We start from the raw sequence: 144179 nt of genomic DNA on the forward strand, positions 1-144179 counted from the left end.
TTTATTATCATTAGTGGGGTAATGTTAAGAAACACTGACCAGCTCAGCTAACTTCTCGCTAAATCGAACTACTACGCTAACTTTCCCAATGTTAGACCCAGGTGAAAAAAGCTTCTGGGGGGGTGTTTGGCTCGAGGTCATGGTGCAAAGGACCCTAGGATGAAATTACTCAACCATCACTTTAAGTTATTTTGCCTGTTTAGACCTCTGCTCAAACTGCAAATATTGTATATATATATTTATGGAATCTTAAAGCTGCCGTTTACAACCAATGACGTAACGCCTGTGTGAGTGTACTATTGGTACATGGGGGCTTTATTAAATCATTAACAAGAGATTTTCCAAAACATGTTTTTGTTTACTTAATACTTATAATTACTGCTTTTAATACATGCCCATGCATTTCTGCCCAACATATTCTGGGTACAATAACTTTTTTTTTTTTGTATAGCATCTTTAAAAACAACAGCTTACAAAGTGCTTTAACAGAAGAAACAAAAGCATAAACAAAACATGAATATACACAGCACTTCAGTGCACATACACAACAAAAGATGGGACAGCTCTAAAGGACAGAAAAAAAGAAAAAGAAAGTGCACAAGTAGATCGAAAATAAGTGGGAATAGTAAGTTATAGGAGGACAGTCAGTAAGTGGCGATGGACAGAGAAAAGGCAAAAAGATAAAAAGACAGCATCACATAAAAGCAAGTCTATAAAAATGTGTTTTAAGAAGTGATTTAAAAGAAGTCACTGATTCATTGTTAGTTTTAATTTCACTGCAAATGTAACCATTCATCTATATTATCTGGTCTGGTTCCTGTATAGATCCCCCAGAGAAGCTCCAGCAGACCTGTCCAACCTGCCCCCTCCTGCTCCCTGTAGATAGTCCACAGGCTGTGAATGCTGCCCAGGCCACTTTGGCATCCTATAAGAGACAGTCCACACTGGGTGCAGAGCTCGGAGTAAAGAAGATCACCAGAGCTGCAGCGCAGGTACGACTGGATATACAGTTATTAACTCTGATTGGACAAACAAAGCTCAGGGGTTCATGTCATTGCACAACAATGTGTTGAATGTTACGTTTAATGGGAAATGACGCTCAAGAAAAGACTCTGGGTGTACGTGAGCAGACGGCACAGTGTGCACTGTGTGCCAGATGAGTACCTTTACTGCTCCACAAATACCATAAAGATACACGAGCTCTGGCAAAGAATTACTGAAGGCACTTTAGACCGTACTGTCTGGCCAGGCTTTTGTTTGGGGAGAAAATGAGAAATTGAATAGTTCGCTTGGGGACAAAAGCTCAGACTAATTAATTCACCTTAGCTAACTTGTTTTTGTGCTCTAAAACCAAGATGATAGCTATTACATTACAGCTACCATGCCGCCTCTCTGTATCTGCCTGTGTGTTTGTGTGTTTATTTGTTCTATTTGCCCCATTCTTACTATTTTATTTTTCCTATTTCAGGTTGTGCCAGTGAAAGCCAGCTTTGTGGAGTACACCGTCCAACAGTGTCCAGAGGGAGTGACAGAAAGAGGCACCTGCCGGCGACTGACAGTCAAGTCTGACACAGAGGTGCTCAACAAGGAGAGTCCAGAGAGTCAAAAGACTCAAAACAAGACATTATCTCGACACAATAAACATACCAAATTAGACAAGTAACATGCTAAATTAGTGTAACACTCTGATACTAGACATTTCACACAAGAACTGGAGCATATCATTCCAATCTTGATTTGGATACATTGAATGAAGGTGCTTCATTAATTTCTGCTGACAGTCTGACACTCTTATGGCGCTAATTAATGTCGTTCAGAAAACTAAAATAAACATCAATCAGCCAGGCAGCATACTGTTTACTATCACTGAAGGAGCTTCTAGAAGTACTATTACTTGATGACATGACAGATTCATTTTTTAGTTTTAAAACTGACGCCACTAAATGGCTGCAGTGATTGATTATTTTATTAAAGAAGCCTGACGGGTCCTCTCCTCCTTTTTTTCATTTTTTTTTCTAGCTGTGACCCAGTGTCTGATAAAAAATTAATAAAACTTCTCATCTCCTCAGACTGCAGGTTTCTGTGCAGGATCTGTGCACGGAGACTTAACCGTCCATCCTGATGTCCGGGTGTCCTGTGAGATGTTCAAAGCACAGGTACGGGGAGCTTTTAAGAAATATTTACCATAAGAATCCAAATCAGGTATAATGCCAAGTAGGTTTTCACATACAAGGAATTTGCCTTGGTGTTGTGTTGCATAACAGTCAATAATATGTTATACAACTTATCCCTAAGTTAATTAATTAAAAGTGGCAACGGTAATTTCTTAAAGATTTAGTGCGTAACTTTTTTGAACGTCCATTACATTCAAGCCATTGCTGAATGAGTTGCTACAAAGCTAATTAAGACTATCAGCTCCACACAGCTCTCTCTGTATTTCTCAGTATGGCTGTGTTCAGAAAATGGTGTCAACCGGCGACTTTCGTGTGCAGATCGAGTGAAGAAGACCTCTTCTGAAAAGTCCATCATGTTTTTTTAATCCTCTGTGTCCTCCTTGGTTACAAGCAACTGAGTGGGTGGGAGTGGGTGCGGGAAGGCTTGTATCATGTGGATGTGCTGACAGTTCTGTTGTCATTACTTAGAATTCCTCATGGGGGAGACAGAAAATACGCACTATAGCTTTAAGTGAGACCAAAGATAAAGTTACAAAAAATAGCCGTAATCAATATGTCCAAAATTAAAATGAAAAGAAGAGAATGCAAAAAGTGTACTTACTGCTAACATATTGCTGCAGTTTTCAGAGCTTTCCTGTTTTTTCTTGACAAACTCATTAGATTTAAGGGAATACTTTGACCAACATGTCAAATCTGACCCAAAGATCCCAATTACAATTATTTTGATTATCTATGATGACAGTACAGTAAATACAGGAGAAAAAAAAAACAGCAGAGAGGTTTAACACTAATATCAGAAAAACGCATATACCCCTCAAAAAATAACAGAACATCCTAGTGTATTAAAAGATGTAAATTGAGAAAACTTTTGCAAAATGTAAAATTAACTGCCAGTCACATCACACTGTGGAACTGCATTTGGGAATGTAATAACCCACTGACTGGCCAAGATTTAATGAATGCTTTATGCTGTGTTCTTTTTCTGATTTTACTAAAGCAACCTTCAAAATGATAACTCAACTTTCTGAATGAATGCCACTGGCCATATAATTATTTTGTCATATCTTGTGTGTTGTGTCTTCAAATGTATGTTGTGCTCGAGTGTGTTTAAACGCATGTGTGATATGTCAAATTGCATGGTTCTCTGCTATAATTATGTCGTCTTCGAAGTCCTTTTCAGAGCTGTGGTGTGTAATGTTATATTGCATGACTGAGACTCTTTTAGCAGCCAGCGAGAGTGAGTTAGTTAAATAACATTTTTGTGTTATTGTGTCTCTTCGGCTACAGGATGTGGACATCTTCAGACCCGTGCAGCCTCAGGGTCACGAACTCCCCCAAGACCATGCGATCCCAACCTTCCCCACTGTGTTCGATGACCAAGGAAATGATCTGCTGCCTGTTCCCTCTTACACCACACTGCCCCCTGCTGTTCAACCACTGCCATTTGACCCCACACCCATTCTCCCTCTGCCCTTTGACCCCCCCGTTGTGGTTAACCCCTTTATTCCCCTCAGCTCATCTTCCAGTGAGTCTGCTGAAGATCTAGTAAACCAGCAACAGCGACCCCCAGGTGCTGGTCCTTCTGCTTCATCCTCTGAAGAGATAGGAGGCCCCGTGGCACTACGACCACCCATTGACTTCCACTACAAGAGGCGTGACCGCAAGAGACGGCAGGCCCTGGCGGAGACCTCACCCTCTCACAACCCAACCTTCCTGTCTGATTTCCCCAGTGGGTCTTCTCCTTTCCGCTCCTGTCCTGGTCCTGCTCGCTACACCACAGTTTAACTAACTGGTGCAGCCGGTGACGGGGTGGACCGATAAACTGCTCTGCTCCCTGTCACTGTAGGCTTGTAATAGCCTTATTTTATGATAATGAGAGGAATGCCATCTCTTCTCACTGGCCCTGAAATTACCTCTCTGCTGCTAATACTGCTCCCAAAGCAGCCAAAGCTAAAACCATATATGTATTTGAAAATGGCTTCAAATATTTTAACTATTTTAAATAAATCTTGAATCCCCTGTCAACTGCTTGATGAATTTATATACTTTACTTACTAGCAGTCTAATACTTACAGTATCTATTTTGGTGGTATAAAGCAAAGGAATTTAGATTTTGGAGCTGAATATAAGAGCAGAAACGGTTTATCGATTCGTTGATTGAAAGAAAATTAATCTGTAACTATTTTAGAAAGAAGAAAATAACATCTGCTAATTGGGTTTACGGCTGTGAGAGTTTTTTGCTTTCCATGTGTTTTATATCTTTCTAAATTAAACATATATTTGGATTTTGGCTTTTCAAAACAGGACATTTGAAGACATTGATTTAGGTTCTTGGAAATTGTCATGGGCATTGTTTGGATGTTTTGTAATCTAAACAATGAATCAATTAATTTATTTTAATTGCACCACTAAAATATTCAGCGGCAGTGATTTCTTACAACCAGTGTACTGAATTCCCTTGTAACACATTGCACTACTATGCCCTGATAATGGATGAAATGGATTTCTTTTTCTTTGAACTTGCACTAAAATGTTTTAAGAAAACACTGAGAGAAAAATACGAAGTTCTGTGAGGAAGCACAAAAATATTAGACAAAAAAAAAAAAACACATTCAGTGAGAAAAACCCAAAGGGGGCCTTTGTCGACACAGAAACTCAAGCTTTTAGAAAGAGAAGAATGACATAGACGAAAGAAGCAATGGAGATGTGATAAGTCATCCCGTATGTGCTGGAGTGTCACTTAGTCTGCTCTTCAATAAACAATGTAGGCCTATCCCTCCTTTTTTTTCCAGAAACTTGCCCTCCATATAAGCAGTCACCAACCATAATTCAAGCAATGTGCAGTCAACAGCAATGACAAATACACAGACCTATACACCATGAGATGAAACATTGCCAAGATAGAGTAAAGCCCACAGGTCAAGAAGCAGCAGTCTGTCTTCATTTAAAGGACAGTCGAAACTCCCTTTGGGAAAGCAGAGTACAAAGTTATTGACAGGTGGTTTGAAAGATGACTGAAAAAATGTCTTAAATAACCATCCTGAAACAAAGTGAGAGGCTGTGACACGGCTGTTCTGCTGCCCTGACATCCATTCGTATACCACACTTAGACCCTGCCCTGGTGGGACATGCTCCCCTCAGACTGACTAATGACATCGAGGGTTAACTTGTGTATGTGTTCATTCAAAGTGACTGTTGAATTGACAGCAATTCCTTTTTTTTGTGCAACTTATCGCAGAATTTCAACTGGTCACTACATTTATTTGCATATGCTTGTTGTTGTTTTTACTCTCTTAGGACTGACATACATAGCAGACCCATCATGAGATAATATTTTTATTTTATCTGGAACATAATGATTTTTGGTAAAGTTAAGGGAGCATGTGTGGCTGGTCAAAGTGAGGTGAGGCATCTTGAAATGTGCTACACTGGGGTGAATTGAGGGGTGTAAAAGGCATTTAATAAACACATTTAAGAAACGTTGACACTGAAAGCTCATTCTTGACCTTGGAAACATCAGTTGACAAAAACAATACCACCACATGGTCCACTAACTGTTATTGAACTTTTGATTGTATCATCTTATCTTCTTAAACAGATGTGTAGTTTGACATAGCCCAGGCTATAACAGATCCCTCATAAAATGTATTTACAATTTCACTCTGTTGGGTGCTTTTGGAGATTAGACATTAAGCCAAATGGTACAATTTACATTGGCCATACAGTACTTTTATTTTGAAATTGTAAATTATTTGTTAAACCTCAGGCTGCTTTCATATGTTTCTCGGAATTATCCAACTCCATCTTCAGCATTTACAAACCCCTTTCTAAATAGCCTATATTTAAATAGCAAGCCCAGTTGTGTTTTTAGGAGCTATTGTTATATTTTAGTTTAGCTAACTGAGTAGCACAGAGCCACTTTGTCCGACAGGGGGCGGGAGAGACCTTCAAATCTAGCTATCGAGTATAATTGCGGCTGAATTAATTGAATCTATGGCCGCATTTTGCAGTATAAAAATGACTTTAATCCATCAGTGAGGACCTTTACATTGCCCCCGCCCTCTTAACGTCACTTTAAAGACTTTATTTTACAGATCTGATTGGTGGATCGTTTGCGTTTAAGTTGCGATGTCAACCATTCCGATGGCACATGAAGGCAGCAGCCAAGGAATCCTAATTGGAGGCAGATTTTCAGCGCGAGGGCGAGGAGTGGCTTCTTCAACTTCTGCTTCCCGAGACAACGGCGTCATCTTCCTCCCATATGGACGAGTGAGTAGTTTATTAGCTAAACAACAAGGCGAAATATTTTTTAAGAAGTTTTTAAGTCGCTGGAACTATTTTCTGAAGCTGATACCATGTTTGTGGTGTATTCGCGTACTTCAGTTTGAGGTAGGTGAAAGGATTGAAGTTACCTGAACAGTTTTTTTGTGTTCGTCTTGTTGTCGTGATACATTACCCAAATTACCAGTAACGTTAACGTTAGCTAACTGCCAAACGCGTAAAACGTTGGTTTATTTTGCTATTTTCGTACTCCATTTGTATTTATTTTATACTTACTAGACAACGTCTCTTTGCTTCATTAATGTTGTCTGCCGTTTAGTCAGACAGCGAGCATGTGATGGCATGTTCATAGTAAACTGACTCGTTACCAGTCTAGTATGTTTTTTCCTAAACCGTCATCATCATGATGCTTGTGTCATCATGAGACTCCACTAGCTAGGCTATACGTAGTTTGACTAACAGCTTTCCTATTTTCCTTCACAACAACAGGATATGACTACTTTTAGGACACAACAATGGTAATTAATTGCAGTTATTAACGTTAAATATGCTCTCTTTCCAATAACAGAGTATCTTTTCTACACGTTTACACTGTATTATTAATTCTCATTTCACTTCTTCATGAAGCACACTTAACTAATCTAGACTGGCTGTGATTGCGGAGTAGCCTACTGTGATGGTGTTGCAGCTCCGTTTATCATTTAACTTTGCCTGACCTCTTTTACCACGCAGGGTTAAGGTTGAGTCTCTAATGATGGTTTCTTCTAAATGACTCATTCTTCAAAATAAAATATGGTTTTCACTTTAGAGAGCATCCCTTATTTGGACAGGGATTAGTTGGCTGTATTACATATTGAAGTGGTTATGGTTTATCTCTAGCATATGTGACTAAATGACTGTTACTCAGAGCAAAGAGCTGTTTTATACTGTTTCATATTTGCAGTACTTTTCGTACACATAATCATTCTTATGCTAAGAACTAAAGTAAAAAAGAAAGTCAAGTAACAGCATTTATATTCATTGCAGGTGTTGGTAAAGAAACTAAAGATTCAAAGAACTAAAGAACACTCTGCACATTGATTCTGTGCCAACTCTGTGTGGTGGAGGGAAAAAACAGCTTCATTTAGGATTTTGAACTTTAATGGCTAACATACACAAACTGCTGTCGTGGTTCTGTCAGTGCGACGTTAATGGAGCTCTGTAGAAATTGTAAATGGCAACTAATTGCTCTCACTGCAATTACAAAAGCACTTCCAGCAATTCAGAGATCTACTCTAGGGATAGTTAAAGTAAACAGATGATTTTAACATTACATTTACACAAATTAAGATGTGTATAGGCTCGATAAAATTAAAAGTGAAAGGGCAAGTATTTGGTACTTTCTGTTGCTGTTTTGTTTAACATGGCCATACATCTCAGTTCCTGGTGAATTTGGACTTCAGTGTTTGTTGATATTGATTGAGCTATTGTACATCGTGAGAGGCAGTGACGATGAACTGTGAAAATGTAACTGCAAAGTTTGTCCCTGTGTTGTTGATATTCCATTTGTTTAAGAATATTTTTCAGTGCAATCTGCAGCTTTTTACTGTGCATTTAATGGGGGATTAGAAAGGTGCTAGTATTTTTGGATAGCTTATGCTGCTTTTCTTTTTCTTTACTTTGATAGCTACAACCCACGATTCAAACACAACTGGAAAAAATAATGTAAAACATGCAGACAGGTCACAAAGGGAAGTTACTGTTTGACAAATATTACAAAGAGCTAAGGTGACTTTGAACATGATGTGATTGTTGCCAGACATTGTGGTCGCTGCATCCAAAACCGCTGCACCATTGGGATTTTTGCGCAGTTGCCTACATTGTCTTTGGATGATGCAATCAACATAAAATCACGCAGTCAGCTGGAGATCTTTGGGTGAAAACACTTCAGTCAGTGAATGAGGTCACAGGATAATGGGCTCATTCAGGCCAATAGGGAGGCAGACAAGTCCATCACAGCTCAATGCAATGGTATGTGCAGAACGATCTAAACAAAGAGCTCTAACTGAGCACATGATCGCCAAAATGGGAGGTGACGAAGAGTGGATGAAATGTCTGTGGTCTGTTGAAGTTTCTGTTGTGACATGCTCGTGGGAGTTTTGCACAAATAGGACAAATCCTTGACAAACTGGTGTTACCTAAGTATTGTTGCTGATCGTGAGCCTATTTTAAATGTAATACTAATACGGCAAAATAGCCACATATGAAGTTAACCCTCTGGCCAGCGGAGCTCAGCAGAATTAGGGATTAGGATATGCGTCATGTATTTAGATAGCTACACGAGTTTTTGTCATACAAGCATGACAAAATTACTGACAAATTATGTTATTTACACTTTACAATATATATTTTTTTTAATTACCTGAATTAGATTAAACATAAAACGTTTCATATTAATCAGTCACAGCAGTAAACATTCCACATTCCCCCGGTAGGGCTGGGATGATATGCTTTTGTCCCGATTCAATTCTGTCAAGATACATGGGTTTCGATTTGTATTGGGTTTTTCCTTCATTCCGATTCTGGAAGCATTGCAATTCGATAGTATTGAGTATTGCGATTGATAATGCACTTCTAGAGACAATATACAGTGTTTTCTTTATGGATTTTTTTTTTAGCAGTGGGGGCAGATCTGTCGAACCCCGTGTCCGGCCCTCCACCAAATGTTTTACTTATTAAACGGAACTGACACTTCGCTGCAACACAAACAAATATATTTATTCACCTCTATTCACACACAATGAGGCATATTTTCTGTATATGAACTGTATTTTTGAGGAACTGTACTACTTGCAAAATGAATTGAAACCATTCATAATGAAACTAATTGCATATTTGCGTCAGTGGCAAAGTTGGCAGCCTTGATGTGTGCATTTGATTTTTCTTGGCTTTTGGAAAAATAACTCCAAGGCTCAGTTATAGGGGAATTCAGAAAGAGGTGGCCCATTAATGCTGAGTAGATGGTCCTCCTGTGGCCTGTTCCTTAACACTAGAACGGCCAGGACGGTTATTTTGACCGTTTTTGAAATTTATATGTGTAATAACTTTGCTAAATAAAAAATAAATACAATCCTACTGGTACCTGACTTTTCCTAAAATAGTCTGTATTTTCATTTAAAATTGTTTTTATATACATTACACAAAAGGCAAAGAAAATACAATCACTTTTACCTATTTTGGCCATACACGGTCATATTGACCGCTCAGGTTTTCGCGGTTTTGTTTTTAATCTTTTGCATGGCTGAAGATGCATCTTGGTTGCTTAGTAATAATCATAGTCTCTGTCAGAGAAACGTAAAGCGGTCTCGAGTAACAAGTGTGGGCATCACCGATGGGCAGAAGGCAAAGCCAGAGTCGGTAACGTAGGCCTCGGCGTGAATGGACTCAGTTCTGAATCTGAAGAAAAGCACCGGGCGCTCACTCTGTGAAAGGCGCAGTACACGTCGATGGCCGGTAGCTGTCTACGTGTTCATATAACTTTATACATCCTACAACTGGCCGGAATCATTGCACACATCCTCTCCAAGGAGTGCACCAGCTGTAAAATGTCCCGGAGGAAGTTCATGCAGCAACTGGCAAAGTAGCTGAGAGCGGAGTTTATGGAGGAAAAAAGGGCAGCGGCGCACGGTCCGAGCAGCGCTGCGCACCGCAGCAGACACCAAAACGGAGGCAGTACCAGGTTAGGTTATAAATGTTCAAATAACGTACTTTTAATTGTTATTTGGCTGTGAATAATGTTGAATGAATTTCCCCCAATATTTTTCGGGATATGAAATAATAATTTACTATGATATGAATTATTGAAACACGTAGTAGGCTACTACTCAAAAGTATAAATCGTTAAAATGTACATGTCTGTGTTATTACGTTGTTCTAAAGATATCCTAAGACCATACATGCATTAATATCGTAATTGGGTATTTATCATGAGAGATTATAGAGTTTGGAACATGGCAGTTCTAGTAGTTCTGGAATTCTGGCACTTCCAGTATCTTAATGCAGTGTAACTACTTCAGCATGTAAATAATGCACCTAAAATACAAACGTAAGCAAGGGCGTTGAGCAATCGCTATTATATTGAATCATCAGCCAAGTACAATTTAGCTAGCAGGGGAAGGTGAAAATAAAAATGTGCAAGAACTATAGACTAATACAGGCGTAAATGAACTGACAACATAAGTTATACGACTTACAGTTCTCAAGGATGCACACGTGCCATCTCACCGGGTCCTCCGGACAGCCGGTCTCTTTTTTTTCTTTCTCCCTTTTCTCCGGCGTTGTGAAGCGCGTGTCCGCGCTATTCTCAGATATGCTCTCTAACAATCACTGCTGATAGACTGCTTTTTGTACATTTCTGATACCGTGGCGGGAGAAATATAACCATGGCGGACCGCCACTTGCCAATCAACATAGAGGAAACACTGAATATATCATGAGACTTTTCAAAACTAATTGTTTTCTAATAAGAATGCACATCACATTCAACAGTCAGTCTGTCTGACCTTTATTTAATTTGTAAAGAAGTATATGACGTTGTTCGGACAGACCTGCCCCCACTGCTAAAAAAAACAAATCCTAAAGGAAACACTGCTGCAAGTCTGGCGCAATGGATGTACCTTGCTGGGATAAAGCATTAGAGATGCGCCAGATGCCCCTCCCCTTCCGCTATCTATTTTACAGGGGCACCATTGCTGCATCCGGGACTTGGCACCGCCAAGGATGGTTGTGATTGTTTTAAACAAATGCACACAAGCCAGAGTGCTTTTCTCTATCCCAGAATAGATAAGTGGTGCAGGCAGACTTTGATTAGGTCTGGCAATGTGAGACTAGGCTGCAACAAGTACTTATTTTCATTATTGATTAGGCTGTCAATGGATTTCTTGATAATTTGGTCTACCAAATGAGAGTTTTATGAGAGTCAAAATGTTGAATTGAATTTACCAGACTATTAGTTTACATTTTAAAGTCAGTATTTCACTATAGGGGACTAAGACTAAAACTAGCAAATATGCACATTTTACAACCAGTGAATTTGATGTCTTTTTTTGCTCAAAAGGTTACTAAAATGATTAGCCTATTAATTATAAAATTATTGGAGTGGTTGCCAGTTAATTTTTGCTTGAGTGACTAATTGTTTCTGCTCTAGAACTGACAGCTTCTACAAAATGTCTGGCAATTAAAGCATCAATGAATATATTTAAACTGTAGGGCATTGCGGATTCAAGTGCTTTCCCATCTGCATCCGCTCAGAAGTACTTGATTGGTTTTGTTTGAATGAATGAAACAAGATGTTGCTGGTGCGAACACATGACGGTGTGTGTCAGTGAGTGTTTACTCTTGCTTCCCAGCTCCAGTTTCAAGATAAGAGGTGAGACAGAGGTAGTATGACGGCGGAATTCTTGTGTTGTCCACTGGAAACCAGCCTTTACCAATGACAAGTCATTGTCAGTTACTCTACAGATTCTTTCAAATACCCCTTCAGCTTGGCAGGTGACAGGGATCCATCATGTGGTTCAGTCTCTGGCTCTATTTAGGACTACCAGGCTGACTGTCATGTATGGCAGCGTTTCTCTGCACTATGCACTGGACAGGGGGCATTTACTACATGTCCGCCAGAGGTAGGCTGTATATTTAGTGTCATAATAACCTAAATATAGTATCTTTCTATGCTTTCTAAATTTAAAATGACTGCAAAATTATCTGTTTTCATTGCTTAGTATCTGAAGAAAGTTTACGGAATTTTTGCTCTTCATATATTGTGATAAACGCAGATAGCCTAAATACCTTGATTATAGATTAACCTCATAATATTTAAAATGGGATAGACTAGAGCTGAACCAATAAGTCAGTTAATTAGTTAGTCCATCAATTAAAAAAAAAAACTATTAGCAAGTAGTAGTTGAAATAACTCTTAGTCACAATTCTGTGGTTACAGCTAAGTAAATGCTGGTTAAATGTTTTATTGACCAATCAATTAATTGAGAAAATGTAAAGATTATTATTCTTCTATATTGCTGGTTTAGTGTTTTTTTTTTTTATTGTTTTTTTATGATTTTGTACATATCAAAAGGTAATATCCGACAATCCAATCTTCAAATATAATTCAATATTATATTATTGTATTAAGTTTCATTTACGTAACACCTGCCTATACTATAGGTAATTTTACAGATTTGTGTGTCCAGATTTGTGTGGGTATAGTAGCAACAGTGTTTTTTTGTTTAAGATAATTTTTTGGGGCTTTTTTTCCCCCTTTATTTCAGAGTGACAGTAGATAGACAAGAAAGGTGGGAGATAGATGGGGATAACACGCAGTTCGGATTCGAACCCGGGCCGCTTCAAAGGCCTCAGCCTACATAGGGCGCGCACTCTTACTGGGTGAGCTAGAGGCCGCCCCAGCAACAGTGTTTTCTGTGGCAGTAACATGACACCTTATTGGCTAACTGATGAAGGATGCTGAGTAGACTACAGGAGGTCCTTACTAACCACAATGTAAATATTTCATGGTACGACTGAAACAATTGTGAGAATATGCACCTAATTGCAGGCTTTTTTTTTTTTTTGCATCACCCTATTATAATGTTGGGTATTACATGCAAGCCTTGTCAAGTTGGTGCACCATCGGCACATTTTCCTCCGAATGGATTCCACTCTCCGTGTCAATAAGCTGCAGGCAAGCCTGTTACCTGTTACTGAATACAATCGGATAACCAGAGACTTGCAGTTCCAGCCTCAAGCACTAGCAGCAATATATCTTCCAGATAGGAAATGGCAGGAAGATGTTGCGTTTGTTTTAAAATGTTGGTGCCCACCTAAAAGCGACAAGGACAAACGGCACTAGAGCAGCTGCACTTAAGGTGACTGTGCTCAGAGTTGCTGTAAGAGAAAAGGCATTCAGAAAGCTTTATTATCAGATTTTACTAGTCTAAATGTAAACCTGCACAAAGTGGTTTCTTCCCAGTATTCACCCTTATTATGTAATGATTGAATGACTTTTGGTCAACTGAGGTGACAGCTGTCACATGGCTTGTTCCAGTTTCTCCCCCTAGAGGGCACATTGGTGCAGACTTCTTAGTTAATTCAGACAAGTGGATTTTTCTGGATCGGCTACAGCTGAGTTACTAAAGGCTTTGGAGGGATTGATGGGATTTGCTCCAAGAAATCATTGAGAATTGAATTGAGAACAGAAATCCAACAATGAATAGTCAATCTCATTAAAATGTATACTATCATACAAGTAAATAATTTTGAACGGGTCTATAGAATAATTCTCACCCACCCAGGCTGCCTGCTGCTGAATGCGTATTTCTTGGAGTGTTGAGTAAATAGCCTCAGGGTTCACTGGAGCAACTCACCGCTATAATTACCACTGAGATCTGGCCTAATTGGAAGTGACACTTACCATCAGGTGGCTTAGAGATGCAGGTTACCAATGGCTAAGTCGTAGAGAAATACGACAGTCAGCTAAACTTAGCAACCTAGCTGACCATTCTCTCTTGGTTCATTTCTCCTTGGTAACAACCTGGTGTTAATCTGTGTTGTCTTAAACAAAAGGTCTATCGCCCCGGCTCCTGACCGTTAAGGTTGATGTGAATGCTGAGCGGATTAAGTCCTTTTGTTTTGCTGTTACTACGGGTTAGCAGAGCACTCTGAGGGACAGCAGCAGATCCTTTTGGAGCCGCGTTTTCTTTTTATGAAATTGGGACACTGTGGCTGTCTACGTTATGTGTATGCACGTGAAGGAAGAGAAGATAAAGGGTGTTGCACTGAAAGAGCTGTGTTTGCTCCAGAGAGTGATCGGGAAACGTGAAATGTCCGTCGTGTCAAACTGTCTTAAGTGCATTAGGATGGGTAGAGGCAACAGGTAGGTGGGCCTGCACATTGGTATGTCATTTTTGCATTGACTAAGGTAATGAATTGCTCTGTCAACATAGATGACGTTTTCTTAGTTTTTTAGCTCTAATAATACTCATGGCAGATTCAGCCGTAGGTTTCCCAATGTGACTGGGTAAACTATCAAAGAAAATCATAGAAATATCTTTAGGCACCAGGACCAACAATATATTTTTAATAGTGTAGAGCTATAAAACATTCTTTTCTAATATACGTTTCTGAAGTCTCTGCATCAACTCTCACTTCTTAATGAAGGTCCCTGCTGTCAAGCCAAGATTAAATGATTATGTTGCCACGAAGCTGTGTTTAAGTAGTACCAGTGAAGGGAGATGGGGAAACTTTGATTTGTAATATGCAAATTATATGAAGCCACACATTTCTCAATCATTAATACAGTAAGTAGACAGGATAATAAATAACTGAGTCCTGCATCAAATGCAACAGAATTTGTCTAATTTGCTGGGAGTGGCAGACCTTAACCCTAACCGAAGCAATGAATTTGAACTTTTAAAATGCCATATTTTCCCTCTGGGCTCACCAAAACGGACGTAAAAGCATATTAACCATTCACTGCACGTGATCGCTAGTAAACATATTACATCTTTGATGTCATTTTTCAGTTTTCAAGAATCTGTTTAGGAATCTGAATCGTTTTAAAAGTACCGGTTCGGCATCGGAATCATAAAAATCCAAACGATACCCATCCCTACTCAAAAGTCAACATGGAAGGGGAGTACTCCCACATCCCTTTTAAGCTAGCTGCCTAACCTCTACTCGTTTTAATTGGACAAGAGATAAACTTGTGATTATTCAAATGAATATTGATACTGGCAAATGTAATTTGTTTTAATGTGATCTGCATTTAAAACTAAATTATATCTTTAATTTCTGTAGAAGAAGGATTGAATTCAGTTTGTAAACATTACCTCTTTCTAGGTCTGAATCAATACAAAGAAGTAGAGTGTTTGGTCCAAATTTAGATTCAGTCAACTGGAATAGGAATTAAATTCAGCTTTTGAAATCTTGTCTTGGCACTACATCCCGTAAATGCTGGATGTCGTGTGCACTCATGCATGACTGGATTTATTTTACAATCCTATGACATATTCACTTTTATTTTTTTTATTTTATGTTGTCATTACTGGTAGTCTGATGTTGACAAAAATTGATGATCTTGTTTCTTAGAAAGGGTGTGGAGGCTATAAAATGATAGTCCTTACCACATACACATGCATTTACTTTGTGTTCATGGTTAAATGCAAGGCACATATTTTTCACTTCAGGTTAATTTGGGAGTTTTTAGGCTCATGCCAGACAGGAAATGCTCTGTCCTATTTTGGATTTAAAGTCCATGTCTGTGGCTTCACATGGTCTAGTCTTCTCTCTGCTTAACATTTGCTGTTTCTGAAGTCAGTTTATCATTAATTCATCGATGGAACATACATTAACAAAGATTTTGATAAATGTGTTACTTTTTCAGTAATTTGTCAGGCAAAAATTACAAACATTAAACTTTAAAATGTGATACCATTCTTTTACATTATTTAAAATGGAATGACTTTGTGGTTTGGACTATTGATGGGACAAATCAAGCAATTTGAGGATGTCACTTTTGGAGAAAGGTTTCTATATTTTCTGACATTTTATAGACTTAAAATTTCAACATTAATATGAGTTCCCCCAGCCTGCCTATGGTCCCGCCAGTGGCTAGAAATGGTGATAGTTGTAAACCGTGCCCTGGGTATCCTGCTCTGCCTTTGAGAAAAGCTCAGATGGGCCAATCTGGAATCTCCTCCTTATGAGGTCATAAGGAGCAACGTTACCTCCCCTTTCTCTGCTTTGCCCGCCCAGAGAACTTGGCCCGCCCATGAGAGAGAGAGACATCATGGCTTTCAAACAAGCAAAGTGGCAGTTGGTCAAGGACACCTCCCTTGAATTTGTTGACTCACAGAAAGATGATAATATTTGATTAATCGATTTTATTTTTTATTTTTTTATAATTTTTTTTTCGAGCAAAAATTGTGAAAAAATGCCCAACATTCTCTAGTTTCACCTTCTCAAATGTGAATTTTTATTATGTTCTCTGTTCGATATAATTTTAAACTCAATATATTTGGTTGGACAATTGGTCAGACAAAACAAGACATTTGAAGAGGTCCCCTTGGACTGAACTAAAAGATGAATCAATTAAACGTAATAATTATTGGCAGATCATTATCAATACTGAATACAACTGTTAGTTTCTGCCCTTTTTAAGAAGTCTAGTTCATTTTGACATTGCAGTCAATTATCGTATTCAAGCTGTTTTGTCTCAGATATTGCATCTATGTCAAGAGTAACAAATGCAGCAAGCCCTTCCTCTGAGTGCACTAATGTAAAGTGGGGGATATAATTTAGCTCCCCATATAGTTATTTCAACAATATCATGACTTTTGGACACTTCTCACATAGATCCCACTTCCCTGCAGGATGGAGTCATCATGTCTGGACCTGGCTCTGGAAGGTGAGCGGCTCTGCAAGGCTGGTGAGTATCGTGTCGGCGTGTCCTTCTTTGAGTCTGCCATCCAGGTTGGAACAGAGGACCTTCAAATCCTTAGTGCCATCTACAGCCAGCTGGGCAATGCCTACTTTCACCTGCAAGAGTACAACAAAGCCCTAGAGTACCATCGGCATGATCTCACACTTACTAGGTAAACAGTTTCATTGAGAAATACCTGTGTTTTTGCTGGAATGATTTTTAACTGGGGTTAGTGACCGTGCATACTAGTTTTTTGCAGGTCCAAGGCAAATTATTTAGGATTAAACTCTAACAATATATTCTGAACAAAGGCTAAAACTTTTTTAATCACAGTCTTCCTCTCCATGATTACATTTCTAGACTCTCGACTCCAATGTATTGTTGCTTGCAGCTGTACATTATTTTCTTGCGTCTTGTGTTTTTGTACTCATACACTTCTGTAATCCACTAAACGTGTGTGTGTGTGTGTGTGTGTGTGTGTGTGTGTGTGTGTGTGTGTGTGTGTGTGTGTGTGTGTGTGTGTGTGTGTGTGTGTGTGTGTGTGTGTGTGTGTGTGTGTGTGTGTGTGTGTGTGTGTGTGTGTGTGTGTGTGTGTGTGTGTTCGTGTGTGTGTGTGTGTGTGTGTGTGTGTGTGTTTTCTCCTCCTCTAAAATCCCAGAACTATTGGAGATGAACTTGGTGAGGCAAAGGCCAGTGGCAACCTTGGGAACACATTAAAGCTTTTAGGGCGGTATGATGAAGCAGTGGTTTGTTGCCAAAGACATTTGGAAATCACCAGAGCCATGTATGACAAGGTGGGTCATATTTCTGTGATATTTAAGAACTACAACAAGAGTTATTTAGTTATATGGTAGGCGAAGCATCCCTTTAGTCCCTTTATCTTAACAAACTGATAATGGATGACTTTTTACCATTCAAAGTTTATAATTGTAATTCTAAATTTCAGTCACTGACTAGAAGGGCTTACTTTGATTAGAATAAATGGATCCAATTTTGTTTTCAATGGTACCACATGACTTGCTTTGCAGCCACGGAACGTTTTTTGGTATGCACGACAACTGCGAAGCGTTGGCGTACCAACATCTAGAATAGTTTGCCAGCCCACATGCAAAAAAAAGCAGGTCTGGTGTGAGTGTATTTTAAGTATATAATTACAGCACTGGTCACTCTGGTTTCCGTCTGTGAAAATCTGGTGTGCGTGCTGTAGGTTGGGCAGGCTCGAGCGCTGTATAATTTCGGGAACGTTTACCATGCCAAGGGCAAAAGCATCTGCTGGACTGGAGCCGAGCCAGGAGAGTTCCCAGAGGAGGCCCGGATAGCCCTGAGGAAAGCTGCACAGTACTATGAGTGAGTTGGTTTTACTAAACCTATATTTGTTGTTTTGCATTTATTTTGAAAGCCCTGAGGAATGTTACAAGTGACTTGATTGTTAAATTGCCAATACCTCACAGGTTTGTTCCCCACAATAACCTTGTTAGCTTTTTTTGGCCCAACTCGCATGGGATTACAAGGAAACGGCTGTTTTACAAAACCTGCATTTTACAGTAATGCATAAACAAAACAAGAGAAAACAAAAATTACATTATAAATAATTCTATGTTCTTTCAAATATTTATGTGGACAAATTCCAAATGAACTATACACTGAAAAGAAAAGTGCTGTTTCCCATCTCTCAGGCTTTCCTCAAGTAACTGGCTAATTTAAGATGTGAACAGCCAACTCAGTCTTTGTGCATCATCCATATTTAAAAAAAGCAATATTTGTTTATATCTTACTAAACCGTATTTTGCAGTTCCCAGTAAAAACAAATCTTCTTTCCTTCATACATACCATCCAGTTTCAACAGTAAGTGGTAACATACTAGCTCTCAGCATGGCAAATAAAGATCTGTTCTTTTTAAATAAACTATGTACAACATAATTCTCAGTACCATATTCATATTTTATCATCAGCCCACTGCTCTACATTGTATCCGTGTACCCTCAAGTAAGATGGAGAGGTGGTTATTTTTTGTAAATTTGCCACCCACAAATGTAGATTTAAAATGTAGCATAGTCTAAGCTGGTCAGCTGCTGTGTAACATTTTCAACAAAATGGTTGTCTCTTAAGCACACCTTGGCTGCCTCAACTTTTACTTTTTTGCATTGATAATATGCGTTGATAAAGTTATTCTCCTTCTTGTCCAGTCATTTAGTCTGTAGGTAAAATCTCTGTAGGAGAAAGGGTGAAACAAAAGGAAAAGGTTATTTTTGTTGCGAGGGCTCGCTGGGTGTTGTCCTGACAAATCCTCCTGACACAAATGTTTTTTTGTTTAGTTTTTTCATGAAAACTAAAAAAAAGTATGTGTACCTTTTAAAGGGATACTTCACCGATTTAGCATTCAGCTTTGTATCAGTAGAAACCCGATAGTATTTCTGAATGAGCGTGCCTCCCTCCCTCATGTCCCCCTGAGACGAGAGATCTCTGCATTTGGGGCCTGGAAAAAATCTTCCGATGACGTAAAATGACGATTTTTGCGTCATCGGAAGATTTTTGGGCCAGAGGCAAGGACTACAGCCAGTAGTAGGATCTACTTCCTTATGTTTTCAACACGCCCACAGGGGGTTGGACTGCCGAGTCTGGCCGAGGTATTCCGAATGAAAACAACTGTCAGCCATCTTGAATCTTCGCTAAACAGGCTCTCGGTTTTCAGCAGAAAACATTTACAACAATTATCTGCATTTAAACTACCGGACGTGTTTATCACCGGGATACATCGGTACAGATCGGAGAATATGCAGGAAACGTTATTACAGACGCAATACTCGGACACTACGCTGAAGCCGCCTGCACGGAGACCAGCGGTGTCGCTCAATGCCGCTAGCCGGCTAGGGGACATCCTCATCGGCTAGGTGGAAAGCTAACGCTAGCTGTCCACCTGTCCCAGCCATCCTGCTTGCAAGTGTCTGCTCATTAAACAACAAGCTGGACTACATCCTCCTTCAACGAAACTCCCAACGTGATTTCAGTGACTGCTGTGTTTTTGTTGTTGTGGAAACATGCCTGAACAACAGTGTAACGAACGGGACTATCCAGCTACCAGGCTGCTCGCCCGCCCGTGGAGGTGGGCTGTGTTAAACGGACTGGTGTAGAAATAAAATCCAACTAGCTACTGCTAACTGCTGGTGGAGCTTGTGACTGTTAAATGCCGACCATTCGACATTCCACGCTAATTCACGCCTGTGTTTATACTCTGTGTTTAGCTACACCAATGCTAGTATGCGTTAGCTGAACTTTACGGATCCTGCTTGCAAGTGTCCGCTCATTTAGACCACAAACTGGACTACATCCAACTTCAACGAAACTCCCAACGTGAGTTCAGAGACTGCTGTGTTTTTGTTGTTGTGGAAACATGCCTGAATAGTGTACCGGACTGTCCAGCTACCAGGCCTGCTAGCCCTCCGAGCTAGAGATGCTCTGTCGCCAGGTAAAAGAGGTGGGCTGTGTTAACACCGAGTGGCGCAGAAATGTGGTGATTTGTATCCATTTAACTGCTAACTGCTGGTGGGGTTTGTGACTGCTAAATGCCGACCATTCTACATTGCACGCTAATTCACGGCTGTGTTTATGCTCGGTGTTTACAGCCCACCAAGCGCTAATGCTAGTATGCGTTAGCTGAACTTTACGGAGCCTATAAAGTGTGTGTACTAAATGTAGCCTGTTTCGTATGTCGTTTTTATATAATGTCGTTGAGTCACGATGAAACGTTGTTTCATGTATATGGTTGAAATAAAACACGCTTGAGTTGAGTTGAATGCCTCGGTCTGTCTGTGAAGCGGTAGGCGTGGCTTGGGAGTGGACTCAAAGCAACGAAGCAGGTGCATTCTGGGATTTGGTGTTTTTCATCCATATAAGACCAAAACACATTTTCTGGCTTTTCTCGGCCTAGAAGGCACCAATTAAATTTTTTTTTTCACATTTCTACTACATAAGTGACCCAATTTAAAGATGTATTCAGCTTTCCAGCGGTGAAATATTCCTTTAACGTATGTGTTTCTTTGGTGTTTTTTTTTTTTAAATTTTTTTACAAAGAGCAAACCTGTGCCTGGTGAAGGAGTTAGGTGATCGGGCAGCCCAGGGTCGCACCCATGGTAACCTTGGCAACACTTACTATCTGCTGGGTGACTTTGACGCTGCAGCAGCTGCACACGAAAAGGTAGGTGGTAAACATGTAGAGCTTCAGTGTCTGCTTCACATCACCTGCTTCAAACTGTCTGTCTTCTCTGTATTTTTAAGTACCTTTTTCATAGACAAGTGACAACTTAATTTGATATTGGACACATTCGTTGAGAAGATGTCTGACCTCATGATCATGGAAGCTGCGTTCGTCTTGATTACCTCAAAATGTTCCCGGTTAATCCTGACCTGAGTAATGTGCACCCTACTGTTTGTCCTGTTTGGCAGCGGCTGCTCATCGCTAAAGAGTTTGGGGATAAGTCTGCTGAGAGGAGGGCCCACTGTAACCTTGGCAATGCTCACATTTTCCTCAGCCAGTTTGAAGTGGCGGCTGGTCATTACAAGTGAGTAAACAAGTGAGGCTAGAGGACTTTCTCACCTCGTGATGGGTCATTTGCATATAGTTATGTATGTCATCATCATACTTGGAAACGAAACAAGTATGCTGATGATGATTTTCATTTAAGCACAGTCCTGATCCTAAAATACTTTTTCTTCTTTGTACTGTAAAAGTTTAAGTGACAGACGCAAGACCATGTAATTTTACTTAAGAATACACAACAATAAATCAATTAGATGAGGAAAAATCTGATTACACATGGTAAAAATATGTTCATCAAATCAGCTGAGAATAAGTCTTGTTTTCAACACTTTATATCTCCCCTTTTCAGCATTTATTAGATTAGATTGCAATCTGCAGCGTTGCAGCTGCCGTACCATACAGAGATGCAGTTTGTGAGTATGCTCTCAGTGATAGAGCGGTAGAAGTCTGATAGAATTCTAGGACATAGGTATGCTTTCTTAAGGGTCCGTAGAAAGTTAAGGCGCTGACGTGCCTTCTTCACCAGACTAGAGGAGTTGAGAAACCAAGAAAGATTTTCTGTGATGTGGACCCCAAGGAACTTAAAGCTAGACACACATTCCACCTTGGCACCGCTGATGTGGAGGGGGGTGTGTGCCTTGCTCTTGGTTCTTCTGAATTCCACAGTGATCTCCTTGGTCTTCTGCGAACTTGATTATGGCATTGGAGCCATAAACAGGGGTGCAGTCGGGAGAGGGAGTAGAGCAGAGGCTCAACACACAGCCCTGCAGCACGCCAGTGTTCAGGGTGATAGTGGAGGAAGAGAGACCTCCTATTTTAAGTAAATTTAAGTTGGTGAGGAAGTCCATAATCCAGTTGCAGAGTGAGTTGCTGATGCCAAGCTGGCTGAGCTTGGAGATCAGCTTGGAAGGGATCACAGTGTTGAATGCTGAACTGAAGTCAATGAACAGCATTCTAACATATGTACTGGGACTGTCCAGGTGGGTGAGTGCCAGGTGGAGAGCTGTGGAGATGGCATCCTCTGTTGATCTGTTGCGTCTGTAGACAAATTGGTACGGGTCTATTGCAGTGGGCAGACATGAATTCAGTTGTGAGAGGACCAGCCTCTCAAAACATTTAGCAATGTTGGGTGTCAGTGCAACCGGGCGGAAATCGTTCAGTTCCTTGGCTGTGGAGTGTTTAGGCACCGGAACAATGGTGGATTATTATTATTATTATTATTATTATAAGCAGTATATAAACAATAATTAAATGTTGTAAGTGTTAATGTATTTATCAGCAACTATAACTCCTCCGGTCAACATTCATAAGCGGAGGCTGCTGTATGAATGTCAAATGAATGACAGTAAAACAGTTAAAATGAAATATGTCTCCATAATGGAAGTTATATTTCTGACAAATACTGTAATTAATATACACCTCATAATGTCCTTAAATATGCTTACATCTACACCAGTGTGTTATAAACCTTTTTAATAAAAAGTTTGTCTACCACTTATTAATGCTAAATAGGCGGACTTGAAGTAAATAATTTACTGTTTTGGTAACCACCACAGACATGTACACAGATACGTAGTTGTTTAGCAGCAGTAGTTAATTCAATTCAAATGTTTTTTTTAATATCGTACTGCAGCATGTTCTTGACACAGAGGCCCTTGGAAAATTTCAACAAGGAAAGAAAAGAAAGTAGCAGATAACTATCATTCTCCTGCTCCCACCCTAGACATTCTTTGACCGTCTTCCTCCTCTTCTGTTTCGCCCCCAGGAGAACTCTGCAGCTGGCCAGGCTTTTGAAGGACAAAGCAGTGGAGGCCCAGGCCTGTTACAGTCTAGGCAACACCTACACACTACTGCAGGACTATGACAGAGCCATTGATTACCATCTCAAACATCTGGTCATTGCTCAGGACCTCAATGACAGGTCTCTGCCATAAAGCCATTTGTTGTCCGCTTTCTGGCAAACTGTCTTTGAAGTATAATGAGCATGTACAGTTTCTCTGTGGGTGGCCCGTGAACTAATTACCTGCCAGAAGTTGGTGGTGTTGCTGCCAACACCCATGAAGCTACAGTAAATGGCAGAAACAAAAAACAGACAAGCAAAAAGTGACAAGCAAACAGCATTTGGGACTTGCAATGGGATTTAATGTCATTAACACATAATGGCAGATCCACATGAACATCAGCAAGACATAGACTTTCTATTTACGGATTACAAATTGTATTCTGTTTTATAAAACATGACAATCCTTTTATAGATTACATTTAAAACAACTCATCCTTGACTATGTTTTCAGGTAGACACATGTTTAGCTTTTTAATGTTTTAACCTTTTTTTGCTTGACCTTACAGATAAAGTCAGTGTGTGTAGGCTTAGTCGCATACAAGGAATACAATTGGATGTAATGGGAGGAACAGAGAGAGAGAGAGAGTTCTTCAAAGTCTGATAATTGGTTTTGAAAATGTCTATTTACTCATACAAATATTCTTCCTATAAGTAGAACCTAAGGTATTGTTGTATACAATAGATTTTCTTTTTGTACACTGTGAAATGTGTACGCAGGCGTGAGATTGATTTAACGATAAATAATTGTTGAATCCTAACTGTTGTTGCGAAATCAGCATGCGCTCATGTTAGGATCAGGTTTTTGTGATTGTGCTGTATGATAGTTTGATGAATGCCCTTCCCATTCTTGCGTACTCTCAGCTGAAGTTGCTCAGCCTGTTTCCCTTTGTGTCTCACTGCAGGGTGGGTGAAGGACGAGCATACTGGAGTCTAGGAAATGCTCACACTGCCCTGGGGAATCATCAGCAAGCAATGTACTTTGCTGAGAAACATCTGGAAATTGCCAAAGAGGTGACTGTTTACTATATACCTCCTCCCTCAGAGTGCAATCAGTCGCTGCCATCAGGCCACACACCCCTCTACTGGTTGTATGGGGAACAGCAGGAAATAATAGCTTCTTTTGTATGCAGCATGTGTATGGATGCATTCATTGAGGATTGTTATGGACATACAAACTGCAAAGCCAGAATAAAAATGAATCCTACTTAGCAATACTATGTTTTGTCTTTGATTTGTCACATGCTCCTATTAAGCTTTGGTTACATTAACTTTGATGTTGCAGACGGGAGACAAAAGCGGTGAGATGACAGCCACGATGAACTTGTCAGACCTACGGCTGGTCGTAGGCCTGAAGTCCAACTCCAACATCCACCCCAACATCTTCCGCAACACCAACACTAACAGCTCTGCTCTCCCAGCAGGCTACCAGGGTTACCCCAGCCTCCAAGGTAAATCTGTAAATCTCTGAAGGACTGTCATTTTCAGGAAGTTTTGACGAATCCATTTTGGAACATGTAGCAATATGCAGTTACACTTGTGAATCTGTGTAATTGCATTTTAAGCAACATGACAGAACACACACTTATATTACCTTCATGCACACATTTCAAGATGTAAATTCCTGTCCTATGGAAAATCTATTCTTCATAAAAGGCCGCATTACATTGCGATGCTTCGTTGAAGTTACCTTGTGTTTTTTACCTCCAGCAATGGTATATATCCACTCACGTGCACACGGATGATATGGTACACAGTCCTACCAATGGTTTTCACTATTTCACTGACCTACAGGTAGCCGTAACGCACCAATAAAACACAGCAATGTGCCAACAGAGGCAGGAAAGAGAGACTGCAAACTCTGCTTTGCTAATTTTGAGGAAAGAAATGTATTCAACATCACTGTTGTCTAGTAGTTGCGAAAGTGTGGTATAAATATTAAAACATGTGGCCACACTGTTGAACTTCAGTATTTTTGTTTCAGGGGTCAAGTCTCAACCAAGGATAAGAGACAGTGCAGAGACTGGACTGATTCCAAGTCCTGACAAAACTCAAACTGGGGATTCATCGGCTCATCCAGTATGTGTGAAATGTGAAAGTACTTTACAAGGCACAAACACTTAAGATGTGAAGTACTGTATGTAATGTTTTTTTTTTTTTTGGTCTGAAATGCATTGCAAATCAGGGGGAGTGGAAGTTACTCTGATTTCAAAACCTTTTAAATGGTTTAAACTTTTCAAGTTTGCATACACATACTCAACATTCCCAATTTGTATTTGACATTGTAAGCACTACTCTGGTTGTCATTAACATTAAAGTAATAATTTTCTTACTTTAGATCATTTATGAGGCAAATTATATGGTTAATTGTTTTCGACTTAACTGCTGTTGTGACTAAGAAAATGCCAAATGATTGATGCTCATTTAAGGTGATGGTCTTAATTTTCAAAATGCAAGATTAATTAAATCAGCTATGTGCTCTGGCTCTAGGAACATGTAGTCCAAATTAAACAGAAACTTGTGTTTTTGTCATGTAAAAAACCTTTCCCCAAGAACCCGTTCACCAAACACCCTACAGTGTTTAACATGGGTAAAACTAGCTAGTAAAAGTAGTTCAGACCTAACATGAATCTACCAGCGATGTTCAATGACCAATCTGTTTGCACTTTTAATGTACAGGACTGGGGAGAGGATGTATTCCCCGGGTCGTCAAAAAACAACACGATCAAGGCTTCTACTAAGCTCTTCCTCTTCCAACGGCTGAAAAGCAAGAAGCAGAAGAACAAGCATGAGCCTTCAGCTCCTGAGCAGGAGGCACCATTGTCTCCTAAGGTAATTCTAAATACACTAGATTGTCCTGCTCACTCATAACGTCCCTGGGACCCACAAGATTGGCAATGATGATTCACCCTCAAGAAAATGTTAAAAGTGAAACATGTATCCTATGACAGCCCCTCTACCAATGATTTTCTAACCCCATACAGTATGAGGACTTCAGGAGGAAATGTTTTGTTTCTGACTCATGTTCCAAAAAATAGTCAGATTCCAGTTTGGGTGAAAGGAAAAAGTCAAGCGAAGTCAATTTCAAAATATAGTTTTCTATCAAATGAAAACCTTTTTGTATTACAAACTATATAGTGTAGTCGAGGACTTTATGCCCTCTGCGTCCACACACACAGGAATGCAGCTGTATCTAAAAGCGCTGCTATGCCCAAGAACAAACTTCCTTTTACAAACTCTACAGAATAGTTCAGCTTTCACTTTTTACCCCTTTGAAAACGTTTTTGAAGAATCTGAATACATTTTGTCAGTTGACAGATTAACTAATTGTTTTATCCCTAAACAATTGCTTCTTTAACAGGAGAGTTAAGAAGTAGGAAGGGATGCGGCGTGTCCATGCTGTTTACCCTTTCTTTCTGGTGTTTAGCCTGTCGGCTGTCCTGATCGATTATCTGAAGCCCTTTTCCAATGTTATGGAGTCTATTTGTATTTATTATTTATTTATTTTTTAACACCGTAGCCAGGATCACGGGACACCATTGGAGAGGATGGCTTTTTCGACCTCCTCTCTCGTTTCCAGGGCAACAGGATGGACGACCAAAGGTGCTCCCTACTGTATGACCAGAGCCATCTCACGGTTCATTCCTCTCCCTCCTCCACCCCACCTGTAGCTGAAAGTAAATGTGAGTCCGCCCCTTGTGTTCCCATCTGTGTTCACACCATATGGAATAGTACATTCTCTGGCTTATTGTCTGACTACTCATTCTAGGAGAAGTACAAGTGGAAATTTGTGCTTGATGGTCCTTTCTTATTCCACCACGTTTGTCCCTTATTAATGACAAGCCAATTACTCGTCATATTCAGTCTGCTGTGGTGAGCAGTCAGTTTTGCTCTTATATGGTGTGAATGCATCATTTCCACAAATGTGTCCTTTACATATGAAATGTTGTGGAATCCTTTGTTTGTTTCAAAGATGACTTAAAGTGATACACCACCCAAAATCTGATGAGTATCTAACACTCAAAAGAGATTTTGGTTTGAGTGTTACTTTAATTTCATAGAATAACTGTAACCCATGAGTATCTCAACCCTTCTCAAACTCTTTTCATCCTCTGTTTCCTGTGTTTACCTCCTACATATCCTGAAATGCTGGGTAGAGGAGTAAAACGCACAACACAAGTGTAATACACTTACAGTACATTGTTGTTACAAATCACACACAGCTCATAAGGATCTCTGTTTCTAGCTATTTTGGAGTGCGAAACACCGTTTCAGGATCCTGGTCATTTCCTGGAGCTGCTGGCCAGCTCCCAGGCCCGTCGTCTGGACGACCAACGAGTCAGCCTGAGCCATTTTCCTGGCTTACGTCTCAACACCTCCAACCCGCCTCGTACACCCTCCACCTCCAGCACAGATCAAGTCCCCCCACAAGGTAACAACATACTGCCCATTTCTGTCATCTACCTCCGTGCTACTACTCACATCGTGACTAATACTAATTTCTCCTCCCAGCCCCGATCTCCAGTACAGATACCTCTCACACACCCTCCCTCTACAGTCGCCTCGAGGCAAGCGCTGAGCAGCCCGACGGGGACGATGTTTTCTTTGATATTCTAGTAAAGTGCCAGGTGAGAAAAATAAATCCTGTATATTGCTTGCTGCCCAAGCATACACTATAGTATTACTTTATTTTACCTCTGTAATTTTTTAACAATTTGCTAATACATTTCAAGAAGCTTTCTGGAAAGAACTACATAGTCTGTTACTAATTACGGGGAGAAAGCGCTTAATATTCATTTATTAATAGAAACTTTATTCTACATGTTTTAATTGTATGCTTCTCTATGGACGGGTTTAACATTTGTGCATGTTGATATGACCTGCTGTGCAAAGAGTGAAAGACTCTAGGTTACACTAGCTATTATTTAGATCCAAGTCCCTATTTTTCCCCATAATTAGTACCACATGACTAGGTTCTTTCCAGGAAACATCTTGGCAATTACTGGAAAATGTAATAAATCTCAAATAAAGCTTGACCTATATGCTTTTCAGGCACATTTTTAAAAAGTCATTGTTACTATTTTCGATGGTGTTCAATACAGTTGTAGTTATATTTCAGTTTACAGAGTAGACAAGGTTCTTGAAGGGTTCAATTAAAGGCAATTTGTAAATTTCAGAGATGCATACATGGATGCTCGTGCAAAACTGTAAATTGCTCTTGATAAGCATCAGCTAATGTGACTGAGCTGTCTCTCGTCAATGTTTTTAGGGCTCCCGACTGAACGACCAGAGGTGTGCTGCTCCACCTTCTAAAACCAAAGGACCAACTGTTCCGGATGAGGATTTCTTCAGTCTCATCATGCGTTCCCAATCCAACAGGATGGAGGAGCAGCGAGTCCTGCCGCCCCCTGGCGTCACCCAATCCAAACCAGACTGACTCCATTACCCCTCCCACACCAAAGGATCAACCAGGGTTGACTTTGTGCTTGAAAGGATTAGCCTGCGTTGACCGACTCGGCTTCGCGACCCAGGTCAAGACGTGGGTCGGACACGGGTCGATTTCAATGTGAATTGCACAAGACCAGGGTCACTAACAAAGGGGTGGGACAAATGATGTAATTGGTTGAAAACGGGAGGCACAGTCGTCAAGGTCGCTGCACACTTGGCGAATAATTTTTATTTTTTTTGTCTCACTTGAACTGAGAGCATCTGTCTCCACAAAATCATCTGTAGAGTGTTTGATGGTTATTTATTTGTGCTTTAGAACGTAATCGCTGTGGAACAACCTCCTATTCACGGGTCCATTCCGCTCTCTAGTCGACCGAGCTGCAGTTCAACCTGCAGGCTCCACTCACTTTCATTCCTGCCTTTTTGTATTGTCCTGACAACGTTCCTGCAAGACTACAAGGGACACTATTGGGAAACATCTCAAACAGTACTGGTCATTGTGACTGTAAAATGGGAAATTTTAGGTTTTTTAAGACTTGTTTTTAGATAGCCAACAGTGTCTCTGGGTTGCCACCTTGTTTTTGGCGCCCCCTGCTGCCTGTTTTAATCAGAGCGCTCTGCACCAGTGACGTCTGCCTACTCTGGAGGCTTGCATCAAGCCACTCACACAAACTGTGGATTGTGGTTTTTCAAGTAGTTTGTACTGTATCCAAGGACATAAGCCAAACCAAAGGGATTTCTGCTTTATAATGATGGACAAAGAGACACGTGAACCTATCTCAAGCAATTAAGCAAACTGGAACATTGCACGGCTTGTTCTGCCTATTTCTGATATTTCAGCAAGTCTTTAAGAGTGGAACATCTCTGTTTGAATTGATCTCAGACCTCTCCAACAATAACTCAAATGACAAATCCTCTCTGGGGAAATAAAGGTCTACTGCTACTACTGCAGTGGTGGCTAGTGGAGCCAATTATAGCATCTGTTCCCCGATATTGCTTTCGAAAGACTTAAAGTATGTCAGTTTTATATTGTTAAGGGTTGTATAGAGTTGTTATTGCCATGAATTGAAATGGCCATTTTCTTTGTAACACGATTTTACAGGGGATTAACTGTAGTGTGAGGGGAAAAAAAAAAAAAGTTGTTAGATTTTGTATTGAACCTTCTGACAATGGAGAAATAAAATCTCACGATTTTACATTACAACTTATTTATTTAACCTTGTTCATTATCTTCAGTGTACAACATGGGGATCCTTCCAAAGGACATGTTTTGGAAAATTCCAAATGTCACTTTGTTTCATCTAGACATCAATATAAATAAGTGTATTTACAAAGTGCTCTCTGCATCATAGAGACCAGACTTCATCTGTCTTGAATTCCTTTTGTTTCTTACCTTCCAGTTTGGTCTTTTCAGTACTTAAAAACTGCTCCTTCACATTAAATCAAATCACCTGAGTAAAACTTGGATGTTAATGAAAAAAAAAGCTTTTCAAGACTCCCCTACTAAATATAACAGTATAAAGTGCACATTAATTGGAAGGTTACAGTTTATACGGTAAAGCCTTTCCATATTTCCACATTAGTGGCCTTGCTATGCCTCAGATGTCAGCGTCTCATGCTTTCTGCACCTGAAAGGAGAAAATGGCTCCGCTTAGATTCTTTTGGAGATGGTATGTCTAGCAACTACATAGAATATATCAGTTAGCATTGGCCAGTGTGAGCTGCATTTGACCTACCTTTTGATGCAGCAGTTCAAGAAGCAGCTGGCCTCGTCGAGTCTGTACACCCCAGAGTTAGGCAGATCTTTACACAACGACAGGAATTTTTGCAGCTCTGATGTTGGAGTTGCACTTTGCTGCTGCTGCTCAATGAGTGGCAAAAAGTGACAGTTAACATCGTGCGCCACACAGTTTGCTTAACTGCAAATAAAACATTACTCTTCTCTGAATAACCAGCATATCCTTCAAAGCTAGGTGGGTAAAATAATGGCAAATGCCAGAAAAGGGGTAAACCCCATCACCTTGATGGTGTCGTAGGTGTCAGTGATGATTGTGATGAAAAGGCTGAGGATCATGTAGATGAAGAGTGAGACAAAGGTATAGAGGTAGACCCTGCTGAAGATCCACACCAGGCTGCTCTTCTGCTGCATGTTCTTAAAGGTGGAAAACATGTCGTCTCCGTTGATCAGGGAGAATAGACACTCTGACACTGTGTTCAAGGTCCGGAACTAAAACAAAAGAGCAAAGAGAAGAAGGTCATCAGATCTTTTACTTAAAAGTAACAGTACTGCAGTTTAGAAATTTATTAAAGGAAAGTGAAAGTACTAACTATGCAAACTGCCCATTTCAGAATAATGTTATATTAGTGGAATATAATTATTGATGCATTAATGTGTCCCCTTAATGTTGCAGCTGGCAAAGGTGGAGCTAATTTTAACAAATGTATGTTGGGTAGCTTAACCTGTAACATTGTACCATCAATCTTTTTTGTTGATTGTATTTTATATCTGAATTTGCAGTAACTATGTTAAACAAGTACAATATTTCAGTCTGAATTGTAGTGGAGTAGAAGTATAAACTTAAGTACAGTACTTTTGTGAATGTACCTAGTTACTTTCCACAGCTGTGATTTACTACTGAAACCAGCAGAACCTGGTGAGCTTTTTTGTAAAAATCCAGCAGACCTTTCTTTGTATTATGTAAACACCTCTTACCTTCTCATGGTATGGGCCGAGGACGATCCAGCCGCAAAAACAGTAACTCAGGTAGATAATTCCAGCGCAGCAGATGAAACGGATAACATTTGGGAAAGCTGCCCTCAGTGTCAGGATGAGAATCTGAAAATAGCCCCAGACGACGACGACAACAGATGGTAAAAGATCTGAAAAAATGTACGCTGAAGACAAGTATCTGGAAAACCACACACAAGAATGGAGTTTCCTTTTTTACAGTTCCTGTAATTTGGGGCAATTATCAGAAATGGGCTGGAAAATAAGCTCATAGATCAAATTTTGAACAAAGACGTAAGCATGAAATGCCACAGTACACTGCTTCATTGACGATAAGTGTAGGAAATATGGTGTGGTTCCACAGGATGTGTTATAACTGTGAGAAAAAATCCCCTGCAAGAGGAAAGTTTGTGTTCAGATACTGGCAAAGCAACTTAAAGGACAATTCCGGCGCAAAATGAACCTAGGGGTCAATAACGCGTGTACGGAGTCCACTGTTCTCTGGGATATGTTTTCATGCTAATCGAATGTCGCTAGCTTAAAACAAGCTTTGCGCAAACTGGTGATTAGCTTCTAACGCTAGTCTTTGGGGCACTAGTAAAGTAAAAAGAAATAGCTATTTCTATACCACTAACAAGGTTAAGAAGCTAGTTTAAAGACCGTATCGTTCACAAACAGGCAGGCGCCATCTTGGGAAAACTGTCACAATCCGTAGAACGACGGAACGCTGTGCAACCAGTAACCAGTAGCATAGCTCAAGCACGGATTTCGTCGTTCGACTGATCGTGACTGTTTTCCCAAGATGGCGCCTGTCTGTATACGTGAACGGTACTGTCTTTATAGACTCTTTTTAATAAACTGTCTGTACACTTACAAAGTTCTCAATGCTTCGGTTTACATGTAGGGACCCTCATTATGCTACCGTGGAAGTGTGGTGCTATTTTGAGCCTTGTTAGTGGTATAGAAATAGCAATTTCTTTTTACTTTACCAGTGCCCCGAAGACTAGTGTTATAAGCTAATCAGTGGTTTGCGCTAGCTTGTTTTAAGCTAGAGACTCATTCGATTAGCATGAAAACCTATCCCAGAGAACAGTCGACTCGGTACACGTGTTATTAACCTCTAGGTTCATTTTGCGCCGGAATTGTCCTTTAAACCACATGAAAAACAAAGTTCAGTGGCATTCCTTTTTCAGAAATATTAACAGTTGGTAAATGATTTGTGCTACTGTTTCATTTGCATTGTATGGGATCTCAATTGTAAACAGTGGCATGGTATTGTTGAATTTTGTACTACATGTGACGGACAAAAAAATTTAATGAGCATGTGCTGTATTTGATAAATGATCTAGACAGTCTTACATTATACTTCCTGAAGTAGCCCATGTAGCGGATGACCCCGATCCAGACAAACATGGTGCCGATCCCAAGGAAGATGCTGCAGACATCATAGCTTGTGAGGACCTAAAAGAAACAGTGGGTGTTTAAAAATGCGACAAATCTACTGAAGGAATACCTCATGAGTACATGCACAGTGTAGACAACAGCTGATATTGATGGGACGTAATATTGAGACATTGCAACAGTTTCTGCAGGTTTGACCAAGTCAAATTTAAGATTATAATAAAATGTAAGACCTTTATATCAACATCACCTAAGCCCTAAATTCAGTTATTTTTTTCAAGCCAAGTATCGCTAAACTTGCACTTCTCCGATCACGATGTGATTGGCCTGACTAGAGTTTGGTTTTTCCAACTCGCAAGTCAACGGAGAATGCCTGCAAATTAAATTTGCTGCCGCTAGGGTCCTTCTAGATTTCTAGGCTACTTCTCCATAGCTGAAGATTTAAATCAGTTTTATGTCTGTAGTACAATCCGAAAGAGACTCTCACCAATTACACAAAAACAGATTGGCTGCAATAGAAGTTGTGGATGGTGGTCTCATTTGTAGCCATAATACAGCAAAATTATATCTGGACTAGCAAAAGAAAAAAAAACTACAATATCACGGAATTAAAAGAGCATTAGAGGTAGCGTGCCTGGACGTAGGAAAATTAGGACCTCTTTAAAATGATTTAAGACCTAGAATACAATAGGCCTACTTTAATGCATTTAAAAACTTTTGAAGACCCCGTGGAAACCCTGTGCAAATAACATGGGTCATCTTCAGTCATACTGTAATAAAAAATCCCCATTACCTTAGACTGGATCTCTATCTTGAGAATGGAGCCAATGATGGTCATGATGTCGCTAGCAATGATCAGAATATACCAACCATTAACAAACTCCAACTTGTCTGACCATGGGACTTCTTTATCGCAACGACTCTTGCAGTAATGTGTGTACTCCTGTTTACAGCAGAAGGAAAATGTAGGAAATTGTACTGTTAATCTTGGTATTCAAATTGTCAGTACCTTTTTTTATTTGTGATGATTTTTTTTAAATTAAGTTTAACATCAAATAGCAGGGGTAAAATTTAAGTACATTTATTTAAGTACTGCACATATGTACAAATTTGAGGTACTTGAGCATTTTCATTTTGTGTCACTTCTTACTTCTACTCCACTGCAATTCAGAAAAACAACTCCACTATGTTTGACAGCTGTAATTATTTTACTAAGATTACAAAACCTATGAGAAAATAATGCAGATTGTAACAGCATAGTAGTTAAAGCTAGAGGTCTCTATATATAATATATATATATAAAAAAACAGCATATATAGCATAATGAACAGATACACAACAGACAATCATATGTTTTCTTACATCTTAGCAAACAAACTACAGGGGCTACTTGCTGTGTTTTATGGTCAGTTCAGTTAACTTACAAACTGCAGCTTGATCCCATTGATCACTGAGCGTGTGCAGAGTGTGAAGGAGGTGATGCACGTGATAATGACGAGGCAGTCAAACAGCACAGTCAGGTATATGTGTCGAGCAGCTGAGGGAACAGAGACATTTAATTTACTCATCTGAAAAGGATGAACATTAACAGAGTCTCAAGCTTAGAGAGCAGCCTTAATGAATCCTCGGCATCCTGGACATGAGCGTAAAGTAATGCAGATGATTCATTTGTAAATACTCAAATTAGCTCAGCAAACTTACATGCTCCAGTTACAGTCCAGTCTCTGCATTCGTTAATGTCAACATCGGTTTCCAGGTCAACCTTTATCATGCCGCTGTGAGCTTGGTTGTTAAAGGTTATCTGTTAACCCAGAGAGTCTTATTTAAGGGAGGAGAGGCAATTTTTTTGAAAAGGCCATCCTATAACAGTCAAACCCAATAGCTAAACATTCACTTTCCAGGCCCTTAAGATAACATTTACCTATTAACATAGAAGGCACTTTGTGCAACAGGCTTACTTTAAGACTTAACAGATTTGTGTCAACAGCAGTTTCATTAAATAAACACAAGATGTGGCCGCGTTAGCTCAGGTGGTAGAGTGGGCGCACATATAAGAGGTTTATTCCTCGACGCAGGAGGTCCAGGGTTCGAGTCAGACCTATGACGGTTTCCTGCATGTCTCTCCACTCTTTCATATCTCAGCTGTCCTATCCATTAAAGACAGAAATGCCCCCGCAAAAACAAAACCTTTAAAAAAAATAAACAAGTTTCACACTCTTAACCCCTATCTGTGCTGTATGAACAGGTAGCGATAAGGAATCCTTGTCGCGGTTATGGCTGCAATAAAGTGATCAGATGTGTCATATCACAGCTTTTCAAAGATCCAGTCTGATGTGATCCATTAGTGTTTTCTGAGCCATGAAGACAAATCGAGTGACTTACAATAACGGTAAAGTCGTAGCAGTCTGGCAGCTCTCGATGTCTCACTGTCTGTAAATTTATGGCCTTGAGAACAAATGTGACCTTGACAGAGAGCATCCTGAGGACAAAGCAGGTACATTAACTGAGGGTTATTTTCACATCATGTATAAAACCAAGAGAGGAAAATGATTTGGGCCTCAAGAAAAAGACTTTAATTAACTGTTATGTGCAAACCTTTTGAAATGCAATTCAAAATGTGCTTCCTGCAATGACGGATAATACATTGGATACACTTCAAGGCACTCTGTTAGATACAAGCCACAACAAAAACAATGAAAAACAAGCAAGGAATAAACTCATTAAACCTGGTTAGGTGGTAAAGTATTCAGTCTTTCCACTCATAACTCAAGCAATCCTGCATCATACCGGTTTCCACTTGGGCATCGATTTGAAAGGTCTCGTTTCCAGGGTAGATGGAGCCATTTCTGTAGAACTCCTGACACACTGACAGGGGGGTGTAGAAAGCACCGTTTTTCTCATATTCGTGATTGCCTACTGTTATGTTGTGCAGATGTCCATACTAGAAGTGAACAATTGAAATCGTAGAGATAGTTAGGTTTTTTGACAGGGTTGGGGTGCAAAAGTAACTCTCTGAAAAAATGTGGCTGCAGCAGTTTAGGGTTAGACTTATGCATGTAAAATAACTACATGAAAAAAGTCCAATCCCATAACGAAATACATCTTGGAATCGTCACATAAGCATGCATGTTATAAAATTCCAACAATGATTTACAGTAACACAAAAGCAAAAGGAAAATGTGTCGCAAGGAGGAAATAAAAAGAAAATGCTGACATCCAGTTACCTGTTCAATGATGTAATCGATGTGATCATAAACATCAGCCTGTCTGTAAACAGCATATGTATCCATGCCTCCAACAACATAATCTTTCAAGAAGAGATGCTTAAATGCCATCAGATTTTCCTCCTTGAATGTGACAACCATCTGGTTGCTCAGACCAAAAGACACTAACTGAGATGGGGGGTAAAAGACTATTTGTTATCAGGGTGATGAAAACAACACATTTAACATATTTTCAAGTCATGTCTGAGATTAGTTACCTGGATAGTAATAATAACAATTTTGATAATCTGCACTACAAGTTTCCATGGTTTTCGGCCTCGAGCGTGGTACTTCTCACAGGGGTTCATAAAGTAATATTTAATCTTCCTTCTGAGACATTCCACACTGTCCAGATCCTCCAGACACTGATGTTGGTGGTCTGCCCAGGGAGCGGGGCCATTTGTCTCGTACACAATATACAAGTCACTGGACTCCTCCATATCTATAATCAATTATAAGTGAGTTACTTGCAATAGCCTACAGTACATACTGGCATTGCACCAATACTGAGATCACTAAAATGTAAAGGAGAAATGCAAGATTATTGATAATCTTCTTTTTAAATGTACATGTTTAACTTTGGTGGCACTGAAGGCTTTTACTTTATCTGTACAACTGTCAAATGGCATGCAATACATCTTTTATTTACATTGTGTCATATTGTGATTCAACTCAGCATTTTAAGGCCTTTGTGGTTCTGTCGGACTTTATTATATTAAAAGAGGCCATAAAGGGAAACAAAAATGCTATTAGAATTCAAACACTTAAAACTGTGAAATCCAATATTGCCCTTAAAAATATGGCCTCAAAAACATAAAGGAAAACACAAAACGACATTTGGGACAGGATACTTTCATTGTCTTTTTTTCCAACTTACAAATGGACGACTAGTCAGCAACTGCCTGTGAAGAGGAATCAAGTCAGGTGTACTACCAGAGCATTGCTGAATAATACACAGCAGATCACATTCTGAAATCGATCAGCTTCCAGCATTGCGGCAAACTATTAAATATTCATTAGGCTACTTGTCGTGTAGCCTAAGAATTAGGATCATATCCTGGCGAACTGGGCCAACACTGAACAGGTAAATGAATCAAATGTAGCCAAGGACAGCCTACTCACCAATGTCCACCTGTCGTCTGCGGCACGCGGGCTTGTGTCCAAAATGTCCTGGTTTAAATACAATCTATAACTTACTCAAATTGTTGTTTTACTGTGAGAGTCATGACTGAAATATGCTAATTAAACTCTGTAAAATGTGTGTGTGTGTGTGTGTATGTGTTGTCTTGTGAGCAAAACTCAAATGACTACGCAAAACTCCTCGGTTCAGGTAACTCCTGACGACATTGTAACGTCATTTTACTGCTGGGACCTGATTGGCTCTTGGATCTGTCAGTCATGTCGTTTTTTTTCCACTCCTGTTACCCTTGGCAACCAAACAGTGCCACTGATGAGCCAAGAAGACAAAAGTGTGAAGAGGATTTCTAGCTAACTCCTATAGTTTAACTACGGGTAAACTGTATTTATTCATATATAAACTGTAGTTAGATGCAATGTTTGTGGGATTTACGTTATCGTTGACTGCGTATTGCAGCACCTTCGGATAAAACAGCTGATTTAAATGGTGACATTAGGTATATTGTAACGTTATTGTTTCCTACGTTTCAGAAGGAAGTAACGTTACATAACATTTTTATAGCTGTAACGTTAGTTTATATTTACAGATATACATATTCACCCCGAATATATTACAAAACATGATGCATTTATGGAATTTACCCTGTAACATTAACATGTGTCGAGCAAATACAAAATAACGTTACTGCTGCTCACTGATGTATCAGTAATAATAGCATTAACAAGTGAGTTAGCTAACGTTAATGTAACATAGCTAATACTTTAGAGTGTGGGGCCATTATGCATGATTACTAACTTTTATTTGTAGATCAACTTTCAACGACAAAGTTTAAAGTGCTTTACATAAAAGATTAAAGATTTTAGGAAAACATATAAGATAAGATATATAAAAGAAACACAAGGCAATATAAAAAAGACATCTTTATAGTATCTAAAACCTGAATACTTCCTTCCCCACTCTATATCATTAGTTATAACTAGAGATGGTCCATACCATTTTTTGCTTCCCAATACCGATTCCGATACCTGAACTTGCGTATCGGCCGATACCCAGTACCGATCCGATACCAGTGTGTCATATATTTTGTTATGTTTTAACAACTGTATACTACTATCCCTCTATGTGATATGATTTCTATCTATGTTGTCGGTCAGGCTCAGGTTAAACTTTTTGCGAAACATGAACAAACACAAACAATGAATGCCACAGAACTTTCTTTTATTATCCAGTTTGACAGTCAGTTATAACGGAAAAAGAAAATAAATAAACTACTTTAACGTAGATTTTCTTTAGGGCTTTGTTACGTGGTATCGGATTGGTGCGTTAACTCCAGTACTTCCCGATGCCGATACCAGCGTTTTAGGCAGTATCAGAGGCGATACCGGAACATCTCTAGTTATATACGTAGTAATATAAACAGAACATCATACAAATGTATGTCAGCCTGAAGACTTGGCTTAATTTCGTTTTCATAAGTACATTTAGATCATACTCTAGGGTCCTTCTTATAAAGCAATGTAATGCAATTATCTCATCCTCCACAAGATGTCGCCACGTGCATTGATAATGATTTTTTGGGGCATTATTGCAAGACACTGCTCTGCCACTGTGTGGAGCCTGTGTGTGGATTGACATTTTCACTCTCTGACACTTGGTCAATGAAATAGAAATGTTTATAGATAAAAGTATGTATTTTGTTGTTTTGCAAGGAGAATTGTAACACGGTGTTGTACGAAAACTTTCTCCCTGTCATTAGTGAAGCTATCCCAAGAGCAAGGATGCCACCCAAGAAACCAAAAAATGGAAAAAGCAGTGCAGGCAGTAAGGGCAAAGGTAAAGATGAGTGTCTGAATATTAGTATAGTGTTACTGTGTTTGTTTGTCTTAGCAAGATCAAATGGAGAGACAGTAAATGAAATGGTAAACTGACTTTTACTTCCCATTTAGGAAAAAAGATTCAGTCACCGGCTGCACATGGTAAGAGAAAATTATTCACTTTTTCACCTATTTATTCACCTATCCTGAACTGTAAAGTAGATTAAACAATTAAAAGTTACCTTTGTTTTTACTTAAAACTTGATGCACATTCACAACAATTTCCTTAAAACTATTGGGTAAACTGACCATAGAGTTGGCTATACTTAGCATATATAGAGTATAGAGTACATAACTGGTTTGTAATAGGTAGTGTGGAGATCCTAAAGTGAATTTTATTCATCTTAAATTATATTAACAAGAGATCTAGTAAATCTTAAATGGTCTTTGAATAGAGTTAAATAAAGCACTTTAAGCCTTACATTTAGTTTTACATATTTAAAATGTTTGGTGATAGAGTGAATTTGTATTTGATTACTTCATTAATTTGATAGAGCAGGGTCCTTTTAATCAACGCTATACACAATTTATACAAATTTGTCTTGGATACTGTAGGAGACACCGAGATCTTTCTGACTTTCTAGTTGGAGGAGGAATGTAAAAAGCATGGCTCAAATTAATAATCAGAATAGTCTTTGAGGAGATTTCTGACTTGATCTTGAGTGTACTGTTGCATAGCCTCTCTACTCAGCTGTGGGTCCCCATTGTCATGGTCTAGTTTACTGTCAACATACCAGCCCTGAGGACATGCTTTTGGTCTAATGCAGGTCACCAAATATGTCTCTGTACTATAGATTACATCATTAGCTCATATGGGAGTTAAAGGTAATGGTGTTAAGAGTCTGCAGATTCACATTGGCTCTGTTTTGTACATTTATTTATTAACTTAATTTTAATAAATACACTAGCAGTATTTAAATGCAAGTCTGTCTGAATGAGCACATTCTAAATAGTTTTACTGTTAACATCAACCCAACCTTGACCCTGAATTTGACATAAAACCAACCCTAACATGTATTAGTTAACCTTGTGGGGACTAGCTTTATCTGGCCCACTGACACAAATAGATATACAGGTTTTCTTTTAACCCCTGTAAAGGTTGCTAAAGGACATTGATGATAGGTAATCTTATTAGCTGATAAACAGCTATTGTCCAGGCTGACATTTTTAAATAGTATCAACAGAGATGAAAACAAGCTGCCATAAATACAATGTACTGTGGTACTGTATAAATATATTACAGTATGCAGTCAAAGAAATGCAAGCCATGAGTGGATTATGCAAGAGGAAAAAGACAAGTTTACAATATCTCCTCAGCGCAGTCTACAAACAAAGTTTAATTACATTCTTCAGGATTACGGAACATTGCACATCACACTCTCTTCGTCTCAAAAGCAAATATCTCCCATGAATGCAAATGCCATAGTTGACACATACCTGTGTGAAATGAGGGGTGTGTGTTTCCACTACAATGATTTGGCATGAAGCCTAACTGGTGTGAGTTGAAAAGGTTGACACACCCAGCTGGGAAGTGGTTACTTGAGCTGTACTTTAGCATTCCCAGAGTCCCCTCAGCAACCTTGTGGCAAGACTTTGAAGAGAGAGACCGCAAGAAGGATGAAAACTATCATTATGCAAAGCCCTGTTTACTATAGTGTGCCCTGGACTGAGCCTGGCCTTACTGTAGATATGGAAGAGTCTTTGTTGGGATGCTGGTGCACTACTGCAGTTTTATACTGTATAGTAACAATCCTGGTTAGGTATATGTGACTGAGCTGTTTATGTCTTGAATTCATGCATACCTGATCTGCCTTTCACATACCAGTATAGTAGTATACAATACAGCAATATTCCTTCTACAAGTGTTTGGAGATTGTGTGTAGGCTATTCACAAGGAATGCATTTCATCCTGTGATATTGTAGGTTGGTCCACCCTGCAGGGTGGGGCAGGTGAAGGATCAGAGGCGTTGTTGTGCGTTTGATTAGAAAATAGGGGCGAGAATCTGTCTCACAGTCCGTAGTCTATAGTGACTTTAAAGCCTGTCCATTGTGTGAATATCACTTAATAAGTGAGGTTTAGGCTCTTAGTTGTGGCATCTCTGCATTCCTACTCATCATGCTTGCATCTCTGTGTTCAGAGATACAAGTTTTCAGATCTGCTATGAGTATTGTTTGTTTATGTTTTTAAACCCCTTGGTTTTCCTCCATTCACATACAACTGTAGAAGATAGGAAAACCGCAGATTTTCTATGCAAGTCATAATCAGTTATATATATATATATATATATATATATATGTTTTTGTTTTACCTGCTCAATTCTGCCACTATATTTGTACATTCCATTTCAGGAAAATAGTTGCACAGACGATGACAGCAATTTGTTTTGTACATTCTGCGGAATTGACAGAACAGGTAGACCTGACAATTAAACACTTGGCTCATTATTATCATTGTCAAAACTGTACAGCGTCAAATCTTCTGGCATCTGACAAAAACAGCTCGACTTCAGATTGATCATTAAGGTTGACTTATATGATGCTTTATTTTCTATACTGTGTATAGTTGGCAGGAGTGGAGGAGTGGAGGAAGATAATTTAAATACACACTGTGTTTCAGGGTAAATTCACAGAGTTCCTTACTTGTTTGTTTACATTATTTTGATATGCGGATTTTTGTTTTCAGATGATCTGTTACGATCCATATTACACTGACATGTGTAATTGCTGCAAAGCAAAACATTACTATCTCTAGTGATAAAATGGGTTTTAAAATGGGAGTACCTTAAACATTTTGAAAAGTGACCCAACTGACAAACAAAATGATCTATTATTGAGTGGTTTGCCCAAACACAATCCAGTAATAGTAGTAATCCACAAAACAGTTTGTGATTCCGCATAGGATGTTCTCAATGTGTGCTCTTAAAGTATAGAGGTTTAGATCCAGCTCATTTCAATATATAATATAAACTAACATCTCTCTTGTCTTTATAGATTGGGAACTCTCTAACCAAGACCATCCTGAGGATATCTTCCCCATGGTCCTGACATCAGCCACCCAGGAGCTCTTTGGCTGCCTAGCTGATGAGGACGTCACAGGGGAGAGCCCTTACAAGCTGCTGGAAAAAGACGACATCATACAGGACATTAAGACAAGAGCTGCAGTGTCTGATTTCAGCCCTGTGAAGCAGATTGTGCTGGTGAGGCTGATCCATTGGCATACAGATCACTCAGACAATACCCTCAAGACACTGTGATGATACACAGACCCTGAGTTAAGGGCTGTGGGAACAGACAGAGTAACCGGTTTAACCTCATTTCCTCTCTGTCTCTGATCAAGATTAAATACATGGTAACCACCACTCTTACTTTACTAACACATTACTCTAATGAGACCAGAAAGCACCATACAGACTCATCTGTTCTAAGTCCTAAGTAATGTCATCTTTCTTATGTGGGACACAGCCAAGGTCCGGCCTTGGCTACACAGGAGCTATGGCAAAACCGCGAGGTAGGGGGCAGAGCAAAGAGGAAAAGCGCAGCGTAGGAATGTTCTGGAATTAGTTGCGCCCATGGTTGCGCATTGAAAGGTCAGCGGCAACAAGGTCAAAGTTAAAATAATTTGAACTTTGAGAGCAGCGAGAAGCGGCAATTCCGAGCAGTTGGCGACGCCAAGGGTAGCGCTGCGCCTAATTGTGCAGCACAGCTCTCCCCATAGGATCGGGGAATGGGGACAATGGAACGGCCAGTACAGAGCGGCTTTACCGCGGATCATGTGTATGCCGATTTAGGCGATGTGTGCGTCTCTCTGTCTTATTCTTTTTAAAGCCCACAACATCAGTCTTAAAGTCGGAAATCTACATCTCTGTCATCTACCGTCTTGACCAAATTACTGCTGTACAAAGTTGCCAGAATGAATTCAAATACACTACAATCATTTTATTTTAAGAAATTTTGTCATGCGAATAATTGAATGTTGTGAATTCTAAATTCTACCCAGGACTACCCAGAGGATGAGCTCTTGCTGGTTTATGACAGGGACTTCATCTATGGCCAGAGCTTCTACCTGGTTCTGACACCGGAAGCTAAGGACAGAATCCTCAACGTAAGCAGATGGTAGTTTTGGTTTTGGTAACAAGGTTCTCCTTTTTCCTTTTGTATTTACTAATGCTCTATCCACTACTTGGTGTTTAAAAAGTGGTGCACGCAGGCCCATTTTTCTTTGCCAGCTGGCATATTTTCAATGGTCATTTAAAATAAAAGACTTCCGAAACTACTTCACTACCTTGCTCTAGCTCAAACATTTAGTGACAAGTGTGACTGTGTGGGAAGATTTCACATTTAAATAGTGGAATAGGGGAATAGTTCGCTGAAGCACAGAAGGGAGGGGACAGGATGAGGAGGAGGGAGGAGCGAGCTAGTCTCCGTTTTGTTTGAAAATACTTTGAACGTCAACAAGAAGTAACGTCACCCAACATCACTTAGAGCACCTTTAACTATCAAAAGAAGTCATACTAACTCATCCTACACTTTAGTATTTCCTGTTCATTATAATGTATACTCTTGTAATTGTCACTATGTTCTGCAGCCCCCAAAGCCTGAGACACCAGAAGTGGTTGAGAAGGAAGTCGTTAAAACCCCAGAACCAAAGCCATGGATATCATTTGGCAGTGATAAGGAAATAGATGAAGAAGCTTTCAAAGAGTCCAGAGAAAAGGTACTATAGCATAAAAATATACATTAAATATGCATATTAAAAAAGATATAATTATCATTCACCCTTTTCCTTTCATTCCATTGCATCTCTGTATTCTGTCTCCTTTTTGTCATCAGTTGTTGTACAAGTTCTCCAGAGTGCGGAGGAAGTTTGGGGTACCAGTCTGTTTTTCTGACCGCAACACTGCAGACTACTTAGAGTGTGCTTCCTACCAAGACAGCAGATTCAGCATCAAACAGATGCAGAGGGACTGCGGGATGCAGGCTGTTCCCAGACTGCAGAGCAGCAGTGCTCAGACACAGTGGTATGTCAGTAAATCAGTACACATACAATTGATTTGTTCTACAAGGGGGGAAAGCACTTACAGGTTCTGCCAACACCTCAATGCATGAAGAATGTAACATTAAATCAGTTTGTGAGACAAGTATTTTTCTGCAATTCATGCCTGTATGCATATACTTTGGTAGTGCATATTATATAGCTGACGCGTTCATGAAATAGCATTCGCCAAACACCATTTTTTTCTCTCTTTATTACTTTAATAGTAGTCTTGCATTGCCAGACCTTGGGTCTGGCTAGTCCACACTCAGATTGGACAGATAGTCTAGCTAGCTGTCTGGATTTACCCTGCAGAGATCTGAGGAGCAGTTAACCATAGTCCTCATAAATCGACCTGGAGTTTAGAATGCCAACACAAAGAGAGCGGAAGGTGACGGACATCCGGCTGAAAAGAGGGACATCCGACGGGATTTCTACAGTAGACTACTTTAATAGTAAGTCCACCTCCACTATTGTATAATTATTTTCGGTCCACTTCACAGGAAGTTTCAGAAGAATATCTTTACCCAATACACGCCAAGAGAGTTAAGTGTTGAAGAAAAAGAGAACATCCTCCAGCTTGAGAGTCTGAAGAATTTTTGCAACTCAGTGACCCCCAGGTAAGACGAAATATTCAAAAAATTAATTGTTTCTTCTGACTGCTTTCTAAGAGAGTTTGTATTGTATAGGAAGAGGTGACTGTATCAGCCTCAGGGTACTCCAACCCATCAATTGTTACCACTGTAGATGCATTAGAATACACCTGAACCTATTTTGTGTTGTTATAGTTGCCTTCACAGCCCATACTTTGGGTTTTAAATAAGAGTTTCAATAATACATTGTCATCTTACACTTCACCCTCAACCCTCCTTTGTGTCCAGGTAAGCGATAAAAGAACATCTGGTCTTTTCGAAAATGTTGTATTAGCTATGAAGAGATAATTAGATGGAGAAAGAAGAAAAGAAAAAATGCATATGTTTTACCTTTTTTGCAGGGTTTTGCGAGCCCTTCAGCAGGAAGGAATCATGAATGTGTTCTTTGATGACTGGAAGGCTCTGGGGACAGCAACTGAAGACGGTGACTGGGCTGGGAAGGTTTCCGAAGGTTTTATGCTTTATCAGGCCTTCACAGACCAGAAGTACACAAAGGACAAGAAAATCTGCAGCGTTAATTGGCACCCTACCATCTACGGTAAAGTGCAACATCTCATTATCAATATATCAATCTCTCTCAAGAGCAATAACTCTCTACTTAAAGGTCATCATCCACATTCATCATTTTCTCTGTTCTTAATGAAAACAAAATGCCTTACTTGGATCATATTACTTTAGTTAGTTTATCTTTAACACATTTTCTGTCAGAGAAAATTAGGTCAATGTTGATGCCTCGTATTACTTGGGGTGCAACGTTTAGACGATTCTGGTTTTAAATGTCAATAATAGCATTTGGTCGGAACATGTTGACATGGATAGTGTTGATGGACAATGCCAGCAATAAATATAACAAAAGTAAATGACAATCATTCCCCCTGTAATCTCACCATCACTGACAAATATTAAAATGCCAAATCCTCATCCATTGTAAAAGCATTAATGTTCTTCACTACCTCTTTGTAATGTTGCCCAGCTGTCATCACCCATAGAGCAGGCTTCCAGCAAGATCCAGAATAATAATATCAGTGCCAAAACATGTGATCAGTTCAAAAATAAGTTATTCAAAGAAGGGATAAGAGATGAGCCACCAATTTTTCAATCAGTACACTTAAAAAGACTAAACATATTTAACGTCTATTTCCCTGCTGCTGTGTAGTTGATACCTTGTATGATGTGTTCTTTGATGTGGTAGGTGTGATAGCTGTGGCTTTGACAGGAAAAAAGGAGGAGCAGTTGAACGAGTCTGCCGTCAGAGCTTCTTTCATTCTCTTCTACACCTTCTCCGACCCCTCTAATCCCCAGGTATGGAAAGTATATGAGTATATGGGACACTCTGACTCTCTCATTGACAGTTTACAAGCTAATTCTCACCTCATATCTGTTTGAGAAACACTTTAATCACAAATGGCTGGAAGGATTTGCTTTCTGCTGTAATTCAAGACCGTTATTCGCTTTAGCAACATTTGAGAGGCTTCATTGATTTGACCCAGACACTCAATCAATAAAACTTGCGCTGCTAAATCACTCAAAAGTAATATGAGTTCTACATGACGTACGTCTTCACCAGTCTGTGCGTCATGCTTTGGTTTCACTGTCTGCTGAAGCAGTGATCAAAGTGGCAAAAGGTACTGTGTAGGGGAAACCAGAGACAATATATAAGTGAAATAAATATATTTATTTACTGTAGTGTGGAGAGTAAAGTGCTGTAGTTCAGTGTTGCAGCTCATTTTAATCTCTTAAACATGCACTCGGTTTTTGTGGATTAAAAGCTGAACTTTGTATGGAGAGACTAAAATAAATAAATACTTGGGATGGCAAGCACCCAATACATGGACATGTCTACTTTGAAATGTAATATATCTGCCCTCTGTGTGTGTGTGGGTTTTCTGTGTTGTTTGCAGTTGCTGCTGGAGTGCCCAGATGACATTTTTGCCTTTGAGTTCTGCCCCTCTGATCCAAATATTATCGTTGGCGGCTGCATAAATGGCCAGGTGCTGACTTTGGCTCTGTTCTGCATCTCTGGTTTTGCTGCATCTGCTGCCTTTTCTGCCTTGTATTATTATTATTTTTTTTATAACTTACCACTTTTCCATGCCCCTCTGTTTTTATTATAAGGGAAAATTATAATAAACCTTCAGTCATCTTAATCATATCCTGTACAGTTCCAATGTATTGTTTATGTTTCCACTTTAATCAACACTTTATCATATTTATTTGATATGTTTATTACACACGGAGGATTGGCTGATTCTGTGTTGCTTTTGTCTTAGGTCGTGTTGTGGGACATTTCTGCTCACGTCACACGCTTACAGGGAACACAGCCTGGTAAAAAGGTTTCTGTCAACACTGACACAGGCGTAAGTACCCACGTCCTTTCCCTAATGTGCACAATGTTGATCACAATAATACATGGTGTTCTGTATCTGTGTTGGTGTGTTACATGTGTTATCAGTTACCGTAATTCTTTGGCTCCTGATGATGTCAGCTTGGTTCCTCAGTTTATCAAAGCATGCAGTATATCTGCTGTAAAGACAGGCTGTGCTGTATGACACATGAGTGAGATGATGATACGTTGACTACTGAGTTCTCCCCTCATCCTCTCTCTTTCATTAGATGGGAATGCAGTGGCCTAATGGTCCTTTTCAAGCCAGCCACAGCTGTCAAAACTAGTTCCACAAACGTACTAATGCCAGAAGTGAATCTCAAAGCGAGTTTATATCATTACATGACCCCACACTGCTAAACGAAAACAGGCCTCATACAAACAATCCAGTCAGACTGAATTGATCTAACTGAATAAAAAAATTTTTGACTGAAGACTGAAACTACAAATAGGGTTTTTCTTTTGGCTTAACATTACAGTAAACTAATATTTCCATGGCATATAGCTGCCCTATTTATGTGGTATTATGTATAGTAATAAAGAAAAGGTGGGGGAAAAGGGAGGTAATGATATGTGACAAAAACCAGAGCTCAGATTTAAGCCCACATCATAGCAAGGACATGTTGAGAAGTCCAGACACCCAAATATTAAACCAATTTTGTCCCTTAAAACCTGACCTCCGCTGACATCTTCCACTGCTGTATTCAAATAGACATATATGCCCCCATCATCCAGCCCCCATTTTCTTTGTGTGTTTTTATTGCCTCTACAGTGGAACAGCTGTTTCCATCCCTGTCCTCACTGCTTCCTTCTCTTTTGTTTTGCCCTCTCCCACCCTCCGTACCTCCCTCTATTCACTTTGTCCTTGTTTGCTCTTCATTCCCCAAAGTCAACAGCATCAGCTCACATACTCCAGCTGTTACACAAGCCGTCCATCCTCCACCATAGTTTGTTCCCATCGAAGATAACACACAAGCAAATCAGATCACTGCCCTCCCTTGTGTTTGCAGTGTAAATAATGGCGGTTGTATCTGCTAAAAGGGTTTATTTCGATGAGTTGATTTGAGTGCTGTGAAAGCTGCGCTACACTATCACCTGTTGCTAGTTTATCAGATAAATGAAGAATTAAAATTAAAATCCTCCTGTATAGTTTTCTGTTCTGTTCACACCTTTTAAATCCAACTGCCGGCACACTGCTTACTGAAATAAAAGGTGTTACACATTCTGTTCATGCTTCAGGATTTCCACCAGGACCTCGATGACAACAAAGAGAATAAGACTCCTATTGTGCGCTACTGTGCAGTGTCTGCATTAGATAGCAGCCACAAAGCACCAATTACTGATGTCCAGTGGCTGCCAGCAACATTTGAGGTACACACAGCTAAAGGGCAGAGGGTTTGGAAGGAGTAACAACTGCAAGTAAGGATATCAATAGGCTGAATGCTGATCACGTAGAGAGTTATTTCTGTTTCATACATTTTCCATCAGGAGTGCATTGGGTAGGTGCTGGGACCTTCCACAAGGTTAATCACTATTTCTTTTGGCCTATCTTGATTAATACAAGGTGTTTTGTGTGACTACACAGCAACACTTTTGTTAATGTTTTCTTGATCTCAAGCTTCTTTTATCATATCTGAAGTAAACACTGTGGCAACATACCGAAGGCAACTAGAGTACATTTGAATCTTTCATACCTGAGTTGCAAATTGATAATACAACAGTAACCACTTTAAGGGTCAGGTCTCTTATTGCCCTAATGATTTCTTTATCTAGGTTTGGAATATTATCAACATTTTTATCTGACTAAGTTTAAAAGCCACTTGATTGTAAACATTTCTAACAGGAGGTAAGGCAATAGTGGGCACAGAAAAGTCTTCAGGGCAGAGAAAAATCTATGGTTATAATGCGACATATTGAGGATATGATGATAATAATAACAATAATAATAATAATAAATAGTAATAGTAAAGTATAATTTATTTTATATAGCGCTTTAAAGGTACTCAAAGGCATTTTAGAAAGTAAAGACAAAGAAAAACAATAACAAGATCAGTACAATAGAAAAAAATGATAGAAATTACAAGGTTCAACAACAAGGTATGAAAGTATGACTCTATTGGACAGAACAAATGTTACTCAACAGCACCACTGCCACAAAATATTGCATATTTATAATAGCCTCAGGATGTTCTTTGTAATCTTAACAATAGACTTTGTTGTTTTTAACATAGAATAAAATCTTTGCATGTTCTGCACAGTACATCTAGAAATGTATTGACCTAATGTGATTTTTGCTGTAGTTTTTGGTCTGTAACCCAGCACAAAGAAGTGTACTGATAACTGTGAAAGATAATGTTAGCAGCCAGAAAATATGCAGTAACAATAAACTATGGTCACACACAGATTCACTACATTATCAGTCCACAGAACCTAAGCATGTTGTTTAGTGTTTCTAAAATCTTCTTCTTCTTCATGAAACAATGAAAACATTATAATTTTGTTTAAAATAGTTTCCCATCGGTGCCTATCCCTCGTGTCTTTATAGCCAAGTGTAATAAATCATGACACTCACTGGCACTCATCTGGATAAATAAAATAAGGCAATCATCAAAGTGCCCCCAGGAGAGCATTAACTTCCCATATATCACCAGGAACCTTTTTCACTACTAGCTGCTCTTTACAATACTAAGCTTGACAGACATTTGTTGATTTAGTGACTCTCTCTCTCTGATTAGGTGACCAGAACGGGCTTACCGGTGGAAAACATGTATAACGTTTCTACTCAAGTTGTCACCTGCTCCCCTGACTGGTAGGTCTTATACAGAAAAAATTTTTTTAGATTCAATTTTAAATTGGAGGAGGTGTTGCTTTAATTAGACTGGCATGAAGGACAAGACCACAGAGTCTGTATCAGTCAATATTCACAGTGTGTGTAAGGATTCAAGTTTTTAGTAATTTTCAAGTTGATGTTAGTTTTTCATTTTTCTCCCTCTGAAGCACTATAATGTTCTGGGATGTGAGAGTGTCCAATCTGTTGAGCCACTCAGCATCAGAAAGGAGGCAGATTATGGATCAGAAGACACCCTACAGTGTCCCCGACACTTTCAAACACCTGGACCGGACATGGAAACCTCTCTTCAGGGTACTGCAGGGTTTCAGGGTGCAATACAAAATGAGTACTGAGATGTTTTATCTGCAGTTGTCAGATCTAAAAATGAAGTTCCATACACATTGTGATAGTGTACAGCAAACCAAATAGCTGTTGTGTAAGGTAGACAAAAGTTAGGTCCACCAATACTGGAAGAAAACTATTCTACCTGCAAATAGAAAATTATACTATCTCACAAAATAGATTTATGTAGATATATGAAAACACCTGCATGTAATATAAAATGTGTAAAATTAAAGCTTTCAAATCCAGTTTTTTTGGTAGAAAAAAAATCCAACATTTGTTGTAGATTAGCTGTTCACTTCCCATCTTGATGATTTTAAGAAAGTCTTCTTTTGATATACCCAATTCAGCAATGAAATTGCACTTGGAACGATTTTGGAGAACAGGTTTTATGAAGGATTTAGGCTTTGTGTTTGGATAATTCCCCACAATGCAAGTAACATTTTAAACTCATAAACTCTGTGAATGTGTATGTCTATTTATGTATGTATTTCTTTGCATCCGAGTTGGGTTAATTTAATGGGTTTTAGTGTTCAGTGGCTTCGGTATAGTCCTTGATTTTGTTTTAAATAATGTTTCTTCTCTGTCAGTTCTTCAATTGTCAAACATTGTCTTTTTCTCTGACATGTGTCAGGTTTCCCTGCCAAAGATCGATACCAGTGGAGAATACGCTCCTCTGAAGTTCAACCTGGAACACTACACCTGTAACGGTAATACAGGCAGGACCACGGTCTGGTTATCCTTATCCTTCAGTCTGGCTTGGTTTATTTCTTTCTGTCTGTTGTACAGCCTCTCTTCTTTCTTAAAACCAGTCACACAAATAAGCATTACTCAATTACAATATCTTTGTGGATGCAAAGTACCTCATGAAAGTTGGTTATAGCTCACTCAAACACTCACACAATCACTTTTAGAGAGCCACAGATTGTCAAAAAGAAAAAGGCTGCTTGGTCATTGTCACAGTTTGAGACATCAACTTGGATAAGGAATGCGATAAATCAGTATGCAAGTATAGCAGGGATAAAACATATAAAAAGCTACAAGTGTAACACTCTTTGCCTGCTGTGTCAAAATTGCAGAAGCTATATCACACTGCTACTGCTTTGCATGAACAGTGCTATTGTTTGTTTTATTCTTCGAAACATCACAAATGAGAGGAAAGCTAATTTTAATGATATCATAAAATTACTGGATTCGGAATTTTTGTGCATTTAAACCAAGTGAGTAGACAAAACAATGAACATTACAAACATAACTAGCCTATGTCTGATAGTTCTCAAAAGTGTGTGCATGGCTGCGGGTCTATTTTTGGGGGCGATTTCGGATTCTTTAATTCTGCTTTGGATGGTTGAGCACAGTGATCAGTGGGGCAGGGTTACACAGTCTGTCTCCCTCTTCTCTCCTCCGGTTTCATAGCACTTTATTAAGTGATACTTCCAAAACAAGGCTCTCATAGTTGCAGAGCAATAGCCTCGCTGACTGTCAGCTCTTTGCAATATGCTGCTCAGGCTCTTTAGAGCCAGGAGATGATCGTGTGTGTCCTGGCTGGTCAAGAAGAGACCTGTCTTTGTCTGGCTGAAGGTCTGCTTCCATAAACACAGCTTTGGTAGCTGGCGGTCATATAATTAATATGTTCACTAACTGAGGCAATAAATCTGCCGTAGTCCTTAGGCAGTCTGTTATTACATTTTTAATTAATCCCTGTGTGATTAATACTTTGATGATACTGGATGTTTGAGTCATATTGACGGAGTCTACACTGCCTGCTTCTGAGCTATATATTCATCAAGTTTTTCTCTTCGCATTTTGCCATCTTTGACGCTGGAGTCAAACACCACATGAGTTTCCACACTGAGTTTTTGCTAGCAGCCCCTCGTGGGGATTAAGCAACAAGTTATGCAGCAGTGCAGTGTGGTAAAAGCGAAACAATGTCTACATCTGTTGCTGTGCCGTATCGTCTGTCTCATATCTTTACACACATCTTAACTGGAGGAAAGTGGATTTAGAAGATGTGTGATTGGGTAATCTGATTTAACAGAGTGAGACTGAGATTTGATTGGGAGCGGTCCGCTGATAAGGGGGTGTGAACGGATGGTCCTGTACGGTCCCTGACAGACAGTTGGGCTTTTGTGATGGAAAAGGCTTCTTCCATCACTACCAGCCCTGCCTATCTCAACCCTCCCACCCTTCTCCCTTACTTTCCTCCATCTCACCACAATCCTCTCTCCCAGCGCCTGTACCCCTCCCTATCTCCCCACATCCCTCTCTTTTGTGCTTCTCTTGTCTTGTTCATGGTCAGATTACAGAGCAGGCTGCACCAATGCCACCGTTCAATCTCTCTTGTTTCTCATTTTTGTTTATGAAGAGTTTTCTACAGTGTACTGTCAACATATTTTGTTCCTACTGAGGATCATGCTCTGAATGTTTAAAAAGTATGAGTTGAACTTTTAACCTTACTTTCCACACTCTCCCTAATACTCTAGCTAATGAAAATGGTGATAGCTCAAAGGTCATCCCAGACTACAGCCAACTCATTCTGCCCTCGGCTAAAACACTCAAAGCTCTGGAAGATGTCAATACCAAACTCTATATTGGAACAGAGGTAAACATTCCTACCAATAAAATCAGCAACATCGAGCAGTATTTAACTTCAGTACAACACTGAACTGCTGAATGAGCTTTATAACAAAACTATGAAATAAATATAAAAAAAGGTGTGCATGTTTATACCATGTTCCCTTCTAACATGTTTCATAATGTGTGTGTGTTTTTACTGCCAGGATGGGGAGATTATTTACATTGACTGGAAACTGGGGAAGGATGACTCTGGACGGCTGCAAAGTGAGTTTTATTCTGGTTTATTATCATTGCAGTCAGTTTAAAGAAACAAGAGCTCATTAACTGCAAATAATCTATTCTTGACTGCTGACCATTCTTCAAAGCAGACCAGAATGCGGTTTGTTTAAGTAGTTTGACGTTATACACACGAGTAATAGTAACCTCAAAGTCTTGAGACAAAAGAAGCCGTTGCCAGCAACGGATTTAATCATAAATACAAATTATTAAAATGACTTTAATAGCCACTATCACTGTAAGTCAACTCTTTGGTTTGGCAGCAATGCTGAATGTAATTCCTATTTACATAGAGGACACAGTGGGTTAATACTGTAGTTCCTTGAACTGCATTGCCCTGTTGCTTCTGTGGAAGAAAAGTACTGTCAGATAAAACACTGCACCTGATCTTTCTTTCTGTCCTCTCTCTCAGGTGCCAAGCCCGTCCACTGTTTTAGCATCCATCACTGGCTGGTGAATACGGTGCAACGGTCACCCTTCTTCAAAGACATTATTTTGACAGTGGGGAGCTGGAACTTTGCCATCTGGAAGGAGGAAGTCATGGTAACAACACCTGTCGCTTGAACTACAGGAGCAGAAAACATTGCAAACAGTTATTAAAGTCATACCCACGTACTCGATAAGATTAGAATATGAATTAGAATGAATAAATATCAGAGTTATCCTGGACTTTTAACATAATCAATACATCGATCCATCATGACGTACACAACAAGAGAAAATACATAATATTTAACTCATAACGATTCATTGCCCTTTAAATACATTGACTCTAAGGTATTTCACTTTTTGTACATTCAGGATGGCCCCATCATCCTGTCAGCAAGCTCTGAGCAGGTGTGCACTGTGGGATGCTGGTCCCTGTCCCGACCAGCTGTTTTCTTCATTGGGAAAGAGGATGGCAGCATTGAGGTGTGGAACCTGCTGGAAAAGACCAATGAACCCGTGCAGGTCCACTCACACGTCACCAATGCCAAGATTACCTGCATCAAACCCTGGGCCGCCTCCTGTAAGTTCTTGAACTCTTTGGTGCAAAACACAGTAGTTAGCATACATGAGGTATTACTTGTTCCACTATTTTTAAGTTGCAGTTGCTCACAGTCAGATTTAAGGAAAAAGTAAGATTAAGACAAAAAAAAATACACAAGGCACACGTGGAACACACACAATGCACAATGCACAGTTATGCACACGAAGACAATGCACACCAGAAATAAATATTATGAAAATGTAATAATAAAACCAATAAAATAGATTTAAATACATAAAAAAATAAAAAATAAAGCTTTAAAAATAAAGCATTAAAGACAATAACATAACGTAAAACATTTTAAAACACAAATACAATAAAATAAATGATTACATAAAATAAACAAGGGCCAAAAACATTGTGATATTCTCTCTGCTGCTCAGCTGAAAACTGCTGTAATCTTTTGCCGCGGCGTCTGTTTTATTTATATTTTCACAGCCTTGGTAATAAGTTCCTTGTTGTAAGATTGTTCTTTACTGGATTTGTTTTGTACGTACAGCCAAGCAGCACTTCCTGGCTGTGACTGATGACCTTGGAATGGTCCGTGTTTTTGAAATCCCGAAGACACTCTACGTTCCCTCCAGGAGTGAGGTAAGACAGGCTCCTTCTCACTTCCCTTATTTGATAGCTCCTCGGCCCTCGGCTGAACCAGAAGTTGTTCTAGCCCACTTTCGAGGAGACCGTCTCAAAGCTCTTATTACTGCATCGAGGAGGGATCTCCGAGGAGCCATGTGCAAAGGATACACCAGAGCAGCAAAGCCGTTACTAACTCCGCCCATACAGCTGACGAATTCACGCGACGCTTCAGAGGAAAGGACATCTCATCCCCCTAAAACACATTTCCTTGTTTCCTCTCTCCTCCCATGATTTCCTCCGTCTCTCCCGTGCTTCCTCGGTGAGACGGACTAAGACGCGAGGAAGGGAGGCAAGTGGAGGAGCTGGGGATGCAATTTAAGTGAAGTGAGAAGGACCCACAGTCCTACCACCTCCTTGTACACACTTTAAAGAAGGCTATGAGTTGTCTGTTTACTTATTATTTTGCAAGAAGGTTGAAAAACAGAAGTGACAAACCCAGGTGTGCAACATGCTAACCCTAGGTTCATTTGTAATATACAAATATATTATTAAATATTTGAATAATGAATCCTAGTAAATAGATATGCTGGTCCAGTGGTCACCAAACCTCCAGTGTTGTCAGATACATTTCTCTTCTGTCTGTATGCAGAGTTTAAATGTGAAGAAATACTTTGAGCTGGAGGAGGACAGGTTGAAGGATCTTTTGAGAAGAGAGGAACTCTGGGAAAAACAGAAGGAAGCTGAAGGACTCAAGAAGAGAACGGTGAGCTGTGGCGTCTCTGTCTGTAGAAAGAATGAACAGGCTCTGTGCTCTCCCAACCATCAATATTTGCTGTTAATGTGGCCTCGAATGAGACCTTGTGTCCTCCGCTACACTCTAACCTCACGGACAGCCGCTAGATTAACAAATGATTTTTACCGGCCCATTTCAAAGTTGACCCTGGAATAGCTGGAGTAGGCCATTTCTCTCTCTCTCTCTCTCTCTCTCTTTCTCTCTCTCTCTCTCTCTCTTTTCTGCTTTAGTCTCTCTTATTCTCTTTCCCCCCTCATGTTTAATTCAGTCAGATTGTTACTTGATCCTAGCCACTAGGGAGAGTGTATTATTGACAGCCAGTGGCTGTCTGTCTGTCCGCTAACTATAGAAGTTACATATTTTAGTTTCTAAATGTTCTAATCTTAGACTTAATGCAGATTAAGGTTGTTGTTTTTTTCGCAGTAATTTCACATTTGTTTTTGTGTTTGTGGATACTCTATTCTTCTATTCTACATATGCTGTTATGTTCACTTCCTGCCTTTGTCGTCACATGACAAGGACAAGAGGAATTGAATACAAATAAAACTGTATGATTGCTGTTTTTTACACTTTCAGTGTGAATGTGTGCGTAGGCTTGTGATTGTCTGTGCTTTTCAGCTGGTCGTGATTAGCAATTCAATAAAAAGATGATTACAGAAAATTGTCATTTAGCAAACCTTCCTTTGAAGGAATACTTTACCCTCAAAAAGATGATGTGTACAGTATATCAATTGCTCAGTGAGCGTCGCCTTGAATTCATGAGGAAAACGCTGATATTGTCGCATACCTCCGCGGTGAACGGAGAATCAAAAACGGAGAAAGGTTTTGATGCATGAAAGTGTTGCAACCAGTAATGTTTTAGCGACAACGCATGTGTTAGTAGTAGTGTGTGTGGTAGTACTATGTGGTACTACTGTGGTAGTACTGAGCATATGACTGGATAAATAAGACTTAGAAAACACTGTACGAGTTGTGTGAGCGTTTCTAAACGGATGTTTTGATATAGGATTGTTTTGACCCATATTACTTCCATGTTTCAAGACTTTTCTCTGGTTTTGATTCTCTGTTCACCATGGAGGCATGCGACAATAACAATGTTTTCTTAATGAATTATTATATGTATCATTTGCAACATATTGTTCATGACTTTCATTCTTCTCTGATGTTTGTCTCCAGGAACCTGATAAGCCAGTCACATCCCTGGTGGAGAATGAAGAGGTGAATGTGAAGGAGTACAATGATTACCTGATGCTGGAGGAAAGCGTCCTGAAGGGCATGGGCCTGTGGCGAGCTCCAGCCAACACACGAGACACCTGATATATCACACACATTAACACATACACATCTGCACCAATTGCATTTCATATAAAACAGGTTTTTATTATTTTTTATTATTTATATGTTTTGTTTTATAAAAACACTGTCTTTCAACATCTTTCATTTGAAATGTGTATCTTTGTTGCTGTTTTCACAATTGTGTATCATAACTACTAATGTATGTATGTATGAATGAATGTCTTTTTTTATTGAAATATAATCTATATGTAAAATCTGAGAACAGTGAACATTTTTGTATATTGATTCTGCCATCGACATTTAGACCATGTTCGGGTTGGTGCTTCAGGGTCAAACATGGATTTATTTTCATCCACCCATCTGAGATCTAGTTACTGGGTAATGCTATCCATTTGCCCCCTCTTCATCACCGCTCCCTGAGGATGCTGTCTGGAATACCTCAAGGATCTGACCTTTGCAGAAAGTCATTTTAAGGCTCTTTAATTTCATGATACTTACGTTGTTGTTGAAAGCTCCTCTAGTATTAAAATGTATTTTGTATGGCTCATCTTATGTGCTGTTGATAAAGAAATGTTTGATTAAGAAGGAATGTAAAAGGCACAGGCCCTTAATGCAAAAGCTGTTAGTCTCCAATCATCAACCAGTTGGAGTGGGTGGATGTAGGCATGACTGCATTTGGAGGGCAAGGCGAGAAAAATAATAGTACGTACAACTTTCTGTAAATCATTCAGATGTTTTTCAGAATTTTTTATTTGGGTAAAAAACATGACTGGACCACATGCTTAAAGCTGCACTTATCAATATTATTCTATAAACAATGGGTGCAATGACTGCGTAATGTGAAAGGACTAATTTGTAGTGAAGAAGGAAGTCTTTCAGCTCTTTTATGGCCCACAACCCTTTGCTGTTTTGGTTCCGTCTCACCGCTCTCATCTACCGTGCTTTCAGCCACAGCAGGTTTTCAACAAAAAAGCTCCAAAAAGCCTCTGTAAACAACATCCTTAGCAGCAAACAGCTCATAGAAAAAAGTTTGCAACAAGCTGGTGCTAGCACTGTGGAGCAGCTAAGGAGACAGATATTTCCTTTAGGAGACCAAAACAGAGGTGGCCACAATCATGACTCTAAATTACTGATAATGTTGCTTTGTATCTGCCGAATGTGTAAAAATAAACTATTTGCTAACTTCTTCAGCAAAGTCTTGCATTACTGCGGAGGAAGGTCTGGCGAGTCCACACAGCATTCTGGGATGGGAGAAAAACTCTGGTGTATTGGCATTTCTTTAAACCAATCACAATCATCTTAGACGGTGCTAAGCACCGGACGGCGGTACAATGCCGCTGCAAAACAGCCTCGGGAAGGAACTTGTTTTGGTTGGAACGTGTACGTTCAGAGTTTGTTTTAGTCGTGCAACAGAAAACTCAGATTGGACAGATAGTCTAGCTAGCTGTCTGGATTTACCCTGCAGAGATCTGAGGAGTAGTTAACCATTATAGTCCTCAGAAATCCACCAGAGTTTAAAATTCCAACACAAAGAAAGCGGAAGGTAGCGGAAATCCGGCCGAAAAGAAGTACAGACGGCGAAATGTCCGGCGGCAACGGAGCAATCCAGGAAGTGGAAGTTTGTGGATATAGACTATATACTGTTGGATGTACAGCTTGTTTTGCTGCTCTCACATGCTGCTGTGACTTCATGATCTTAACAGTGGTCACATCCAGGGACACTGGACTGGGGGGGAGGACTGAGTACCCATGGCCCTCATGTGAGGAGGGCCCAAAAAGATGCTAGAATGAATAGCTGTGGATGCGGGGAGACCCCTGGTCACGTCACCTGTAGATTTGAAGCAGCCTGCTACATTGACCATTTATTAATGTGACTCCAGTCATTCTAATGAGAGAATTCCTATGTTATTATTTTTCAATTTTTGTTTTTGCCTGTATATAGTGCTGACTAGCTGCTGTCCAATCACTTGTGAGACTCGACTGTTTTGACATTGCAGTGGCACTGCACCCGAATGAGAAACTTTGGGTAAGACTTTACTTGAAGGTATCTACATAAGAGTGGCATGACACTGTCATGAACACATGACACTGTAATGACACAGTCATGACACAGGAACCCTAACTCTAACCCTAACCATAACCATAACTTGTCATGACAAAAACCGAATGACACTTACTAAAAGAAGCGTTACGTCATAAACGTTTATACTTGTTTATAATGTTTATGACATGTTCATGACAGTGTCATGTCACTCTTATGTAGATACCTTCTGGTGAAGTGTAACCAAACTTTGTCAACAGGAGCGAGGGAGCTGCGGAGTGACACGTAGCTCTGCAGCTAAAAAACAAAGTGTGGTGTCATTAATTTCAGGTAGACGCTTTCAACACAATGGAAATGTTTACTTCTGTCACATTGTTCACAACATTTCTGAGAATTCTGCTTCCCGTTGCAATATGTTGCAACGAGTACCTCTCCAGCTCTCTGGACTCCATTAGTTTCGCTCCTTCATGGGGATAAAATAAGGACGCCAGGGTCCACCTCAGGTCAAGAGCAGCACAGCAAACCTATAGTCACAACTGACAGCCGGTATCCTGCCAGAAAAGAGGCTGGAAGGGACAGAGGGAGGGGGGGGTGGAGGGGTGGCGGGGGGTCGCTGCATAATATAGGGCAACTGTCTTTTGCCAGGTTTTCACACTGTGCCTGAGATGCCTCAAAAGGAAAGAGAGCTAAGAGAGAGGATTGCGAGAACAGATGAACAACAGCAATACAAACGGTTGAATGTTGGGTGAGAGGGGGCGAAGGAGAGAGTGAGAGAGAAGAAAAAGAAGATGGCAAGAGATGGGAAACGGAGCGGGTTCCCCTCTAGAGAAGTGAGCTGTGGACGACTTCACTCTGGCCATGACTCATTCACGTGGACGGTCCTGTCACGGAGCGGAGGGGGGGCGGTGGGTGGAGGAGGGTGAAGAATGGGCTGATGTGAGGGTGCACAGAGGCAGGCGTCCATATGGCCCCGGACGCACCAACAAGGCCCCGGTGACAAAGGGGGCCTCTGCTCTCCAGTCGTCCCCTCCTCAAACCTCTCTGGGAATTCTGTTTTGCAGTCCCTCTCTCCTCTGCGGAGCCTCTCACTTTCTCCCAGGCCAGCTCAGGAATGTGCCTCCTCCAAACCAAAACACACACACACACACACACACACACACACGGCTGCTGGTTAGTTATTATTGTTTTCTGATGCAAATTATGTTGTGCAATTGAGTAAGCTTGCATGCAATGTAAAAACCCGTGGCATTTGAAGTTCCACAGACATAAGCAGGTTATAAGCTCTGCTACTTATCACTCACACTTCTTTAATGTTTTTGGACAATGAGCAACATGGCATGAAGGGTATTCACCATGTCATATGTTTCTTCAGTTGATTTTTTCAAGTCCAAGAGATCTCCCAAACATAAAATGAAATATTTAACTAAGGGAGGGGGGGGGGAGGGGGGTCTATATGGGATGGATTGCCTGCAGTCCAATTTTTATCACCAATTCTTCAAAGTTTTCAAGCCAAATCCAGGGAAACAATGTGAGCAGGTGCTGGGCAGGAGGGGCTGTAAATCTGGCCTGGCGAGTTAAGCCATTGCCTTGGCATTGTTCTGGCTGGCCTCTTAGCTGCTCCTGCTGGGGAGGGTGTTAGGGTGGGATGGGGTGGAGGCGAGGGTCTGCTGCCTAAATCTCACAACATGGGGCGCCCTGCACATTTCACACATCTAAGTTAAACCCCAGCTGCAGAGGGCGAGATACACACAAACACACAACGTCACAGGTCCTGCAGGTGGTTGCCTCTGAGGAAGTGATTGTTCAGACATGTTTCTAATTCTTTTCTTGTCCATCAGAACAGCACATTTGCATCCAGTTAAAAAAAACAAAAAAAAACAGTTTCCTCAGCACCATCCTTTGACATCAAAGCAGCCGGTTGCTAAAATGATCCCCGGTTTAATCGTCAGGCTACGTATGTTTCATTGCTGTAAAGTGTAAAAGCCGTTTTTCTTTGACCCCTCTAAGAGGCTGTCGGTAGGTTTCATTAGTTGATCCTTGACCTCATAAGAGATCAGGTGACCAGGGCGCTGCTGTGGAATGTTCCCTCTTGACTCCTTTTCATTTTCTAATTTCAAAGCAACAACAACAGTTCAAGAGTTTGAATTTTGAAAATTCGTTCGACGTACTATAGTTTGACTTTTTTTTTTTTGACATACTACACTATGATTTTTCTATGACTTTTTTTAATGATTTTTTTCAACATTAGACAAACTATACAATTACCTCTTTATGACTTTTTTCAACAAACACTATGATTTTATATAACTTTTTTGACATACTATATAATGACTTTTTTATCACTTTCAATAATTTTTTTCCTAAATGCTATATCATGACTTTTTATGACTTTTTTTGACATACTATACTATGACTTATTTATTTTTTTTTACAATTTTTTGATATACTATATTATGACTTTTTCTATCACTTTTTTCGACATACTATACTATGAAGTTTTCATCAATGTTTTTGACATACTATTATATGACTTTTTCATGACTTTTTTCCACAAACAATACTATGATTTTATATAACTTTTTTTGACATACTATACTATGACTTTTTAATGGCTTTTATCCAAAATGCTAGATTATGACTTTTTATGACATTTTTTAGACATACTATACAAAAACTTATTTTATGACTTTTTTCGACTATGACTTTTTTTTTACCATTTTTTTGATATACTATACTATGACTTTTTATTACTTTTTCCGACATACTACATGATGACGTTTTTTTTTTATCACTTTCATTAACTTTTTTTCCCTAATGCTGTATTATGACATTTTTTCGACATACTATACAATTACTTTTTTTTACCATTTTTTTGATATACTATACCTTTTTCGATTATACTATACTATGACTTTTTTATCACTTTTTTCGACATACTATACCATGACTTTTTATTTCTTTTTCCAACATACTACATCATGTTTTTTTATCACTTTCACTTTTTTCCCAAATGATATTATTATGACTTTTTATCACTTTTTTCAAAATGCTATTATATAACCTTTTTGACATACTATACTATGACTTTAAAAAAAAAAAAGTTCATATATTATACTATGACCTTTTTGGATTATACTATAATATGAGCTTTTTATCACTTTTTTTGACATACTATACTAGGATTTTTTCAATATACTATACTATGACTTTTTTCAACATATTATACTATGACTTTTTTATCACTTTTTTTGACATACTATACTATGATTTTATATAACATACCACACTCCAAAATACTATATTATGTCTTTTTATGACTTTTTTTTAGACATACTATACAATTACTTTTTTATGACTTTGCGACGTACTATAGTTTGACTTTTATTTTAAAAATGTTGACATACTACACTATGATTTTTTGATGACTTTTTTTAATGATTTTTTTCAACATACTATTTTATGACTTTTTTTAGAAATACTATACTATGTCTTTTTTTATCACTATTTTCAACTTTCAATACTATGACTTTTTTCAAAATACTATACTACGACTTTTTTCAACATACTATACTTTTTCATGATCTTTTCCGATAAACTATACTATGACTTTTTATTTTACATTATTGGTATTATTCAGCATTTCAATGAAATTCATACTAATTAAAACCATTCCCACATTTCCAACTATTCTCAGTACTTCACCTTCTTCTTACGCAATTATGCCAGCAATCCAGTTTAGCTTTAGCAATTTAGCTTTTCAGCATTCTCAAGCATTTTCTGCAGGAAATGTATTTTCTAGTTACTCTATATAGGCCTATAACTATATTATAGATGAGTGTGCTATTTTGGATGTTTCCACAATTAATAATTAGTTTATATATACTGCCCTTGTTTATATGTTTTTTTATAAAGTAGTTGTACAAAAATAAAGTGTGTTATTGTTCAGAGTAAGGACTTCCTCTCAGGCAGGAGATTCTCCCTCAACGCTGCTCTGCCAGGCAGCATGAACGACTGATGCTCTGCCGCCTGATCCTCATCGAAAGAAGGCCCTTCAGTGAGGAAATATTCACAGTATTTTTACCAGAGGAATTCAGGTTCAGGTGCATATTGAGAAGTTTTTCATACAGTATCTTGGCATAATCCCAGACCAGGATGCAGTGCCTTCAGAGTGGGATCTGTCATCTAAACTATCAATCTATCAGAGCAAAGATATGGAAAACCCTTAAGGCTTTTCCTATGGCAACTTTGAACTGTCTTTTTTTTAACATACAGTCATCAGTGATGACAAACAGACAGTGATTGAAAGGAAGTGTAACCAAAGAAATATTTGTACATAACTTTGCTTCCATGAAATAAAGTTAATTTGTTGGTTGGAAGTTCACACATAGATCCACAGCGTGAAATTCTGTGAATTTTGAGACTGAGTTTTTAGGGAAAGTTTTGCTCGAGAGAAGATTTCCACATATTTAGAAGTGTGCTTATTAGCTTTCTTGTGAGAGCTGGATGAGAAGATTGATACCACTCTCGTGTCAGTCTGTTGAAAATGAAGTAGTCTTGCATTGCCAGACCTATCTCCACAGCGCTGTGGAGTAAGGTCTTTGTGCTAAGCTATGCTAACCGGCTGCTGGCTGTAGCTTCTTCTCTATCCTACAGACATGTGGTATCGTTTTTCTCATCTAACTCTCAGCAAAAAAAGCAAATAAGCGTATTTCCCAAAATGTGGAACTATAAATAAAAAAGAGGATAGCTAAAAGTCAGTCAGAATCAAGGAGACTTTTCAAGCAGCAGGCAAACAAAGTTTTACTGCTGACAGCTGGAGAGTGCTCTGCTGACAGGAGGCAGGCGATAGCATAACCTAAAATACCAACTGTGACACTCCACTTCCTCTGCGGAGAACAAAGTTATCACGGCGCCTCATTTCAGCATGATGTTACAGGCTGGTTGGAGGATGAATCACTACAAAAGGTGTGCCACCTGCAAGTTTATCAAACCACGGGGGCCCAAATCTTCTCAGATTTGGGCCACAGCAGCTGTCAAGGCCTCTTTTCAGTCTCACCTTTCACATTTTTCTCTCCTATCAAGCGGAGCAAACCCTCACCCTCATCCTGTCCTCACGCTGAAAGGAGATTGCTCTCGTCTGGAGGAGCAGGAGGGGGAGAGGTGATGAGCAGCTTACTTCTAGGAGAGATTAGCCTTATTAAAATGAAATAGTCTAGTCCTGAGTGACAGAGCAATGGAGGTGGAGGAGGAGGGAAGAGGCAGGGAGCACGGAGGAGAGGGCATACGTTGTGTGAGGCCCGGCCCCTGAGGATCTGAAGCACCGCTCCTCTGTGTTCTCCTTCCCCCCCATTCTTCACTTTCACCTCTAGCTCTCTCCTCATCTCCCCCCTTTCCTCTGGACTGCTCTCTCATCATCACCGCGGTCCAGAACAGGCAGATCTGTCAGCGGTGCGTCAAGAGATCTGCCCTAAGGCCCTCAGATGAGCTGCCAAGTACAGGGGCTGGACTGTAGGGGAACAAAAGACCCCCCAAAAAAACACATCAGAAAGTTTTGGACCTTGGTAAAATGTGTTCAATAGCCCTCCTATTGAAGGGCACTGCATGTATGGAATGTGTGCCCAGGGTCACAGCGTAAAGGTTCCCAGCAATTACCTAGGCTTAGTTTTCTAGGCCATGTTTATAAGGAGTGAATGGGTAGTATGTATCGGAGAACATTAACCGACCTGAGCCTCTCAGGACACGTCCAATGAAAGATGTACAAAAGGACTGAACGTGCTGAATATGACTTTGTAATTTGTACCTAATGACACTGTGGTAATCCTTGTTATGCACATAAAGCCATGATTGAATCCTAAGACCAGAATGCACACCATGTTTGTGACTGACTCTCACGCTTGCCTAAGAACAAGATACATTATATTCCTCTGGAGATAACAAAGGAAGTATTAAAAGCCCCAAAAAACAAGGTTTTAAAGCCCAAACGTGGGTATAGTTCATTGGATATATTAACAGAAATATTAGTCACAAATGTTCCTATGTGAAAGAAATGAGCCAGGAAGTTGTGATGAGACCGTTGCACAACAACACAATGTACAGACCTTTTAACTCTACCGACTTAAAGAATTAACAAGCAGCAAAGGCCAATCAGGAGGAAGGTGGTTAAAGGCACAGAAGCAAAGAAGGTGTTTTAAATTGACTAATTTTGGTCAAAATTCCTACAAGTGTATCTTAATAAATACATAGACAATACATGTATATACTTACACACACACACACACACACACACACACACACACACACACACACACACACACACACACACACACACACACACACACACACACACACACACACACACACACGCATGTCCTATGTTCAAAACATGTATATATTCTTTTACTCTTCGTCACCTTCTGGATATGAAATAAATGGATCCTTAATTTCTTATCTGAAGTGCCTTCTCCTTCTTTGTCAGCGTTTGGGTGTTCTGAGACTGTTCACCTTGCATACCACTTCTTGGTAAACCTGGAGCTGAGAGAGCAAACATTTCCACATCATGGGAAACAGTAAGGTTTACACAAAGCACAATATAAAAATAGCATGCACTGATGACTGTCCTTGCTTCCTTCGGATGTGATTACTGCAGCTGACTACATGTTGCTGGCATGAAATACTGTAGTTTAACACAATAAATCTTGAGACATCAGTTATTTTAGTTTGACATCACCAACTGCTTTACTTTAATGTCACATAAAGGTCCAGTCGCCTCAAACCTTGATTATCACGGTTAACACTATACTACCGGGGGGAGTCTAAAACAAAGGCTGTGTGTTTTTGTGGTTGGCTGGTTGACTTGCAGCAATGATACTGACTCAAAGTTCAGCATAGATTAAGTAACAGGGGGGAGAAGAAGATGAAGAAGAAGATGAAGAAGTAGAAGGGGAGAATAGGTCTGGTTTCACATGCAGGTGGCTGTCAAGGATGTTTACCTGAAGACACCCATATCTCTTGTTGCTTCCAAATTAGAAATGAACAAAAGTTTAGTTCAGTTCACTCCAGACAGACGGCCAGATATCAAGTGGCGACCCTGACTATCCAAACAGGCGCCGTTGTTATTATGTCTACCTCTGTCTTCATATGGGATTTCACTCTTGCTTTTATTGGGGCTGAGAGAACTGCTATGCAAGTCAAACATGGATGATGTACTTTACAAATAAGCACCTGAGTCCTTTTCCAGATGTTTAAAAATGGAATTTGAAAATGTTATAAGTAAACATTACTCATTGTAAGATTGAATTCATTGTGAAAAGACCCAAAATAAGTAAACTGTTTAATTTGTCACTTAAATATTTGGCTCCATCGCCACACAATTCCGTTCTGAATGATATGAGGGTTTACTGCAGGTAGTTGCTATTTTTTTTCTTAACTTCAGTGGGGATATAAAAAAGGTCTTCAGGGTGCAGGCAGGTATGTGTACATTCTGTACCCTAGATCTTTCTCATACCTGTTCAAGGCAGCCATAAAAACATGACATGAACCTACAGTAGTGACATCAAACAAGGCTTGAAACCATTTAGTGCTGAAAGGCCCGCGGCTGCTCTGACTTCTCATGCTAGCTGCCAGAGATATGTATCACCTCAGCTGGAGCCACTTGGGCGCAGGTACTTTCATGGTCCTGGTTTTAGATCTCATTTTGGAAAAATACTTAAAATTGCATTTATCTGTTTCAGCTAACTGCTTAGGAGTCTACACATTGCTCTAGGTTTAGGTTTATTGTGTCACAAATGCTTCTGGTAATGTTGCTTTTTTAGCCACAGTAAAAGTGTAGCCTTCCAGTAGTGGATTTTACTGGATGGCTAAATGCAGCTGCATGCTGGGAATGTCCCTGAAGCTGGAAGTCGTTTTGGGAGATTCCCACAAGCCAACAAGGGCAATTCCCCAACTTATTTATCTGTTCTCTGCTGAGGCTAGCTCACAATGCTACCACAGCAAAGAGATAAATCTTCAAAAAATAACACAAAGAACATTTTCCTGAAGTTAAGATTTCCCATTGGTTTTCAATAAAACAAAGTTTAGAATGGTTTGGGGAAATGCGGCTGCTGTGTCAAGTCATTTAAACAAGAGTGATATGATTTCTGGGCCACATGCAGAATACCATATGTGTTTTTATAGAGATTTTCATAACAACGTTTTTTTATGAATGAATTCCAGGGTTGTCTATGTGCGTATTAGTCAGACAATGTTAACTGTGCACTAAAAATGATCTGACTTTGCAATCCCAGATAATTTTGGTATTTTTCAGCACAGACATTTTGTTTTCTTTGTTCAGAAAGCTGCATAATCAGATCTGTGAAATCCCATTCCAGTGTTAGGGAAGCTTTAGGTCCAGTGAGATTTAATTCTGGTTATTCCAGGTGAAACTGCAACTTAAACCCTGTGTGGTGGAAAATGTATTAATTATGTAGTAAAGTAAAAATGTAAAAATGAGGAAATGTCTCTGAGATGAAAGCTCAATTATATCCTAGGCAGATTGTAGCTGGATCCAATGATGGACTTTGTGTCTCTGCCAAAAAGAGAGAACAGAGAAACATGTGAATGTAAAATAATATACTTTATTATGACCATACATTTCTCAGGATCAATACAAAGCACTTTTCTGTTTTGTTTAATGATGCTTTCCATGTGACATTTTTTCTCCAGAGGACAAAGAGGACAAGACACAACGATTAACCCAAAAAAATAGTAACACACACAAAAATCATGCAGGTGTTTGCTGATATATTATGTAAAAGAGAGGTGGGAAGGCGGTAGCTGAGCATATGCTAAAACAGACAGGAAGAGTACCTAATATGTAGCCACAGCTTTGGAAAAAAACAGAAAGAGTGTATTTCTTTGAGCATCACTCACATGGCTTCCTCATAAAAAAACATCTCAGTCAAATTGATTCTTAGAAGAGTTTGCCGGCAATTTTAAAGGATAAACTAAGTGATGCTCTCCATTTGGTTTCTATGCTGTAAATGAGGCCCTGGTTGTTTTTGTGTTGCCCAGGCAGACAGATGGTTTGAAAGGAACCCTGCTGAAACTCACTTTCGCTGGACCCGCTCAGACTGACAGCAGCAGCCACAGCTTCACCACCATGAAGCAGCAGGACTGTGAACCGATAGCATGCTGGAGGGTGGGGTGTGGAATAACAAATACGATGAAAAATGTACCAATAACTGAAAACTCTACATCAATTGTCCATTTTCAAGCCCAATCTAATGTATCTTCCTTCGAACAAGTGTTTAATTCTGCAACTGGGTTTCACAGTTGAAACTGTCCGAATCACTGTTTGCCTTTAAATCCTCTGGAGAAAAGCTTGACCAGTTAAGTAATGTGTCTAATAGAGGAACAGCGTGATGAACAAACAAGCATACATTACAAAATAAGTCTTTTTTTACACATAAATATCAAATACAAAGGCAGATGGGAAGGAGCCTCGTTAATGTCAGTAAAGCTTTTGACCATGCAACGTTCAGTACCTTAAAAAAAATACAATATTCATATACACAGCTTAGTCCAACAGAGTCACAAAACAATGTCAAATATATACACAATGCAATAAAAATAACAATATCAATTTTTCTGCAAGAGCACGATTTTATCATATATTTTACAGCTAAAGTTGTACCATTAGTCCAGCACATTAAGATGTGTACAGGTAGCTTGAAGGGAGGAAAAGCCACTATTACTAGTTACAACACTACGAGGTCATCAGAAGTATTTAAATACGCCATTGAAATAGAAGCTGTAAAAAATAATATACTCCGAATACATTTATATAATTATATACATATACATATAGGTTAAATACTGATCATTCTGAATCCCTGGATTGCTGAAAAGGTCCTTTGTCGATTTAGGCAGCTAGCTAAGTCTTACTAACTGAAGCCCTCCGCTAACAGTTCCCACTGCTGCTCTGAAAATTGTGCATTTCACATTTCGGTGTGTCTATTTCACGGTTTTGTAAAAAAGCTGGGAGAAGCAGAAAGGTGACTGGTTGGTGGTATTTAAAGGAATAGTTTGACATCTTGTGGAAATATGCTTATTTACTATTTTTGCAGAGAGGTAAAAGATTTGATAGACGTTAGCTAATCTTAGCATAGCATAAAGACCTTGTGCAAACGCAAAGATTAAATAAACACAATGTAATGTGTTAATTAGTGAGTTTTAGAAGTGCTGGTAACTTGTTACTTGTTTTACCTTAGGACAGAACTATGCTGGCTGTTTCCCCTTGCTTCCAGTCTTTAATGCGAAGCTAAGCTAAAAATCGTATATATACAAACACAAGAGTGGTAGGCTATCAATCTTCTCATCAACTCTCGGCAAGAAAGTGAATAAGGTAATTTCCCAAAGGTTAGACTATTCTCTTAGGCTTAAAGTGAATATGATGCCACATATAACACATTTTCTGTTTTTAGTTTCCTGCTTAAGATCAAATACATCTCTACTGTACACCTTTCTGTTAACAGAGATCAGATTATTATTATTAATAAGTTATAAACCTTATCTTGTATCCAATTCTGACAGGTGTGGGTATGCCTGTACATGGGTGTCTAAACATGTCAAACAAAGCAGAATGTAAATACATTTTAAGCCATATTCTTATTTATCTTTAAGAGGTTTCACCCTCAACTCAGTCTACAGTCCACATTATTTACTGCATGAAGTAAAACGACAATCTACACTACTGCCTGCCTCATAAGTGCATTATTGTTGTACAATATTTAGTGTTTCATACCTCAATAGAAAAGCTCTCTGCTGCCTTAAAAAAGGAAATCCATCCTCAAACAGAATGTACACCCGTTCCTCCTGTGATCGTGGTTTGTGTTACTAAGCATTGTTTACATGCTCGAAAAAAAAGACGGTAGAAGCTAGAAACTCAGAGGTTTTCCATTCAGCATTAGAGATTAATGTTCTGGTTCAATAAAGTACCGGAACGTATTTTTTCCAATGCCAAAAATGATAGATGGTGTGTCTCGACTGTAGAACCGACATGGTTTTGTTTTCTTTTCAAATTTTTTTAATTATTGTAATGCCCTAATTACATATTTTTGTTGGAAACAGTTGAAAGGCCCAATACATCCCTTATTTTTTCCTACCACCACATAGATGTGGAAGTGTCCAATGTCCAAATGTTGCATCAGAACCCTGCCAACAAAATACTTATGGGGGAGGCACTGGTATATTTTGGTATGGAAATGGTCAATGTTATATCTGTCATATCTTACAGATATGTCTATCTTTAACTTTGCTCCACAAATGTTGGCAGTATCAGTATTACCGCTGAAAAGTTTGTATGAATAGAGCGCCATAGTACGCAGGGTGGATTCATACCGGCTCAAAAACATAATATACTGCAGCCTTTTTCGATGTAGAAACAACTCTTCATAACATCATGGAGGTTATCCTGTTGGTTGTCAACGCTATCAAAATCACACGAGGGAATGCATTTTATTTCAGGGTGGATTTTCCTCTTGACGTACCACCTTCACACAATTAAGGCACCTTTTAAACCCCTGAGGGGTCAATGGGTTCTTCTAATAAGAAGAGAAGCAACAATAACAACATGGAACACAGAGCCGGACTGAAACAAACCAACAACATAAAGTAAGACAGCCGACAAAATGAAAGGAATGTCTATGGGTAAGGTACAAACGCCAGAAGTGCCCCGTTACACATCTTCTCATCCTTTAGGTTTTTACAGCAGCACCGCGCGTACATCACAGGATCTCCATGGAAACACCGTGGCTGTATCCTGAAGCACCTTAATCGGTAAAGAAGGTCTTCTCCAAACCCCATCAGTCCTTATGAGTGTGTGAGTGGATATGTGTGTGTGTGTCACTGTAGTAGGAGTCAGTATCCGACGTTGACCTTGTTCTTGTTGAGCTCTCGCTCCAGGTTTCCTATCAGAGTGTCGATGCTCTCCTGCAGGTCTCTCAGGTTGACCCTATTGCTCAGCACGGGGCTGATATCCTGGATCTTCATGTAAGCCTGGTAGGTGTGCTCTTTGGGCAGACGGGGGGGAAGGATGTGGTCGCACACCCTCTCCTCCTCCTTGTCCTCTATATTCTGCCCATTGCCTGAACCATCACTCTCTACTTGCTTCTCCTCCTCCTCCTCCTCCTCCTCCTCTTCTTCCTCCTCCTTCACCGCCTCCTCTCTCTGAGGTTGCTCCTGCTCAGCAGGATCAGACGCAGGGCTCGGGACCATCTGCCCCTTATCTTCCTCTGCATCCTCAGGCTTCTCCTGGGCCTCCTCAGCTGCCTCTGTATCCTCGGAGGGCACGTCGTCATAGTCCGCCTCTTCTTTGCTGGGAGGCAGCAGAATATCACAAGGGAAGTAGCTCTCGCCGCAGCCGCTCCAGTCGCCGGCATAGCGGTTGCTGGGGCTGTCCAAGCGTCCCGGTTTGGGACGCAGAACGCCCGCCATCTCCGCTTCGGAGAGGTTCAGGACCTGGGGGCGCTCTTTTCTCCGCCTTATGGGAGGAGCTGACAGCAGGTCAGATGAGGCCGGAGCCAAAGAGGCTGCAGGGGGCTGGGAGGAGGACCGGCCATGTGGGTCCACAACTGGAGAAGCAGATGACAAAAAAAGGCAAAAGACAGGCAGAGTTAATCAGATGTATAGAGGACATCTGAAATAATATCCTTAAAGAAATTGGTTAGTTCACACAAATTAGAAAAGAAAAAAATAAGCATTTTCTCATATACCTCTCGTGGTATCGATCCATGCAGATATTTATGGTTTCATTAGCCCATATTTTGAGATATCTGTCTCACTAATTTGACCACCAACACTATTTTCATAGAAACTATTTATTCGGTAGAAAGTAGTTCAAGTGAAAACTCTTCACAGTGAGGTTTGGATAATCCAGAGTGTTGATTATGGACGGTGACATTGCTGGTTTAATTATTTTGCTGTACATTTTCAATGCTTTGAGTGCTACAAACAAAATTCTAGGAATCTTAAAACATAGGCACAAAACCCAAACTATCTGCAGAGCAAGATATCACTATGTGTAAGGGGCAAAATATATATACTTTTTGTAATTTGCGTGAACTGACCCTTTGGTCCCCCTTTTGGGTAACTTCATGGTTAAAAATGACATTAAAAACATGCCGTGAAAACAGCAATGTTTTTTTTGTGACACAACTGAGACCACAGGTTTATCTGTATTAACTTCTATCGGGGCAACAAAGGTATCTGGCTAGTCCAGCAATAAATTCATTAAGTTGTGGCAGCCCTGATATAAACCTTTCCAAAATAATCGAACATGCCATGCTGTGTTTAAAGTCAGACAAACGCATGCTGAAGTCACACCACCACACTCTGTGACTCTAATGCCAACCTTCTGTACTATTTGTTATCAACTGTTGACTAAACCAAACTTAAAAATTAACTAAACTGGAACCCTGTTTGGACATTATGAAAGAATCATCTGACTGTGCAACAAAAGTGAACAGCGAGCACTCCAACACAACCAGCCCAGTCCGGTTACCTGTCTGTCTTTATCTTTGTGTACCTACACTTGTTGAGACCGCTAGCTCTCCCTTACTGGATTGGAAAGGAACAAAAAACAAAAAAAAATTAAAAGTTATGGCTATAAGTCACGTACAAGAGGTACAACATAAACAAAAAATAATTGTATTTTGTATAGGGGTAGGAAAGAGGATTCAAATGTTATCTCTACAAAAATTTATGACTATTTATTTATTTATATTATGAATCATGTTTATTCCATTTCATATATCAGGAGTGGCAGATGCTGATACAGTATTTATGTGCAGCGATTGCATGCCTTGCAACTCTCCTGAGGCTAAAGACTCAAGCAATTATCACCTGAAACAAACACAAATTATCCTCCTTTAAGAGACAACGTGTTATTTAATTTCAGACATGATTCACTGATGAGACAATTTAAGTTATTAGCTGTCAGCAGAGAAAATTAAGGCATGAAGCACAGAAAAACACTGCTTCTAAGTGCCGATTTTCTCCCTTATCCCTGTACAAAGCACAATAACAAGAGCCTAATACACACACAAACACACATACACATACTTCTGCCTGTCTAACCATCTGCTCACATCTACTCACACATACAGTTGGCAAACTACATAATTCACACTGAACACCCCCTCAGCCCCTTCAACACACATATGCTCATGCTCTCTCACACTACCTGTAAATAGTGTCACTTAGTGTCAGATGCCCCTGCATTTGCCCAAAGAAAAGCACACTTGAGCCCTGAGCAACAATGCCTTGGAGGGTTGCGTATGTGTGTGAGAGGCGTGATCAGGCGGCTGAAAATATGCCATAATGATTGTGAAATGTTAGGGTAAAGCTTCAGGGGCTGAGGTCTAAGGTTAAGCCTGGAATGTCTTTAATTATAGCCCAGGCTTCCTACGTTCTGAGCTGGGGAAGCGGACAGAATGGAGATGGCACTGAGGGTGTAAAAGAAGGCTTGAACCTGGACTGAGAGCTTTGTCGAGGTTATTACAGGTTATCATAGGCACTAGCTGCGTGACATCAGCTGCAGACAGGAGTGCAGAACAAGTGCACGCTTCTACTGAAGATTAAAAACTATTTTCTTCAGATCACTTGACCCCATCTCCCTCCTTTATTGTCCATGTTCTAACCTCTAAAAGAAAAACATATTTTTTTGTTTCATCTTTTGAAATTCCACTTGTACTTCACCAGACTACCTGCAATTGCGGGGATTCACAGATGCTGACTTATTCACCTACTCTCTGTGTGTTTCTTCCCCAGTTGATGTAAAGGAGGGTGGAGGGTGCTCAACTTCAGCAGTTTACACAGAATTGGTTTAATGTGGGTGTCTGAGGATGCAGTTAAATTTAGAGGCCAGACCAGACATAGTCAGTTCTTCAGCACATCTTTTTAAAGCTGCAGGTTACAGGGAAGGTCTCTGAGGTTTTGAATCTTTCAGGGATAAAGTCTGACCAGCGTGATGTTAGGAAAGCTTTGAAAAGATTTTTCAAAACACAGCACGGATGTGAATTTTTAAAGATGTGTGCCTCGAAGCCACACTGACGAAGAAAATCACTGCGCTCTGAAAAACAGCTTTCTTTGAATTAAGATACAGAAGGCAGGCTTAGTTTTGGATTGATGACTGTGCATATTTAACGTTGGATTTAAATGGATTTTCAAACAGTCTCATCATCACCTCAGTGTTTATAAAAATGCTAATAACCAACAGAGAAACACAACTGCCAACTACAGTAATAAGGGTATGTCCTAATAGCAGTAATGGATTTTCACACTTGTGAATAGTGTAATGTTTTGATTAATATCCGAAAGCAGCTAAGATTTAAACTGCACCACAGCAGCCACGGAGTGGCTCACACACATTGATTAGAGATGTAGTGAACACAATTTAAAATTCAATCAAATTAAATCAGTTGCTGTGACTAATACAAATGTTCCCCCGCCTGCAGCTCTTTTTTTAATCATTCTCGACTCCCTCCTGAAAAATCTTTGGATCCCTTCATATCTCACACTGAGCAGACAGCTGCAGCTGGCAGAGAGCAGCTGTGCAGGCAGACAGAAGACCTGTGTGTGAGTGAAGCTGGTACTGGGTGTCTGTCCTTGATTGGTGATTTATCTTAAGGCAGGGCGCCACGCCTCAAAAGTTTGGTTTACATTGGGGCTTACTGGCTTGGCTCAGTCTGCCGTGATGAAGCACTCTGTGGAAAGTTTCATCTCTGAGGAGCCAACAGATGGTGGCCAATGGCTATCAGCTGTACTTGTGCCACTGGTGGATAACCTCAAGGATCAAAGCAGCCCAGCCCTTTGTAGAGCTGAACCGCAGAGCTGGCACTGATTTGTACAAGACCTCGAGCATGCAGGGCAAGAGGCTGGTATATACATACAGACTTAACTGATGTATATTACGTGACTGTAAATAAAGAATGTGTTTCAAACCAAATGACCTGGTAGACCTATATCTAACATAGGAAAAGATTCTGCAAAAATAACATGTATTCACTAACTTAACAATCGCTCACCAGGCCAGAGCTGCAGCAGGTAGTGCAGGACTTCGATGTGTTTTTTGAAGTGCAGCGCGCTGGCCAGTTCCTCGGAGTCAATGAAGACTCGGTTTGTGTGGCAGGACGCCTCCTGACGCTGGCTGAGCAGCACCGGGCCAAAACACACCGCCAGGTTCTGACATGTCATTTTGTTCACTTCCTGGCAGGACGCTACCAACTTCAGGTGGTCAAGAAGCTTCTGCAGTGTCACCTGATGCCCACACACGCACACACACACACACACACGCACACACACGCACACACACACACACGCATACACACACACAAACACACACACGCGCGCAAACACAGACAAATAAGACATGTTATTATTATGATGAGTAGTTGTAGTAATACCACTGGCAGAAACAGAGCTGCACTGCAAAATCTACTTTATCAAGCTATGTGTAGCAGTTAAAAGCCTGAAATGCAAAAAGATTTTGGCAAACAAGGCAATATTTTAAGATAATGCTACATTGCTATCCACTGTTGTACTTACACACAGATAATTCAATACATGTTACAAAACAGGACATTTAGATTTCTTTGCTTGGGAAATTCAAGCAGGAGAGCCCTTCACATTATTATTCCTCATGGGAAAAATGGGCAAGGTTTCTAAAAACCTATTTCTAAAAAAAATATATATACATAGAATATTGGCCAATATTTTTAATTACTCAAAAATATTTACATTTATATCTGCCTCAAAAAGACTTTCATTTTGGGTCATTTATGATTAATCTGAAAATAGTGGACAGTGAAATTATACTGGTACATGCCTGTGGACGGTATGCCACCACTAATATCCCCCCGATGTAAAAGTCTACGTAATAGAAGTTAAACAGTAGTGATATGTAGCATTATTATCATGGCCATCATTATCTATGCCACAATTATCCCTTTCATGACCACTTCTGTGACAATATTCTAGCACTATGATGACTTTTAGAGACAGTGGGGAGATGTACAGTCTGTCTTCCTCACCCTCTCCACATCTGGCAGGTTGTCCAGCAGGCTGACGGTGTGCTCCGAGTCAGACTGGTCGTTCTCGCAGCCCGCTGCTCCTATCCGCAAAGGCCTTGTGGCCATGGACTCCAACACTGCCTCGTACAGGTTCTTGGTGATCAGAGGGTAGGGCAGCTCTCGTAGGTAGTCCTTCAGTACGCCTGAGAAGTGAAAGAGAATAGAGCATCAGGCAAACTGCTGCAGCAAGGTAGTGAATGGATGTTACATTTATCGGTGAATAACTGTAGACGACTTATTTGCAGAACATCAGTTTTCCCACACTTGAAGTAAAAACACAGACAGCTTTAATGGTCCAATAATATAAAAAAGTGAGATTTCCATGTCTTTTTTTCATTACAAAGCAGGACGAGGTGCTGTATAAATACTGTGAAAGTATCAAAGCATTAAAGAGAGGGGCGCTAAAATGGAGCGTTTCAGACAGAGAGTGATGCATGATAGTATGAGAAAAATAAGGTGTTTTTTTGGGGAAATTAAAGAATGTAAACATGTTCTAGTAGAAACCCAAAATACAAGCATGAACCTGAAAATGAGCATATTATTAGACCTTTACTACCTGACAAATCACTACAAACATGCTGTATCTTTATGAAGTGTTGTCATTGAGAAATGAAAAGCTTTCATTTTTCCTCTCTTTTAAACCGCTAAACTGGGCGCAAGGTCTTGGCTGCAAATTAAGGTCCCATTGTTTCCAACGGTGACCCTGTGGCGTCCGCTGAGATACCAGATGCCTGGTGTTGGGCGTTGACTCGGCAGCCAAAAAGTGGTGGTGGTAGTGGGGGGGGGGGTGGCTGTTGTCTGTGATGGCGCATTCACACCTGTGACTTCAGCCTCCCGTAGTTCAGACAAAAGCTACGGGAAAACATGAAACCCACGCTGTCTGTCTCCACTAAGCCCCTGAAATATCGCTGGCATGTCTTTTCATCAAAGGCAAAAATGGGGGGGGGGGAGAAAAAAGTACTGGAATAAGAAAGGCGCTTGGCAATGTGACAGCTCTTTGTGTTGAGTGTCTGCTCTCTTTTCCCTCTGCATGAAGCTGGATCAGTTTTCAGAGACAGCTGGGGGCTGTGTAATCAGCAACATAGGTTATGCTCCAAAGTAATACTACACATGGATGTCTGTAAAGAGGAACACTATATAATATAATTTTAAAAGACGTACAGGTTACTGTCAGTAGAATGATAAAATCACCTGCAAATGGAGCACGCTGTTGATCAAACCATTTAGAAATGCAAAGGACCCGATAGTTGTCTGCTGTCCCAAATGCAACTTTAAAAGAGTACTTCACAGAGTCAGCGTTGTTCGTTCACAAAGAAATGTTTGACAGACTTGACGTTGGCCAATTTATGACAGGAAACTAACAACAAGCAGAGTGAGGCCTGTGAGCCAGTTCAAGCAGATAACTTGTGTTGTGCTGCTGCAAACCAAATGTGTAGGCTAATACTTTACTCAACGTCCACTAATTCACCCACACTAAATCCAAATATCCAACACACTCAATGCAATTAAGCGGTTTTGTTCTGCAATGCTGCTGCTGCAAACACTTGCTGCTGCTTCTTGAACATTTCAGAAGCAAGCTCACCTGCCACCAGTCCAATCATGTCGCTTCAAGATGGCTTTGTTGAGGTAAAGTCATACTGCTAAGGCTGCTGGTTTTCCCACAACCTAGTGTTTCTGCCACTTATCTAATCAGCTGTTAGGCTCAAACATGCATTTCAAGCCAGAATAAGAGATTTCCTGTCTTTGCTGTCCACACCTATGGACCCTGGCGACTCTTTCCAAAAGGCTTATTTTCCACTGAGATGCCAGAGATTGCTGATTTCTACACCAAGCGCTTGTGCTAACATGTTTATCATTTAATGTCTCTGTTCAGGTTTCGTGTATTTGACAGTATCAATGTGCTATAATGCTGCAGTAGAGATACATTTCACTCTAAAGCAGCATGTTTACTTTTCTTCCTATTACTCCTAAACAGCTAAGTTCATTTTTTATGGTTTACAGTTCTCCTGCACTCAGTTGAGCTCATTGCTATCTAAGCTCATACCCATGCACTGTTGATAATGATGATCGACAATTATGTATTGACTTGTTTATGAATTGTCGTTTGCTGAAATGTTTTTATTGTGGGCTCTTGGAAGATTATCCAATGAGCTAAAAGAGATCCAAATAAAAAAACAAATGTGCTGCTTATAAACATAACATAATGTTCGATAATTGTCTGCTCCAAGCCATTAATATTTGTTATTTAAACATACGTACTTTAATATGTATTTGCTGCATAGCCAACATGCCTTATCATCAATCAGTTGAATAGCTGGATATAGAGTTGCTATATAATGTTTGGTGCATAGCAAGTGTCAATAAACTGTAAGAAGATGAATAAATAGAAAATCACTTTGCACCACTATGGTGTAACAATTATTGCCATAGATTACTTCTCGAGAGCAGCACAACAATAAGTTTGAGTGTAAAAGCAGGTAAAAAGACATATGTATCTATGTCAAGGACCATCCTGTTTGTAGAAATTCCCAAAACAGTGACACAATCCCTTGAGCTTTTGTAACTGATTCTGATTAGGATGCTGTAAATAGGAGCTCCTACTTTATCACTTCTACATCACTGTTCTCCTCCTATACACCCAAGGTGTTTTGCCTCTTGCCTTCTATTTACAGCGAACTAAAGATTCACCGTAAATCTCTTTAGGCCCAGTGAGGAGAATGGAGGGCACAATTTAACATGCTCTCTTTGTAATCCCTGTAAATCCCAGCTCTGCTCTTTAAGGGAGCCTGAAGCTTAAAGCTTTGCAGTCTATTCCTAACTGCATTGTGGCTCTATCACCCAATGATCTTATGAAGTAAACAGACAAATGTTTTTAAATTAACTTTAAATTTCAGTGTTTTTAGGTGACGACAAACTTAAATTTAGTCTTCCTTTCCAACTGCTACATGAACATAAGAACACTCATTGGGAGATGATCTACTGTTACATGAACTGATCAAACACCTCATCAATCCCAACAGCTACCACAAAAAAAGTCCAACAGGTATAAATAATAGAAACTGTATGACATCTTTTTATCACTTATTCCTCACTACTTTTTTTACTTCCTTTTTATTTATGCATGTTTTCACAGAAGATTATAATTGGGATAATTTAACGTGACTTGAAACCAAGGCACTCTTATAAGGGTCTTATCAGGATTTTTAGTGCAATTTAGCTACAACTACTGGATGGATTGCCATCAAATTTGGAACACATATTCACGCTCTGTATATGATGAATCCTAATAACTTGGTGTTTCCTTGAGTATCAGAGTCATAGTTTGGTTAAAATTCATATTTGTCCAATATGCATAAACTAATGACCAAATACCTGAAAAATTAATGATATTCCTCAGCTGTCCCTTAGTGCTGATTATTAAATCTTAGCATGCTATCACGCTAAACTCAGCTAGTGATACCTGCTGCACATCAGCATGTTAGCGTTGCAATTGTAGGCATTGTAAGTGTGGGTACACGATCTGTGCTGCCTGCACGATCCGACATGCGTATGTGCAATATGTTCTCGCATGCGCAGATGATAATCCATTTACGACACTGCACGATCTGTTCCACGTTTGTGCACCTTTGCACCACAGGAATTTCATTCATTTCACATATAGCAATGAATCGCAAAGGGGAGTGTGGAGGAAACTGAAGGTTTGCAGTGACAGAAAAACTCAGACTTCATTCCACATGTAACCAAAATGCTGTATGTTCATGTAACATGTAACAACTCCTTTATTATTTTGGATTGGCAACCACGTAAACACCTCGTAATGCATAGCGTAAGCTACAGTTAAAAACATCACAACATCCTAGGGCTGAACGATTTTTGAAAATAATCTAATCGCGATTTTTTTCCCAAATATTGCGATTGTGACTTAAGATGCGATTATTTTTGCGATTATTTTCTTTGTCTTTATTGTCTGTATTATTCAACTAAGACAAACAATAAATCATTGTATAGTATGAACAACAGACGATTAGATAGATTAAACAAACTGTTCTTTCCTGGAGGCCAGGCCTGTATGTGATGATGAAATTAGGTGATGCATGAATTTATATGAATGACATCTTTTATTTAACTACTTCAGTCACAGTATTATATTGACTACTGACCAAGCTTGGTGTAAACATTCATATGAAAGTCAGAAACAAATCACACAAACTAAAGTGCAGATTACAGAAATATAAAAACAAATATGTGGCTTTACCACACTAAGTAGTATTTACATAATTTAATTATTATTTACTGTAATAAACATATGTAAACATGTGGATTGCACTTTTTATACACTGTTACTTTACTATACAGTTAAATAAGTAAAAATATATATATATACATACACATACAACGGTGTATTTTCTTTACAGCGCACAGAGAGGAGCTGCCTCCAGCCCCTCCCCCTCGTGAAGTTGCGTGCCGTGTGCATGACATCGTCAACGTTGCACTTGCTCAGACAGGTTATCGTTACGTTAGTTGCTGTGTTCTTGCCGTGGGATTAACTGTACTAATAAAACCGTTGAAACACCGCGGCCACGCTGCTGTGAAAGCTCCCTGAACGTCATTTATCAGAGTGGTTGTTACCCCTCTCAGTGGCAGCTCCTCCACTCCATATCTTTATAACGGAGCTAATGCGTTTTAACATATCGCGATATTATTGCAAATGCAATTAATCGTTCAGCCCTACAACATCCCCACACTACATGTCACAAAAATAACAATGTCGCCAAGGTGTAGTACACAGACATCGATATATGCGGTTTTGGATCAGTGACAATAAGTACTTAATTTAAATATCACCAGCCGTGAACTGCATAATGAATAACATAAAATGTAGCCCACAAAAATATGCTGTCAGTTGTGCCGCCTGGCCGTCAAGTGTTTCAACGCATGCGTGATACAAATAGCGCAGGGAAACCGTCACTCTTTCTACTACGTATTTATGCGCGTGCGCATAAAGGATCGTGCAGGCAGCACAGATCGCGTACCGACAGTAAACAAGATGACATTAGCATTTAGCTCAAAGCACCTCTGTGCTGTAGAGTCATGTTACTGCTTTTATGGTATTTTCTTTTATAATATTTATTTTTTGTTTTGCACTGTTAATGTATTTTATACAAAAACTAGTCTCACGACGAGCATTACAAATGGGCTTAGACTGTAAATGCTGTGACTGTGATGATTATTCAATGCTGTGAATCTGTCCCCACAAATATAATATATAATACAGGTAAATAATACATAGTGTGCTGTTTGTGCCAGCTACCTTCTTAACAGAAAAAAATGGCAACTTTGTTATCTTGCTTTTAAAGCCCCTTCAGTACTCGAGATTCAACACGTCCTGACACACACACACACACACCCACCCACCCACACACATATACACACACACACACACACACACACACACACACACACACACACACACACACACACACACACACACACACACACACACACACACACACACACACACACACACACACACACACAGATACAGAGAGAGATATATTGTGCATTCCTGAGGCAGGCAGTAGTGGCTCTGTCTGAAGAAAAACAACTCATACCAAAACAAGCACAGTGGTGCACTGTCAGCCCTCCCACCTCAGGTAGACCAACACAATGACAGCTATAGGGTCAGCAGGGCCAGACTTTCAGACTTTGACATGGCTTCAGGCAAACATGCACTTAAAACTTCATAAAATGTCTCTGCAATTGAACATGTCCCCTGCGCCCTCTGAGCCAGCGTAGTGGATCTGTGCCGACATGTTTTCATTTTATGTTTTCAGTTCTGATTCACTTCTGTTATCATTTATCTTCATCAGGTTTGGTATGGAATCTGGTATGAGCAGATAAGGACACATAAACACATAAACACAAGATACATTCTCTCTCCTTTATAACCCTCTAGACATGCTGATTTCTAAATCTGATTACACAGAAATGCTTTGTGAACATCCTTCGGCTTTCCGTTGCAAATCTTTAGACGTACCTGAGATAATAATAATCTGCTTGTTTCATCGCAGGAAAAACAGACCGTCTGGAAGCAAAAATTGTTTTCACCCTTATCTCTGCAAAGCGAGTGTGCAACTTAAATGCAGAGAGGTACCACTGGATTTGTCATTGTTATGCCTTAAATGGAAATTCAAGCATGGTGGAGCCTCTGACCTTGGATGTGCTGTGAGGCAGATCATCTAGACACAACAAACGCAGGAGGTTTTTACGAAAGCACTGCTTCATGAAACAAAACATCCTCTTCATACCTCGCATGCAATATATGAGGATTTTAGGCTGAGTTTAGGCTCTTTTCATTTCAATAATTAAAAAAAATACAGCAGTCAGTCAAACCTTGTGCTCATGTGCTTGTGTTTGTCTAAAGTGAGGAGAATACAGCCATTCAGGTAGATCATTAGCCTGCTATGAGTCAGTTACTAGTGTTTACTTTTGTGTCTTAGCCCCTGTTGGTGCCTGATCCACACACACACACACACACTCTCTCTCTCTCTCTCTCTCTCTCTCTCTCTCTCTCTCTCTCTCACCCACATATACACACAAGGTCATGTACTCAGGGGTGAACAGGTGTGCTTCCCCTACAGGTGCTTCACTTTCCTTTACAGCCAAGCTGACAACAGTCCCACACTGAGTGTCTTTTCTCTCACATTTAAACTGTTGGGGTTTGGCTTCATACCAGCAGGGATAAGAACAACACATACATACATCTCCACCCACACGTATGGCTGATTGAGACCGAACTGCAATCAAAAGCAGCTCAGCAATGAAGAAAAACAATCCCCTAAATCAAAGCTTCAAAGCATGCAATTAAAGCTACATACTATAGCAGCTAGAAGAATTGTGATGCAAAAGGTTTTTTTCTAATCAATTCAGATTTTTAAATGTTCCAAATGTGCCACCAAACGCTACAAGGCACACAATTCACTGGGGCACGGCTCTACCTTTGACCTCTTGTTCAAACAAAGCGGAAGGTCACTCCGCTTGTCAGTGCTGCAGTCAACGCCTCGCCTTGAGAACAAATGGGGGTTTGTTCTCCGTCCTGCCCCCTCCCTGCTGTCCTGCACGCCCCCACAGCACTAGGGGGGGCCAGAGGAGATGTGTGTGCCACTGCCTTATCCGGTGGCACGGTAAATCTTTACCCTGTAGTTTCTTGAACTTTTCCTTAGCCCCCAAAACCCTAAAATGAGTAAACCCCATTCCTAACTGTGATCATCAGAAATACGTCGTTACGATTCCTGACCTGCAGTTTAAAAAATATTCTGACACTTACACTGTCCTGCAGCTCTCTGTAAAGTGGTTGTCTGCTTCCCCGGACAGCCCAGGGTTCAGCTAATCCCCCATGCGTGAGCCAAATACCATCTGTGTTTGTTCGGCAACAAAGGGGGCACTTGTTAATGACTTTCCATGTCTTCACTGGTGTACTGCTGAGGGTGGGGGGCAAAGTAGGGAACTAGGCTATGGAAAAGACGAGTCAGGCCAGGCAAATTAGAAGACCTCAAACAAGGATCAATAACTGTGCTGAGCTGTCAACCAGCAGGGCTTGGGACACTGGTTTCATTTTCCCAGGAGAGAGGACAGATATTTGGATGGAAGTTTCTCATCATTGGATCACTTTGGAAGCTTTGTTTCCGCACAAAGGCCAAAACAGGTTGAGTTGAGGGCTTAATCATTAGTTGAGGTTGCTACCGTGTCCTCTAAAACCAAACTTTTCCCACAGTGATTCAATGTGTATTTGTTAAATCCAACCAGAGTGATCTGTAAGGTGTGAATTCCAAAATAAATCGTTTTTTATTTTGAGGTTAGAGACTGGTTTTGTTGTCACTTGGCACTGCTGATGTCATAAACTAAACTGCCAAACAGTCCTATGAGATTTTAATGGCCTTCATTACTACTCCAAACTACTGAGTGAGGCCTCTCTCTTATCGGGAAGAAAAACATCATCTGATAATTTGAGCAACTAATGTATTAAAACTATATGACAACACAAATGGCTACACAGGCTGTCTAAACTGTCTAAAAGTCCTGCTCCAATAAAACTTCTTCTTCTCCAACAGCATTAATAAGGGAAACTACTGAATGTAAATTGAAGCAGTTGAAAACAAGAAGAAGCACTTTAAATAACTATTTAATGAAATACTTTTGGGAAATACCCTAATTAGCTTTCTTGCCGAGGGTTATGGTACATGTCCATATACACATTGTTTTCACGGATGGGGGTGCCCCGCTTCCCAGCATTGCACGCTAGTGAGCTTGCCACCAGTTTCTCTTCACCGACCACTGACAAGCAAAGAAAACAGTCGAAACCCTCCTACAACCGCGACTGGATGCAGCTGATTGGACGAACGCGCCACGTGGGGCTGGCTGCTCCCGAATTTCTGCTAGAAATTCTGCTAACAATGGACACGTAATATTAGATGAGAAGATCGACACCACTCTTATGTATGTACAGTAAATATGAAGCGACCACCAACAGAGGGTTGGCTTAGCATAAAGACTGGGAACAGAGAGAAACAGCTAGCCAAGCTCTGTCAAAAGGTAACCAAATCTGCTTACCAGCATCTCTAAAGCTTACTTATAAACAAGTTATATATTTTTTGTTAAATCTGTACCAAAAACAACACGTTATGTGCTGGACTCAAAATGACAATTTGAGACTCTTATTCTAATTCCTCTACCTCTCTTATGGGATTAATAAAGGAAAGTTTTATTTGGTACATGCAGTGTAAAGTAGCTGAGAATAGGAGACAGGATATAACACTCATTTAAAACAAAATTAAATGAAAAATGAATTGACTGCTATCATCTAACGCGCTCTGCTGTGGGCATGTAGTGGCAGATGTGTCGTGTTTGTGCTCTGTGTATTTCTGACTTTATTCTTGTAATAGCCTATTATAACTTAATTTTTTTATAAAAATATCACAACTCCTCCAAATCACAGAGAACACAGATGGGATGAGTTATAGTTTAACAAAGTTGTGTGTGCACAAAGTTTGGAACATGAGCAGAAATCTTGCTCAAACACATCTGAAATATTACAGTCCAGGGGTTTATTAATGCATCAAAATGAATGAATGTATCACTGAGGTGAATAATTGTCATACGCACATTTAAGGAGGTTACTTCCCCAACAAAAGATGCAAAAGAGGAAAGAGTAAATGATGCCTAGGCTACATGTGTGCTGACTCAGATATAATTAGAAAAGTCGATCTACAGGAGAATATATAGTTGAAAGCAATACTGAATGCCTGAGAGCCTTACTGCAATATATTCAATTATGTTTTTATATTTGGATTGTAATCTGTTTCCCTTTACAAAAAGATATTTCCAGCATACATTGATTCAGAAAGAGGTAGAAATAGGGGCATACAAATTTACATAAAAATTGGGTTCCCAGGCCAGTTATGATTAGGCCAAATGTTGGTGCTATTTAACTAACATCTACAAACTGGGCAGCTAAAATAAACATGCAATGGCTATTAACAAGCTGGGCAAGCCAATCCCCGTTTTGCATTGCATTCAGTTTATTTAGCCCCAAACCTCCTCAAGTCCTAGAAACGCCCCTGGCAACACACTCTTTCTATGACCGCCCTCTAAAGTGTCACACATGAACAGATTAAATAGAGAGCAGAAAGAGTGTTTACTGAAAACAAACTGCTGAAGATAATATGGTTTGTCTTGTTTTTCCACAGCGTGTTGGTAACACCTTTCTGGTTCTTTTGAGTGAACTGTGATTTGAAACAATGGCGGGCCGCACACTGAGCATGTTTTGCAAGCTTTGGATTGAACTCTGATCTCTGGATAATCCCTTTCACTACCTCTGCTTTTAAATTAGCCGTGTGACACGCCAGCCCTCTTAGCTCATCCGATGCTGTTCGCTCATTAGCTAGTCTCGTCTGACTCCACACTGCAGACACTCCATTTGAATCAGCCTCTACATTTGAAAAAATGTAGACAATATAACACGATGGGCCATTTCACTTCAGTTATGAATTCAAATTAGAAGGCATTCCTTGAAACATTGAGATTACGTTTCAAAATACTGCCAAAAAAACTTAAATAAAGTCAATAAATGGGCATTGTTTCACCAAATGTTTCAGGAAAGTATGTTTTAAGACTAAACCCATGATAATAACGCAGATGAACATTTTTGCAGCACACACACACACCATAAAACCATCATCTGCCTCCCTTCCCCCTCTCCCTGCCCTCTTCCACTCACTCAGGTCCATCTGCAACAGCAACTCGCTTGTTGGAGCAAATTTAGGCAGCGAGCAAAAACCAACAATCCTCGCTAGTCCGGCCCTTTTTTTCTGACCCGCTCAACTGTTAACTGTGTTCTTTGCCCTGCCATGCAAATGCATGTGGATCAAAGCAGGCATGATAGGACGACGCCTATATGGGGCCTCTTCCCAAAACCAACAGCAGCTCCTACAATGCCCAGGGGTTTCCACGGTCTTCCTCTTTTTGTGGGAGAAACAAAAAATCATGACCAGGTCATTTTCTACAACTTCGCCCTCCCCCCTCATCTGTCGCACTGCTGGAGTCATTACTCAATCCAATGACACGGCTGTTTTTTGTAAGCTGAAGACTGTTTCCATTTTTTATTTCACAGCAACGAAGCGGAAATAGGCTGCAACTCACAGGAGTCTGAGTGGCATCTAAATTAATGCCTTTAAATAATACATAGAGCGACATAAAATTTCCAGCACTGCAGTGGGACAATAAAACAACTTTCACACTTATTCTGCCATCATAAGCAGAGTACTTTGTATTTACTAAAACGTGTCCTATAAGCATGTCTCAACCACAAACCTGAAAAAGAAAGAATGACCTGAATGTACAACATGGTCTGATTTTTGTGTGTGTGTGTGTGTGTGTGTGTGTGTGTGTGTGTGTGTGTGTGTGTGTCCTTCCTTCAGGCACTGGTCTACACTGTTAGCTGACTGCTGGAATGCTTTTACTACAAACAGCAAACTCACACACGCTCTTCTCTTAGACGTACACATGTGCTAACCTATCTACAGAGGACACATCAGTTCAGACACGTTTACTGGGGCAAGGACTGGATCAATACTGAATCCAGACTCCATTTGAGAGACGTTCTATTTGTTTTTGTTTTTTATTAATGTTGCTCTCTTTATTAAGTAACTCTTCTTCTCTGCAAATCCTACAGCTTACCCTGATTTTAGTTAATTCCGCTGCTCGCACACACATGGGGCGCACACTCTACAAGGTGAGCTAGAGGTTGCACTGATATCTTTTAAGCGTAAGTGATTTTTTTTCAGGCTAAAACAAGCATTTTGAAGATGTTAATTTGGGCTCTGGGAGATTGTGATGAGCAATTCACTAGTTTCTGACCATCTAGAAAATAATCGGTGGAATATCCGATAATGGAAATAGATTTGATCTCGGATCATCTGTTCCGTCGGTTTCATGGGAAACCTAATGGTATACTATTTTGTATACTCAGTGTAATATCTTAATGAAGTACGGGACAAGAGGGACACAAACACTCTTTGGAAAAACCACCTAGTTAAATAACCAATTCCTAATTTTACTGAGTGTGTGTGGTGAGGGACTCTGTACTTATGTTCTCTGTTACCAGTGATCGACTTACCTGTGATGACGTTAACGTCAGGATAGACGTTTTCAGACAGCTCCACGGCGTAGCTGTCTCTCTCAAACGCCTCACGTAGCTCCTTCTTCACGGCTGCAGAGCCACACAGACGGTAGAGACCCACCACCTGGAAACATATAACCGCACAAGTAGGTCAAGTAAACAAAACATTTGACAGAGAGGCAGACACTTTTACAACGCTATCGATCAAGACTGCACTCAAACAATGTGCTGGGCAGAAGCCAAAACTACAAAACCCACGTGTCTCAAAACTCTTATCTGTTTTATTTCTACAAAATGGCAGCTTACTTGATGAGTGACAACATATTATATATTGTATATTTAACTCTATCAGGGCCCACTTTATGATGGAACACAGGAGGCCTAGCGTGGAGCAATACAACGCCATCACCTGTATTTACTATATACTTATTTTACTTAACATACATTACATTCTACTTTTGATCTACTTAGTATAGTAATCCTATTTCTCTATATCTCAATTCTGATACCTCTGTCTACTCTGCAGATACTGCACCTTTTCAATGTATGTGCATCGTGAAAGAGGGATCCCTCTGTTGTTCTTCTTAAGGATTCTCCCTTTTTATTTTTCTGATTTAGTTTTTTGTCCAAATCGAGGGTGTAAAGACAGACAAAGTAATATGTTATACACATTTTAAAGCCCTGACACAAACTTGGGCAAGACAAATAAAACTAACTCGACTTAACTGACCACCAGTTGGGTGTTCTCAACAGAGACAGTTTTAAACATTTAAGATGAGACTACATCTTGTTCAACAAATGCAGAGTAACAGACGAGAGGAGTCAAAAGTCAGCATGATAAAGCAATATGTTGCTAACATTAGCCAAAATAAGCTAGTGGTAATACAAGACCACTTTTGGCGGCAAAAGCTCAAGTGTAGACTACTATCTAAAGCAAAAGTATATTTTATTATAATATTGTATTACTTATTCACTTATTTATACACTTTAAGGAAAGACTACCATTTGCCGAATAACAGTTAGCTACAGGATAGTGTGGTAAATTCTAAATGTCAGCAACATGACTTAGTAATGTCAGTCGCACGGCAAATTAGCTAACATTAGCCATCATAAGCTACAAGTCAAGTAAGGTTGTAGTGGTAAAATTCCTGAGTTGACTGAAATGAGCAACAGTGTGTTTTGTTGCTTATGAATTTTACTTTTCAATTGTAAAAGGGAATATTTGGTTATTACTTCTTAAAATGATATATAGTCTAACTTTAAAACACTGCTGTGAATTAATACTGTGAGCTTGAGTTTCATCACATTGCTTATTTTAAAGTGAATAAAAGAAAGAATGGTCGCCATGTTTTGACAAACAACACTCAGAGGTGTGATGAAAATGTCACATCTTTATGACTTACCGGATAAACACTGAGCTCTTCTAAAAACCAAGCTGACAGCTCAGCATTAAAAATGGAAGCACTGCGCCATGAACCATTAATGTTTCTTTAACTAAGCCTCCACGGAGTGACCTAAAGGAACTCTTAACAATTTCCTCCAGACGTTGACATTTGATAGTTGAAACTTGGCACCAGTGTTCTCCTTGTTATGTTGGGATTAGGCCTGGTTACAGACATACCATAATTTCTCCTACATGTGTCTGTCTGGTATGTGGCATAGCAGACCAACTGGTGTGGTTGCCCCGGTAACGTGTTAAGTCAGTGGGCTGTGAATGGCGGGTTGGGTCCAGTTCCACACAAACAGAAATACGCACACACATTTGTACACACATATGCACACTGCTGGCCTTTCCGGGCTCCAGCGTAGGAGCACTATGTCTCTCCACCAGACCAACTATTTGTGAGCGCTCCTCGTCGAGTGGACCAGTGTTATCTAAACCTCACACGAGAGGGAGAGAGGAGCACAGATTAGGCAGGGATTTGCCTTTGTGTGAGAGTAAACAGAAGTCACTGGGCACAATGAACAACAAGTCCATTCAGAAAAAAAAAAGAGTCTCTCTTTGGAGGAGAGCCGAGCACAGGCGTGGAACAGCTGTTAGCAAAAAGAGGGCTTGCACTTATGCACTGTGGCTGCCGGGCAACACAACAGGCAGCACCAGCCAAGACCTATATGCAGAATAAGGCAGACACAATGACCACAAAACCAAACGAGTTCCCTAGACAGGAATGTGGATTTTCAGTGACTCTAGAACCATTGATGGGATCAGTTTCTTTTTTGGTTTCAGATCAGCTTAAAGACTTTATAGAGACATCAAAGGAAAGAAAGGAAAGTGCATTTGACCGCATTAATGCTCTTGAGCGTTCCATCAAAGTCAGTTCACCAGGTTGTTGACTTCCTTTAAACATGACTCTCTTTTCTTATCAACAATAGCAGGGAAGTAATGATCTGTTCGCACCTTCATGACAAAATGACAGAACTACTCCTGGCATGATTCAAGGATTTCCCACATTTGAATGTAAACATGTCACAGGAGAGCAAATGCAAACCTTCAACGCATGACTAGGGGTGGGAAAATAATCGATTCTTAGATGCGTTGCGATTCTATCTAGAACGATTCGATGCTTGATTCTGATAAGTTAATAATAAAAAAAAAAACTGTCTCTAGATAGACAGTACAAATCAGAAAACAGAGTGACTGAAAGAGGACGGGAGAATGGACAACAACTTAGAGTTTAGGCAAGAGTGCAGAAAAAAAAAACACAAAAATGGCCAAAAGGAAAAACTAATTAAATTTTGTATATATACACATGATCTAATACGAAATACATAAAATAATTAGGCAAAACACATATCGGCTGTTCATCTTAATCACATTACATCTGACCACCTCATGTTTCATGTTAAAAAGCCAATTATCCACCTTTAAACATGACTGAGCCTCTGACATGGAAGATTACACTGAGAGAAGGTGACTTTCACAAGCATGTTTAAAATAATAAATTAAAAAAACCTCAGCAGACAAAACATTTTATTAAAACTTGTGTGTGACAAATATGTCAAAATCTAAGCTTTGTCTAGCTGCTTTGTCTAGGAAGTGCTTAGCAAACTCTGAGTAGCAAACTCAGATTTATATGTATATTTAAAAAAATCACGCATGGAAATGTACATAAAAGAATTGTTGCATCGATAATCGGTTTAGAATCAAATCGTTGGCCTCTGAGTCGGAATCGAATCGAATCGGGAGCTGCCAAGAGATTCCTACCCCTAATAACTTCAACAACACAAGAACAAAAGTAAGGCTGCATTAATGTGGCAATTTCTTTCTAGATTAAACCCAACGCTTGGCTAAATAAAATGTTGAAAAATGTTCATCACTATTCCCTAAAGCTCTAATCCTCTCATTAGGATGGATATATTTTCACAACACCTAACCCTAATTTTCGTTGATCAAGTTTAAATTGAATACTTCACATTAACAGAAAGTACGTTAATACGCAGAGATAGAATAACCAGATTAATTAATTAGAAAAACACTCAACACTTAGCACCGTTGAAGTCTACTATAAAAAAGGTATTACATTTTTAAAATGTACCAAACAGACTATGAAATGAATGAGAAAAATGATTAAGGGTTTCACTAAGAGCAGTCAAGCGTCCCTCGTGCTTATCGTCATTAAGTCTTCAACTGCAAAATAATTTAATGATATTTTAATGATGTAGCCCAGTGGTTCTCAACCTTTTTTGTGCCAGCGCCCCCCTATCCATTATCCAGGTCCCTAACGCCCCCCATCAAATATTATGTAGGCTAATTGCCCTGGATATTAATGATTACGCCCTAATACAGGCCTATTATTGTCGTTACTATTGTTATTAAAAATAATCAATAAATCAAATCATTGAATGACAAACAACACATGTATTAGTTTCCCAGGTATCAAAAAAGCCATGTGAATAGAAATATTTACAGTTTTTTTTTTTTAAATGCAACCATTTGACATTCAAATTAAATAACAGCAGCCAATCAGAACTACTAGATATGTAACATTCAAACTATAATTAGGTATTATCAAAAGGCCTGCTGCATGGTGTGAACCTCAGCACCTTTAGAAGATGACTATAATTTGAATGTCCTTTTTTGGTTGTGAAGTGACCTTGGGTGTCATGAAAGGCGCTTTAAATAAAATGTATTATTTTATTATTATTATTATTATTATTATTACAAACACTAACAGTAGCCAATCAGAAACAGCTAGCAATTTAACATTCAAATCTATTTTTCATTCAAATTGTTCCAACGGAAAACAAGCTTGCACTTATCATGGGGTAAAAGCAGGATTACACGCCGCCCCAACACGCGCCACACACACACACACACACACACACACACACACACACACACACACACACACACACACAAGGTTTTCATTTTGGTGATGACAAACGACTTGAAGAACGACACCTACGCCGAATGGAAATAAGTTTACAACCTTTGAAAGTTAGTGAGGAGCCGTTGTTGATGCTTAGAAGAGTATAAGTTAGAAGAGTCTAGGTTAGAAGAGTCTAGGTTTGAAGAGTCTAGGTTAGAAGAGTCTAGGTTTGAAGAGTCTAGGTTAGAAGAGTCTAGGTTTGAAGAGTCTAGGTTTGAAAGTCTAGGTTTGCTATCGCCTGTCTTTATGCGAGTAAATAGCAGAAAAAAACGTTTGGAGAAGCGCAACCCCACATCGCGCGTTTTGAGGAGGTGGAGTCCCTGTACAGTAAACAGTGACTCTCTTCCTCTATCGCTTCAACAAGAAAGTTTTAAAACAGCAAACACAAGCCCTGAATCGCCCGGGAGTTTGGGGAACAGCTAAATGTTTGCCAAACAACAAAGCACAGTCGATATCTCTCGCCGTAAAAAAATAAAAAATTCTCTCGGTCGTTTCTTTCTCTTTTCTTCGTGGAAATTAAGCTGCCTTCAGGTACAGTAGGAAACGTTGGGTTCTATAAAAATCAGACTGGAAAAACTGTTACTGTGAAATATAAAGTCTACTTGTGCTACATTGGGGGATTAAAGAATACATCAGGACGTTGCACCACCCGCGGGCGATTGCTATTTTTCGAACGCAGCTTCACGCTGAAATACGGAGCTCATTTAAGACGATGCTCTGACTTCCGCTTTGACGGCGGAACGGAGCCCGGCTCCCGAACAATGATCCACCGTCTCGTCCCAGTTGCAGTGCCGTGAACTGGCAGGTTTTTAATGTTGCAGAAAACTGTTTTTTGCAAGTAGTTTAAGTGTAAACATGTATTGTTATTGTGAATCTTTGGTTTAAACTAGCTTTCAAACAAACGCCCCCCAAGGGCACCTCAACCTCCCCCTTCAAAATATCGCCTTAACGCCCCCATCATCTCTTGAACGCGCCCTGGAAGCGTAACTTACTCGCTGAGAAACACTGATGTAGCCTGTGAAAAAACTGCAGAAATTCTTCTTTCTGCCAGTCTCTTGTCTGTGCCAGATGCCACATATAGCCCAAATATTGCTGCCTTTCTGTCATGTTTGAAAAGAGTCATTACAGAATTACTTACTAATTATTGACATAGCAGAGACTTGTGTTTGAAAGCCCAAAAGACATTCCTTTAACAGACAGCTGAAGCCGGCAATGACACCGATTCAATGTCTGAAAAGGGCTTTAGTCTGGAAGTGTATGTCAAGCCAAAAACGTATACCTTTACCAACACAATGCTGAGATGTCTGTTCTAGTCATAAAAAAATAGGGCATAGCCATTCATAACATGTCACAACATCTGTGTGCATCTTTTACTGTCATGTAAAGTAGTACGAGGGCTACTGGGATAGATCCTTTTTTATTTTTTTAATGTCTCTTTTTATGGGTACAGAGTGCTCACATACATAACTCCAGTCTAACAGACATTATGTGCAGTCTTTTCAAAACACCCACAATCATCCATCGTCTTAAAAGCTTGGAGAAGCCCTTAGGACACACTTTTTTTTTTTTTTGAAAGAGTCTCCATCAAACATCCACATAATCATTTGTAAAAGCACACCGCTGCACGTCTGGCTCTACATGCTTTAGTGACACAACCTGCACATTCCTCTGGGATCTGGTGTCAACCCCATCCTAACCTCTGTCTGCCTGCAACCTGGGGGAGCCCTTACAATTGATCTCGATTCGATACTCCTGGTCAAAGTCTACCTCATGTCTGTAAACTTGAAAAGCACAGCAAAAAACGTGCTGTGGAGGATAATAGTGCGCAAACATCGAGTGAAGGGTACCGGTAGAGCCAGAGGTAGAAACAACAAGACAAGAGGATTATTAATGGAGTGAAAAAATTAGAGGTAATGATAGGAGTGGTTCCTCAGCTTTTCCAGCCGAGGAACTCCCCAGATTGAAGAGAATAGCTACGGTGAGGAAGTTTGATTCAGTTCATACGAAAGTCGTACCCATAACACAATATAAATGTATTAGAAAGACATTGGACATGGGTGGGTCAAAACGATATTTCAGTGATCTCCCGGGTTGAGTTATAGATTCCAGTAGAGATTTGGAAATTCAATTCATGATAAATTAGAGTTGCACAGGAGATATATGAGCTTGAACTCCGTGAAGCCTAGCGCGTAAAAAAAAGTTCATGGATAGTTTAAATTTGAATTAATCTTGAAAACTTACTTTCGAACCTGCAAGGGCATTACCCCCACTTTGAGATATCTATCAAAATGCACACAGCTGCCATAATGAGGCAATTCTTCTCTTGCTAGCCAGACCCCCCTCCTAAAGCACCTGGAGAGGGGGTGCACTCGCCCAGAAGTACCAGGAGTTGGAGTTGGCATTAAATACAACAGCACTTGTCTGCATGCTAAGCACCCGAGAAAGGATTAGATGCAAAATGAAGCTCTGAGAACGTGTTTTGTGGAACGGTGAAGCATTTAAAGTGGAAAAAGACAGCAATGAGAAAAAAAGGGATTGGACAGGATGGTTAGGAAGGATAGGACGCAGAATCTAAAACACAACCAAGCATAATCCCGGAAGTGGAACGTCAAGGATATAGACTAATTATCTACTAACAAGAAAGAAACGCAATGAAACCTGAACTTTTATTAAACAAGTGACTATCAGGTTTGCTGTTACTACTCCTGCTCGAAGCCCAGCATGCTGCACAATGGCCGAGGGCGGGGTCTGATTTGACAGACAGGGTCCTTGGAGAGTCCTAATGTTTGTCTGTTGGCCCCAGGCACCCGCTGCCCCTGGCATGCCCCCCTAGAGTGATCAGTCAGGAACAACGGCCAGGCACTTTTACTGCTGCTGTCTCAGCTCTAATTAGGAGAAATGCTGCAGACTCTCTCTGGGCTTCAAAGAGCACATGAAATGTGAAGGGGGGGGGGACAAAACAAGATCACATGATCAAGGGGAACACCCCACCATCAACACCACGTCAGTCTCTTAACTCCGAGTCTTTCTCCTCTTTGAATAAAAGAGCCAGCCGCCCCAGGAAGGCTCAGAGACATCATGAAGTGCAATACATCTCTGCTGTCCATTATGCTCATGCCAGTCATCCAGCATTATAACTGGCTGCAGGGTGAGCACCCGTTTCACGGCATACTGAGCTAAAAGGATGCTATGAATGTGGGATTATTTCTCTCTGTATACTCTCACATATCTCATACAAAAATACATTATATTATTGCATCCTACAGCCCAGACGTCTTTTCAAATGAATCTGTTTTCAATTGAATGGTTCCACCCACATTGACTGTATATACGTGTCCTCATACATCATACATATACGTAAAGTATTAATCGATTAAGTATTAATCGATTAATTAAAAATAAAACAGACAGATTAATAAATAAGGGAACAAAAGCTGCAGCACTTATCATGACCAGCAGAAACTAGGCCTGTAACAATTATTAGATAATTGTCTAATTGTCAATTATTTTACATAATAGCCGTTTCTTTGTTTAACCGCAATTCATTGCTAACATTAGCTAAGGTGCTAAAGGGTATGACTGTTTTAATTACACAAGTATATGGTTAGACTGTTGAGCAAAAGCTATGCTAGTTGTTGACACTTGACCCTATACACGTTCATAGCAACAAAAATGACAAAGGGGATACAGTTAGAATTTTTTTTTTATGATAATAAAGAGGCGTGGTTAACTTTATAGGCTGTGTTATTAGATTATCTGGGTCACATGACAGTGATTATATAGCCAAAATATTTTTGTTTGTTTTAAAAAGTAATAAATAAATACATATTTTTAAATTTGACTGAAAGAGACAATTATATTGTTAATCGCAATTATTTCTGAGACAATTAATTGTACAGCAAAAATGTGGAATTGTTACAGCTCTGGCAGAAAAATAGCATTTTTTTTTCTCAAAGCCAAACTCTTTTATCCGTCTGCAGACTCACCTGGCAGCCTCTCTTTTCAATCTCATTGATGCACTTGCTTATAAGCAGCGGCACCATCAGTCCCGTGTTCTCTCTCTCCACCACCCGCCACGCCTCCACACCAAACACCTGGGGCACCCTGTCTCCGTCTGGCCCACCATCGAGGGAGTTCTGCCACTGCTCCATCAGGCTCAGCTTGACGTAGATCAGGCCCCGCGGCTCCAGCTTCACCGCCAGCTGGTGGCAACGCGTCACCCGGAAGAGTGCAGGCAGTACCACCGTGCCGTGGCAGCAGACGCGGTTGCGTCTCGGCATGGGCTCCCAGCTGAACACCACTAGCTTTAGGTGCTGGGCGTTCTCCAGCTCGATGTTGAAGGTGTGGTCCATATCTAAGAAGGTAGTTCGGCATTGGAGGAGAGCGGTTCGTGCTTTATTAACCGAGTCCACTTGAATGGCGCAATAGACATCTCGAGAGTCAATGCGTGGAGGTTTGAGGTCCTCAGCACCATAAAAGTGCAGGCTCATCAGTCCCGAGATAAACTGGCTACACTTGGGCTGCTCTGTGAAGCTGTAATGGCGGAAAGCATCAATGTCTAAGTCCGTGCCATTGAGTTTAGAGTTTCCGCCTCCACCCTCTGCCTCCTTGCCTTTCCCTCCCTTCTCCTCGGAAGAGCCATGCTTCCCAGATTTGGCCACCAGCTCAGGTGAGTCACCATCACTGAGGTAGCCACCTTTACTGGCAGACTTTGAGCTGCCGTTGCTTTTCTTCTTGCTGAAGCTGTGCTGTGTGGACACACTGCTGTCCAGGTGGTAGCGTGAGATCACGTTACGGCTAGCCTGCCCTCCCCCAGATGCAGCTAATCTGGGAGGGCCTGAGGAATGGGGGACAGCCTCCGACCTGCTTACATTGTTTCGGGGAGAATGGGCTCGGGGCTCTAAATGACTGCTTCCGTTGTTGCTGTTACTGCTACTCGGGGTCCCCTTGACACTGAGTTTCCGGCTAAGCTCTGGAAGCTTCTTCATCTTCATGGAGATCTTCCTTACGGTGCGCGGGGACTTAATCTTGTCTGGGAAGGACCAGTTGATGGAGCTGCTCTTCTTGGCTGGGTTTGGGCTGGAGGGAGGGGAGCCGACGGCATTAGGCAGGTCAGGACCATCTACAGATGAAATAACAGGGCAAGAGAAAAACTGATTAAAAGGAGAGCCTTACGTATTTTGAATTTTTCTTTGGTTGACACTTTGTGAAAAAGTTTAAACATTTTTACAGCCAAATTCTTTGGTAGGAAAAATATTTAGAAAGCAATTTTTGGATTACTCGCAGGAACAAATGGTTACCACCAGTCATAAGTTCTTGAAGTCACTGTAATCACTGGTTTCACTAGACAAGCCACCTCACTCCCATGATTAGAAGTAACTGTTCAGATGTCCAGTGAAGACAGGAAAGAAAAGACTAACACTAAAGGCAATGTGTGCAAGAGCCATAATTTACAGTCTCAGAAAAGCACTACACCTTCATGGCACATCATCAAGTGATTAGGTTTACATGCAACCCAGTAATCCACTGAAAGAGACACATTCAGCAGGCAATGTTTCATAAACACTTGAGCACTATATAATACAGTTAGAGTCTATATATGTAAACCTAGACAGGGTTTTATATGATTAAATGTTGCTGAAATCACAACAATATCACAGAGAGTTTCCATGAGGCCCCTTTGCTTTAAGTGGGCTTCATTCAAGCAAACACCAGGGAAATTTCAGAAGGTCTTTAGCTGCAGCTCCAGGAAAAACAGTGGTCTATAAGCAGGGAAATGTCTGTCTAGAGACATCAACTGCTTCAGGACTGAGCTAGAGTTACTAAGTCATTATTCAAGTTGAAAAATATCCATTTGGATTGGACCTTGTCGGCAGTTCTTGCCTAACTAGATGTCTACAACATGAAATTTCAGGGTCTAGAGTTCTTCGCAGGAGTGACAGCCATTATTTAGTCTACAGGACTGTGACTTTACGTTTCATTCATGTGGTTTTTCAACAGGTCGCTTATCCATCAAGAGCCTTTCTGTGGCTGGGCTATTAATCCTATAATGTTTAAAACTGCTTTAATTAACATTTTTATATAAACAAATGAATCAAATCACAAATGTGTAATGTCAAAAGGTATCACTAATAGATCCACAGAGAATTATCAGCAGTCTCCAGTTCCCCTCAACTCCAAAGAGGCTTAGTGTCTTTCGGCTCTATTTATTTATTTTTTGGGGCATTTTGGCCTTTAATTGATAGGATAGTTGTAGACACGAAAAGGGGAAAAAGAGATAGAGGGCTAAGACATGCAGCAAAGGGCCGCAGGTTGGAATTGAACCCTTGGGTGTTGCTGCAGTAAGGACTGAGCATTGGTACATGGTGCATATGCGCTACCAGGTGAGCTATCAGGGCAGCCCATAGTTTTGGTTTTAAGGCCTGCAACTTTACTATATTGGTTCACTTTCACCACTCTCAGTGTCATTTTCGGCCGCAGCACACAGCAGTTTTTAGTGAAAATGCTCCATAAACCCACTGTCCCCTACCTGTACAGCACCAAACAGCAGAAAGACAAAGTTAGCGAATTTGCTAAAGAGCCAGATATTTCCCTCCGGAGTTTGTGGAGACCAAACCAGAGCTAAAAGGAGAGTGAATATTTATCAAGTATCAGAAACACAACTCCAAATGAATGCTTATGTTACTTCTACAGCTGGATGTGTAAATAGGCCATATCCACTTAAAAGGTTGTCAGCATTGTTTTTACAACCAACAATTGCGGTTTCTGTTTCTATTCTGTACATTTTAAATGTCTACATTTTAATATAACTGTTAATATGTCTTGATATTTCCTTCTGTACACTGTACATACAACCTCCATTCATTTGTATGTGCTGACTGTAACTGCCATAATGACAACAAATAATGGTCTACCAATGCACCTTGTAAATTCTTACTGCTTAGGAGCTCTGTCACCATCACTACCCTTTCAATCATTTTCCACATGCAAATAATCGATCTGGCAAGAGAAGAGAAATAGCTGGCACGGAGCCATTTGAGTGATTTAAGTGGAATTTGTCAAATTATGGGCATCCTGCTATTTGCCCAACGGGAAGCTTGAGCCGGTCTCAAACAGCTATTTCCCCTTTTAATAAGATTTCCTCCGTGGCTAACCTGCCTTTGTTTTTACACTTTAGAGGGAATATCTAGTGGCATGGGTCCATGTGAGCTTAATGCTGGACATGACTTTGCAAAAAGAGTTTACCTCCTAAGGACCTTGAGAGAAGTGATTTTAGACCTGGCCTAGATATACACATTTAAAAAATATAAATGCTTTTGTTGTTTTTAATCAGATAAATTAATTTCTCTAAATAACCGAACAGAAACAAAAAAGTGATTTTGTAAGAGAGAGAGAGAGAAAAAAACAGAGAGAGAGAGATACAAAGAGAGTGAGTGAGAGCTTGACCCTGCCAACATCACCAGCTCTATTTTCAGAGGGGACCTGCTGTGCTATTCTGGGGCGAGGGCCCACAAGTGAAAAGAGAGAGGCAGAGGAGGTGCAACAGGATGGAGAGAAGGGTAAGATGGGGGGCAGGAGCAGGGCAGGGTGTAGCCGGCAGATGGGGGACAAAGGCGCCCCTTGTCCCGGCACTCAGAGGTCTGGATGGTCGACTGGAAGGCTGGCAAGCTGGCTGGTGAATGTACAAATGAACACGGCTGTTCTCTCACATTCCTCACCAAACCATGTTTAGCCTCCTTTTCCCCCTGGCTGAGTAGCCTTCCCTGTCACAGCTTCCTGCCAATAATAGACACAGAGGCGCTCTGAGAAGGGAGAACATGGGTGGAGGGCACTGGAGGTGCAAACTCACCAAACAACATCTGGGGTGGGGTCAGGTACACAGAGAGCCCTGGTCAAGTCTGAAACAAGGTTTTCAGGAGAGAAATTCCTTGTACATGAAACACTTTTGAGTTATTCTATAATATTAATTTCTCTACACATTGTACTGAGTATTAACAGTACTAATGAGAATGAAATGTATGATATACAGTAAGTACAATGTAATACAAAACTGTAAATGGATCAAAACTTGCTGTTCAAAGTGTTTAATAGTTATACATTTGGTACTATATATAATATATAAGATTATATAACACTTAAAGAAGCTGTAAGTAACCAAAGAGGATGCCATTGATCATTTACAGTCATTACACTCCTGTCTTTAGTTTAAACAAATTCATAATTATTAATGTGAAAACACTACAGGGTCAGGATGTGCTATCATTTATCAACTTTCAGTGGAATGGCATCATGTTGATAAGATCCTAGAGCAATCATTTTACAAAAATTCTGTGGTCCAAGTTAATGACTCAGAGCAAAGTATGATCAAAAAGTCACAAAAGGGGTTTGGGAAGTTTTGGGTTCACACAAATTAAGGAATATTGCACAACAGAGGAACACAGTTCATTGCATTGGACATAAATTGAAATATATATATATATATATATATATATATATATATATATATGATTTTGCACATATTTGCCATACCAAAACAATACCTAGTTTGGGGAACTTTTTCATTTGACAAAATATGCCAAATACGCATCAGTGTTAAATAAATAAAAAAAAATCGAAAGGTCTAAAGTCTCAACAGTTAGTTCCCTGATGTAGATATCTCAGCGAAGATTAAGTAAAACAAGCGTAGAGAATGACCAACCATTCTAAATCAACGTTTGGTACATCGTTTAATACTTGGTTGGTATATCAATATCAGAATTATACTATCAATATTATGATTCTAATTCCAATCAAACTGCCAGATCATACTATATGTGATAGCTATAATAATGCAGATGCAGGACACAGAAAAGACAACATAAATGCCCATTTACTTGACTATTCTCAAATATTCTCATGTCACATATATAAATATGTAATATGCCTTCAAGAGTGAAAATCAAAACAGCTTCCACCAGTCCTGGTGTCCCATTTATTTGATAATAAACATGAACAGGGGCAATGTCCACTAGCCCTGTAAGGCAGATCAGTTAATGACTGTTGCCTCACTCACACACACACAGACACACACACACACACACACACACACACACACACACACACACACACACACACACACACACACACACACACACACACACACACACACACACACACACACACACACACACACACACACACACACACACACACACACAGTGTCCACTGTAGCCTTTGGCCTTGTGGCAGCAGCCAGGAGAGTAACACGACACCTCTCTAGCTGAGGTTCAGGGGCGATGGTTTGACACCCAACCCTCTAGGGCCATGTTCCTAGGTCAAAGGGCAAAAGGTCTGCATTTCTCTGGGTGACACCTGAGCCGGGTAACTGTTTCCACCCCCAACGCTTTAACACGCACATGCACTCAGCATATCACTGTAACACAAAGAGAGAGTGCATGTAAATATGCATGCATAAAGACAAACACCCACACACACCCACACCCACACCCACACACATCCCCACACCCACACCCACACACACACACACACACACACACACACACACACACAAACACGCCCTCCCTGACCCTGCAGCCCTCCTCAGGCACCCGGCCACTGACACCTCTTAACAAAGCCCAGGAATTTATGACGAGGGCTTTTCACAATGCTGGTACCAGACAGGTGCAGGAGGTGGGTGTGCATGTGAAAGGACGACCTGATCATTATGAAACATGGCTGATATTTGTGTCCTCCATCATTAAACAAATCGTCCCTCTAGCCAACACCGACATGTAAATAATAGTTGGATAATGTGAAATGTCCTCCTATGAAACAATATTAGGCGCCTTGCCCACAACAATGTGAGAATGTGTTTGTGTGTGTGTGTGTGTGTGTGTGTGTGTGTGTGTGTGTGTGTGTGTGTGTGTGTGCGTGTGTGTGTGTGTGTGAGAGAAAGATAGAGACAGACACTGAGCATACTCTGATAAGCCTTGGAGAGAGACGATAATCTACTGTCCCAGATTACCCCTGTAGAACCACTTGAGAGTGTGTGTGTGTGTGTGTGTGTGTGTGTGTGTGTGTGTGTGTGTGTGTGTGTGTGTGTTGTGTCCATACAAGCATGTCTGCCCAATGTGTTTTAAACATAAAAACAGAGCTGACCAGGGTGTGCTGACAAACAAGGGGGAGTGTAAATAAACCGGTGAATGGCATACTTGTCCTGTAGTTTTTTCACTTGGAGGCCAGGCTCTGCGCTGCTTCCCCTCCTTTTGGCTCTAAATCATTCAGTGCTGGAAGGGCTTTCAGGGGCCGCGGGAGCCCGGGCGTTTCATTACAATGGTTACAAAACCCCTGCTAATATATCCAAGCATGCAGGCCTTCTCACTAGCACAACATGGCCCCCTGCCAAAGCAGCCCTGATGTAGCCTAGCTCGCCTACCACTGCAGGCATTCCTGCTCTGCTGTAACTCAACCGGCAGAGTGGCTGCTAATTCTAGACAGCCTTCAGCCACACCGGCCTCGCTGCACTGCCACAATCCAAACAACAAGGCACTAACAGCTACGTGATTAGTGTTGACTAATTACTTATTTATCTGAAATAATTTCTACCCCCCTACGCCTTTGCTCGGACCACACCCATCTTCAAACTCAGCCCTCATTTTGATCTCAACTGCGTTGAAAAGTTTCATGACTAGAGCTGGGTACCGAATTCAATACTTTTTAGACACCGACGAATTGGCTCTGAAGTATGGAGTATCGAAAAATGCTTTGTCATTTAATACCCAATTTCAATACACAAGAAGTATGGAGTATCGAAAAATGCTTTGTCATTTAATACCCAATTTCAATACACAAGCAGCAAATCTCCTCAGCGTCAGTGAGCCAATAAGCATGCAGCATGCTTCTACCAAGATCTAATAATGTTTGTGATTGGCTGTCTAACGTTACACGTCGTAGAGGCAGGCAGGAAAATAAATTAAAAGAGTTTGTAGCCGTAATGTGGTCATTTCTTTTTGTTTTATAAAATTGGAATCGAAAACAGTATCGTTTAGGAACCGGTATAGAAGTCACACTATTGGTATCGAAAAAATTTTAAACGATACCCAGCCCTATTCATGACTGCATCTTGCACAGTTGTGACGCTTTTTCGGTAACAATATCTATCTGCAGACATAACACCTGGCAAAGTACTCAAAACCGCCTCTGTGGGTGGCCGGGTTAGCTCAGTTGGTAGAGCAGGTGCACCTATATAGAGGCTTACTCCTCGACACAGCGGCCATGGGTTCGACTCCGACCTGTGGCCCTTTGCTGCATGTCATTCCACCTCTCTCTCCCCTTTCATGTCTTCATCTGTCCTGTGGAAATATAGGCCTGAAAAAATAATCTTTAAAAAAAAGAACAGCTCTGTGGTAGTTCCCGCTACAGTAGGTATGTCCAGGGCCACATTTTGCCATTATGACACACACACAGACACACACACAGACTGACAAGGTGAAAACAATACTAGTGTCGCTGTCTTGGCTGGTAAATAGTGCTTGGGGGTTACAAACACTCTTGGAAAACCTCTGTCATCAAATATGTGCTCAGGATCAGATTATATACCAAATAAACTACAAATAATATTGTGACTCCCAATGCATACATGTCTAATTAAGGAAATATTATGCATTAGTGTAGACAGATACAAAAAAATAATAATTTACTCTGAATCAGTTTTCAGTTATCTACAGCTGCTCTGGTGAAAAAATGAAGAACAGACCAGAAAGGAACAGCAATAAGAACACTATGTGACCCAAACTTCACATCTAGCACCAAGCTAAGGAATCTGCTCTGGTTTGTGCTGCTCTCACAATGTTGCTCCTCTGAGTTGCTGACTTCCTCCAGACCCAACCGTGCAATCGTCAGCTGAGATTAAATTCCAGGTTTGAGCTCAGAGGCTTGAACTCTCATGTAACTTTAGCAGCCTGGGCCAGTTCTCAAACGCAGCAGCCAGCGTGACCAAAACAACCCCCAGAAATAGCTCTGATCCCATTCTGAGCGCTGGCCAAGTCAGATTCCCCAAACAGGCGCTAAAGGGAACAAGAGATTGGGAACACACCATGCTCACCACCCCCAAAGTCCATCAATCATTATTCTCCATACAAATAGAGCATTCAGATGGACAAAAAGTCAGTCAATAGGCAGGACATGAGGAGTCTGGAGTGTATCCGGTAAGGGAAAAAGAACCAGCCAGCCGAACAGAGAAAAGCTATAGTCGCAGAGAGTCATCTACATCTGCACTGGTTCATTAATTCAGCAGGCACTCTTATTTGTGCTCAATCAACGAAAGGCCTGTCAAATCTTTAGCCCTGCCGATAAAGTGGAGTCTGTATGGGCTCATATTTTTGAAGAAAAGATGGTACTAAAATTGTGGAGTTCACCACTGTGGCTGGCTGCACAACTTGTGTTTTGAACTTAAAGACTTTGTTGCAGCTTACATCAAAGGTCATTATTCCCTTGGAGACATGGATACATTTTCAAAAATGTGGTGAGGCAACACATGATGAGGTATCCTAAACACATACACAGTAGATGCGGTAAAGATGTGGCTCGCTGTGGCAGTAACAATGATGCTACTACCAACCAACAGGTTTAGTTTGGTACAGCCTTTTCTAGTCTGCTATTTTGGTACACACTTTCACGAGGATTAAAAGACTGTAGTTGAGTTGTTTGTAACTGGGCTAAAACATGCAAAACAACTGGTTTGGCCCTTTAAAGTGCTCTTATTATGCTCATTTTCAAGTTCATAATTGTATTTAGAGGTTGTAACAGAATAGGTTTACATGGTTTAAATTAAAAAGAAACATGATATTTTTGTTGTACTGCACATTGCTGCAGCTCCTCTTAAAAAAGCACTTTAATCACTTTTTAAGGCATACAGAAAACTGTCCTGCAGTTTGTGAGTGGACAGCTCATCAACTGTGTAGAATTTCAGGTTATATAAACTGGAGCCGTAAAGGTCCAGTTAATCTGACAAATCAGTGGAAAATACACAAAAGGATTCATAGAAATGTTTTGGTAATTATCCATGTCCCCTATCAGTTTGACCCTGTTGTGGAGAGATGGAACACTGAATGCAGGGTGGAGTGAGCACCCATAGCAAACTGCTCTTTTCACTCCCGGCCCCCCATCCTCCAACCCCCTCCCAACCAGTGATAGTGGAGGAGGAGTGCGGTGTCACTCTGCAGCCAATACAAACTGAGTTAACAGCAACCACAAAACACACAAACAAACACACACACACACACACACACACACACACACACACACACACACACACACACACACACACACACACACACACACACACACACACACACACACACACACACACACACACACACAGTCATTTCTGGAGGTATAGGAGGTTTATAACTAAAGCAATATTTAACCTTCCTTCCATTTCTTTTGATTTTGCCCACTGCACCCACAATACACACACACACAAACAACCAGTAATAAGGGTTTCCTCTTTGATTACACATAGCTGGGCTAGTTGCTCTTTTTTTGTTGCAGTGAAGTGTGGGATGGCGTCGACAAACCCACAGGAATCAATTGCAAAGTCAACAGGCAGCAGAGAGGGAGGCAGTTCCGGAGTGGGAGGGAGGGAGATGAAGAAGAAAAGAAAAAAAAAACACTTCTGCTCCCACTTCTCATTTTCACAGCGACCAGTCAGAGCACCAGTAAACCCACTCTATCACAGACCTGCTACTCTCATTAAAACTAATCTTATTACAGGATGTAAATGAGGTGCAGGTCTTTGAATGGTAGCAAGTTGATGAAAAATTAATCATTTTTTTTTAGATAGCTCAGTGAACATTCAAAAAATATAGCCTTTCTGTTCACAGAAGCTCGGAACAAGATTTCTTCTACGTTAAAACTGCTGAACAAGCAACTCAAGCCTCCAATTATGTCCACTAATCTGCTTACCCGGAATCAAAGGCCCTAATGACACCAGCACATTTCATCTGGACTGCAAAATAGGACTGAAACCTATCAAAAGGTGCAGTCAGAAATAGCTTGTAAATTGAATTACCTCTGTGTGCTATGATTAGTGCCTTTGCTGTACTGGTACACTGACGCATTCAGGACTAGTTTAATCCTAATCCTACAAGAAGATTCTCTCAGGATGGTGAGTTTTGCTGCGCCACATGTGGTGTCAGAGTGCCAGGATGAGGATAACGGGGTTTATCAGCAGCCATTCAAACCTGTGTCCTTGTCACAGACAGATTTGATTTGGGAGATAATGCAAAACGTCAAGATGTTAAGAACTTTCCACTCTGACAGATAAACGGTTTCTTTATACGTACTGATTATTGTTTTGAAATGTGGAAAAACTGCAGCCTAAAGTATATTCTTTAATTTATAGGAACAGGTCTCAACGAGTTGTGGTTTCAACTTTTAAAACTGTAGTATTTCAGGGGGAAATATTCCTGAGCTCATTTCAAGCCTCCATTCCTGCAGTGAAACTGTAGCTGTGAACACTAAAGCTTAAGTATTAGATTTAGCTCAGTGTACCCAAACGACTCGGCCTCGCTATGTGCTTAGACTACAACTGGAAAAGGCTGTTGCGTGCGACAGAAAGGTGTTGTCAAAAAGTTGTAATTATAGGCTCGGCTCAAGATGTGCCAATTGGTTCAAACTACCATGTTGCCACATCAGAGAGAACAAAAAAGTCGGAAGTTAGTAAAATCAGCCTGAGCTTATTAAGAGACAGGGAGCCGTGTGCTGGCTGTCATAATTATGCCGTCGCTGTAGACCAGAGTTGTCAACAATCTCCGAGCGTACAAGTAAATCAAAACAGTGCAGAGAGAGCACTCCAAGTCATTTGTGTTAATTTTGCTTAAATTTGCAGGTCACGTGATAACAGCAGTTTTAATGAGCAAGCCTTTAAGGCGAGAGTTCTAAAAAGACCCTTACAGAAACACCAATTTACTAAGTTCACAGCCCTACGTGTGAGCTGCAGTCACAAGTAAATGGATATTCTTTCCTCTGAGGAATGGCTGTTAAATTCCTCCTGTCTGAGTTTAACTAATGAGGGACGCTGATATTTTGTGATATAATTAGACAGCCACAGCTCCTGCCTGCTCCTATCAAACAGAACTAGAATAAACTGAGCTAGGATCGCAAGATTTGGGATTTTAAACTCAGCAAAAGTGAATTTTTGGTGTTATAAGATCTTAAACTTTACACTTAAATACTTTATGTAGTTCTGAGTAGAGCTATAGTAAGCCAGGGAATGCTTCCAGCTAAATAGGTCTGTTGATCCTTTGATTGGAAACATTTTCAACAGCTGTAATTTGTGCTTAAGGTGTGCGCAACCGCAAACATCTCCCGAGAATGACTGGCTGAGAGACAAAACGACCCCAAAGAAATGTGAGGAAAAAAATGTAATTAAGAATGTGACAAAAAGCAGGAAGGGAAGGAAAGGAAAAATGAGCGGAGGTGTGCGAGTCTTTTTTTTTTGCCTTACCTGTGGTTCTGCTGGTGGAAGGCCCCCCCTCCTCCTGAGGTTTGCACGCGAGCATCTGTCTGTGCAGATGTAGTGCCTCTGTGGAATGTACAGCATTCCCCTGACTCCCATCTCCTAAACCGCCACCGAGGCTTTCCCCGAGCGCCTCCGGCCCAACGCCGACGCCCCCCAGGTTCCTGCCACCGCGACCCGCATCCCCTCCCCTGCTGGGCCTCCTCTGGGACTCTGCTCGAGGGGGAACCAGCAGCCGAACGGAGGGTCGGTGAGCCATCTCCAGTTCATCGTCCTCAGGGATCGGGTTGTACCAGATCTCTCCTTCATCATCTGCGTCATTCTCCTCAGCTGGGTCCACGCTACGAGGGTGAGGAGACACCTTGGCCTGACTGGCGTTAACCTAAATCAAGACAGAAGCCAAAGTTTCCTGTTCAACTCAGATTTAAAGATGAAAGAAAACATGATGACATTTTGGGTAGGGCTGGGTACCGAATTAGATACTTTTGAGGCACCGACCACATTGCCTCTGAAGTATCGAGTATCGAAAAATGCCTCGTCATTCAATATCCAATTTCAATAACTTAGTATTCTCATTCTCAGTATTCTCTTAGAGTAAATCTCATCAGCGTCAGTGAGCCAATAAGCATGCAGCATGCTTCTGCCAAGATGTAAAAAGGCTGGTGATTGGCTGTCTAACGTTACACGTCGTAGAGACACGTTACACACAGAGACAGGGGTCATGTAGTGGAAGCTGAAAAAATAATTAAATACATTTGTGCCATAATGTTGTAATTTCTTTTTGTTTTATAAAATTGGTATCGGAAAAAAGTATCGTCGATACCCAGCCCTCATTTTGGGAAATACGCTTATTTGGTTTTTTTGCCGAGAGTTAAATGAGAAGACTGTTACCACTCTGATGTCTGTAATATGCTAAATATACCTGGTCACAGGTACAGGTATGACACAGAAACAGCTTGCCTGGCTCTGTCCAGAGGGGAATCATCCGAAGCATAAAAACTTGTAACACCAAGAAAGCGAATACGCATATTTCCAAAATCTCATTCTTGCTTACAGAGAGACCGTGAGTCTAACCTGAGGCAGGTGCAGGCGAGCCGGCCGTGATGGAGCTCCCCCAGAGGGTCTCAGGTGGTCTGGAGAGGGACTGGGAGGAGGTGGGGACTGGTGGGAGCCCTCCTCCTCAGCTCCCAGCATTCCCTGCAGCTCGTCCTTGGTGCTGTGATTACTCTTCCCAATGGAGCTTTGCTGCAGCCAGTTGCGCTTCTTAGAGACAGTGATGGTGGTGAGCGGTGGCCGCCATGACAAAGACTCACTGGCCCTGCCCACCTCCCGGCCATTAGCACAGGGGGTTTGGACATTCTCAATGAAAGCTGAGGGGTGTGATGAAAAAAAAAAAAAAAAAAGAGTGTGAGAGTTACAACTTCTTGGCATTTTAAAAAAGCAACCAATTATCATCACGATTGAACTGTAGTGAACGATTAAATCTGATGTTTAATCTCAGACTAGTCATGTCCTGTCAAGTTGAAGAAAACATCTGTATCAAGAAACCACAGGTGTGGAAATGCTGAATGTCATTAGGTTTTATAGTTTCCTCTCTCCTCTCATCTCTTCTCTTTTTCTCTGCCTTTGTCTTTTGTCTCTGCCTTTTTAAAGTCAGTCAGAAAAAAAGAGCCACGTCTTTGTTTTGTCTCAATCGATTGGGATGTTTTATAACTTTTGGATGGACTATTGAGATTTAATTTTTTTGACCAAAGTCAAACTTTCAATCACACCACCACAGTCCCCGAGGAGCATCTCCACCCTTTTCTTCTCAGTGATTTCCCATTTCGGGAGTGAATTCAACAGAGATCACGGGGAGATGGAGGGATTGAGCAGACACATATCTTCCATCACAGCAACTGAAAAAAAGAGCGAGAAACCGCCGGCATCACAGCTGTGAAAATAGAGCAGAGAGTGGAGTGGTTGTGTGTGTGTGTGTGTGTATGTGTGTGTGTGTGTGTGTGTAAGGGGGGGGTGGACGATAAGTACAGCCAGTGGCAATATGTGCAGTGAAAAGGGACAAATAATAGAGATGGAGACGTGGTCTCTTAATGTCCCAAAGAGAGCATTAAAACAGCTCCATAGCTTTGAATGTGCTAATGTTTTTAAGCATGTTTTTCCAATCAGATGTAGTAAATTTTTTTCCACGTTTATTTTATCAAAAAGCACCTTTGGAAATCATATGACATGCTTTTATTTTCCCAAGGGGTGGTGAGTTGATGCAGCCAGAGAAAAACAACCTCCTAGCATGTGTGTGTGTGTGTGTGTGTGTGTGTGTGTGTGTGTGTGTGTGTGTGTGTGTGTGTGTGTGTGTGTGTGTGTGTATGTGTGTGTGTGTGTGTGTGTGTGGGCAGAGCGAGGGTGCTGAGGGCAGGGTCTTGCTCTAACATGTACAGCAGGCTCGTGTAAAAGACTGTTTTGATCTCCAGCGGCTCCCAGACCAGCCCCTCCACATGCTATAATGACAACTTCTCCTTTCCTCAAGGAAATGCATTTTCATGCACGCCAGCTTTAGATCCACCAAATTAAAGAGTTGGGAATATTTTCACTTTCCACAATCAAAATCTAACACAGGGCATCCAGTATGTGCATTTCTGACTGTGCTATTAAAAAAATTTGAATGAGTCAGAATAAACCACAACAGGCTTTCTTTTATTATGTATGAATCCATGGCGGTCCAAGAGAAGTGAACTGAAGTACATTAAAAATCACATGGTTTCAAATTACATAACTTCTACACAGTCCTGACAGTGACACACAGAGAGAGCAGAGGACTGCACTGGGATTTACGTTTCCCTGGAAGTCAACCAGCCTCTCTCTGCTTCCCTGTTATCTACAAGGCAACTTTATAAAGAAACTCGCAATATTCCTCTCCAATGCCTCAAAATCCCATAAACACCAACTTTGGAGTTCCTCTCACCACAACAAAAACAAGTATTAAACTTTATTTCTCTACTTACTGCTCGACTTTTTCCCCCCCACTTGAGAAATATGACAAGCACGATATGCAGTGGGATGAAATTGATTCAGTTAGGGATGCCATTCCTCTGCATTCCAGCTGATTATATAAGACACTGCTGAGTACATACAACTGCTTTCAGTGGCAAGAATAGAGGCCACTTTTAAAACATTCCTAATCTCCACAGTGAAAAAAAAAACCCAACTTGAACGACAAAAACACAACCCATCACAGCCCCTCTGTCATCTGTTTAATTGAATTCAAAAAGGACATCTTTAAGTATTTCTTCCTGTCTGCTCTGTTTAATTTAAGGAAGGTTTCCAGTCAGAAAAATGAGCAAGCAGTGTGTTTGCATTAGCCTAGATTATGTTGTGTTTGAGCACAGTACCTTTAACATGTGCCGGCTGCTGAGTGAAGGTGAAACATGCAGTGTGTTTGTGCTGCTATACTGAGTCCCATAAATGAATATGTAGACCCAAGCTGGCAGGCTATAATAATCTGCTATGGTGGTTTGCTTTCAGCTGTTCTGGCCTTGAAGTTCCTTGTAACAATTTAAACTGTCTACAAGCAGTGCTTTTACTTAGATATAACTCTACATGTGGGAAACCTACAGAAAAGTACATTACAATAGGAATTATATGTTTTTGTACACTAGTCTTTTAGTTTACAAAATTATAAAAGGCTTTTAAGACACATCCAAAACTACAGGCTTAGCCTATAATCGATAGTTTGATGAAGTACATCAAATGAGGGTTATCTGAAATTAAAAACGACAGCTTTAAAGTCACTTAGAGGCACAGACACAAAAGAGGCTAAACATTAACATTTAAGAGGTAGATGCTAAGTTTGTTTTACAACCTTATCAAAAATGAACTATCACACACATGTGGATGGGGAAGGATTCAAATTAATCGTAGAAAAAAGTAGAGAAGAACTTTTTGGGAGGGAGGGGAAAGAGTTCTAAGACTGAGATGGATCCAAAATCTGCAGACTCTGCCGCCAATGCTCAATCTGGTAACGCGAGACTAAAGCGAGGTGAGATGGTTATGCATGGAGTTGTTGTCAGCATGCCATCTTCTTTAAGGGGTCTTTCATAACTGGAAGAGGAAGCGTGTTCTGACACGAGCAGCATTCCAGACCACAGCTCCAGATTTACAGCCTCGCCACCGTCTCCTTCCACTTCCACAGGAGTAACACCTTCCACCAAAGCAACGACAGGACACTGGTTTAGACTTAATGAATGAGATTTTAGCCATTTTCACTGGTGTCAAATATCAAACTATCACAACACTCTCCAGCTCCACTCACTTCTCACATCAGCATGTCAGTAATTCCCATCCTTAACTGATTTTGCTATGAAAAGCTGCTTGTGATTCTAGCAGTTTTTGTACTGCAGAACATTCAGCCTGATGAAAAACAGATAATAGAATCTCTCATTCTGTTTTTTCTTAAAAATAATCTACAATTTGTCGTTAGCGAGGGGAACTGTTTTCACAAGATAAGCTGTGTCTAAAGGTGTTAAGTGAAACGCTCAATTAAAAAGACATTTAAGAGATATAAAAGTTTGTTTGACGCCTTTAACAAACATTATCAATAACTCGTGGATTGGGAACAATGAAAATGTTCGTAGAGCTAAAACTGTTAGTTGGTTCATCTTTTAGCCGATCGCCAGAAAAATAAACAACACCTATTTCGATAATCGATTAATGGTTGGATGGAGTAATTTTTCGAGCAAAAATGTCTCAGTGTTGACGATTTGCTGCTTTTCTTTGTCTCATGTGATGGTAAACAGAAACATGGGAGGGTTTTGGACAAAAGCAATTTAAAGACCTCATCTCGGGCTTTAGGAAAATGTGATCTGCATGTTTCACAATACTGTGACACTTCTATCCATCTATCTATCAAAGAGCAAACAGATCAATCTAGAAAGTAACCTGTAGATTCATTGATGGTAAATGTTGTTAGTTGCAGCCATAGGTGTTTGTTTTAAAGCAAATGCAGGGAAGGATTGTTCTAAGGTGAAACCAACCAATTCATTAGGGAAGAAAGTTTTTGGACTATTAGTTTAAATATGAATTTATGCCAACTAGTATGTTACCACATATGACAAGATTGCTTTCCAGAGGGGGGGGGGCAGCCTGTAGCTCACCCAGTAAGAGCGTGCGCCCCATGTAGGCTGAGGCCTTTGCAGCGGCCCGGGTTCAAATCCGACCTGCGGCCCTTTGCTGCGTGTCATCCCCCATTTCTCTCCTACCTTTCCTGTCTATCCACTGTCACTCTGAAATAAAGAGAAAAAGAAAACCCAAAAAATAATCTTAAAAAAAAAAAAAAAAAAGATTGCTTTCCAGGATGAAAAAGAAAAACGCTACTTTCCCCTTTGGTTCTTATTTGCCGGGAGAGACCGATGACCATCACAAGTACCTACTGACCTCCTATAAAAACAATGCAAAGCAAAAGAGATGGTACATTTCAAAAACAGAGCTAACACAGCCTGGCTCTCTGTGTGGCGATGGCATGGAGATGATGTGTTCAGGGCACTCACACCCCTGACCTGAAGGTAACAGATGGCCAGAGCTCATAATACAAGGGTGCATGTCTGTGTGAGAACATAAAAAAGAAAGAGATGGATGGGGAGGAGCCATATGGGTTTGTCTGAGGTGCTGAAAGGAATGCAAACATATAAAGGAAAAAAAGCGTATTTCCTGGTTGTGCTGGTATGAACCTGAGCCACGTGAGCCTGACAGTAATATACAATTATATTCATGTCTTAATCTTCTGAATCTTTCTCTACTCTAAGACAAAACACTTGATCCACTTTCCCATAGGCTTTTCTTTTATTCCCTGAATTCCTTTTCCTTCATAGAGACTCCTCTTTTGATAAGTGCAAAACACACACACCAGCTAGTTTTCTCCTCCATACAGACAACACTTTGTTATGTATACAGAGTTTCAGGCTCCCCCCCCCCTACAGAGGGAATCTTTTGCTGTGTGCCATGCATTCCTGTTGACACTCATTCATATGGTAATGAGGATTCTCAGTGTAGATTTTTCTTTTTACACCAAGGCATGGCTGAGATCGTCCAGGGTTGCATCACATGTCAACACTTGCATCCCGTTGAGGTGTCCTGGCAGCAGGGCCTGCTAAAGCTAATGCCACTTCCTCCACATTAAGTTAAATAACAAATTTTTTTCAATGCTGCAGCTCTTTCAGTGACTCTTCTGTCTTGTCTCATTGTTTCTGTTTGAAAAACTGATCAAAATGCTTCAGGGGAGAGACTGGACCATCTTAAAAAGGCACACAGACTCACAGTGTGACCCAATTAGGTGCAAAACACTGCTAAAAGTAAGACAAGTCATTGAAAGGCCCTTTAACAAAGCTTTGTATAGTAGCTCCAGATAGAATGCTGCCACCTAGTAAATACAATCCAGTTAGTGTTACTGATTATCAATCACTTAAAGTTGCTAGTGTTTAAACACCATTAAATATGGATGACTAAGGTGTTATTATCAGAGTGAAGCGGCAGCACCCCCCCCCCCCACCTTTTCTTTACGTATCTGACTTGACTTATTTACTTAGATATCTTATTTTTAGTATTATTATTATTATTATTATTATTATTATTTTGTTCCCCTCTTATTTTCTTCCACTCATTCCTACTTTGAAACTTTGTGCTAAATTGTATATGCTCCTTCTGCAATCCTTCGTTGGACAAGCACTTCAATGGACAATTATTCTTGTGAAGATCTGGATTTAAAGGGACAAACTGGGATGGATGGGTGGGTTGGGGTGGAGGGGGTATCTTTCACATTGGTTAGTATCTGTGTAACACAGCGATATTTGTATACATTTGGTCCAATATGTGCTGTAGAAAATGCTACATGGTTTAATGGAAAATCAATAAAAAAGTTGTTAGTGTTCACCCCACACTCTTTGCAGACACCATCATGAACCTCATTCATCTCATAGGCCATCCTGGTATGAACCTGATGACCCAAGTTTCTCCTCCATCACCTGATCTTTCTTTAGAGCTTCCATCCTCCATAATTCTGTCCAAGTACAGACGCACCAGACAAGACACATTTAAAAACAAGCAGCCTATGTAACAAGGTTCCTGGCGCAATGAAGAAAACCAAACGCCACATCGTTCTGACATGACTTGACAACAGTCGAGAAGGATTTTATTACACCTGCACGCATTTTGGAGCTCTGAATCTACTGAACAAGCATAAATTAATGTAATCAAAATGTTGAGCAATACTGCACAGCGTGCCTAATCTTTGCTGTATAGTTGATGTGTTGTCATTAAAAGATGATGTCAATAGTTTGGGAAATGTGCCGTTTGCTTGCCGAGATTTTTAGATGAGAAGATCAATAGGCTACCTCGCTCATATGGTCAGTATTTCTAGACAAACAAACAGGGTATGATTTTCCTCTTAGTTTGAAAAAAAGAAGAGAATAGTTCAAAAAAGAAAGAAATGAAAGACAAGAATATATGCCTCCCAGGAGTGGATCTTGTACTCCTCTGTTTGTGGTGTGTATGGCTCAGTCTCAACATCAGCTTTGACTGACACACCACTCCTGAGTTCAGGTCTGGCCAAAACACATTGCCTGGATACTGCCTGCCTTCCGGCAAGCCAATCCTCTGCCACAGCCCTACATAACAAAACTATAAATCCTCCAACCGCAACTACAAACATGTATGCACCGGAGATATGCATATGCATGCTCATGTGCACAATATCCCTCACCCACACATATACATATAAGGAGTGAACCACTCAGCTGTGGTGATTATCAACATGATCTTTTACACAGTAATTAAAGGACAAGTCAGAACAGAAATAAATTAACTGCAGTCTAATTAAGCCAATATTATTGTCCTTTGACTTCATAGTGAAATCTAATTTCCAAGTAGCACTCAGGGGGAGGAACAGGACTATTTTTGGAAAGTCAGAATAATATAAATATTTGCATACATTTAGGATAGAGCCATAAACTCAATGAAGAGTTCCAAGCCAAGACAAGCAATTCACTGGAGCTTTTGAGAGCTTTGGCATTTTTTTTTTTTTTTTTAAATGGCTCTTTGTGAGGCGCTGAGGCCCACAGGGGCAAGATAAGTCCAGGGCTGACCTTAATAAATGCTTAAGCGCCCTTCATTTTGTTCATTCATGGCAAGGAATTAAGTGACACAACGCAAACAAGTTAAACAACGGGAATGGCATCCTAAAAATTCGATCCAGAGTCTCTTTAAAATGCAAGTTACCAGGGAGCTGTCCAGAGCAAACGACTGGGGAGGAGGGCAACATGACAGCTCAACCCCCCCCTACACACACACACAGGCACACACACACACACACGCACACACACACACACACACACACACACACACACACACACACACACACACACACACACACACACACACACACACACACACACACACACACACACACACACACACACTAGACATAACTACCACACAGAATAACTGCAGTGGCTTCTCTCCTGCTTTGGATTCCTCTGGCCACAGCTGTGGAAAAGTTCAGTAGGGACAGAGAAGGAAAAGCTTAGCAAACTGGGGAAAAAATGAGAATCAAAGGGGGAAAAGAGAACTTGGAAACTACTATTAAGAAGAACCCCATCTTTATTTGAACTGAAACACAGCAGAGGAACGATTTTGAGTTGTAAAAGATGGAGCTAGGTTGAGCCAACAGAGGCTGGAAGTCAAACACAGAGTCCTTCCGCTCAGCAGGCTCAGAGATCACACTCTATTTCTAGCAGCACAGCACACTGACAGTCAACAACAGGCTGCACACATGGCAGGTCATCTATTTATTCTGGAAAACGCTGTCGGAACAACACATACGCACACTGGCACTCACAAACACACACACACAAGCAAACAAACACATACAAACAAACTATGAGCGGTAGAATAAAAAGATGGTAATATGTTTTTGATTCATACAAAGCGATTCCATCTCCACATCGTGTGCAACAAATGTCAATACAAAGTTTTCCACACAGGCCGTTTCCGAATCCTATGATTGAACTGGCAAACTACCTTGTTTGCAGTCAGTTCAGATCAGCATGGACCAAAGGTGCAATTCAAGTAGTAAAACCATGCACTACACACAGTGAAATGGTAACTAAATGTATAATGTATATGTATATATTTATATGTGTAAATGCAATTAACGTTTGTATAATAAGTGGGTAACTTGAGTTTGTGGTGAGTTTATTTGTGTTTTTTGAGTGTCTCCATCTGCTGAAGAAAGATTAGGTCATATGATTGAAAGCTCCAGAGCAGCTACTAGATGGACCAACGTGCATCCCACCTAAACCCTAACAATATCACACTTAAGTAACATTTTGAACACCTAAACTAACTCATTTGGTACTTTCTGTGATAACTTGTCAATGGTTTCATGATACAGATGTTTTTCCCCCGTTTTTGCACCGCATCATAAACACAACATCATTTGGCATTTTGTACATAACATCACATCACAAGTCATTCACACACACAAATCAACCCACCACCAACACCACGAAAAACACCACTGTAGCTAGCAGAGGAGAGAGGGAGTTAGTTGTTACTGAACTACACGGTGAGTGATCCGACCTACAAACCTGATGCTATTGATTTAGTGTTAAAATGCACCTAAATTAGTGTGAAGGACAGAACCCGCCACCGGTTAGAGAATCCTACAAGGAAAGCAAAGAGATCTGAGGTGCCTCGTCCCTTTGCTTTGCATCCAGAAGAGGAGGAGTGCAGGGTGAACCGCCACCAGACTGAGTTTACTATGAGTGGAGGAGGATGACAATAATCAGATGGGAGGAGGGAGGGTGAGAGGTCTCTGATTTAGAGGATCCACGGGAGTTGAGGCCACTCCGTGTAGCCTTCCTACCTGGCTGCTGCTGCTGCTGCTGCCGTGGTGACTTGGCCTTGACAGATTTAACACCTCGGCTGGATGTCTGGACCCCTGGTTTACACACACCGTAGTTACCCTGAGGACAGGACCGGTCCTGGCTTTGGCGTGCGCCACGCGACGAGCCCTCGATGCGCTGCTTCATCTCGGAGGACAGCAAACGCCCTTTGTGCATCCACTCTTGCATCTTGTTGACAGTGACGCCGTGCCCCTTGTTGACAGAGTTGGCCCTCTGTGCTCGGACATGAGTCAGCTCCTGCTTGTTTTCGTGACCCTGATTTGTTGATGCATCAGCGTTGCTGTCTGTTGAACCCGTGAGGCTGTTGACTGAGCCGCTGCTGTCATTGAGCTGCCCGCCGCGGTCTTCATCACCGCCAGCATCTTGTAGCAGCTCATCGCTGCTGACAGCACTGTAAAGCACCTGAGGTTCTGACAGCTCACCCACTCCTGTGGCTTTAACCCCTCGATCTGTGGCCCCTGTATCGCCACTGATGTCTGGACTCTGCGTCCCAGGGGCCTGGTTACAGAGGGAGTGTCCACTTGGATACCTGATAGCTCCGTCACTAGCAGAGCGCTGTAATGTGGGTCTTATCTTGGTCAAGGACAGGTTTTCCATACTCTTACTATTCAGCCTGCCTTTGAAGCCTGACTCAAGGTTCCCACTTAGGCACAGCAGGAGTGAGTCAGTGTCAGACACCTGCTGAGGACTGTGGTCCCCTCCTGAGGACCAGGAGTCACTGTCCATGTTCTTGGCAGACAACCTCGAGCACAAGCTGTCCCTGGAGTGGCTACTACAGGAGGAGGGGGCCTGCAGCTCAGTTATACCACCACTAAACTGTTGGACATCCAGGTTGATATCATTCATAGCATTGATAAGAAGATAATAAGCTTCTTTCAGCTGGTTCCTAAGCCTGTCTGTTTCCTGGGCACTGTTCCCGTCATCAAGCTGTCTTTTATCTTGACAAGGCCGTGGCAGTTCTGCAACCTCTGCCCTATCAACATCACTTTTTGCTCTGATAGTTTCATAAAAAGGCAGGATTTCATTATCATAATAATCCTCATCTTCACTATCTAAAGTGTATCGAAGTGATTCCTCTGTGGCGCACAGGGATGCCATGTTAATGTCGCATATTTCTAACTCTGTGGGGAAAAACGTCGGGCTCTGCAGACCGCCTGCTGTCCCTCTAATGTCCCCTGCATACTCAGGCCCATAATTCTCTACATTTTTGATTACAATGTTTTCCTCCGTGTTTATTGGCACACAGTTCGGCGCCGCGCAAACTGGCGAGTTTGTCTCCAAAGTTTGGTTGCTGTCAAAACCCCAGTTGGCGATGTGTTCATGAACAGCCACTACAGTCCCTGCCATGTGCCGGGAGTGTCCTCCGTCTCTGGGCTCCGTCCCATCACTATCAGCAGTAGTAACCCGGCCCTCTACTGGTTTACCGACTCCGGTTTGCGGCTCTACCCGTGCTCGGTACACGTCGTGATTTGAATTGTCCCCAAACCCGATTGAGTCCCCGACGCTGCACTGCCGCGGCACCGAGACGAAGTGTTTTCTCTGGACATGCGGTCCACCGAGCGAAACCCCTGCAGATAACGTGATTTTGGCAGCGGATTTGGGCCCCTGGTGGCTCCTATCTCCCTCCCTAAAACCATGTCCCCCAAACTGCACTTCTCTTTGAAGTGAGCCCCCCAGGAGCTCCTTGTTAACCGGAACCCTGCCCCCGCTGCTCCGCTCCAGGGGACGCTCTGCTGCGCGACTCTCCCGGACTACTACACCCCCCCCTGTTTGCACCATCGCCCCGTCAACACAATTCTCGTACGTACTCATTCTCTCTGTGGTGCAATCCAGACCTGTGAGCAGGACTAGCGGGCGAGCCTCGTCGGAGTCTCGCTGCGTTTGCAAAACTTTTTCTTTACCTTCTCGGCCCCCATTCGCCGCAGCCGCAGAGCCGTATCCACCGCCGACCGTCGCTGCTTTCTTGGATTTCTTCCCCCGGAGTTTCGCTAGTAAAGTCCTCCGCAGAGGATCAGCCATTCCCAGTGAATTCCTCCCGGTTTCTTTCAGCACGCTGGCTCCAGAAGGAAAGGGCCGAGTGGGTTCTCCTCGCTCGCCGCGGTCAAAGCTCGGCGGGCGGACGGGCTCCTCTCCATTCTCCGCTGTCACCTCCGCTCTGTCGCCTCACTCCTGCCTGGCTCACTAACTGCACCACCTCTCTCTCTCTCTCTCTCTCTCTCTCTCTCTCCCTCCCTCTCTCTCTCTCTGCTACAACCACACTTTGCCCTCCCTCGTTCTCTCTCTCTTCATTTCTCTCTAGCGCCTCACCTTCTGCTTATGTTTGCAGCTCAGATATTTGCCATATTTCCCGGGCTCAAAGTTTAGGGACCATTTCCATAAACATTTTCATAAGTCATCACTTCTGCAGTTGGGAATTGATGTAACTGAATTGACTTGATTATTGACCAAATCATTAATAAAGGCTCGTGAGTTTCTTACTTTCTCATTAGCCCATGAGTCTGCAGTCAGGCTATATCAACAAGTCATTAATAACATGTAATGGCTTTAACGTTTTCATGAGCCATTAATGTAAAACATGTAAACGTTGTTGAGAAATGAATTTTGGTCCATATGCTCTGCAAGCTCAGAGGTCAAATGATCTGAAAAACAGCCTTTTAGCTTACTCATTCACAGCAGTGTTTATTAATGTGCACTGTCACTGGTTATATATATATATATATATATATATATATATATATATATATATATATATATATATATATATATACACTACTAAGTCTTCCTGATTAATTAACAAACTACAAAGCTAATTCAAATGTCCTGTTGGAGGAGGATCAACACTGGCCACAACCTGGCAACCCAACAGCTCATCTTATTAACATATATAAGCTCTTGTAAATGTGTTATTAACTATAATGTTAACAACTTGTAAACCCATAATAAATGTGTGTGTTACGTTATAGTGATAAAAAGCTAAACAGAAAGTGAAATAGGGTCCTTTTTATTTATTAGATTATGTTTGTGCATCTCATTTGCAAATGCAGGACAATAAATACAGCCTTATGACAGGCTGGCAGCAGTAAATATTCCATCTAGAGCTGAAACGATTCAATTAATAGATTCAACAGAAATGAATCAGCAGTTATTTTGATAATCAATCAATCAATCATTTCTGCCTTTTTTTCAAGCACACCAAACACAGCACTGTGAATTTAATATATTCAGTTTTAGGAGTGTAAACAAGAAACAAGACATTTGAAGACGTCACCTTGAATTCTGGGATATCGTAATGGGAATTTCTAACCATAATGTCCATAACCAAAATAATCAGCAGATTAATCAACAATAACAAATAATAATAATCTAGTAGCAGCCATAATTACATCAATAGTGCAAGAAGTATTGAGAAGAGTGTTAAGAAGTAAAATAAAAATACTACAATACGGAATATTACAATGTAAAAATACTCCATTATAGGTAAAAGTCTTGCAATAAAGGCTGTACTTAAGTAAAAGTACAAAATATCAGCAAAAATGTACTACACATTACAAGTACTCATTACACAGAATGGCCTCTTTCTTAGTGTTATATTTATCATGTATATTATTGATATACTATTAGTGATGCAATCACGTGTGAGCAGCATGTTATTGTAGTCAAGATAGTGTTTTAAACTAGACTTCCTTATCTATTTTGGGGTAGTTGTATCTATAACAATGCATCATATAGAAGCTGATTGTATATTTTTCGTTGAAGCTTTTAACCTGAAAACTAACTTTAGTTGTCAAATAAATGTAGTGGGGTAGAAGTATAATATTTCCCACTGAAATGTAGTGGATTCATTTATATTCTTTCAGTACATTCCTTCATTCTACAGTTTAAAAAGTGCAAATGCGTATAAAGGATAATGATGGCTCCAAATATCATCTGAATGTTTCCTTTATAACAATACAGGTATGTAAATATAATCTCATACCCATGAGACTGTAAGATTAGGTCTGGGTGATGGTATGTGAAAAGCAGCCTCCCTATTGAAATTCAACACATATTTATCCCCGAAATGTGAAATGAAATGTGAATTAAATTCAGCTGGAGAGGAGTGAGCCAGGACTTCAAATTACCACCTTCACTGGTAGCTGTGAAGGCATTCCAGCAAACAGCAGGGAAAACAAGTCCTGTCTCAGGGGGAAATGTGGCTCGGCCCTCTGCACAGAGAGACAGAGGAACAATAAGGACGGTGATAACCTAGCAGCTCTCAATCATTTCTTACCCTTTACAAATGAGCAGGATTGTGTGTGTCATGAGGAATTAGTCTTTTCATAGTTTTATCTCCATTATTACACACCCACCGAGGCTATTTTTCATCCTCCAAAGGCAACGCCAACCTAAAAGCACAGACTGCCACATGATGGATCGCTGCCGATTATTGGACTGACACTTTTATCTGAAGTGTATCTTGAGTAATCCTCTCCTCTTTGACCTTGCATCTAACCCCTGTCCCTGCTCGCAGCCCAACCCGAGACTTTAAGAGCGTCCGAGACAGCAGAGAAAGGAATGAAACATACTTCACTTGAACCTTAAGCCATTTGTTTGCTGTTGCCTCTACTTGGAATGTGCAAGAGGATGAGCTGCTGAAAAGCTGCAGTGGGTGTAAAGAGCGCACATGCGCTCTCTGCCTCTCTTTAAGGCACACATACTTACACTCAAATACCTACTCACACATTCCCCCTCTCTCTGACTGAATCTGACTCCATTATAATCCTCCTGGCATATCTGTTACTTACTTACTCTCTTTTATATGGTACAATGTCTACCCATGACTGAGGGCATTTCTTGTCAGAGCCATTCCTCAACAGGGCCTCACATTTTACCCTCCTCCTCCCCCACCGCCACCACCCTCAGTAAAAGTTGATAAGCATCTGTTATTGCTCTGCAGGAGCCATGTAGGCCCTGACGCCTCGGCCTGCCTCCCCATCTGACTGACTAGACTGTGTCTGGGCAGTTATTTACAGGTCAAAACCTGCAGGCTGCATACTGTGTGTTTGTGTGTGAAAGAGAGAAAAAAGGGAGAGAGAGGGGGGAGATGAGATGCAGCATGAGCCATATCTTTTTGACAAATAACATCTATTAGTGCACTTTTCATGGTGGAAATGTTTTACATGTGATCTTGACTTCTCTACCTGAGGTTATACTGTACATCCAGTGATGGTTGTTGTATGCGTGGCAATAGAAAACAGGGTTTTAAGAGGTGGTGGTATATAACTAAGCATATTCAGTACTTTGAGTGCTAACTGCTTGAGTCTATTTTTGAGTGATGGTATGATCTGTAAAATGTCCATCACAATTTCCAATATCCAAATTAAAATATTCTAATTACCTGTTTTGTTTGACCAGCAGTTCAGAGCCTAACATCTTCAATTTAATAACATAGAAAGCTAATAAAACAGCAAATATTTACATTTGAGAAGGCCTAACCAGTGTATTTTCTGCATTTATGCTTAAAAATGTACTTGCAACTAATACATTATTAAAATAGTTGATTATTTTGCTCTCGATTGACAAATTGACTGATTGTTTCAGCTGCAGTTAAAAGCACATCAATAAGCCATGAACATAGTTTATTTTAAGTCAATGTCACATACAACATCCTACTGTTGTTATGTACAAACACCAAAATGTCCTCCTGTTTTAATAACAATTGCTAAATATGTTGCCCAGCTATTTTAGATAAATTATTTAGCCTTCTTAAAAAATTAAACTATATATTTGTGAGTTGTTAAAGATGTGCGTCTTTGGTAGGAACCGCCAGGCTTGGTGCTGTGTTGTTTTAGTCCACCACAGTGGTATATGTGTCCATTGATTGCAAGCCTTGTAATGGAGTATTTTTTACATTGTGGAATTGCTACTTTTACTTGGGTATAGGCTGTAAATCAGGGGTGTCAAACTCAACTTCCCTAGGGCCACACTAGAAAATGAGAATCACATCAAGGACTGGACATATAGTTTATTGCTTTTATGTCATGGGAAAAGTCAAATATCTTTGACTGTATTATTGCATGTTTCATATAGTCTTCTCACTTATAGTTTGGTCGACAAAAATGACGAAGAAAATGCCAAAAACGTTTGGAAAAAGCATCAAAAATTTAAAAAAAAACATTCGGAAAAGTGACAAAAAGTATTTGGGCCAAAATGTATTGTGAACCTAAATTTATATAGGGGCCTGATCAAAATTAGCAAGGGGCCGGATTTGGACCGTGGGCCTTGAGTTTGACACGTGTGATGTAAATACTGTATTGACCGCTGGTTACTGTCATTAGGCTATCCTTTATCTTAATGTGATAAGGCTTTACTTCTTGAATACACATCTTGTGTCAGTGTCAGATCACTACTGAGCAAAATTCATTTGAATGACATAAAATATTCATGTAATGAGTTAACAGACACAAAATAAGCACTTGTCAAGAGACTCTGCATGCTGACTCAACAGTGCAGGAGTTACTTTCTTTTTTTTCTCCACTAGTCACTTGTGCCCTTTGTGAAGGCAGTGCCAGAACATCTGCTTAGCTGGCCCCTTTTCAGATGGCCAGGCCGACGAATGTATGAGGGGTGTGTGTGTGTGTGTGTGTGTGTGTGTGTGTGTGTGTGCATGACAGACAGAGAGAGAGAGAGAGAGAGAGAGAGAGAGAGAGAAAGAAAAGCAGAGAGAATATGTGGATGCACGTTTGTGGGTGCATAGGAGTGTGTGTTGGGATACGGGGCTTTGCAGCTGTTGGGGCTCTCCTCCTGATGGCTGCCCATTGTTCCCTCTCTCTGTTCTATCTCTCTCTCTCTGTCCCGGCCAGTTTATGGCACTTCCCCTTTTCTCAAAGCACACCGCAACTAAATTTATGTCCTTGGACACAAGCCTTTCTCAGGGTATAAATCAAGCTGGATGATCCTTATAAGAGTAGCGTTGCCAAGGGCCTACAGCTTTATGTTCCAGAGAGTCACATTATTGTCATAGCTATTCACTCATATTTTACTATTGAAGAAAAAAAAAAATCAAGAAGGAACTGTTATTGTGCCTCACTGCATTTATATCCACACCAGTGTCTGTTAAAGTTGTGGATTTGTAAGTTAGGTTTTGAACTTTTGGAGTAAACATTTTAATAGCTACATTTTGTGCAGAATCAAAATCTTTAAATTTGCCAAGGAATCATAATTTGACAAGGAGTCATTCCCCCCCCCCCCCAAGAATGTTATCTTTGTCAGGATGGAAAAGCCATTTAGACAGTTATTGGACAATAAAACTTTTTAAGGACAGCGTCCAGGTTCATTTAATCCTTCTATGTAAACAAAAGTGTAATTAAATGATTAAAATGAAAACAAACACAATTCATTGCAGTGTTTTTCTGCATCTGTGTGATCAGGATAGGGACAAACACTTCCACGTAATATCCAAACTATAATAAAAAGGCCAATATCAGTGATCTAATTGGTATAAACACAAGCATTCAGTGTTTGAGTTGGTGCGTGCAAACATCAGACCCCTTGTCCGGAATCCAGATATACAGTAAGTTAACTATTCTGTTTGCTTGTGTTGCCGGAACACCTGCGTGTGTTGTATTAAGATGCATAGTAAAAAATAAATTCCAAGTAAGGCCTTTTTAGCTGTCAGTGTTCCTCTGAAGCGCACACATTGACTCACAGAGGCTACGTTGAGTAGTCTGTCAGGAAAATTATATTTCAGCCATTCTTGGCTTTTGTGTGATGTTGAAACTCCATTCGGCAGTCTTTACCATTTTTTTTACAGTTTGTTTTTGGTTTTTCCAACGTTTTAAATTGTAAAATTTTTCTTCTTTACATTTTCAGCACTTATTTCTACGTCCCATATTTTATGATATAAAACAAAAATTGAAAACAGGGCAATTTGACCCTAAGTGGGTTATACTGCTTTTAACAGAAGCTGCAAGTAGAGAAAATTATAGCAAAGCACTCGTTGTACTCAAACATGTTAGGGTCAACAGTGATTTCACTAGCCATTAGGTAAGGAAAAGATAAAGAATATAATGATACTAGGCTGAAACTAATGATTGTTCACATTAATGATTAATCTATATATATTGTTTATGAAACTGTATTTTCATTGCTTTCAGTAGAACATAAAGACTGCAAAACATAAATGAACAGAAACAAAATAACATATCGCCCATAAGTTAGGGTGGGTTTACTATGTCAAAAGGTTACTTTCAACACAAGTACACATAACCCTAATAAATATTTCTATTTATTATTATCCAAATTTATTTTCTTGAGAAAAAGGCCCATTGCAATTTCTGGGAGTCTACGGTGACGTCTTTAAATCACATTTTTCGCCCCATAGAAAAAATATAAATTTTAAAGCGATATAAAACAGAGAGAAGCAGTACATCTTCACATTGGAGCAAATGTTTGGCATCTGTGCTTGAGAAATAACTTATAGTCGATCAATTGACGAATTGCTTCAGCCCGTAAAATTATGAAATGATTTTGATTGGTCAGAAATACTTGAGACACAATTAGTCATGTTACACCCATACACATCTCCACTGTTCTGTTCGCACACGGACGCACGGACGCACACACACACACACAAACACACACACACACACACACACACACACACACACACACACACACACACACACACACACACACACACACACACACACACACACACTACTGTTCTATATCATCTCTGAACTTCATTATTTTCTCTGAGTGCATTCAAGTCTATCTTATTCAAGGGTACAACTTCATGTTCATTCTGTCTGTGTGAAAACTAAAACATTGTGTTGCTATTACCAAACGTGTAAGTGTTAACGTCGTTCCAAGATAGCACTCAATGTCTCCAAAAAACATTGGAAGAGAGTTACTTAAACAGAAAAAAAACATTTATGTTACTACATGAATTTTAAATCCAAGTGCAACCTTAAGATTTACAAATTTAAGATAATACTTGTTTTGTTTTTTCTTGCTGCCATGTTTGTAAAAGGTCTCCAATGTATTCAGATTATACACCGGCTCCTCAAAGTTTCCACTGGTGCAGGCAGGCCCACAAATATGACAAATATTCTATATTTTACCCCAAAAAATAACACACGGGAAATTCTTTGTATAAAAATATTCCCTAAATTTAGACTTTTCAGGTCATTTTATGATAGAAATAAATAGGCAAATTGTATGACAAATTTGCAGTATTTGTTTTAATTATATTTGTTTCTCCAAGCCTAAATTTGTGATAAATTAACATTTTTCTTTGTAATTTGTCACGCCCCAGTGACAGAATCGTTTGGAGCCGTTTGTGTTGTTTTCAGCTGAAGAAGATTGGATGAAACCTTGCAGATGTTCTCGGGTGATGAAGAGGAATTGAACTGGTACGTCAACCTTAAACAAGGGGGATCGTTTGGAAATATCCAGCTGCAATCAGTGGCCGGTACCACAACGTTACTGTAAATTACAATATTATGTTACTGCTGTTTCACCGTCATTTGGAAAATTTGAGTCCATGCTCCATACGAGACTGAGAGAGAAGAATCTGCGGTAGACCGTCTCTTCTGAGCGATTTCAACATGTAATAAATATATAGTTAAGCTCTTACTATCATCTGAACTGAAGCTGAAATGACAGGTTAGAGGGATCCGTTGGTCTCCGGCTCCACAGAGGTTTTCTTTTCTGCTGAACATCTGTTTCACACGATCGGCATGACTGCTGGTGTGAAAAGCAACTGTTTGCCTCTAGAAAACATCCATGGATGAGTGAAGATATTTAGGGAAGTCAACAAGTCAGTAAGTGTGTTGACATGGAACCAGCATCCTAAACTGGTGTAGGGTTTGCAACAGGATAAAATCATGAATTCGGATTTAAGCCACACACTGGCACCATGGCTTTGTGGATTGCGATGTCCGTCTGTGAGTCGGTCGACCACTTTGATCCAGGCTGAAATATCTTAAAGGGGTGATAGAATGCAAAACCGATTTTACCCTGTCATAGTTGAATAACAACAGTTCGGTGGGTAAATAGGACATACATAGAACCTCTAAATCCCATTGACACCCCTTTACTATGAAAATCTCATATTTTGAAACTGCCGCTGAAAACGGGCGAATCTCAACAAAGCTGGAAGTTGACGTCAACCTCCCAAAAACCGGAACCTTTGTCAGCCCATGGGTGTATTAAGAGAACGGTCACGCCCCAACATTTACATAGGCTACACAACTGACCTGAGATCAGGTAGTCTTCTGAATCTAGCTAGGTCACGCAGATCTCTGCTATTCCATTACAAAATTCACTTCTGAAACTTTTTTATGCGAGAAATCAACTATGTAAAGCTCAAAATGGGCTGCTTTACAAAAATGGATGGCTAATTGCAAATTTTGTCCGACTGTGTGTTGGAGTTCAGCGCTGGTGCTGCCTGTGTAGCTTCCTCGCCGCCCGGCCTGCCTTCCTTCACAGACCCCGGCCTGCTGTGAGGTACTTGGAGCTCCGTCACGACTGGCAGCCCACGGCACTCCATACCCGCGCAAAGTCACCATCTCTTGGGCTAATGACAACCAAATGCCCCTGCCCTGACACAGCTCCAGGGCCTGCAGCTCCCCTCTTCCTGCTAGCTAAATGCCCGGTGTATGTGAGTGAGAGCGCGGTCAACAAGCTTGTTACGCCAGCAATCTCTTACCACATGTTTCAGTTAATCTTTTAATGTGTGTAATTATAATGTGTTGAGTTATTTAAACAAACGATTGGGGAAATAAACGCCGCTAGTCCGCGAGTCTCATTGATAGAGCCTGATGCTGGATGTAGCTCTATCAATGAGAGCTAGCTAGCCTCCTCTTAGAATTCCTCTGAAATTCACAAATATTCATTAACTTGAAATCGGACACCGTTGTTAGCTTTATAAGATATTTAGCTAGATGTTGTATACGTGGCTTGACGAAATTCAAACTGTAAATATACCGCAATTACGACCAAAAATGAAGCTAACTATCCGCAGGTTTGTAGCTACACAGGTAGCTAGAATTGAAGGGACAGTTGCAGCTAACGGAAGCCCTACTCTTCACAAATATTCATTAACTTGAAATCGGACACCGTTGTTAACTTTATAAGACATTTAGTTAGATGTTGTATACGTGGCGTGACGAAATTCAAACTGTAAATATACTCGGAATGACGCCGAAAATGAAGCTAACTATCCGTGATTTGTAGCTACAAATCTACATCCAGCCGCAGGCTCTATCAATGGGACTCGCAGACAAGCGGCGTTTATTTCCCCAATCGTTTGTTTGAATAACTCAACACATTATAATTACACACATTAAAAGAGTAACTAGAACCTGTGGTAAGAGATAGCTGGTGGCAAAGTTCGCTGACCGCGCTCTCACTAAACATACCGGGCTTTAGCTAGAGAAGGACGAGCGCCCCCTAATGTCAGGGCGAGGGGGGCATTTGGTTGTCATAAGCCCAAGAGACGGTGACTTTGGCGTGGTATGAAGTGCTGTGGGCTGCCAGTCGTGACCGAACTAAACTTCATAACGGAAGCCGGGGTGTGAAAGGAAGGCAGGCGAACGACAGCAGCAGAGCAGCACCCGGCGCTGCGCAACTCCGACACACAGTCGGACAAAATTTGCAATTACAATTAGCCATCCATTTTCGTAAAGCAGCCCATATTTGAGCTTTACATAGTTGATTTCTCGCATTAAAAGTTTCAGAAGTGAATTTTGTAATGGAATAGCCCGATAAACAATGTATAACTTTGCATTGTCTGAAATATGAGAGTCTCCCATGTGTTTCTATGTAGTTTGCTCAAACCAATCAGCACGTAGCTCATTCGGAATATTAATGAGCATACCATATTTGGAAGAAAAGCTCTTGTTCCAAATAGAGCCATATTCACAGGTTAGTTAAGGGCCTAATAAAATAGCATTCGGGCAATTTTCAGCCCAACCAATGTTACATACCCTATTAGGAGACCTTAAGGAACAGTGTAAAATACCCTATATAATCATTCTATCACCCCTTTAACGACTACTGGGTGGATTTACATAGAATTTAGTACAGACATTCATGGTTTCCAGATGATGCATCACTGGCTATGGTGATCCCCTGACTTTTTCCTCAAGCATTTAGAGTGTTTGCTTTGAATGCAATATCTTGCCAACTACTGGATAGACTGTTTTAAAAATTGCTACAGATATTTAAAAGTGTCTAGAGGATAAATTCTCCAGACTATGGTGGTTCAGATTTTTCATCTAGGAGCCATCGTCAGGTCAACATTTCAATTTGCCCGATAACGGCATTCCCGTCAGCCTCAGCTGCACTTTGTACAATGATAGCATGCTAACAGGCTAATCTAAGACGATGGTCTAGGTAAATGTTACTTGCAAATAATCAGCATGTTAGCACCGTAACTGTTAGCATGTTAGCATTAAGCTCAAAGCCCCACTGGGTCTTTGAGTACAGCCACCCAGATTTCTTTTTGGGGGCATTTCAGCCATTAATGGAAAGGACAGCTAGATATGAAAGGGGAGAGAGAGGGGGATGACATGCAGGAAATCGCCCAGGTCAGACACAAACCCTGGACCTTCTGCGTCGAGGCATAAACCTCTATATATGTGCGCCTGCTCTACCCACTGACTGAGCTAACCCGGCCACTAGTCTTGTAATCTTTATTAATTAAAGAAAAAGAGATGAGATGAAAAGTATTCTTCTTGTATCTGCTGCAGTTCCCCCTGCAACAGCCAGAACTCAATTATTATTATTATTTTTTTTTTTTTGAGAATCCAGTTATTTAACTATTGCAATTACAACAAGAAACACATTTTTTAAGTTGCACAATCTCCACCTCCAACATTTTCAAAAGACAATAATAATAATAATAATACATAAGTTTTATATAGCGCTTTACATGGAACTCAAAGACGCTTTACAAATAAAAGAAAGAAAGAAACAAACAAACAAACAAGATGAGTGATTATTGTAAATTATGGATAGGCCAATTGAAACAAATGAGTTTTGAGCAGTTTTTTATAGGTGTTCAGTGAGTCCGAGTTTCTGATGTGGATGGGGAGTGAGTTCCAGAGAGTGGGGGCAGCTATTGTAAAGGCTCGGCCCCCCAAAGTTCGGTGGGTTGATTTGGTGATGGGTTTGAGGAGGTTTAAGTCAGCTGAGCGAAGGCATCTGGAGGGGCGATGGTGCTGTAAGAGGTCTGTGAGGTATGGAGGGGCCAGATTATTGAGAGCTTTGTAGGTGATGAGTAGAACTTTGTAATGGATGCGCTGTTGTACAGGGAGCCAGTGAAGCTGTTGATGGACAGGGGTGATATGTTGTCTTGAACCGGTGTGGGTGAGGAGGCGAGCAGCAGAGTTTTGAACATATTGCAGTTTTTGTAAAACAGATGAAGGGAGACCATATAGGAGGCTATTGCAGTAGTCAAGTCTTGATGTAATGAATGCATGGATGAGAGTTTCAGCAGCAGATGTCGAGAGGGTGGGGCGAAGACGAGCAATGTTACGTAGGTGGAAAAAGGCAGTTTTGGTGATATGACGGATATGGGGCTTAAAAGTGAACAATGAACACAATTCTGCACAATATATGATAGTATAAGTTATCAGAACTTAAAATATACACTATAATATAGTAATTCTGCAAGTGTGTTTTTTTTTGTTTTTTTTGAGCCAGAACTCAATTGACGGTGTGAAAATGTCTTAAGTCAGATTGTAGCAGCTGTAGGCAGCCAGCTCAGTGAAGGTCACCGAATGCTCAATGGCCATCATGAGGTCTTGACCTTCCAGTAAATGTGTCACAGACGGTGATAAACGATTAGTGTGACTGACACTTTTCATGAACCTGACTGGACCAGGAAACACTCCGGGGTTATTGGATATCTCTCGCAATTTACTTAACACAGAATGTGAACCGTATAATTGTATTTAGACATTGAGAATTTTGTTTAGGTGAACTTTATCAGAGGTTTTTGTTAGGACTTCAGTGACTGATGCTCCGATTGTACAGAGTGTAACATAAGACCAAGATGTCCTCTTTTATTAAATAAAGATAAGGTCAGCCATGTGTGAAATCCAGTGGGACGAAAAAAAAAAATGCTTTCCTCTGGTAACATGATCTCTATAACACAAAGAGGCTACGCTCCAGGAATGCTGAAGATATCATATCAAAGAGAGTAACACTTGAAAAGCACATAAACTAAGCTAGAAGGCTAGAATTTTTGTTTCCCACACGATTCTAAGAATAGAGGATTGCAAAAACATATATTTCCTGGGAAATTTCCAGCCACAAGACTTACAGTAAGATTCTTAAACATTGATGGATGTGACCTCGCTGGTCATTGCTCATACAGTCAGTACGAAGAGTTATTTTTTTTGTAGATATGGCTGATAAAATCAGTCTGCTGCTGCTGCAGGACCAGGTACGCATTTCAGACAAGGCCAGGCACATACCTGGAGGCTGGAATCTTATCAGAAGCATATTTACCACTATTTCATGTCAACCCACAATGACAGATAGGCCTGGAATTCCTCTGATCACTAAACTGTTGCAAAATGGAAAACCTTTCTTTTTTCTCAACGCTTGGAAACCCATTATATTTGCTCCAATGGTCACAGAAATTTAAGGAATCTATTACCTGGATTCTATCAATGATGATTTAGGAAATTTTTCAGCTTTGCTTCCCAGAGAATGTGACCCATGTTGAATTTCCAGTAGCACTTTCTGAACTTGTTTCTTGATAAACTCCATTCAAAAATCACTTACAGAACAGCATTCTCCAGTAAAATACATTTTATTGCCTACGGTTAAGTGGTTTATGATGAACATTGAAAACAAACTTTGAAAATTATCCATGTACAACAGTTTACACCAAATGAGCAGATTTGCTGGCAGTAACAAAATGTACATAAAACAGTACAATGTTCCAAACATCTTCCGATACTAAACATGCAAGAAGCTTAATTTCACACCGATGTAAAGTGTTGTTTCATGCAAGGTACATGAGACTGAATGAGCAGACTGTATGCATCAAGTATCTTAAGAGAACTGAGATGAGACAGACTTCCAAAATGAAGATCTGAACTCCCCTCCTGACAAACAGTATATACACGGACCATGGTTGTAATTTGGGTGCCCAATGTCCACAGTGTCAAAGTGCAGCAGATGTCACTACAAACATGGAGGGAGTGTTTTCTAGTGTGGCTTAAGGGTGACACCTAGTGCCCATAGGCAGTAAGAACAACTTTTTTTTATATGTCATTTTAACAGATTTACAGCCATCTTAAATCACATTTTTAAAAGGAAAGTCACTGTATTCACACAACACATATTCCATATGTCAGCGGTGATTAGACTTTGTATAATACAAGACAAATACAGACCAAGTAAACCACCACAGCAGACGTCACTGTCAGTTTAGCTTTTTAAATTAAAGCAAATAGGAGGCAAAGCCAACTAACCACATTAATATTCGTGTATATTCAAAATGTCACAGCCAGCCAAATAATTTGGCCTTTATCCTGATTGGTTATGATAACATTGTAATCACCAACTCCTTTGCAAAGGTCCAGGGACACAGGAACTCAAACAAGAGCAATCAGGCAAGTTTAGACAAGTCTCATTTCACCTTGTTGTCTAGACTACATATTCGGAAGTAAAGTGAAGTTGATGCCAAACTAGGACCAAACCTGTCTAATCACTAGTTTGGTAATGCCCAGTACACGTTGTAAAGCTGTGATATCCCTCATCCCTGTGTACTTTGAAAAGAGTTGGTGGGTAAAAACGATAAGGGATGATGAACAAAACTATGAAAACACGATCCAGACTGTAAAACACCTGAATTTTCCTTTTGGGAAAATAGTCTGCAGAGATTTACCAGAATCTAAGTTCTTAAATGGAACATTTTTTACAGTGGGACTGTCATATACTATACTTCTTTTTAAAGTGTGCTGATAGTCCTTTGGAAACAAAACAAATGCTATAATATTGCAAATGACGTCAACATATAGGTCAAATGAGGTTTGCACTATACCACCTACTTGACCGTTGTGCTAAAGTCTGTGAGCGGTCTCAGCTGAGATAAAAAAATATTTAAATTAGAAACAGATTCATTGTTGCAGGAGAGTTTAGGCCTCAATCAACATTTTGCCTGAGGATCCTTTTCTCCTCCTCTACGAAATTCTTGTCAGAGGTCGCTTGTCCCATGTCCCTCTTCCTCTTCTCCTTCTGCTGGAAGGTCTCCACTCGACGTTTCTTGGCAGACAGGTCTAGCTTATCAGATTCCTCATCTGTTCACAGAGTGGTGGTGAATGGTTTGGGGGTTTGGGGATTTTGGGGGATGGATGGAGAGTGGAAAATAATGATTTTAAATAACTCAACAGCGAGCTATACAAACATATCTATAGGCTTGATTTTCTTGTAGCTGCAAAGTGGAGCGAGTCTTGTTTTGTATTTTAGCTTGCGCTTGTTTGAACATTTTGTGGCTCCTATCATCCATTTTCCACCAAAGTAGGTGGAGTGATGCAGTTGAGGCTGTGTTGTGCATCTCTGGGTACCAATGACACTGCACTGGGTTTATGTCCACTCAGTTTACTCGCTTATCGTAAATACAAGTGCACAGATTTTCTTGAGGCTTTAGTTGACAACGGGCACGTACAGAGACCTCTCAAAAAACCTTGTTCACGCAGTATGGTGGGTTTTGCTTGATACACATCTTTCATGTAGTATATGTTTAAATGCACAACAAAGACTTCCTGAGATCATGTCACGCTTTAACCATGTCCGAGACAATAAGCCTGTTAAATTAGTACACTATTCGGCACAGTTAAGTCTGATTTATGGTTCTGTGGAGGCTCCACGCAGAGCTTTCGCCGTAGCCTACGTAAGTGGCCTGAAGTTTATACTGTTGCGTTGGTGTGTGCATCCATCTCTTTAAGAGAATAGCAGGGCCGGCATGTGTGCGTGGGGAGTGTGTGGTAGAGCGAGTGAGAGAGTGACGGCGATTCGCTTCGGAGCGAGTGCCGACTCTAGAGGCGTAGTGAGAGAAACAAAAGTGTCTCCGCTGTGCTTTCTGACCATGGTGAAAAACTGGAAAAGTTAACGCTCTCCTTGATTTCATGTTGTTCATGGAGAAGGAGAACCCGGAAATGAGTCAGGGGAAATGCAACGCTACCAAGCCACGGCAGAGTGACGTGTAGTTAAATTTTTTGAGAGGTGCACGTCAGGCAACGGCGCAGGGTCGTTATCTCCACATACCTACGTACGTACCGCAGAAGCATAAATTCTACAACTAAGGGAAGCACTCTAAACATGCTCAACTACACCACAGATGAAGTCAGTTGAGTGTAATACTGTCATAGAAATGGTGTGATAATAGTGGGGACTGGGGAGCATAAAGCCTATAGCAGTGATCGTTTAATAAAAAAATGTCATACTCACAAGTAGGGCTGCGCAATTAATCGAATTTTAATCACGATCACGATTTTGGCTTCCCACGATCAAATTTGCGTGATCGAGCGATATTTAAAATGCGTCATTCCCTTCATAGAACAGTTTTTGCAAAGCCAATCTAGCGCTCCATAAACCACTGTCTGATCACATGTCTCCATGAGCCAATCAGAGCTGTTCCCTGCCTGCACCGTGCAGCTTAGTTTCTATATGTAGACAGTCACAGAGGACAGAGAAACGTGAGGAAAATTCCACAACAGGTAGCAGTCGGTCATCATAAGCCGGTCACAATGTTTACCAGTTTACCAGTAAACGCAACATTCTGTCCCGGCCGTGTTGTTTTTCAGACAACAGCAGTGACCAGTGCTAGTTTGTGTCTTTTAGCTCATAGCTTTAGCAGCAGACTGTTGGACGTCCCGCTGTTGGAATCCTACAGTGAAATACAGACACGCTACACTGTTTAGCAGTCAGCATTTTAGCCGTGTTTAATCCAGTTACTACTGTGGCTAACGGTAGGCTAACGTTACCTGCTGTGTAACGTGTTATTAGTGTTTACTAGCGTGACATTCAGCGATGTTTATGTTGCCTCTAACGTGGGTTTCGGAGCATCAGAGCGCAACGCAGACATGTAAGTGGCAGTGAAATGAGCCATAGAAATCCGCGTAGCTATTTCGTCCGGTAGATCCCGGGCACCATATGCGCCGTAAACGTGAACAGAAAATTGTGTTGCCTGTATCTTTCAAGGCAAACATGCATGTGTGGAAAGCGGTCGCACAACAGCTGAAGTGGCATACTCCTTCACAGTATCCTTCAATAAAGGAGGAATGTAGCACAATATGGATGTATTAGTAGGAATGTAGCACAATATGGATGTAAAAGCAGTTATAATTATATAATTATGTGACAATAAAATTTGTTTTGGCTAAAATCAACAAATAATCGTGATAATTAATCGTGATCTCAATATTGATCAAAATAATCGTGATTATCATTTTGGCCATAATCGTGCAGCCCTACTCACAAGAGAGTATGCCCCACTGGACTAACCTGATTCAGAGAGTTCCTCCTCTGCGGGTAAGAACCGGGCATTGCCAGAGAAAGGCTGTGGTGCATCTTCCCCATTGTCCTCATACACATTGGACCACTTTATTGCCATGTCCATGCCTGGGGGAGCCCCCTTCTTCTTCTCTGGCTCCGTGGTGTAGCTCTCAGGAGGGGGTACAGCATTTGTCTTCCATGGCTTAAACTCTCTGGCAGGCTTCAAGTAACAGAGAAAAGCAGGATGTGGAAAACTGGCTCAGAGAAAGTAACAAAGGAAAAGTTCAGAAAACACCTAAAGCCTCCCACAAATGAGCTGTAACCTCTGTAGTCTTAGGAAAAATTGCAGAGTTTACATAAATGCTTCAACTCCTTCCCCTACATAAGGAGTATAAAAGTAGCCTATTAAAGTGATGGTTCGGAGTAATTCACCCTAGGGTCCTTTGCACCATGACCTCGAGCCAAACACGCACCCAGAAGCTTTTTTCACCTGGGTCGAACATTGGGAGAGTTAGCTAGAGTAGCGTTATCAGCTGAATAGCTTAGCGCAGGGGCTAATGGACCCACGTTTGTATCTTGTAAGTTACCCCACTAATAATGCCCGAAATGATACCAAACGTCTACAAGTAGTACAAATAGGTTATGCTCTCATAAACGATGGATTGGAAAGTTTGTAAGTACACCAGAAGTTTATGAACACTTGCCTGCTCTCTTCAGCTCTCTGTTGCTGCTGCTGCTGCTACCTGCAGTTAGACGAGTGCTTAGGGCCGGCCGTCGCCAAATTACTAACCGAAAAGAGATACAACAAAAATATTTATTAATTTAATGATTAAATAAGGTAATGTCTCCAAACCTACCTCAATTATTACTTGTCTCCTGCTAGTTATACTACAGCACTTACTTTAAAAAAAAGTTAAATTAAAAAATATTTTTGTTGCATCTCTCTCTTTCGGTTGTTGTAATTTGTAGACGGCCTCAAGCACTCGTCTTACAGCAGCAACAACAACAACAGCAGAGAGCAGCCAGCAGGCAAGTGTTATTTACATAAACTTCTGGTGTACTTACAAACTTTCCAATCCATCGCTTTATGAGAGCATAACCTATTTGTACTACTTGTAGACGTTTGGTATCATTTCGGGCATTATTAGTGGGGTAACTCTACAAACGTGGGTCCATTAGCCCCTGCGCTAAGCTATTCAGCTGATAACGCTACTCTAGCTAACTCTCCCAATGTTCGACCCAGGTGAAAAAAGCTTCTGGGGGGGTGTTTGGCTCGAGGTCATGGTGCAAAGGACCCTAGGGTGAATTACTCCGAACCATCACTTTAATAACAAAGAGCATGGATGGAAACAATGTGCTGACTGTGCTAGTCTGTCAAACACTGCTGAAACAATTAGTTGATAAATCAGTTAGTTATAGAGCTGGGCAATATATCAATATTATATCGATATCGTGATATGAGGCTAGGGCTGTAGTGATACACTAATCTCATGATACGACATTCAGCTCACGATACGATATATATCACGATATTCAGCCAACGATACAATTTGATACGATTCGATATAATTCGATACACTTACATCATTTTCTGAAAGATTTAAAGGGGACAGAGTGATTTTGGTGACATCTTATGAGTGTTCCATTTACTTGGATTTAATTAATTGAACTGAAAACATCAATTACACAATATATGTGTAATTGAAACTGGACAGAGAGTCTACAGCAGGGATCATCAACTACATTTTTTTCAGAATTTTTCTAAGCACTCTGGCGGCCGGACTTTCAAATAAAGAAAATAAAATTAATTTATAGCTAATATGCCTATTCTTGTTCGAAATTTTCACGTTCTTACTGAATTAATGCTTCATTTTTATTTTTTTTTACATGTATTAGTGTGAGCAAACTCCTAAAAAACATGGAAACTCCATAATGATAAACGGCTCTTTAACTAGAAAAAGATCTCAGATTAGGAGGCAGTTCACGGAGGAGTGATGGTTAAAGTCTGTGATTATGGAAACATTATTGTAGTATGCAGCATCCTGATTGGTGGAAAATGCTTGCAGAAAGAAAGGCTGTTGTCAGGTAAACGTGTCACTGTCAAAGAGGCTGAAGCAAAAAGTTGAGGTGGAAAAGCCAAAAGCCCAGCTTTAATGATGAATGGACTGATAAGCAGGCTATGCACTCGTCATGTATGCGTCATTTGCAATGAAACGATGTTGTTGCAAAATAATACAACCAGCATCATCATCATCATCATCATCACTCGAACATAACGATCGCGTCATTCACTTTCTACTCACGAAGGTTTAATTTTAGCCTATTTATAGAAAAGAGACTAGCGTGAGTTCATCTGCCCCAGCGGCCGTTGGTAACTCTGTATCGTTCCCAGTCAGGTGCTGCGTGTTTTAACGCACACACATCTCGGCTCAGCTGTATGTGTGGAGCTCGGGCATCGCTGTACAGAATCCCGGCATGTGAATAGAGATGTAAATACAGGGGGCTGGGTTTTTGCTCTAAATGCTTGAAATGATAAATAACAGAACGCATTTTTTCCTCTTTACATTTTGTGAATTCATGATTATTCTGCGGGCCATACTAAAAGCTTTGGCGGCGGGCCGCCAGTTGACGTTGGCTGCTCTACAACGACACTAGCGGCTGGCTGACCAAATCGCTCTTCCTGCAACGTGAACGGGGGTAAACACGGGGGATTTGAATGGGACTTATGTATCGATACTCGCGGCTTAAAATCGATACTTTCTTGGGGGAGAAAATATCGATTTATATCGCAGAATCGATAAAATTGCTCAGCCTTATATGAGACTAGATGTTGTCTTAGATTTGGGATATCGTCATATCGTAATATGGCTTAAGTGTTGTCTTTTACTGGTTTTAAAGGCTGCATTACAGTAGCCTAAATCTACTTTTCTGAACTTACCAGACTGTAATTATTTGCCTTTACCTATCTCATTGTGTATATATTTTGTGAAAGCACCAATAGTCAACACTACAATATCGTTGCGGTATCGATATCGAGGGATTTGGTCAAAAATATCGTGATATTTGATTTTGTCCATATCGCTCAGCCCTGGTCAGTTATGATAATCGATTCACAGTTTGTGAATACGGACTGTGAGCATTTCTTTTTGGATTGAGCGTTGTTGATACTTTCAAGGTATTTATAGCACCTCAACCTGCTTTAAAATAATAATAAACAAAGACATGATGTAAATCTCAATATGGGACCTTTACGTTTTACGTGTACAAGCGTGAATATCCTTAAAATATAATCAGCTCTGCCTGAAATTAGGTAGCTATTACATAATCAACTAAGGTGTAATGTTAACATAGAAACACAGGTTAACGTTAACTATCTAACGTATAGCTATCTCTATCCAAGTTGTATTTGTACCTCTTCCGGAGCTTTGACCGTGAGACTCTCCCAGTCTATCTGCTTATTCAGCGGGTTGTAGAGAAAAGCGGGCTTGGACACGGAGCCGAAGAGCTCGTGAGGTTTGGGTAACGGTGCTCCACCGGCGGCTCGTTTGGTCCCTTGTTGGGAGGACTGAGCCCCGTTTCCCGGACCGTCTGTCCCCTGTTTCTTCTTTCGACTATCTTCGTCCTGGTCGGAGTCGCTACCATCGCTGCTGTCGCTCAAATCGTCGTAGCTCGAAAAGAAGCCCAGGCCCGACTTCTTTTCTTCTGTCATTTTGCAGGAGTTACTGACTTTCTATTAAATAACAACCTGTTAATGTAAAAACAATGTAAAAAGACGAGGATAAAGCTATAGTGTTTGATTTGTACCTGTAAGCTCTACTCCATTTTGAATCAACCTCCAAAATAGTCGTAAAGCTTTTAGACAGTGTCGTGACGACTGTCGCAACGTTTTTATTAAAGGAGCAGACAAAAACAAAACAACACTGTAGGCTACTGCGGGCATTGGACTTCATGTAATTTTGACAACATGTAACCGGCAACGGTTAGAATAAACACATGTCATTGTCATGTAATTTGCATTGTAAAAATTTTTTTTGCAAACAGCCACTTGGTCTGTTTGTTATATTTTTTTTTCACATTTTCTTAACTTAAAAAAAATATTTTATAGGCTATCTCTTGACTTTTTCACTGTGTTTATTATATGCACCAAATTACCAAGACAAATTCCTTGTATTTGCAAACTTACTTAGTAATAAAACGGATTCTGGTCAGTGTCAATTATATTAAAATTGCAAATTTATATCACAATTCATTGAAATCGTTAATTATACTTCAAAAAAGAGCAATAAGAATAATTCATAACACTGGATATTTGGAACACACCAATTCACTATTTTCACAGTCTAAAGTATTAAAATTACTTGACCTAGTTGAATTTCAAAAAGCTGTAATTATGTTCAAGGCGAGAAACAATTTATTGCCTGGCAACATACAGAAAAGATTTTCTGAAAGAGAGGGGGGCTACGACTTAAGGGGAAAGTCAAATTTTACGACTCCCAGTTTTTGCACTACAAGGAAAAGTTTCTGTTTATCTGTCAGTGGCACGAAATTGTGGAATAAGTAATGAATTAAAGCAATGTCCAAACATATTCCAATTCAAAAAGATGTTGAAAGAAATTATATTCCAGAGGTACAGATAAACACAGTGCAATTAATTAATAACCTGGGCTTAGATTGAACAATTTGTAGTATGTGTATAATTATTGTGGTGTATGGGTAAATATATGAATGTGAATATAATTTCTGAATATATATTTTCATTGCTACAGATTTATTATATCTGTTGACTTAGTGTTTTGTAGCTAATTCATTTAATAGGAAAGAAAGGGTATAAAGGGGTAGGACTACATAAGTTTTACTTCTTCCTACTTCTTTTTGAATGTGTAAATAGAGGTCTTTAAGTACTGAAAATTATGGAGTTTTATTTTTTAACAGTTTTTTTATATTACTATTTTTTTCGGATGTTTTATTTTATTTACATGTTTAAAATAAAAGATATAAATAAATAAATAAATGATCAGGCTATATAGAGATATTACAAAAAAACTTGGTAATGAGACTTGGCCTGCAGCCATGCTTCAGTTGTAGCCCAAAATAGCCTCCAGATTTCATTGTTAAACGTTTGCATTTATTTTAAGTTTGAACTGATGTTAAAAAGAAATGAAATTACACTTTCATGGCCTTGATCGTTGCATAACCCAGTAATCGTTTTGGGAGAGATTGGGGTTACACATTCTGATATTATAGACTGGAATCTCTGTCTGACTCATTAACTGTTGGACAGAATTTTATAGAGGCCCCACAAATGCACCTTGATTAATTACTTGATTAAGTAATTCTCTCCAGATGTTTATCTCTGGTTATGGACGATGTAATCATTCTTATAGAAACATTTGACTATAGGCTATTGTTACTTCTGATCTTCACTGTGAGCATGTGATACATGGTCAGATTAATAAGCAGTTAAACACACACTCAATATCAAAGATAAAGATATCCAGACATTTAAAGCTGTAATGCGTTGATATCTTAAATGAAAAAGCTTAAATTTGTTATTTTTCCTTTTAGGTTGCAGCAAAATCCAGATAATGACACTAATTGTGGTTATACACACATGTTTTTAATATTATTGTTGCGAAGCAAACTCCCACACGCTGTCTAACTTGCAAAAAGCATATAAGGTTTAATAGTAGGCAACTTTTTGGTACTAGACCATCTTCAGGCAAATGGTGTTACATCCTGAGAAGCCATCTTTTGTAGGAGGTGATTGTTTTTTGTGCACCAATCAACAACTTCCACATGAAATCAGAGAAGTACATAACAGTCAATCACATATCCATTACTATAGATAGAGCTTAAACTTCAATACAACCCATCTATAGTAACCATGATAATACATAGTATGTCATACCAGAGCAATCTTTAGCATATGGATGTTGATTTCTATATAAAGGAATCCACAAAACAAATTATGTAGAGCATTGATATTCAGGCATATTTCCAAAACCTGCAGGTACCTGCACGAAAAATATCAAAATAAACACAACAAGAGTCCTCACAAAAAATCATCAAAGGGCAATAACGTCATTCTTTACATTACTTTTTGTGTTAAATCACATAAAATGTATTGTGAAATAGAAAAAGAGAAAAAGTCAACATAATAAACATTGTTTACAAGAGTCCACACCATCATGCAAGTAAAAATCGAATTTAATCTTGTTGAAAGTTTCATATTCTGATGAATATAAACATTTTCAAATACTTTACATATCCTACACTTTGTAGCTACCACGTGAGACTATGTAAGAAACAGAGGATATAAGCTGTCTTGCCTATCAGGCGATCACAAGATGAACGACCAGGAAGGAGGATCATTAGGGAAATCCTTCAACAGTCACCGTAAACAGCTGCAGGGCTTTAAAGTACAATTAAGTGATCAAAATCTGGCAACAAAAAATTACCTTACTGATCGTATTCCTCTTCCTCCTGAGTGTGTTTTGAAGTTACAACACTACAACAAAACAATCAACAATCAGTTATATCAACTGATTAATACAGACATCTTTTATAATGTTATCAGAGCTAAGTGTGCTTCTAGAATCAGTTCAAATGGGCATAGGCCTACATAAATGGTTATTTAATTAAATAATTAATTAATTAATTAATTAATTAATTATTACTGCCAGAAAATAGTGGGCTTAGCAAACCAGTATTTTTTCATTTTGGCACCATAATCAGGTAGTGTGTCGGCACTACACCATAAAAGAAGAGCAGGATGTTTGAAGTTTTTGAAGGAAACTGAAGTGAGCAAAGTCATTAACATGTATTGACCACTAGAGTGCAGTACAGTCACACCAATGAGACAATGACACACCCCCCCCCCCCAAAAAAAAAAAAAAAGTAGTGAGGAACTGAGCGCGACTGACAACTCTGCAATGGCCTGGATCACTGTCCACTCTGGTTTGCAACTCAATAAAACTGTAGGAGCATGAGCTTTCATAACAAATACATAATCACATATTCACTTGAAGGTGTTCATCAAGTGAAGATTCTCTGTTTGTTCCAATTACTTCAAAACACTAAGGAGGGTCCATCACCTCTTCTCGGTCACATCACTTCTTCTGATGATTTAGAGCGGTTTTCTTGGGTTTTCTAAAGTCTGCTAGACTTAGAGGTGCCAGTCTTTGCCATATTTGCATATGTTGCATATAAAAGGCGCAGTTTAGACAAGTAAACATAAATCTACAATATACTGCTCACCATAGTTCTCTCCATTCCACCTTTCTCTTCATCTACCTCCTCTCCATGCTCAATAATAACAATATATATGCTTAACATTAGATGTTTTGCAGTTTTAGGTGAGCTGGAGGTCAGATCTGCACAGAGATTTGCTGAAGGTGCAGTCCGAATAGATCCTGAAAGTAAAAATGTCACATGTTCGTCGTTGTGATTGATTCTTTTACATTTTCTTTTTTGGCTTTATCTTAAGACCATTGTGCTGTCTTCCTTAGTAAATGTAGTAGCAGGAGCACCAGCAGTGGCAGTGTTATAGTAGTACTGCCATTAGCACTATCAGGGGGATTAGTATGATTTGATATATTTCATGTGATTACAACTTCTATTTATTCCCAGTGGAGTTTTTAAACTGATCATATGTTTATTGGCAACTAATGAAACTGTGTCAAGTTGAGTTCTCTGAGCAAGCCAAAGCCTGGCAGGTGATAAACACAAATATTCTTTTGACAGAAAATAATCCACTGAAATAAGGGGTTACAGTTTTAGGCTTTAAGGAAGAGAAAGAATGTTGAACCTGTTAAATTTGCACAGCAAAGTTACATTTTATTAATTTATTTTACAATTTTAAGGAATGGTAAGAGGTTATTTCCTTGTTTTCAGTGTTTTTTCCTCTTACGAGTCCCATATCCTGGGACACCCTGAGACTCCATTTCCCCCCATATCAGCTGACGATTTTCTGATGAACGAATGTTGTTTTTCTAATCATATTCTTGGCTTCCGGCTGTCTCAGGGATGCAATACTTTGAGAAACAAAGACGATGCATCCTGCAGGACGGATACTGTCCTATAGCTGGTATAATTGGCTCTTTCTTTGGCTTACT

General features: G+C 40.3%; 6 protein-coding genes across 16 annotated transcripts in view; 3 read left to right on the top strand and 3 right to left on the bottom strand.

The window, feature by feature from the left end:
- si:ch211-262h13.5 (uncharacterized protein LOC571127 homolog) overlaps positions 1–4781 on the top strand; it is an 8991-nt gene extending 4210 nt beyond the window's left edge. The window contains exons 4-7 of the mRNA XM_039812473.1: positions 826–992; positions 1469–1576; positions 2070–2156; positions 3462–4781. Coding sequence (XP_039668407.1) covers positions 826–992; positions 1469–1576; positions 2070–2156; positions 3462–3959 — 860 coding nt within the window. The 3' untranslated portion in view covers positions 3960–4781. The remainder of the gene's footprint in view (positions 1–825; positions 993–1468; positions 1577–2069; positions 2157–3461) is intronic.
- Positions 4782–6302: 1521 nt separating this feature from the next.
- LOC120566036 (G-protein-signaling modulator 2-like) lies at positions 6303–29931 on the top strand. 7 transcript variants are annotated; one of them, XM_039812239.1, is made up of 15 exons: positions 6303–6563; positions 16839–17077; positions 17564–17699; positions 18113–18252; positions 20977–21100; positions 21349–21464; positions 23208–23363; positions 24188–24296; positions 24568–24733; positions 25267–25361; positions 25962–26114; positions 26803–26965; positions 27529–27714; positions 27795–27910; positions 28552–29931. In XM_039812239.1, exons 1-15 carry the CDS (start codon positions 6303–6305, stop codon positions 28717–28719), a joined length of 2328 nt encoding a protein of 775 aa, XP_039668173.1. In that variant the 3' UTR covers positions 28720–29931. The 7 variants fall into 7 exon arrangements, with proteins under 7 accessions (XP_039668173.1, XP_039668174.1, XP_039668179.1 ...); XM_039812240.1 differs by having other exon boundaries at positions 6311–6443; XM_039812245.1 differs by having other exon boundaries at positions 6311–6563; positions 26803–26885; positions 28552–28688.
- Positions 29922–37460, bottom strand: mcoln3b (mucolipin TRP cation channel 3b). Of its 2 annotated transcripts, none has more exons than XM_039812246.1 (14): positions 37245–37460; positions 36341–36564; positions 36084–36251; positions 35647–35800; positions 35455–35524; positions 35242–35338; positions 34561–34660; positions 34284–34396; positions 33653–33802; positions 32818–32919; positions 31444–31566; positions 30751–30957; positions 30467–30591; positions 29922–30358 (listed from the first exon to the last, which is right to left on the bottom strand). In XM_039812246.1, the coding sequence occupies exons 2-14, from the start codon at positions 36560–36562 to the stop codon at positions 30322–30324; spliced, it is 1668 nt and encodes a 555-aa protein (XP_039668180.1). In that variant the 5' UTR covers positions 36563–36564; positions 37245–37460; the 3' UTR covers positions 29922–30321. The 2 variants fall into 2 exon arrangements, with proteins under 2 accessions (XP_039668180.1, XP_039668181.1); XM_039812247.1 differs by lacking the exon at positions 37245–37460 and adding an exon at positions 37000–37215.
- dnai3 (dynein axonemal intermediate chain 3) lies at positions 37190–57467 on the top strand. Of its 2 annotated transcripts, none has more exons than XM_039812238.1 (23): positions 37190–37206; positions 39017–39093; positions 39207–39236; positions 42126–42331; positions 43132–43236; positions 43720–43848; positions 43965–44152; positions 44670–44786; positions 45161–45357; positions 46012–46121; positions 46721–46810; positions 47090–47176; positions 48442–48573; positions 49938–50011; positions 50200–50344; positions 51009–51084; positions 52858–52976; positions 53155–53215; positions 53640–53770; positions 54029–54236; positions 54757–54848; positions 55483–55596; positions 56803–57467. In XM_039812238.1, exons 2-23 carry the CDS (start codon positions 39039–39041, stop codon positions 56941–56943), a joined length of 2607 nt encoding a protein of 868 aa, XP_039668172.1. In that variant the 5' UTR covers positions 37190–37206; positions 39017–39038; the 3' UTR covers positions 56944–57467. The 2 variants fall into 2 exon arrangements, with proteins under 2 accessions (XP_039668172.1, XP_039668171.1); XM_039812237.1 differs by lacking the exon at positions 37190–37206 and adding an exon at positions 37577–37634.
- Positions 57468–67555: 10088 nt separating this feature from the next.
- Positions 67556–119784, bottom strand: syde2 (synapse defective 1, Rho GTPase, homolog 2 (C. elegans)). 3 transcript variants are annotated; one of them, XM_039812249.1, is made up of 9 exons: positions 117525–119784; positions 108689–108984; positions 107603–107996; positions 96102–97237; positions 87743–87869; positions 76030–76211; positions 75025–75256; positions 72501–72556; positions 71440–71571 (listed from the first exon to the last, which is right to left on the bottom strand). In XM_039812249.1, the coding sequence occupies exons 1-8, from the start codon at positions 119581–119583 to the stop codon at positions 72543–72545; spliced, it is 4440 nt and encodes a 1479-aa protein (XP_039668183.1). In that variant the 5' UTR covers positions 119584–119784; the 3' UTR covers positions 71440–71571; positions 72501–72542. The 3 variants fall into 3 exon arrangements, with proteins under 3 accessions (XP_039668182.1, XP_039668185.1, XP_039668183.1); XM_039812248.1 differs by lacking the exon at positions 72501–72556 and having other exon boundaries at positions 67556–71571; positions 117525–119782; XM_039812251.1 differs by lacking the exon at positions 72501–72556 and having other exon boundaries at positions 67556–71571; positions 119466–119773.
- Positions 119785–132354: 12570 nt separating this feature from the next.
- On the bottom strand, positions 132355–139923 carry c9h1orf52 (chromosome 9 C1orf52 homolog). Its single transcript, XM_039812193.1, has 3 exons — positions 139478–139923; positions 136075–136285; positions 132355–133868 (listed from the first exon to the last, which is right to left on the bottom strand). The coding sequence occupies exons 1-3, from the start codon at positions 139772–139774 to the stop codon at positions 133714–133716; spliced, it is 663 nt and encodes a 220-aa protein (XP_039668127.1). The 5' UTR covers positions 139775–139923; the 3' UTR covers positions 132355–133713.
- Between the last annotated feature and the right edge of the window lie 4256 nt (positions 139924–144179).

The sequence above is a fragment of the Perca fluviatilis genome, chromosome 9, assembly GCF_010015445.1.
Source record: "Perca fluviatilis chromosome 9, GENO_Pfluv_1.0, whole genome shotgun sequence".
In the NCBI taxonomy this organism is placed as follows: domain Eukaryota; kingdom Metazoa; phylum Chordata; class Actinopteri; order Perciformes; family Percidae; genus Perca; species Perca fluviatilis.

What these genes read in the sequence shown, in the direction of transcription:
- LOC120566036 (XM_039812239.1), top strand. Translation starts at nt 6,303, where the DNA reads ATGTCAACCATTCCGATGGCACATGAAGGCAGCAGCCAAGGAATCCTA. An exon ending in TTCGCGTACTTCAGTTTGAG is followed by an intron (nt 6,564 to 16,838) that starts GTAGGTGAAAGG and finishes CTTCTCACATAG; the next exon opens with ATCCCACTTCCCTGCAGGAT. An exon ending in ACCTGTAGCTGAAAGTAAAT is followed by an intron (nt 26,966 to 27,528) that starts GTGAGTCCGCCC and finishes CTCTGTTTCTAG; the next exon opens with CTATTTTGGAGTGCGAAACA.
- mcoln3b (XM_039812246.1), bottom strand. Translation starts at nt 36,562, where the DNA reads ATGGAGGAGTCCAGTGACTTGTATATTGTGTACGAGACAAATGGCCCC. An exon ending in TTTGAATTGCATTTCAAAAG is followed by an intron (nt 35,339 to 35,454) that starts GTTTGCACATAA and finishes CTTTGTCCTCAG; the next exon opens with GATGCTCTCTGTCAAGGTCA. An exon ending in TTGAACTGCTGCATCAAAAG is followed by an intron (nt 30,359 to 30,466) that starts GTAGGTCAAATG and finishes TTCTCCTTTCAG; the next exon opens with GTGCAGAAAGCATGAGACGC.
- dnai3 (XM_039812238.1), top strand. Translation starts at nt 39,039, where the DNA reads ATGCCACCCAAGAAACCAAAAAATGGAAAAAGCAGTGCAGGCAGTAAG. An exon ending in CTGTGAAGCAGATTGTGCTG is followed by an intron (nt 42,332 to 43,131) that starts GTGAGGCTGATC and finishes AATTCTACCCAG; the next exon opens with GACTACCCAGAGGATGAGCT. An exon ending in ACGTTCCCTCCAGGAGTGAG is followed by an intron (nt 54,849 to 55,482) that starts GTAAGACAGGCT and finishes GTCTGTATGCAG; the next exon opens with AGTTTAAATGTGAAGAAATA.
- syde2 (XM_039812248.1), bottom strand. Translation starts at nt 119,583, where the DNA reads ATGGCTGATCCTCTGCGGAGGACTTTACTAGCGAAACTCCGGGGGAAG. An exon ending in ACCTGCCAGATGTGGAGAGG is followed by an intron (nt 75,257 to 76,029) that starts GTGAGGAAGACA and finishes TGTGGGCATCAG; the next exon opens with GTGACACTGCAGAAGCTTCT. An exon ending in CCTGCTGCAGCTCTGGCCTG is followed by an intron (nt 71,572 to 75,024) that starts GTGAGCGATTGT and finishes CTGCTTCTCCAG; the next exon opens with TTGTGGACCCACATGGCCGG.
- c9h1orf52 (XM_039812193.1), bottom strand. Translation starts at nt 139,774, where the DNA reads ATGACAGAAGAAAAGAAGTCGGGCCTGGGCTTCTTTTCGAGCTACGAC. An exon ending in CGGTCAAAGCTCCGGAAGAG is followed by an intron (nt 136,286 to 139,477) that starts GTACAAATACAA and finishes TGTTACTTGAAG; the next exon opens with CCTGCCAGAGAGTTTAAGCC. An exon ending in GGAGGAACTCTCTGAATCAG is followed by an intron (nt 133,869 to 136,074) that starts GTTAGTCCAGTG and finishes CTCTGTGAACAG; the next exon opens with ATGAGGAATCTGATAAGCTA.